A 136,708-nucleotide genomic window follows, 5' to 3' on the forward strand; every position below is an offset into this window, starting at 1 on the left:
GCAGGTGGGGTTGAGAAAGAGTTATGGGAAATAAGGCCAGAAAGCAAGATTTGAGAAATGCCCTAGCATCAAACCATCTCATTTTGAGGAAATTGAGGCCCAAAATAATTAAAGTACTTTATTCAAGAATGTGCAGATATAGTTGCAAAAGTGGATTTAGCAAACTGGTCAACAGTGTTGTTTCTACCACACCAAGTGCCTAGTTCGTATCCAGGTCATGGAATGCCTTGATTGTATGAAGGATGAAATTTTTGACAGGAGTCTGTCTTAATCTATAGTGGTTAAATAGCTAGCCACTTCTAAATCATATAACATTAAACTCTAAAATATTATTTTTGGGGGGCTTAACAGAAAAGACACTGGACATTTCCTCCTACACCGATTCGCTAACACACGGGTAACATAAAGCTAATACACTGCTTTGAGAAGTCCCTAAGAACCCTGTTGAACTAGCCTTCCCAACCCGCGGCGTTCTGTAAAATCCCCTGAGATGACATCATCCGAAGAGCGCGCGGTGGGAGGAGATGCGTCCCTGACCGCACCCCTGCACCAGAGCTCCGCCCCTCGGCGTTTTCTCCTTTTTCTTTTTCCGGTACGCCGTGGCGTAAGACGTAGACCACGTAGTATTAATAACTGCTCCCGGAAGCAAAAGCTAAGGGGCGGAGAGGAAGGCGGGGAGAAGGGCCCCGCGTCCGGGTCGGCAGGCGGGGGGCGGGGCGAGGCGGGGCCCGGCATGGTAACGGCTCGGAAGCCGAGGGGGCTGGGCCCGAAGGCGGCTGAGGAAACGGAGCCCGCTGCCGCCGCTGCTTCCTTTCCAGCTTTTTCCGTGTGGTTCCCGCAGGCCCCGTCTCGGCCATGATGATCCATGGCTTCCAGAGCAGCCACCAGGACTTCTCCTTCGGGCCTTGGAAACTGACGGCCGCCAAGACTCACATCATGAAGTCAGCGGATGTGGAGAAGTGAGGCTCCCGGGCTCGGGGTGGGGGCGCGGGCCCCGGAGTTGGGCCCGGGCGAGCTCCTCCATCTCCACCCCCTTCCCTTGGGGCAGAAGCTCTGTTCCCCAGAATGGGACCTTAGCGTGATAACTTCAGTAGATAACCTTATCGCCACCGCCGAACCTTTGGTTGGCCTTCGCTAGGCTCTGCCTTCGTGAAAACTGTCCTGGACTTGCCTCTCACCAAGCGTCTCTACCTGTCCTGTCCCGCGACATCTTTAGGCCATTTTTGGGTGGCTGTGACCTGCTTTCTTGGGCGTTGATAACGAGAATGATATATATGTTTAGTTTTTAGCATGCCAGTTACTGTGAGTACTTGGACTACGAAAATAAAAGACGACCTTTGCCTAAGAAATTCAGAGTCACATGAAATAGGCAAAGAGACAGTTATGGTACAGTGCGAATAACTGTTTGTGATACGGGGTTATTTGGGATTGTTTAGGGGGACAGGCCATCCGGCAAACTGGGATGCCTGGACTGAATCTTGGTAAAGTCTAGGGAGTAGGGTAGGGGCTTTTGTAAAAGCCGGGAACTCTGGTATGTGCGCTGCGGTGTGTTTGTGATGCCTGAGCTTAACCTTGACGAGTTTGGGAGCTAGGGAAACTGTTGTAAAGTCGGGTAAGGGAGAATGAGAGCTGTGCTTTGTTTGAGGTGCTGATTCTATTCTATGTGAATGGAGCATGAGGTATCAGAAGGAGAATAGTGAGAAATGAAAGGTAGGCCCTAGGGAGACCAGGTACTGAGGGAATTTTTATGCCAGGCAAAAGAGTTGTGAATTTTATCCAAATGTGAGACATCATCAGATGTGCACCCTGGAAAGATTTCTCTGGAGGTGATGTGGAGGATGGATTGGAGGGTTGCAGGATTGGGTAAGGAGACCAATTAGATAGGAGGGGAGGAGAGGAGAAGTTTTAGATTAAATCCTGGATTTGAGAACCAGTTGATAGAAGGAGAAAGGGAAAAGGAGGAACTTGTACTGATGCCAGATTTCTGGCTTGGGCTATTGCATGTATAAAACACCCCTGAAACAAGGTGGGAAACAGGAGAAGCAGGTAATGTGCATGTCATTGGATAGAGGGTGATCTAAGTTTGAATATGTTGAAATGGGAAATATGTGCAGGTCATAAAAGTGGATATGTTCCATAAGCATTTGCTTATATTTGTCTTGGAACCCAAAACAGATCACTTGTCTATGGGTTTAGTTTTGGGAAATAGTTTGTATTTGGTACCTGGAGCTGTGAGTGAACAAGATTATCTAGAAATCATCCAGAAGAGGTTATGAGGTGAAACCCCAGGGAGCACTGGTATTTTAAGATTCAGGCGGAGGGAGATGACCAGGGAAGAGAGGACAGTCACCAAAGGATGTTTCGCTTCTTAATAAAAAATAAAATAAAATAAATTGTAACATTCTTGCAGACTCATAAGAAAAATTAGGAAAATACAGAGAAGAAAGGAAAAACGATTTCTTTCATCCCACCACAGACTTACTTTTTGGGGTTTTCCCCCTTCATAAATCTTAAAAAAAAACTATTATAGTATATATAAATCAGCTTCAAATTGAGGTGCCCATATAAATTACTTGTCCATATAGTTTGCTCAAGGGGTGCTGGAAGCGTGGAGAGTTTTAGGGGTATCAAAATCCAGATCTTTATCTTCCTTACATATTATTTTTTAAATTGATCTGCATGTGTTTACTTAGTCCTTTTCCTATATGACAGAAAGACTTGCCCTCATCCATCCTAAATGTTTTTGTGGCACAAAACCTCTAGGGTACTAAAGAAATCAGTTAGGTGAGATACTGGTTTTGGGAAGCTTCCTTTAATGAATACTTAGGTTTTCTTAAACCCATAGGGGCTTTCTTTCTCTCCCTGCCTTAACTGGCTATACCTATTAGTTAAGATTGCAGCTTAATATTAGAAATGGGATGTTTTGGGCTGTGTTTAAGATACTCTGGATTTAGAACATTTGAAGCAGTGTTAAGTTAGTGACAGTGATGCTTTTAAATATATAACGAATATTTTGTATGTCTACTGCTCTTTTCCAGATGCATTCGGTAAAACCCACAGAATCACATTTTATATAATTTCATATTTTGTGTGTATTTGGTAAAATAGTTAAAACTTTTTCAAATCATCTTGTGGAATATTCATTCCAGTTACAATCCATCTTATTTAATTTTTAAAGTGTTTAATATTTTCTATCTCCTAATAAGGAATACGTCTTAAATTTATGAAAAATTAATATAATTAGATGTCAGCCTAAAGATGTGCAACTTGAAAACGTTAGATCATTGATAAATATATATACACAACAGATGTAATAAATATGCAATATATGTCCAATTTTTTTCTCACTATAAGCATTTTTTCACATTATTACATTCTCTCTTAAACATTTTTAATGGTTCCATAATACTTCATTATATGAATATACTCTAGTTTATATAACCATTTATTCTTTATACTTGGACATTCAGATGATTTCTTTTTCACTATTATAAATAAGATTATTAATGACTATTAATGTATATAGTCCCCCCCCTCCTAATTCCACCCCCCACCCCATTCTGGGTTATTTCTTTAGGACAGATTTCTCTGATAATTTGAGAATATCAATTTGATTAGATTCTTGGTACATATTGCCTGATTGCTGCCCCAGGGTAGATTGTAAATTAGCACAGTTCTTCTGGAAATCCATACAGACAAGCGCTGGTTTCCCTCATCAGTATTAGGTACATTTGCTTTCTTCAATACCATCTTTTGAAGCTTGTAACAAGTTGAGAATTTATTGGAAAAGTTAATTGTTTTCCAGCAAGTGATAGGGCCTTTAATTGCAATCTTCTCTTCATAGCTATTATTAATACAGTTGTCATGTTAGAAGTAAAAGTTCACCAGAAATATTAGGATTATGAAAACAGAGCTGTGGTATCATCTCCTAGGCAGTTTTAATAGAATTAGAACTCATCTTTATTGAAAGTGCTGTGCCTTTAATGACACTGTGATGAAATAGCTATTTCCAATAAGAATTAGTATTTTTTCCCTCTAAATCATTTAATTTGGTTAGTGTTTTAATTTGCTGAAAGCTTCTGGGAGCAATATGTCAGAAATGGGTTGGCTTTTACAATGGAAATTTATTAACTATAATCTTACAGTTCTGAGGCCATGACCCTGTCCAAATCAAGGCATCATCAGGAGAGTCTTTGTCCCTGAGCTCCAGCTGTGGGCAGTCTGGCACATGGCAGCTCTCATCTAAAGATAACATTCTCTCCCAGCTGCAGCTGTGGGCAATCAGGGACATGGTGGTATATCTCTCCCCTTTCCTCTGGGCCTGTTGCTTTCAGCTTTTGGCTAAAGTGACTTCCTCTCTGTTTCTGTGTTCTTCTCTGTCTCTGCAGCTTTTTTCTGTGTCTGTGGCTTTTTATTCCTCCATTTATAAATGACTCTAGTAAGAGGATTAAGACCCTCCTTGGGTCACACAATCTAATCAAAGACCCTTAACTGAAGTAATTTTATCAAAAGTTCCCACCTACAATAGGTTTACATACACAGGAATGGATTAGCTTTAAGAATAGGGTTTTTGGGGCTCCACATAAGCTTCAACTGCCACAGTCAGACAAGGATTTTTGTTTTTAATATATATGCTAAGACCTGTTTGGTGTGTGTAATTGAAATAGATTGAAATCAGTTCCAAAGAAGGTAATTGTGTACTTGAGATATACATTGATCCTTTGTTGGCTTTATGTAAGAATGTATTCTTTCATATAGTATTATTTTATCTTTCCCAACAGTTATAGATATATAGCTGTAAAAAAAATCCAGAAGTTGTAAAAAATAAAAAAAGAAAGCTAAAGTTGCTGTTATAGAGCACTTGCATTAAAATCCTGTGCTTTATTCAGAGTCACCTTAGAACTTTAGTCAGCATATTTAAACTTTTGACTATTGCATACTTTATAACCATATTGAAAATGTAAGGAAGAAAAAGTTGTTTCTTACAATCCCTTTGCCCTACGCCCTAATAAATAAATTAATATTTTTCATACTCTCTTTTTATTCATTATGTAATTTTAAGAAGTCTGATTATTTGTCTTTCCAGGCTGTAATAGATTAGAAACCAAATTAAAAGGGATGAGGGGTACTGTAGGGGCAGCTATCTACATTCTGGAGCAGCTAGAGGTGTACACACTCAATTAAACTTTTTTTTTTTTTTTAAAGATTTATTTATTTATTTAATTTCCCCCCCTCCCCTGGTTGTCTGTTCTTGGTGTCTATTTGCTGCGTCTTGTTTCTTTGTCCGCTTCTGTTGTCGTCAGCGGCACGGGAAGTGTGGGCGGCGCCATTCCTGGGCAGGCTGCACTTTCTTTTCACGCTGGGCGGCTCTCCTCACGGGCGTACTCCTTGCGCGTGGGGCTCCCCCACGCGGGGGACATCCTTGCGTGGCAGGGCACTCCTTGCGCGCATCAGCACTGCGCATGGCCAGCTCCACACCGGTCAAGGAGGCCCAGGGTTTGAACCGCGGACCTCCCATATGGTAGACGGACGCCCTAACCACTGGGCCAAAGTCCGTTTCCCTCAATTAAACTTGACATTATTTTACATTATTGTTAAATGTAATGCTCTCTGATTATCAAGAAAAGATAAAATTACATTTTTCTCTTTAAGAATAGGGGAAATCTTATAAAATATGTTGAAAAGTTTCTAAAATCAAAATTAAAAACTTTCTAGTTATGTTTTCATGTTGCAAGGAAGAGAGACCCAGTTTGCTTCAAGTAATGGAAGTTTAATATCACATGAGGAAATAATTATCTCACAAAATGAACAGCAGTTCTTCTGGTCCTAACAACTGCAAAATTCTCTGCTTTTCTTGTTAACTGTTATTTTTCTGTCTTTGCTTTGCTCTGTCTGCCACCATTGCTGTTACTTATCAGCTTTACAGCTCTCCCTTACTTTCTGCCTTATGGCATCTGTTTCATGCCTTCTTTATCTTTGTCTCTTGGTCTGGACTTCATTTGACTGTCAGAATTCTGAAAAGAGAGAATTAGAATGAGTTAATTGGTCATTCAGTCTTGCATATTGGGCACAGTTCTTAGACTAAAGATTCAGAGATTCAGGCCGGCCCATAGGTGATTGCCTTTGTTTGGAATGCTGAACTTTTATCCCCAAGTGGAATGTCCTGGTGATTGTGAATGAGGTTTTGGGTTCCCAGGGTATGGTAACGTATACATATTGCTACTCTTTCCAAAAGTGAGTAACTGGCAGTCACTTAAAAACTCTGTAATGGAGCTCTAAAGGGGAAACTGGTGAACTTGGAGAGCTCAAGCCCCACCTGAAGAGGGCAACCTCTACCCTGGTCTAGCCAGTTAGTGCCATGTGGTAGTGTAGGTCCAACGTTGCCAGGTCCTCCAGATTTTTTAAAAAGAGAACCAGAAGTCTAGATTATATAAAATCTCTCAGTTTTTATTGACAAATATCAATAGTAGTAGTTGGTCACTGTTCCATATATATTTTTAAAAAAATAGTGTGGAGGCTGATTAAATATATTTGTGGACTAACAATTTATGATCCTGGCTTTATGGTTTGTCTAGCATAACTTTTTTCTCCTAATAAGCCTGCCAAATGAAGTCCCAATATATATAAAGCAGTCTAGTATATTGGAAAAAGGCTTCGTATTACTTCTTACTGGTTCCATTATCTTGAGTGTGCTGCTTAAAACTCTCTGAGCCTTTCTTAGCCCACAGGGTAGTTTGGAGTCTCAAATTTCTCTAGCTCAGAAATGATCTCTGACCATCCTACCTGAAATAGCATTCCCCCCTTCCCGTTTTATCTTGCTTTATTTTTCCTTATATTATTTATCACTAGCTGACAGTATATTGTTTATTTACTTGCATTTTTGTTTATTGTCTGTCTCTTTGGTCTACTACATAGTACTGTGCCATAAAGATATACTTGGAAAAAGTGGATGATGAAACCATTTTATAGACTTTACAAATATATCTATATTATTCACTTATATAACTTATTCAGTAATGTGAGAAGAATTCTGTTGGAATCAAAAGAAAACAAAACTGCCAAGAGTGATAATAAAGTAATCTCTGACTTTTGGTTGTATATAGGTTAGCTGATGAATTGCATATGCCATCTCTCCCTGAAATGATGTTTGGAAACAATGTTTTAAGAATCCAGCATGGCTCTGGCTTTGGGATTGAGTTTAATGCTACAGATGCATTAAGATGTGTAAACAACTACCAGGGAATGCTTAAAGTGGCCTGTGCTGAAGAATGGCAGGAAAGCAGGTGAGACACCGGGCAATTAAGGGTAGAAACACAAAAGAACAAAGACATAGTCATGATATAGGTGTGTTGTTAGAATGAAGGAATAGTGTAAATATTAAACTTTATTTTCAAAGTTGGTTTAGTCTAGATTTCATTTTTCTCAATCATAAAATGGAGGTTAGTTACCCATTACTTGAATACTTACTGGGTTAAATTGAATTACACTTGAGCAGAGCCTTTGGTTTGTTGTTTTTTTTTTTTTACTCTTTTTTTTTTATCCCCCCCTTGTGGCTTTTTTTTGCATGCTGTCTGCTCTCTGTGTCCATTCGCTGTGTGTTCTTCTGTGTCTGTATTAATTTATTTTAGTTCCCCTCCCCCCTTGTGGCTTCCTTGCTGTCTGCTCTCTGTGTCCATTTGCTGCACACTCTTCTGTGTTTTTGCTTGTCTCCCTTTTTTTTCTTCCATCACCTTGCTAAGTCGGCTCTCTGTAGTGCTTGCGGGCTGGGTGGCGCTCTGTAGGGTATGGGCAAGCCTGTCTTCACGAGGCCCTGGAACGTGAACCCAGGGCCTCCCGTATGGTAGACAGGAACCCACCTGATTGAGAGCCACAGCTGCTTCCCCAGAGCCTTTGGCTTTTAAATGAAGAATCAGTATACTGTGTACTTTAATATTTGTTTTTGAAAAAATAATTATGATTTGCTTTGAAAATTTGAGGAGCATTGAAATTAAGATAAAAATATATTCTCTTTGATACTCAAGTAAGCAATTATTTACTTTGTGCCTGTTATTTACTAGGTAGCTTGGAGGATACAAGGAAGTATAAGGCTTTAAAACTTATCTTCAGGCAGTGTACAGTCCAATTGGAGAGACTACATTAGCACATGATAAGTTAAATAACAATCAATGTGCTGAAAAACTCTAATATGTTGTACTAGTAAATTATAACATTTTGTATTTAGTAGAATATATTTGTGGAATGTAATTTGGTATCATAAATGAATACAGATGATTTATATTTTGCATCAATCTGATCCTTCTCATTTTGGTATTTGAGGACTGAGGGTGAACACTCCAAAGATGTTGTTAAACCATACGATTGGACCTATACAACAGATTATAAGGGAACATTACTTGGAGAATCACTTAAGTTAAAGGTAAATCTTATATTTTGCTTTTCTGAATCATTGTCTTGTTAGAGTTTTCTAGGAATGGGTTTATTTTTTTGTCACTGCTTTCATCCTACTATTTTCTATTATGGTAGGCATCAGAATTTAATGTAAGGGAATTTTGCTTGTTGATTATCAGTAGAAAATAAAAGATCATAGTCATACAATCTTTGTTCTTAAAAGCATGAATTGTCGCATTGGGAAACTGCCCTAATGTTATCATGACCATTAAGAAGCATTAAAATGTGGATCTTTCCCTGTTTATATGCATGCTTGTTTTACAGATGAGCAGATATGTGGGCAAATAGGACTTTTGGTCAGACAATTTAGGTTTGTGTCTTCTTTACATATAAGGTATGACTGTAGGCAAGTTACTTAATCTGCGTCCCAGTTTTATCAGTATAATGGGTGTAACAGAAATGCCTACCTCTTGGAGAGGTGTTGTTTTTTTTGTTTTTTGTTTTTTAAACAATTGGAGTTATGAGTTCATGGTTTTGAGACTACAAGAAAGTCCAAGGCAGTGCTTTCTTCCTGGTGTTTTGGGGCTGTCCGACTGATCCCTAGTGTTTGGTTCCTATGTCACATGGCAAGGCATGTGAGCAGCTTTGGGCTGCTCCCTCTGAGGCTTTCTCTCTTTCTCTGTCTGAATTTCATTCTCTGGAGAGTTTTGATGATATGGCATAATGTATGGGAAAGCTCTTGATAAATTCTAAAGCTCTATATTAATGTTAAGATGTAAGCATGCAAACCCTGCTTAAGAAGAGATTCCCTTCCTGGTGAATGACTCTAGGAAGGTGGAGTTGGTAAGTCTTGCTTTGGGAGCTTACTTATATTTGAAATCAGTCTCTCAGTCTGACTGAAATGAAGCAAATATGAATTGCGTATCTCTAAGTTCCATGTCTCTAAAGGAAGTTATTTCAATGTACATCTCTTTACATTCAAGGTAAATCGTGGAGATCCTATATTACATGTTGCTGAGACAAATGTTAAAGAATAAGACTCCTTGTCTCTGCAGAGATTTTTAAAGTCTCGAGAAGATAGAAGTTCATAGCAGGAACTTAATAAATGTTCCGTTTCTGCCACTCCTCCATTCCAAACTTTTAACTATTTTTCTGTGCTGCTTTAAAGTCAAAACACAATTTTTGAGAGAATACATATTCTTTCATTTATTCAGCAGATATTTATTGTGCTCCTAATCCTAGGAGCTGTGGATACTGCAGAGAATAGACAGAAATTTCTCCTTTCTAATGGGAGAGCAAGGTAATTTCAGTCCCTTATTATAGTTCTTATATGTAAGTAGCATAGGCCGTTTGATATGTCATTTCTAGGAGTGAGGAAATGGGAACTCTGTGTAATAAAAGCAATGACTCTCTTTGTGGGTTGACTTAGGACAGGGGTTTTTACCTTTTTTGTTCCACAGATCCCTTTGCCAGTCAGGTGAAAACCACGGACCCCTTACTAAATCCACTCTATACTGGGTATTATTTAATAAATATATCTATCACACTCACACCAACACGTCCCCACGAGAGTAATGTGTTTTTTGCATTTAAGTTCAAGCTCATTGACCCTTTTTAAGAACCCCTGACTTACAAGAAGGACGCTTTGGAGGCTATGAAGTAGCATCCGCTATGACCAAGGAACAAGAATTATTGTAGTAGAAACAAAGAGAGTGAGAGTAGTAGGAGGCACATCAGCCTGTAATGGAATTTGTTCCAAGATATAACTAAAGGATATCAATGTGATCACCCACTCACTGGTGGTAAAGAGCTTGGGCTTTGGAGGAACACACATCTGGCTTCAGATTCTTCACCTACCAGCTTGTGATAGCAATTTAACCTTGCTAAACCTTACTTCTCTTTTTTGTAAATTGGGGATAATACTAGTTGTGAGGTAGTAAGTGAGATAAATGTAAAGTGTTTAGCACAGTATCCGTTACACAGTAAGATCTCAATACTGACAGCTATTATTATGATGATGATAACATCACATCTTAAATACCAGAGAAAACTCAGTCTATGTTGAAATACTAAGAATAAAGGATAAGTATATATGTCTTAATATTTATGCTTTGTTTTATGGCCTAAACAAAGTTGATGATCTTGGTTTGCTCGGCCACCTATGACAAATACCACACAATGGATTTACTTAAACTGTAAGAACTTATTGGCATCTGGTGTCAAAGCCATGCTTTATTCCAGAGTTGGTAGCATTCTAGTGATGGCTTGCCATAGTCCTTGTGGTTCTTTGGCCTGCATCTCTGTCTTGGGTCTCATGGCCGTTTCTTTCTTGTGTTTGCTCTTCTGGTTTCTGTTGAGTTCTGACTTCACCTGTTTTCTCTCTATAAGGCCTCCAGTAATACAGATTAAGGCCCATCCTGATTCAATTGGGCCATACCTATATAGGTTCTTAGAAGATGCAATTCACAAATGAATTTGTACTTTAACTGATAATACATTGTCAGAGGGTCCTATGAACAAATGGTTTCACACCCAAAGGAATGCAGATTAAGATTAGGAATTGTCTTTGTTCGGATATATAATTCAATCTAGCTCAGGGTTCAAGATCTTAAAGTATATATCTTTTTATGATATAATGCCAGTAATATATGTAACAACATAATGCTAATGCTATCATTTATTGTTAAACGTGTTTGTTATGTGTTGAAGATCACTTCATAGGAACATTTTTTGCATTAACTTGTTTAATGCATAAGGATTTTTTTTACCATAATATTAGTTGGGATTTTTAATCCTTTAAATCTTTAGCCCTTTCTCAAAACACTATTCAGAAGCTATGGTGTATATAGAAAGTATATACCTGTGCAGGAGAATATGTTTTATATGGATGCTAAGAGTATCAGAGAATGAGGCATTACAATGAGGTCTTTGCATTGCCCTTAAGTTTTTGCTTTTTAGCTTCTAGAAGGTGTTTTGTGTGTGTTAGGTTTGTTTTTTTGTTTTTTGTTTTTTTAATGTTTTCTCTTTTTTAATTGCTATTTTTTTAGATGTAGCATGGTACAAGCGAAGAGAACCAATCCTACAGTTTTGCTGACCTGGCTGGATTCATATCCAGCCTTGCCACTTATTAGCTATGTCACTTTAGGCTATTAACTTCTCTTAGTTTCACAATAAGATTATGAGATGAGAGTGTCATGAGAAAACTGATGAAATGGCCAACAGTGTACCTAGCCCATATAGCCTATCATATATGGTCATTTTCTTTTTTGTTGTTGTAATTAAAGAAAGAAATTAACTTTTTCAGATAATAGAAGTAGAAGACTGTGTCTCCCGTTTGCACCACCTTTTAGGAATAAAACAAATATATCATATCCATGCATTTAAAAAAGCATTTCTTTCAAAGCTCATTTGGAATATTTGCTCAACTCATTTAATGTGATTTTTTATCTTGAGCTTTAAAAGTTAATTTAGGGAGAGAAGGTGTTGACCTAAGTAACTTTGGAAATGAATGGAGACAATAAGAATGAAGGCAAAAGGAATGGTTGTAAGTAGTATATGATTGTTGATAAAGCTATTTCCCTTGGGTGGTTATGGGTTAACAATTCTGATACTGCTATATACATATACTGGAATTGAACAATTAAGTAAATGGATGGGCAGTGCTGGGAACCAGCTTTCTCATTGTTGGAGAGAAAATATATGGATGAGTAAGGGAAAGAGGCTAGAATGATCCATATGGTAATGGATTAGATTTCTAGACATCAGTAAGAACTCATTTAACTTTTTGTAGCTATAGATAATTACATATAAAAATATTTATAGATATATGTATTTACATGGGTTAGTATAAACATATTTCTTTGCTCTGTCAATTTCATTAAGCTGAGATTAAAAATTATTTAAGATTGTCACTGTGTCATGAAAATTTATTAAATATATCAATTCTCTCAATTGAGAACCACATAAAGTAAGCTAAGAAGTATATTTAGAAAGTATTGACTCCTAGTTGCATGTTTAAACACTAGGAATCCCTTCCAACATGGCCTCGGAAACTCCTCAAACAAGATCATAGGTATATCTCAAAGGTACAGTCAAACCAGATTCATAGCAAATCAGTTGAAAATCCTCATTGACACTTTCAACCAAAAATCTTACCCAGGTTAAACTTGTTTTAGTAATTAACACTGAAGAGTCTAGAACCAGAGTAGGTTTCAGAATTGCAGAGCTAGACATTCATTCCAGAGAAGAACAGAACTTGAGGAGACCTTGAAAGCAAGCAAAAACCACAGGCAAGATCTCATCCTACAGAGATTTGAGATAGAGAAGCCAGACAGTGCCATACCTTCTATACCTTTTCCCAATTATTCACTCTCATCAAGGTATTTTATTTTATTTCTTTTAAAAAAATGCCTATTGTTGTTCTTTTCTTTTTAAAAATATTTATTTTTATTTATCCCCCCCCCCCTTTTCCCCCCATTGTCTGCTCTCTGTGTCCATTTGGTGTGTGTTCTTCTGTGTCTGCTTGTATTCTCATTAGGTGACTCCAGGAACCGATCCTGGGACTTCCGGAGCGGGAGAGAGGCTATTACTTTCTTGCATTCCCTCAACTCCCTTTTCTGCTACATCTTCTTATTTTCTCTTGTCTGTGTCTCTTGTGTAATCTTGCTGCACCAGCTCTCTGTGTCGGTAGGCTTTTCTGCGTTGGGTGGCATTCCCATGCAGGGTGGCACTCCTGTGCCAGGTGGCATTCCTGTATGGGCTGGCCCTCCCCGTGGTCCAGCTTGCCACTTGGGCCAGGAGGCCCTGGGCATTGAACCCTGGACCTCCTATATGGTAGATGAGAGCCCAGTTGGTTCAGCCACATCTGTTTCCCAAATCAAGGTATTTAGAACAGTCCTTACCCTGGTATTGATTCCAGGGAATGACTTGCTAAAAAATTTGTGGTTACAGAGTCAAGAGCCCAAATTTGGTTTCAAAACTGAAGATCTAGATTCTGTGTCCAGAGAAGAAAAGAACCTGGTGAGGTCTTAGAACATTGATGACATCAGGGATAGAATCTCTGAGATGAGGAAGTTCAAGGTATAGAAACTACACAAAATATCACTAGCAGCTGTTTTATTTCTCTGGAACAAGAATGAAGGACACAGAAACAAGTTCGTTACATCTGATATTAGCACCCTGGACCCCAAATCTTTCTCACTTTTTCTGGGAATGTACCCTTCCTCTGAGACTGAGTTGAGCATCCTGGAAATGGTAAGCAAGACTTCAGGAGGCAGAGACAGGTCCAAGAGGCACTCCACAGAGCTACTGGCCTATCGTGGCTCTAGAGATCAGCAAAGCTTGAGAACAGTGAAAATAAAACTAATATGTACCATTTTGCAATCATCACAGTAATAATTGATTCAGCAAACAGAGGTGAATGTTTTATGAAGATCAAGTTATATATTGTCTCAAAGAATCTCACAGATTACTGTTAATTACAAAAGGAAAATTAGTGAATTTTCAGGAGAAACTTAGCAGCCTCCGCCTTAACCAAGTACTTGAAATTCACTTCACTAATAATAACAGAGTGACATGAGGTGACTCCTGATGTGAAGCAGCTAAGAAGGACACAATATTCTTTCTGTGGTATTACTGCCAGAAATGCATAATGTAAATTAATCATAAAGAAACCTCAGGCAAGAAAAACTGAGTGACAGTCTATGAAGTAACAGACCTGTACTCTTCAATATTGGATTGAGTAATTGCAGTGAACATGGAGAGAAAGTATGCTAGCTCAGGAAATATTTAGAGAGTAAGTCTCCTCAAGACTTATCTTCTCTATGTTGCGTGTGCTACTATTTGTTTTGGGGAAAGGTCTCAAATTCAGCGACCTGTTTATGCCTAAAATTTCTCTCCAGAAATGCTCAGGAAACTGTTAACAATAGTTAATCTCTTGGGAAGAGAGGTGGAAAACTGGGGTGAGATATAGAACTGTTTTTCATTTTAATCTTTTTTTTTCTTTTTACTTTTTATTGTAGCATCATGTATACAACTCAAAATTTCTCATTTTAACCATCTTCAAGTGTGCAATGGCATTAATCCTACTCACAATATTGTGCTACCATCATTAACATCCATTACCTCAACTTTCTCATCATCTCAAAACAGAAACTATGCACCCATTAAGCAATAACTCCCTCTTCACCTACCCCTCCACCATGGCTTCTGGTAATCATCTATTCTTTGTCTCTATGAAGTTTGCTTACAATAGGTATTTCGTGTAAGTGAGATCATACAGTCATACAGTGTTTGCCTTTTTGTGTCTTGCTTATTTCACTCATCATGATATCTTCTAGTTTCATCTGTGTTGTAGCATTCTTTTTTATGGTTGAATAATAATTATGAATGAATGGGGTTACCGTTTATGTGATGGGAAAGACTGGAAGTCAATTTCTTACATAATAGATTTAAAATAGCCATATACATATTTTAAGTAAATAATTGGTTAGTGAGTTGGTGCTGAGGGGAGAACTCTGGACTGCAGATACAAAACTGGTCCTTCAACTTTGCAAGGAAAGAACATACAATAAGAGACACTCATATTCTAAGGAATTTGTCATAGTGATAGATTACATATGTTCAAAATGACATTTGTAAAAATTATTCTTGAAAACAATTTTTTTATATCACAGATTGTAAATCACCTAAATAGGCATTGACAGGAAAGTGGTTAAATATATTGTGATATGCCAGTAAATGGGATATTATACAGTTGGTAAAAAGGATGGGACAACTTTATATATTTGATATAGAATGGTATACAAGGGACATTGTTCAGTGAAAAAATAAAAGGTGCAGAACAAAATATTAAAAAATATATATTATTTGTGAGTTTGCTTCCATTAAAGCCAGGGAAGTAAAATTATAATAAATTCTGGTTTTGGTATAAATAAAATATTTAACCTTTTTAGAAAAAGTAGATTTTGCCACTTTATGCCCACTAGGATTGCCATAATAAAAGGACAGCCAATAATAGTGTTGGTAAGGATCTGGAGAATTTGGAACCCTCATGCATTGCCAATAAGAATGTAAAACCATGTGGCTGTTTGTAAAATAATTTAACAATTTCTCAAAAAGTTAGATAGATAGTTATCATATAATCCAGAAATTCTACTTGTAGGTATGTGCACAGGAGAACTGAAAGCATATGTCCACACAAAAACTTGCATGTGAATGTTCATAGCAGCATTATTCATAAAGCCAAAAGATGGAAACTATCCAGTGTGCATTAACTGCTGAGTAAATAAACAAAATCTGGTCTATCTATACAAAAGAATATTCGGCCATAGCAAGAGAATGAAGTCCTGATACATGCTACAATATGGATGAACCTTGAAAATACCATGCTAAGTGAAAGAAGCTAGACACAAAAGGCCACATGTAGTATGACTTTATTTAAAAACAATACCCAGAATAGGCAAATCTATGGAGACAGAAACTAGAGTAGTGGTTGCCAAGGACTGAGGAAAGTGGGAAATGGGGAGTGACTCCAATGGCTATACTATAGGATTTCCTTTTGGGGTGAAAAAAATGTTCTGGAATAAGATAGCGGTGATGATTGCACAATTGTGAATATACTAAAAACTGCCAAAGTGTACGAGTTAGTGCATGTTATGTGAATTATATTTCCATTTTTGAAAAAAGAAATAAATGGTTTCAAACCACAGCAATTTGTCTGTTTGGATGTAGTGTAAGAAAAAAAAAAGCAAAATATGTGTGTGTATAGATATGTATACATATGTACATATTTTATATTTATTATTTGCTAATATATTAAATTTTTCGGTAATTTAAAAAAGTAAATTTAACATAGAGTTCCTAGGATTTGCCATTAATTAGCTCTATATGTTAAATTTAAAACATTAAGAGTCAGTTTATTTCTTCATAAATCTCCATCTGATGTGAGGAAGTTTGTTTTTTGAAAGCTGTGTGCAGGACTTACTTTTCTTATAAGGTATCAGGAATGTTTGTTGAGTTCTGCATGTTTTTTAAACCTTTATAAAATTGGAAAACAACCCAAACAAGGAAGTTCGTTAAACATAAATGTACAGCTTAATAACTTGTAATATGTAACCATCCAGGAAAATAAAACATGAGTACTTCAGCAACCTGCAGCGTGACCTTCCTGATATAACTTTTTAAGAAATAGTTCATAGGATGTTGGTGAAATATTCAACCTTAGCTTTTATTTCCTTGGAACTAGTATGCATTATTTTACAGTTTGGGTATCATAATTTTAATGTCTGGAGTCTCTAAGATGTTCTTTTATTATCTGTTTTTTCTACTGGTTCTGGTTCAAGGTGTTTAGACTCCTAATGTGCCTCCTTATTTTTGCTTGAAGCTTGGGATGATGTTAGTTTCCTCCAGAGAGGAACTTTGTTTATTTCTGATAGGCACTGGAGAACATTGGTAGTTTAGGACAGAGGCCAGAAAACATTTTCTGGAAAGAACAAATAAATATTTTAGGCATTGTGGTCTGGCCATGGGATCTCTGTTGCAGCTATTCAACTCTGCTGTTGTAGTCCAAAGCAGCCATAGATAAGATATAAACAAATTGGCATGCTATGCTTCAATAAAACTTTATGGACATCAAAATTTGAAATCCTTATAATTTTCGTATGTAACCAAGTAGTTTTCTTTCTATTTAAAAATGTGAAAAACATTCTTAGCTCATGGACCATACAAAATCTGGTCTGGAAGTAATAGTTTGCAGAATTCTGGTGTAGAACTAGAGTTTGAGGTTTATGGAGCCTGTAGATAAGAAGTAGAGAAACTGGTATAGCTCTTTAGGGTGTCAACTCAAAATTAAGAGATGGTAGGGAATTCTCCAAGGATGTTACTCTTAAGTGAGCACTGAGCAATGATGACACTAAAAGTCAGGGGAGCCTAGCCTTTCCTTTGAACCAGCCTATGCTTATCAGGATAAACTTTGCTCACATATTGGCTCACTTTTCTGGGCTGCAGTTCTCTTCCAGATCTCAACCTAGTAATTGCTCACTGCCTTTGTCATAATGCCTTTTTTTAAAAAAATATTTTTAATTTTTTTAAAAGATACTTTGATTACAGAAAATGTTACACACAAAAAATAAGGGATTCCCATATGTCCCACTGCCCACACCTCCTACCATTCCCCACATTAACATTCTTTCAGTAGTATGGTATATTCATTGCAATTGATATAAACACATTTGGAATATTGCCACTTAGCATGGATTATACTTTACATTGTAGTTTATAGTCCCTCCCACTCAATTCTGTAGGTTATGGCAGGATATATAATGGCCTGTACCCTATAATGACATTCAGGACAATTCCAAGTCCCAAAAATGCCCCCATATTACACCTCTTTTTTCCCTCTTCCTGCCTTCAGCATCTCCAGTGGCCACTATCTCCACACTAATGATATAATTTCTACCATTGCCAGAATCACAATAAGTCTCCAGTAGAATGCCAGTAAGTCTACTCTAGGCCATATTTTATTCCCCAATCCTGAGGATTCTGGGATGAGGACACCCACTGCACCTCTGATTGTTGGGGTCCTTGGTCTCATTTGGCTGACGGATGGGACCCTCTTGCTTGCAAGTTGTAGACTGTCGGCTCCTTGGTATGGTGGTTGTCCATCATCACTTCCTTGTTACTTGTCCTGGGTGAGTCCATTGAACTGGAGAGTAAGTGTTGCAACTTCACCAAGGCTCAGGGCCCAGCTGGCACACGGACAGATTCAAGTCTCTTGGTACCAACTCCGGCACCAACTATAGGTTCACGTAGAAGGGACAGGAGAGGCACATGTAGAGAAGTCACAACTGAGTCCAACTGTTAAACTCAGGAGCACAAACTCCAAAGTAGGGCCCACTGGCAAGGCACCAGATTCCAGAGCTATCTAACCTGACCGTATGACCTGTGTGTCTCCAGAGCTCTCAGGAGCCCCACCACTATATGGGGTACTATCTATTTTGGTAGTCTATGAGATCCTGCTGACATGTGCATAAGCGTACCTCTCGGACCACCTCCTGACTCACTTTGAAGCCTCTTAGACATATAAACTCTCTTGTCTACCTTTTCCACCTTTTATTTGAAATCTTTTTCCAGTTGGATTACTGGTTGGTGCTTGGTAGTAATACCTTGGTGCCAGGGAAGCTCATCCCTGGGAGTCATGTCCCATACTGGGGAGAATGTAATGCATTTATATGCTGAGTTTGGCTTAGAGAGAGGCCACATTTGAACAACAAGGAGGCTCTCAAGAGGTAACTCTTAGGCACCCTACAACACTAGGCTGAGTTGCAATTTCAAGAGCAAAGGCTCATAAGTATAGTTGTCAATATCAAGGGCCAATGAATGGACTATCTTTCACTAGTCATGGCCTTGCACTTCAGGGATTGTTGCTGTCCTCTCCTATTAGGAACTGCCCATGCTCTTGAGAGACACCCACTCCTCTGTTTGAGAACATATCGGTCCTCCCCAGGATGGGAGTCCAACTCCTTTCCTCTCATTATGTGGGTCTCCACCCACTGATACAACACACTATGACAAAGTGATCACTTCCATATTCTCTAGAAGACTGCCCCAGGTATGCCCTGTCCTGAATGCCCCCCTCCCCCCACCATCCAACAACCTAAACCAGTAACCCTTCCTTGTTATATTGCCAAAAGAGCTTTCCCAACATTGTAGTTTCATCCACGTACCCGCCAATCACCAGTGTTCAGCTGCTCTCTTTCCCAACCCTACCCCATTTCCATGGACCATCCAACCCACCCTCCCCACCCTAACCTCTGTTTTTTTAATGACCGCCAGTATAATGAGTGTGAGATGATATCTCGTTGTAGTTTTGATTTGCATTTCCCTAATAGCCAGTGATGTTGAGCATCTTTTCATGTGCTTTTTAGCCATTGTTATTTCTTCTTTGGAGAAGTGTCTTTTAAAAACACTTGCCCATTTTTTAAATGGGTTGTTTGTCTTTTTATTTTTGAGATACAGGATTTCTTTATATATGCTGGGTATTAGGCTGCTATCGGACATGGTTACCAAATATTTTCTCCCACTGGGTAGGCTGTCTTTTCACTTTCTTTTTTTTTTTTTTAAAGATTTTATTTTTATTTATTTAATTCCCCTCCCCTCTCCCAGTTGTCTGTTTTCTGTGTCTTTTTGCTGTGTCTTGTTTCTTTGTCCGCTTCTATTGTCATCAGTGGCACGGTAAGTGTGGGCGGCACCATTCCTCGGCAGGCTGCACTTTCCTTCGCGCTGGGCAGCTCTCCTTATGGGTGCACTCCTTGCGTGTGGGGCTCCCCTACACGGGGGACACCCCTGTGTGGCACGGCACTCCTTGCGCGCATCAGCACTGCGCATGGGCCAGCTGCACACGGGTCAAGGAGGCCTGGGGTTTGAACCGCGGACCTCCCATGTGGTAGACGGACGCCCTAACCACTGGGCCAAAGTCCGTTTCCCCGTCTTTTCACTTTCTTGACAAACTTCCTTTAGGCGGAAAAGATTTTAATTTTGAGGAGGTCTCATTTATCTAGTTTTTCTTTCACTGCTTGTGCTTTGGGTGTGAAGTTCATGAACCCATTTCCTATTACAAGGTCCTGAAGATGCTTCCCTACATTATCTTCCAAGGTCTTTATGGTCTTGGCTCTTATGTAGATCTTTGATCCATTTTGAGTTGATTTTTTGTTTAAGGTGTGAGATGGTGTTCCTTTTTCATGTTGAAGAAGTTTCCTTCTATTCCTATTTTTTGTGGTGGTTTTATTAGGAAAGGGTGCTGTATTTTGTCAAATGCCTTTTATGGGTCTATAGAGATGATCATATGATTTTTTTTCTTTTCATCAATTTATGTGGTATATTACATTGACTGATTTTCTTATGTTGAAGCATCCTTTAATGCCAGGGATGAAACCTACTTAGTCATGGTGTATAATCCATTTAATTTGTTGTTGAATACGGTTAGCAAATATTTTGTTAAGGATTTTAGCATCAAGGTTCATTAGAGAGATTGGTCTGTAATTTTCCATTCTTGTCGTGTCTTTGTTTGGCTTTGGTATTAGGGTAATGTTGGCATCATATAATGAGTTAGGCAGTGTTCCTTCTAATTCTGTTTTTTTGGAAGAGTTTAAGCAGTATTGTTGTTAGTTCTTTCTGGAATGTTTGGTAGACTTCATCTGTGAAGCCCTTCAGTCCTGGGCTCTTCTTAGGAGTTTATTGATGACTAATTCAAACTTGTTACTTTTAATTGGTCTGTTGAGTTCATCAATTTCTTCTTTATTTAATGTAGGCTGCTTGTGTGTTTCTAGGAATTTGTCCATTTCCTCTAAATTATCCTTCTTGTTGGCATATAGTTTTTCAAAGTTTCTTATGATACTCATTATTTCCATGGGGTCACTGGTGATACCCATTCCTCATTTCTTATTTTGTGTATTTGCATCTCTCTCTTTTTTTCTTTGTTAGTCTAGTTAAGGTTTTGTCAATTTCATTGATCTTCTTGAAGAACCTGCTTTTAGTTTCATTTTTTCTAAAGTGCTTTTTTGTTTTGTGTTTCATTTAATTATGCTCTAATCTTTGTTATTTCCTTCTTTCTACTTCCTTTGGGGTTAGTTTGTTGTTATTTTTCTAATTCCTTTAGGTGTGAAGTTAGGTCTATGATTTTAGCTCTTCTTTTTTGATATATGTATTTATGGCTATGACTTTCCCTCTCGGTATAGCTATTGCTGCATCCTATAGGTTTTGATGTGTTGTCATTTTCATTTGTTTCAAGGTAGTTGCTGATTTCTTTTGTAATTTCTTCCTTGACCCACTGTTTTTTTCTAAAAGTGTGCTGTTTAACTTCATATTTTTGTGCCTAATCTGGTTCTCTGGCCCTTACTGATTTCCATATTCATTCCATTGTTGTCAGATAAATTGCTTTGTATAATTTCAGTCTTTCTGAGTTCATTGAGAGTTGTTCTGTGGCCTAACATGTTGTCTAGCTTGGAGAATGATCAGTGTGCACTTGAGAAGAAAGTGCATTGTTGTCAGAGAAATTACTTTGTGTAACTTCAGTCTTTCTGAATTCATTGAGAGTTGTTCTGTGGCCTAGTGCATGGTTTGTCTTGGAGAATGATCCATGTGCACTTGAGAAGAAAGTATATCCCACTGTATTTAGGTGTGGTGTTCTGTATATGTCTATTAGGTCCAGATCCTCTAATGTATTATTCTAAGTCTCTGTTTCTTTATTGATTCTCTGTTGAGATGTTCTGTCTAATGGTGATCATGATGTATTAAAGTCTCCACTATAATTGTAGAGGTATGTATTTCTCCACTTGGTTTTTCCAGTGTTTGCCTCATGTATTTTGAGGTGCCTTGGTTAGGTAATAAATGTTTATGATTGTTCTTTCTTCTTGAAAGTTTACCCCTTTTCGTAATATGTAGTGTCTGTCTTTGTCTCTTTTTAAAAGAGTTTTGCATTTAAAGTCTATTTTGTCCAATATTAGTATAGCTGCTCCTGTCTGTTTTTGGTTGTTGTTTGCATATAAAATTGTTTTCCAGCCATTCACTTTCAGCCTCCTTGAATCCCTGGGTCTAAGATGGGTTTCTTGTAGACACTATATAGATGGGTTCATATTTCCTTATCCATTCTGCCAGTCTGTGTCTCTTGCTGGTAAGTTTAATTCATTAACATTCAGTGTTACTACTGTCAAGGAATTATTTACCTTTGCCATATTTTCTTTGGCTTTGTGTATGTCATATGTTGTTATTATTTCTCTTTGTTGTTTTAAAAAAATTTTTTTTTCTTACACCCTCCTCCAACTCTCTCCTGTTTTTTTCCTGTCAACCTGTAACAATTCCTTTTGTATTTCTTGAAGGGCAGGTTTTTTTTTGTTGGCATACTCTCTTAATCTCTACTTATCTTTGAATATTTTGAATTCTCCATCATTTTTGAATGCCAGCTTTACTGGATAGAGAATTCTTGGCTGGAAACTTTTTTTCTTTTAGCAGCTTAACTATGTCATACTACTGCCTTCTTTCCTCCATGGTTTCAGATGAGAAATCAGCACTTAATCTTATTGAGCTCCCCTTGTATGTGATGGTTCTCTTTTCCCTTGCTGCTTTCAGTATTCTTTCTTTGTCTTGAGCTTTGGACAATTTGACAAGTATATATCTTGGGATAGACCTGTTGAGATTTATAATGTTTGGGATATGCTACGGACGTGTACTTCCTGGACATGTACTTCCATCATCATCAGTAGGGTTGGGAAATTTTCAGCTATTATTTCCTTCAACATTCCTGTTGACTTTTCCTTCTCTTCTCCCTTCGGGATGCTTATAATGCATATTTTGAGCGTTTTGTGTTGTCGTTCAGATCCCTAAGTCATTGCTGGTTTTTTTCTACCTTTTTATCTATCTGTTCTATTATGCTTCATTTCAGATGTACTGTCTTCCACATCGCTAATTCTTTCCTCTGCCTGTTCAAATCTGCTGTTCTGTGCTTCCAGTGTATTTTTGATATCTTGGATTGTACCTTTCATCACCATCATATCTGTTATCTTTTTATGTATGTTTACAATTTCTTCAGTATGTTCTCCCAGTGTCTACTTAATATCCCTAATCTCTTCCTTCAGTTCATTAAGTTGGTTCATAATATTTGTTTGGACAGCTCTGATTAGTTGTTCCTTGTTCTGCATCTCCTCCTCGTTTTTAGTTTGTTCATTGGACTGGGCCATGTCTTCCTGTTTCTTAGTATGGTTTATAAATATTGTTGGTGTTTAGACATCTCTTTATCTTGATGTGTTTATTCCATTGATCAGTGTCTCAGTCTAGGGTTTTATTTAGTTGCGGTTTTTGTGTGTATGATAAGTTTTCTCTTTGACACTTTCTTCCTCTTATTCTGTTTCCTTGCTGTTGTCTATGTTCCCTTGAATGGAAAAGATTAGGGACAGAGAATGAGAAAGAGGTAAGAAGAGAAAAAGGATAATAGTAGTATAGTAGTAATAGTATAAACAATGAAATGAAAAACCGAATAGAGAAAAATATCTAGAATGAGTTAAAAGGCTGAAATGATAAGAAGAGAGGAAAAGAGAAAAGACCGTGAGAAAAAAAGTTTAAAAAAGAAAGAAAACAGAATAGAGGAGATAGAAATAAGAACAAGAAAAATTGAACACTCGACAAAGAGAGTTAGAATGTAAGAACAAAAAACAGAAAGCAGAAGATAGGAAAATGAAGGAAGGAAAAGAAATAGTATAGGTAGACAAAATTGGTACACAAAAAACGGGGGGGGGGGGACAAAGTAAATAAGAAATAAGACCGCAGCACCTAATTAAAAAAAAAACAATGGGGGAGCGGGAGAAGGAAGGGGGAAAAAAAGAACAAAAATCAGTCAAGCAATTAAACAAAAACTTAGGAAAAGCATCCTTCCCAGTTAGGCCCCTGAGGAGCTTCTCAGGCTGCCAGTGTTCATCAGTTACCCAGCAGCCTGCCCTCTCTAGGTTTTGAATTGGGTTTTAGTGGGCAAGTTAAATTTTAAAAAAGGAACCATTTTTAAGAAAAATGAGACTCAAGAGAAACTCATGCAAAAATACTGTCCGAAAGTATCAGCTAGGTGTTTGATAATGTGGCGGATCACTACTCTAAGGAGATCACTACTCTAAGGAGAGCCGGGAATTGAGCCAGAAACCTTATATATTCAAATTGGAGACTCCTCCACTGAGCTAAATTTTCACATTGGGTCTCTTAGCTAGGGAGCTATCCAATCACTTTCCCTAAGGCAGGTTTGACTTTGCAGTTGGGGAGATTCCTGCTGATTAGGAACTTGTCTGTCCCTGCCCCCTTTCTATTCCTATTGCTTTCTCTCTCAGGGCAGCAGGATTCAATAAACTGTGTAATCGGATCCCCTTCACTTCTGGTCAGGTTGAGTTCCCTTCTGAAATAAAAATGGAACACTGGTATCCAAACTAACCACAGAGAAATGCCTCTCAACCCTCTTCCAGACCTCCACCTTCTCCCAGGGACCTAAATAGGCCCTTGGAAGGTTATAAAGCACTTTCTACTGCCTGCCTCCTTTAGGAAGTTGAAATTTTGATCTTTTTCAGCATTGGACCTGTCAATTGCCTGAGCTGACTCCACTGTCTCCTGGCCCAAATTCTTCTCTCCCAGGTCAGCTAGGTAAATCAGGCTGCCTAAGCAGATTCACCTTTCCTCTCTTCCTGGGACCACCTCTTGCCAGCTGGTATGCTCTGTAAAGTTCAAAGGGGAGTCCAGGTAACCAAACTCGCATAAAGGAAACACCCCTCTCCACCCTTCACCAGAACCCTCTTAATCCTGGAAAATGCTCGTTCCTGTTTGGTGGCTGGTGTTAGTCAAGGGGATGGCAGAGGCTTTTTGCCTTGGTGGGGCTTAGCTGCCTGCCGTTTCCTGCTACCAGGTTGAAAAACTCATGATTTTCTCTTGGGCTTTTTATCTCTTTATCCTATTCCCTCTGTATTGATGCCCTGAAGCCTCCTGCTCTGTCTGTTCCCAAGACAGCTCACTCAGGCAGGATCTTGCCCCTTCCCAGTAGTTTTTTGCAAGAGAGGTGGTGAGTGCCACTTAAACAGATGCCATCTTGCCTCCCCTCTCGTTGGTAATGCTTTTAAGAAGCTTTTTGTTTGTTTGTTTTTTGCATTTATAGCGCCTTTAAAACTGTCTTCAGAGAGGTTTTGTCTGGATTATTTTGTCAATACTGTCAGCCAAAAGTGTTCAGTATGTTTTAAGTTTAGCTATTTGTTTTTTTTCCCTCCCCAGATCCCTGAGTTAAGAGAGGAGATGTGGTGTTTATGAAAAGAAAGGGCTGAGAAGTATAAAATTTTAAGTAATATTTGTCCTTGCAAATGGGAGAAGATAGTATAGATAAGCTTATATAATAAATATCCCCAGTCCATGTTTTATCTAATTGATTTTTGTCTTTTTGAAACATTTTATAAGAACAAGTAAATGCCAAACCAACAGTTTCATTTTGACTTACTGAAGGTGTATGTGAAGCATTAGCGAAATAGTAATGTACTAATGAAAAAAATTTGTATCCTGATTAATTATTTGAAAGTCAGTTGCAGCCAGAAGGGGAGTCTTCAAATATGTTCATTTGAACTAAATCTAAAAGTAAAGAATTCAGAAATTATGCCCTTTGGCAGTCCTAGAGACACTAATTTATCTTTTTTTTTTTTTTAAAGATTTATTTTATTTATTTATCATCCCCCGCCCCCACCCCTCTTTGTTTGTTCTTGCTGTCTGCTGTTTGTCTTCTTTTTTCGAATCAGGGCCTCCCATGTGGGGAGGGAGGCATACAATCCAGCCACCTCTACTCCCTGCTCACTGTGTCTCTTTGTTACATCATATTGTTGAATCAGCTTACCACGCCAGCGTGTCGCATCAGCTAGCTGTCTTGTGCATCTTCTTCAGGAGGCATTAGGAGCTGAACCAGGACCTCTGATGTGGGAGGGAGGTGCCTAATCACTTGAGCCACCTCTGCTCGCTGCTTTTGTTGTTTCTTATTATGTTTTTCCTCCCCATGTCTCTTGTGTCATCTTGTGGCTCAGCTTGCTGCCTTCTTAAGGAGGCACTGGGAACCTACTCCCTGCTTTGTTGTGTCTCTCATTATGTTTTTCCTTCTTGTGTCAGCTTGCTGCACCTGCCCATCACGCCAGCTCGCTCTCTTCTTTAGGAGGTGCTAGGATCTGAACCAGCAGCTTCCCATGTGGTAGGCAGGAGCCCAGTTGCCTGACACATCTGCTTCCCTGCTCTAGACACATTTTGAAAAAAATGTTGCAGAGAGCTAATGGTGCCATCTGTAGTTGAACGTGGAATAACTATGGACATTTTTTTTTACCTCCTGGGGATCATATACAAACTGTACAAGTTTTTATTCATTAGAGTCCCTCTTCCCCATATCAATTAATACTCCTTTAGACCATTTTCCTCAAAATCTTTGCAATCTCTTGAATATCCTTTTTCATTTTCTTTTAATTCTTATCCAGTTATGTCAAACTATTCTCCATTTTGTAATTCTATCCATGGCTGTTAAGGAAAGCAAAATAATAACTGAGTATCTATGGTTTGATAGTCGTTATTGAATTTGTTTATGATCCAACCCTATCAAAGAAGAGAAAAGCTGAATAATTTGTAGTGAAATTGGATATAATAATAAAGAATGGTGTCACAAATCATAATTTGGTGCTACTATTAGGAGGCACTTGGATTTAGTTAGCTACATATATGACCCACCTTGAGATTGTTAATGCTTTTGTTGGATTTTTTGTGTGTGCATGTGTATCTATGTGCTACAGAGTAATACATTGAAATATTTGCCAGGTTCCTCCAAAGCCCTTTGGAGTGCTAAGAGCCTCAGAGTTTCTCTAAAATTTCTTTTTACCTTATTAAGTAAAGCACTATTTTTTAGTTTTTTTTTAAAGATTTATTTTTATTTATTTCTCTCCCCTTCCCCCCCCCCCCACAGTTGTCTGTTCTCTGTGTCCATTTGCTGTGTGTTCTTCTTTTGTCCGCTTCTGTTGTTGTCAGCGGCATGGGAATCTGTGTCTCTCTTTGTTGCTGCATCAGGTCTCCGTATGTGCGGCACCATTCCTAGGCAGGCTGAACTTTATTTCGCGCTGGGCGGCTCTCCTTAATGGGGTGCACTCCTTGTGCGTGGGGCTCCCCTACTTGGGGGACACCCCTGCGTGGCACGGCACTCCTTGTGTGCATCAGCACTGTGCATGGGCCAGCTCCACACGGGTCAAGGAGGACCGCCCAGGGTTTGAACTGCGGACCTTCCATGTGGTAGGCGGACGCCCTATCCATTGGGCCAAGTCTGCTTCCCTGTTTTTCAATTTTTCAATTTTTTTAAGGAGGTACAAGGGATTGGACCTGAGACCTTGTATATGGGAAGCAGGCACTCTACCACTGAGCTGTGCCCACTACCAAGCACTGTATTTTGTTTGTATTTTTTGGAGAATTAGATTAGACATCTAAAATATCATTTGTAAAAATGGACTTTCACAGTGCAGAATTGCTTTGAACATTCTGTGATAGTTCATCACATTGACTAATTTTCGTTGATTAAATTTCTAGTCAGAACAAAGCACTTGATTTTAATCTGATATATATGAAAGATGATGGCATTTTACTCTATATTTTTGTATAGTTTTCAGCTGTCTGGTATTTCAGAAACAAGGCATGTATCCGATCTTTCTTGTCTACTGATGACACTCAAAGTTAGAACTGTGTGCTCTAGCTATGCAGAAAAGACTGGTAGGAAAAATGACTTCCTGTATCTCTCTTTCTTAAATTATTTTATGTGTTCCTTCTTGTATTTTTTATTTCAGGTTGTACCTACAACAGATCATATAGATACAGAGAAATTGAAAGCCAGAGAACAGATTAAGTTTTTTGAAGAAGTTCTTCTGTTTGAGGATGAACTTCATGATCATGGAGTTTCAAGCCTGAGTGTGAAAATTGTGAGTATTATGAGTTTCTGTTTAAGATTAATTATTATTTTTTTTATTCTTACTATTGGGCAGGAATAAAACCACTTAATTACATTGAGTATAAACATGATGTCATATAAAATTGTACTTGGGTGTAGAGTACACTTTACTGAATATTTATTATAAAATATGTTGTTAATTTGTTAGTTTAGCAGAGGATTTTTTCTTTAAATACACCTGGCCAGTTTGTAGTTTATTTGCTTATTTAACTAGAATGAAGACCATGGCTTAATTTTGACATTTTGAATTAATAAAACATGTTGGAAGGATGTAAAAAAACAGCAACGCAGATATCATTTTAGAATAGGTATACCATTAAACTACCATTTCAGTTTCCTGCTTAGAAGTGGAAAACAGAAAAAACAGCTATAAATTCCTTTCTTTTGTATTCTTTTCTGTCTGTGGAGGGCAAACTATTTTCATTAACAATTTTATTGGCAGCACATGCTTAAAAGGGGTAATAGGCTACTAGCAGTTAATTCATATTTGTTTACTGTTAGGTTGTGTTTGGGTTTCTAACTCTTTCCAGAAGACTCAGTTAAAATGTTACCTCCTCTGTGAAGACTTCTAAGACTCTCCAGAGTTGAATATCCCTTTGCTATACTTCTATCAATGTCTTTTTTTAAGTCCCTTAATTTAATTTATAACACTTATCATGAGGTTTTTCCAAGGCAGGGACTGAAGCATCAAGCATTGTTCTCGGAGCGTAATGATTGTGGGTGTTGTGATCTAAACTGTAGTAAAAAATGAAAACAATAATATAAAAACAGCAATAAATTTGTTTTTAAAGCCAAGTTTTTTTGTAGAGTCTTAGAATTTTGGAATTGTAATGGACTTTTAGAGAATCATTTAGTCCAACCTCCATATTTTCAAAACAAAAAAATTAGTTTATGCAAAGTCATAAAACTGACTTTTGTACCATATAATACATAAAGTCATGAAACTGACTTTTGTACCACATAATAAATAATATCATTTTGCTAGCGTTAAATGTTTTCCTAACAGCTTACTCCTTTGCTCACCTATGATTCACCTATGACTCTTCTCTAATTTATCTGTGGTTGGTTAGATTTGTTCATTCTCCTGCTAATCCAGTCATATACCTTTCTACTTTTCTCCCCACTTTTCTCTTAAATGACTATATTGAATGCTCATCACGAGTTTGAATATTGGATATCCATTTGTATCCATGTGGGTAGGTATATTTGTGATGTATGTTAAGTGGGTAGGTATGTGAGGAGGAGATGCATTTTTGTGGATGAAGGAGCTGGAGAGGGCATAAATGTATTGTGTGTATCAGAATATGATCGTTTTCTTACTACAGTAATGTCATCCTAAAATGTGCTTTCTTCCTCCCAAGTGTAACTTTTATAAGATAATTGACAGGGTTGCATTTTAAGAATGACTGTAAAAATTTCATTAGAATAGTGACCTTTCTGGGTTTGTTGATAGCAATGTAACAGATATTGCTCTAAATAAAATAAATGTCATAGTTTCTGGCCTAGAGGCAATGGAGTATAGGCAAATGCAGTTTACTTCTATAGAAGCAAGCATTAGCCTAGTAAATATGGATATAGGTGAGACAATAGGAATGTGCTGTCTGGGAAGCTAAGGAAGGAAAAGCTCAAGAAGGGCATGAAGGTCAATATCATGCTATAGTGAGATCTTATATGATTAGAACAGGATGGTATCCATTAGACTACAAATTTTGGTTTATTGGTTTTAGCATTTAGGATATTGTTAATGACCTTGGCAAGAGCAGTTTAAGTTGCCTGCTTAGGGAGTAAATGCAAGATGTGAAGGTGAAGACAGAGTAGATGTAGATGAAACTTCCAAAGAGCTCATTGACATAGAAGAAGAAACAGACATGGCTAACAGAGAACAGGAGGTTGACCGATGTGTGTGTTTATATATATTTTTTTAATCTGATTTAATCCTTCTGAAAGTGCTGTATAGTGGATACTTTTGTATTCTTGTTTTACAGATGAGGAAGCAGGCAAAGATATGAATTAACTACCCAAGTACATAAGCAAATCAGTTTGATTCTCTGCCCATGCTCATAATCCTCTAGGATATAGGTCATGGATATAGAGGGATTAATCTTAGGAGAAAGGGAGGTGCTTCTTCCATGGTAACAGGAAGAAAGTGGGGTGGGATGTAGTTAAATCTTTCTCTATTACAGTGATTCCCAAAACTGGGGTTTATCAGAATTACCTTGACAGATTAGAGATTTAGGTATCTTTTAACACTGTAGGGAAAGGAATTTTCTTATTTGACTACACATTGTACACTTGCTGTATGTTTGTTGGTTGGAAAGATGGACAGACCGGTATGGGGATGGAGGGAGTAGGTCTAAAGGGCTTCTTAGAAGAGGTGGTCCCCTTGATTTGAGTTTTGGGTGTGTAAGTTTCCCCAGCCAGACCAGGGAGGGGCCTGGTAGTAGAACAAAGTGACCACTGATACATTTTTTGAGCTGGTGGTATGTGAGAGTTGCTAATCAATTCAGGCTGTCATATTATTGGCTGTTGCCATAGAATGAAGTGTCATAATAATTTCCAAAGTCCTTGTCAGGTATTCTCCGCTTAAGCTCAGTTAAGGAGATCATTTAATTGGCCTTTTTCCTTAGAGATTTTTTCTGACTTAAAATCTACATTTCCCCTAATTGCTTTCAAGTAAAATCTGTACCATTACAGGATATTTTGATTAGCAAATCTTTACAAGGAACTTCTAAAAGCAACAAATATATATTTTTAAGCACTACTTTTTTTTTTTTTAAGGTTTTATTTCTTTATTTCTCTCCCCTCCCCCCCCCCGGTTGTCTGTTCTCTGTGTCTATTTGCTGCGTCTTGTTTCTTTGTCCACTTCTGTTGTTGTCAGTGGTGTGGGAATCTGTGTCTTTTTTTGTTGCGTCATCTTGTTGCATCAGCTCTCCCTGTGTGCGGCACCATTCCTGGGCAGGCAGGCTGAACTTTCTTTCGTGCTGGGTGGCTCTCCTTACGGGGTGCACTCCTTGCGCGTGGGGCTCCCCTATGCGGGGGAGCACCCCTGCATGGCACGGCACTCCTTGTGCGCATCAGCACTGCTCATGGGCCAGCTCCACACCGGTCAAGGAGGCCCGGGGTTTGAACCGCGGACCTCCCATGTGGTAGACAGACGCCCTAACTACTGGGCCAGGTCCGTTTCCCAGCACTACCTTATAATCTTTGCTTATTGCTAAGAGTTTTTAGGGTATGTATGTAAATGAATTTTTTCTTATTTATCACGTGAGTTTTCCCCTTTTTTATATCATTTCACTTTTTAAATGTTCTTGGAATCACTTGGGTAATGGTGGTAGTATTTATTGCTTTTACTTGGTGTTTCAACTTTGACTGGAAAACTTGTAAACGTTTTTCTAAAATTATAGGATTCCCATACATCTCCACATCACCAACACCTTGCATTGGTGTGAAACATTTGTACAAGTAACGATAGCACATTTTAATAATTGTACTGTTAAAGTCAGTGGTTTAACTTAGGGTTCACTGTGTAATGTAGTTCCCTGGGTTTCTGTTATCATATATACATACCTAAAATTCTCCTTTTAATCACATTCATAGAGATATTTCAGTGCTTTTAATTGATTTCACAGTCTTGTGCATCTGTCACCACCATCCATTATCATGCATTCCACCTTTTTACAGATGAAAAAGTTGAGAACTTGGTTGGTTTAGCAACCTGATGTAAGATAGTGCTTCTCAACCTTATCCTTATCACAAACATTGCACCCATTTTTTTTTTTTTTTTTTTTTTTTTTTTAGGAGGTACCAGGGATTGAACCCAGGACCTCGTACATGGGAAACTACTTGAGCAACACTTGTTCCTGCCTCTTTTTTGTTTGTTTTTTTGTTTTTATTTGTTTCTCTCCTCTTCCCCCTCCCACCCCAGTTGTCTGTTCTCTGTGTCTATTTGCTGCATCTTCTTTGTCCGCTTCTGTTGTTGTCAGCGGCACAGGAATCTGTGTTTCTTTTTGTTGTGTCATTTTGTTGTGTCAGTTCTCTGTGTGTGCAGCACCATTCCTGGGCAGGCTGCACTTTCTTTCGCGCTGGGCGGCTCTCCTTACAGGGCGCACTCCTTGCGCGTGGGGCTCTCCTACGCGGGGGACACCCCTGCGTGGTAGGGCACTCCTTGCATGCATCAGCACTGCGCATGGGCCAGCTCCACATGGGTCAAGGAGGCCCGGGGTTTGACACCCATGTGGTAGACGGACGCCCTAACCACTGGGCCAAGTCCTCCACCCCCACCTGCCCCTTTTTAAAATCAAATACTTTAAGCTCCCCCCACTTTTACAACCCTGAAATGAAATTCAAAAATCATATAACACAACTCAGTATAATGTACTAATTAAATGTCCTAATATCCTAATAGGAAATAAAAGGGAAATAAAAGGAACTTGATTTGTAATAAAATACATAATTCAGTATGTAAATTCTTGATACGACTACACTAAAATACATAATGAAGTAGTCAGGTACTTGTTTGCACAGTCAGTCACTGAGACTGTGACAGCTATAAATGTAGACTGATAGAGAGGTGAAGTAGAAATCAGTGACTTATATAACACAAGTGGCACTGCCATTGGTGTTATAATTTTCCAAAATGGTGAACATCACTTAGGAGAGTTCCAAACAAAACAAAGTATAATATTCCCTGGATTTACAAAGTAGCTGCATTTCTAGAAAATTGAGTGAATTTCGTTTTTATATGTAAAATTGAGGTAGGTTTTAAAGTGAGATAATTTTAAATAGGTGTTTCTTTAAAAAACAAAAAAGATTTTAAAAAAAAATTGTTTTATTCCCTCCCTCACCCTGCCCCAAGATGACTCCCTCGTCTGTCTGTTCATTGTCTGCTTGCTGTGTCTGCTCATCTTTGGAGGCACTGGAAACTGAACCCAGGACCTCCCATGTGGAGACGAGTACCCAACTGCCTGAGCCACATCTATTTCCTGTTAATAGGGTTTTCACCTACATGAATGCTAGGCCAGCTATTTGGAAGTTTTGTGAGATGTAGGACTAGACTTTGTGGTATAGGATCGTCATGTATATTACATGTATGTCCAGACATCTCATATCTCTGGTTGGTTCTTACCCACTAAATGTTAGTAAAATGTTAGTATTGGCCACTCATCATTGTGACAGCTACAAATCTCTAGTTGTCCCCTATGAGGCAGTACTGTCACAAAAGAGAACTACTGCCTTAAAATATACAGTTGAATTATGATGGAATTGGTCCTAGAATTCAGATGTCCAAATTCCTCGTCTCCCCACTATGCCATGCAGAAATGACACTTCAACTTTAAAATACTTGCTGCCTATGTTGTGCCCAAGGTGATTGTTAATGAATTTTGAAATTTAAAAAAATGTTGGGAATTAGTCTTTCTCATAAATAGTACTCTGGCAGATAATGATCTGCTTCCCAATCAGTTAAAAAAAATTTTTTTTAAGAGTTATTTATTTCTCCCCTCTCCCCCATTCTCCCCTATTCCTCCCCATTGTCTGCTCTCTGTGTCTGTTCGCTGTATGTTCTTTAGTGTCTGCTTTTATTCTCATTAGGCAACTCCAGCAACTGATCCTGGGACCTTCCAGAGGGGGAGAAAGGTGATGATTACTCTCTTGCACCACCTCAGCTCCCTGTTCTGCTACGTCTTCTTATTTTCTCTCCTCTGTGTCTCTTATTGTGTCATCTTGCTGCGCCAGCTCTCCACTTTGGCTGGCACTCCTGTGCGGGGTGGCCTTCCCGCACTGTGCTGCATTCCCATGCAGAGTGACTTTCCCGCGCGGGGCCGCATTCCTGCATGAGCCAGCACTCGGAGTGGGCCAGCTTACCCTCACCAGGAGACCTGGGCATTAAACCTTTTACCTACTATATGGTAGACGGGAGCTCAGTTGGTTGAGCCACATCTGTTTCCCCTCAATCAATTTATTATGACATACGGTATTATAAATCACGTTTTTCCTCTAGATTTTCTTTTTTCAAAAGTTTTGCTTTTAAGCCTGTTGTTAATAATCCCATTAGAATGCAGTTTGGCATTTCTGAAAATAGTTAATTCAGCACCTCTTGTTTGCTAGAAACTTTTCAAGGCACCAGGGATACAGTGATGAAACAAGCAGATATACCCATCATCATGGTGCCTATAGTTAAGTAGACGGAGATTGACATTAAGCAAGTAAACATGTAAGTGAATATAGTTAGAAATATGTTAATTTTTAGAGGATAAAACAAAAGGAATCTACTATGATATGGAATGATGGGAAAGGCCTCTCTGTGGAAGTGGCATTTATACTGATATCTGTAAGACAAGTAAGAGTTAGCCAGCAGATTATGGAGAAAGAACTCTCCTTACACGGGAATAGATGTACAGGACCTGAGAGAGGAAAGAGTTTGGCTTTTCCAGGCATTTAAGCCACTGTCATTACTGAGTTATCCTGTCATTTCTTTTCTTTTCATTTTTTTAGCTCTGTACTTATATGGAACTACAGGCAATTTCTTGAACATATCTTACTATTTTATACCTACCTTAGTACTTAAAAAAACAAACAACAGCTTTGATATAAATTTACCCATTTAAAGTGCACAATTCAATGGTTTTTAATATATTCACAGATATAGTTAGTATTCACTGTTTACAAATTCCATAGTTATGAATTTTCCTACTTGCTGAAATTTGTTTGAACCCCCATGTAGCAGTTTGATATTATTTATGAATTCCAAAAAAAGGTATTTGATTATGTTTGTAAACTGGTCTGTTCCTCTGAGTGTTATACCTTTTGATTATATTAGATTCAGCTGAGGTGCATTTGATTAAATTATGTTAAGATTAGGGCTTTGATTTATCCAAGTCATTAGGGCAACTCAGTTTGAGTCCCTGCCCCCTTTGTGGGCTATATAAACAGATGTTCAGTCAAGAAGACACAGAGGTAGAGGCGGAAGAAGAAATACACAGAGGAATAGAGAGAGCTCCACAGACACAGAAGAGAAATGAACTTTGATCCTGCAGCCCAGGGAAGAGAGAGCCCAGGAAAAAATGAGCCCTCCAGCCTACAACTGCAATCTGAAGAAGCTGGGACCACAGAACCTTACGAGGAAGAGAAAGGCTGAACCCACAGACATTGCCTTCATCTTGCCTCAACACATGGCAACAGATATTTGGTGAGGAATTACCTTTTATGGTACCTTGAATTGGACTCTTTAGGACCTTGTGACTCTAAGCTTTTACCCCAAAAACCCTTTATAAAAGCCAACAGATTTCTGGTACTTTGCATCAGCACCCCTTTTGGCTAACACACCCCAAAATCCTTTTGCACTCATTTGTGGGCATGTGCAGAACTGTGAAAAATTTGAGTCACTCAATATGCACATTCACAGCTGATGTTGGGCAGTGAAATATTCTACCTTCTTGTTTCAACCCTCAAACCATAAACATGTACTTTTTGCATAATATTTTCACTCAGTAACTTTTTCTGTTTGTTTGTTTTTGTTTTTAGGAGGCACTGGGTATGAGACCCGGGACCTCCCATGTGGGAAACAGGTGCTAACCTCTTGAGCCACATCTCTTCTCAATTTTTTCAAACTTATTATTTTCAAATTCTTTCAAATTTACAGGACAGTTACAAAACTAGTACAAATCCCACACAGAGAACTCTAGTATACTACTACCCCATATACCCAGATCCATCAATTTTAAATTTTGCCAAATTTGCCGTATCATTCTTTCTCCTTCCCTTCCCCCTTTCTCCCCCCTTTCTCCCTTCCTTCCTCTCTCTCTCTCTCATCTCTTATCCATTTTCTGAACACTTGCATGTAGGTTGTGAACATTATGCTCCTTGAACACTTAATACTGATAGGTACACTTCCTATGAACAAGGATATTCACTTAGGTAACCACCTTAAGTGCAGTTATCAAGTTCAAGAAATTTAGCATAGATATAAGCTTGCAGTCTATATTTGAAATTTTCCATATGTTCCAGTGATATCCTTTGCTAGAGCCCATGCAGAATCATGTATTGCCTTTAATTGTCATTGTCTCTCTAGTTGCTTTTCCTTTCTTTCTTTAATTGAACTGTTTCATTTCCCCAAACAGAAACCCTATACCCATTATGCATTTACTCCCATTTTCTCCTGCACGCTACCCATCCCCATGCAATATATACTTTAATTTCTGTCACTGTGAACTTGCATGTTCTCTAATATTTTCTTTGTAGCTACCATGGGACTCTTAAATCTAACATCCTAAATCTATGACAATATCATTTGCTTTAATACCAACTTAACTTCAAAACTATACCTAATGTCTCTAGACTCCTCTGTCCCCCCATATTTATGTAGTTCTTGTCACAAATTATGTGTTTCTACATTATGAGTCAAAAACCACTGATTTCTCATTATATTTTAGGTATTTGCCTTTTAGATCCTGTTGGAAGTAAAAAGTGAGTTACAAATCAAAAATACAATAGTATTGTCATTTATATTTACTCATGTTGTTACCCTCAACAGAGATTTTTATTTCTTTAGGCAACGTCAGTCTATTGTCTATCATCCTTTCTTTTCAACCTGCAGCATTCTCTTTAGCATCTTTTGTGGGGCCAGTCTAGCAGTGATGAATTCCCTCAGCTTTTGCTTGTCTGGGAATGTCTTAATCTCAATGATTAAAGAGCATCCTCCAAATATTACTACTAACCAAGTGTCTTACATTTGGTATACTTTTCCCCCAACTCAGTCTATTATTATTGCTATATCATTTTCACATGAACATATGTAAACAATAAGTGTATAGTAAAAGTTGTGAACTTAAAAAGCAAACACGCATAATGTCATACAGTGGTCCCATACATTAGCCCACCCCACCACCAACACTTTGCATTGTTGTGAGACATTTGTTAAAAATTATGAGAGAATATTGTCAAAATCTTGCTTCTAACTGGAGTCATTATTTTATATTTGGTGTATTTTCCCCCCAACCCACCCTATTATTATTTTCTTTTTTTCTTCTTCTTTATTTTCTTTTAAATGTTACATTAAAAAAATATGAGGTCCTTATATACCCCCAACCCACCCCCCCCAACCATCCCACATCAACAACCTCTTCCATCACTGCGGCACATCCACTGCACCTGGCGAATACATTCTGGAGCACCTCTGCACTGTGTGTACAGTGGTCCACATTGTAGTCCACAATATATTTTTATGACAGAGGTGTAGACTTATAAAACAATCACACCCATGTGCAGAATTCCCATGCAGCACCCTTCTATCAACACACCACACCATGGTAGAACATTTGTTACAGATTTTGAGATAATATCATCAGACTATTACCTGGTCCATAGCATATGTATGGCACATGTTTTCCATACTCCCCCATTATCAACACAGTCCATCTTTGGAACAGATGCATGAATATTACATTATTACTGTTAACCACAGTCCATAGTTCACTCCAGCTCTATTTTTCCCATGCTTCTCCACATTCACAACACCCTGCAATAGTGATGTACATCTGCTCTAGCTCACAAAGGACACTCTTACATCTGTATCATCAACCACAATTCTCATCCACCTCTTGGTTTACTGTGTTAGTCAGTCCCTAGATTGTTCTCCAGGTTTCTTTCAATTGGAATTTACATATCTAGACTACCCTTTCAGCCACATTCCCATTTATATACCAGCTGTTACTCACTATAATGTGTTACCATCAACTCTATACATTTCCACACTTTTACAGTAAAGTTAATAAAACCTCTACATATATTAAACATCTGTAGTCCATTGTAGTCCTTCTTTTATCTCCTTTAAGAATCTACCACCTATCACCAGGTCTTAAAGATGTTTTCCTACCTTTTCTTCCAGAAACTTGGTTCTTGCTTTTATATTTAGGTTTTTGATCCACTTTGAGTTAACTTTTATATAAGGTGTGTGATAGGGGTCCTTTTTCCTTCTTTTGGTTATGGAAATTTAGTTCTCAGCACAGTTGTGGAATGGACTGTTCTGCCCAAGCTAAGTGGATTTAACCAGCTTGTCAAAAATCACTTTATCATAGATGTGAGGATCTGTTTCTGAAACATCAGTTCATTCTTAATGCTGGTACCATGCTGTATTTACCACTGTAGCTAGGTAATATGATTTAAAGTCTAGAAGTGAGAGTCCTCTATTTTGCTTTTTCCTTTTTAAGATGTTTTTGGCTATTCAGGACCTCTTACCCTTCTAAATAAATTTGATAATTCTATTTTCCATTTATTTAGAAAATGCTGGTGGAATTTTAATCGAAATTGCACTGAATCTATATATCAATATGAGTAGAATTGATATCCTAATGATATTTAGTCTTCCAATCAGTAAGCATGGAATGTTCTTCTGATTATTTAGGTCTTTTTAAAATTTCATTTAACAATGAGCTGTAGTTTTCTGAATACAAGTGCTTTCTGCCTTGACCGGTTCAAACTTTAGCTGTTCTTAGAATTATACTTTAGCCCACAAAATTTACTAATCAGTAGCTGAAATTGGTACCTAACCGTCTCTTCTTCCCCCATTTTTGGGAAGTGGAGCTTCCAATTCCAGCTGTGGAATAGCTCCTGAGGCGGCTTGTGCCGCCAGCAGAGGATGTGCACTGGCCTCCATGGTGTGGAGCGCTGTCCTTATGAATCTTCTCTGCAGGATGCTCTTCTAGTCTCCTGAGCTCTCTAACAGGTGCTTTAGATAGCTCTGGGTGGTTACTAATGCACTGTAGCATGAGCGGACTCTAGGAGCTCCTTACTCTGCTGCCATCTTGCTGGTTGTCTCTCCTTCATTTTTGAAAGATAGTTGTGCCAGATAGAGAATTCTTGGTTAGCAATTTTTTGCTTTCAGCACTTAAATGTTATCCCACTGCATTCTTGCCTCCAGGTTTCCAATGAGAAATCATCATTTGATCTTAACTTATTTATTATTTTTTAAATTATTTTTATTTTTAAAGAAGCTCTATATTACATAAATGCCACATAAAAAAAAATAAGGGATTCCCATATGCCCCACTCCCCCCCCTCCCTTTTTTTTTTTTTTTTTTTTGAGGTACTAGGGACAGTACCTCAAAAGGTTCAGGGGATTGAACCTGGGACCTTGTATGTGGGAAGGGAAGCTGGCACTGAACCACTGAGCTACATTGGCCTTCCTGAATTGTTTTTTTCTTTTGCTTTGTTTTTTGTTTTTTTCAGGAGGCATGAGAACTGAACCTGAGACCTCCCACATGGGAGGCAGACGCTCAGCTGCTTGAGCCACATTTGCCCCCCATTTGATCTTATTGACGCTCCCTTGTAGGTGACATGTTACTTCTCTCTTGTAGCTTTCAGAATTCCCTTTATCTTTGGCATTGAAAAGTTTGATTTAAATATGCCTGCCCCCCATGGGTCTATTTAAGTTTCCCGAATGTCTTGGATGCGTATATTCATATCATTCTTTAAATTTGGGAAGATTCAGCCATTATTTCTTTCAGTATTCTCTCTGCCCCTTTCTCTTTTTCTTTTCCTACTAGAACTTTGACAATATGTATATTGGAATGGTTGATGGTGTCCCAAGATTCCTCAGGCTCCCTCTGTCCACTTTTCTTCACTCTTCTTTCTCCTTCTCAGACTGAATTGATTTCAGTTACCCTGTCTTCAAGTTCTCTAATTCTTTCTTCTCAGCTCCTATTGCTGTTCAAGCCTCTAGGGAATTTTTTAAAAAAGAAGTTTTATTAAGATATATTCACATACCATACATTCTATCCAAAGTATTTAATCAGTGGCTTTTGGTGTAATCACAGTATTGTATATTTGTCACCAGAAAAAGTCCTAGATCAATTTCATTACTCCAAAAAGAAATACTCCACACCCATTAGCAGTCACCCCTCAATCCCTCTATCTTTCCCCAGCCCTACATAACCATCTAATTAAATTTCATCTTTATAAATTGATATATTTACATATTTATATATAAATGGAATCATACAATATAATACTTTGTCTCTGGTTTCTTTCACTTAGCATAATTTTTAGTCTGATATTAACATGTTATAACATTAACATACATTTGTTCGGTGTCAAAGAAAAACAGTCATATATGCAATGTTACCCATATTCATATTTCACTATGCTATATAGTCCCATGTTATATTTTTTAGCTTTAGGTCTAGTAATATACATTACCTTAAAGTTTCCCTTTCAACTACTGTCATATCCATATAATAGCACTGCTAGTTACAAACAGTCTGTTGTGCTTTCACCTTTTCTGTTCGTTTCCAAAGATTAATGCACATCCTTTTTACCAGTTCTGTACAAGTTAACCTGAGCTTTCCATTCTCTAACCTCATTCTATTTTCTGGTGACCCATATTCAAGTTTTTAATTCCATGAGATTACACAATATATTTAGTTCATAACCACGCAGTCTACTGTATTTGTTCTTTTGTGTCTGGCTTGCTTCACTCAGCATAATGTCCTCCAGTTCATCCATGTTGTCATATGCTTCATGACTTTAGTTGTTTTTTTTTAAGATTTATTTTTTATTTATTTCTCTCCCCACTCCGCCCCCCCCCCCCCCCCCGCCGTTGTCTGCTCTCTGTGTCCGTTTGCTGTGTGTTCTTCTGTGTCTGCTTGCATTCTTGTCAGCGGCACCAGGAATCTGTGTCTCTTTTTTGTTGGGTCATCTTGCTGTGTCAGCTCTCTGTGTATGCAGCGCCACAACTGGGCAGGCTGTACTTTTATTGCATGGAAGAGCTCTCCTTGAGAGGTGCACTCCTTGCATGTGGGGCTGCCCTAAGTGGGGGACACCCCTGCTTGGCACGACACTCCTTGTGCACATCAGCATCATGTGTGGGCCAGCTCACCACATGGGTCAGGAGACCCTAGGTTTGAACCTTGGGCCTCCCATGTGGTAGGCAGACACTCTATCAATTGAGCTAAATCTGCTTCCCTTCAGTTCTTCTTAAGCTGCACAATATTCCATCATGTCTATACACCACAGTTTATCCATTCATCTGTTGATGGACACCTGGATTATTTCCATCTCTTGGCGTTCGTGAATAACATTGCTATGAACATCAGTGTGCCGATATCTGTTCATGCCACTGCTCTTAGTTCTTCTTGGTATATACCCAGTAGTGGTATTGCTAGGTCATGTGGTAAATCTATATTCAACTTCTTTAGGAACTGCCAAATAGTCCTCCACAGTGGCTATACCATTTTTCATTCCCACCAGCAGAGAAAAAGTGTTCTTAGCTCTCCACATCCTCTCCAATACTTGTAGATCCCTGTCTTTTTAATAATGGCCATTCTAATAGGTGTGAAGTGATATCTTACTGTGTCATTGATTTGCATTTCGCTAATCACTAGTGATGTTCAACATTTTTTCATGTGTTTTTTTGTATTTCTTCTTTGGACAAATTGCCCATGTGGAGTGCCAGCCCACGCAGAAATCCCGCCCTGTGCGGGAGTGCCACTCTTTCTGGGAATGCCACCCAGTATGGGAAAGCCACCTCATGCAGGAGTGCCAGCTGACGTGGAGAGCTGGCACAGCCAGGTGACACAACAAGAGACACAGAGGAGAGAAAATAAGATGACGTAGCAGAACAGGGAGTTGTGGTGGTGCAAGAGAGTAATTGCCTCTCTCCCACTCTGGAAGGCCCCAGGATCAGTTCCCGGAGACGCGTAATCAGAATACAAGCAGCAAATGGACACAGAAGATCACACAGCAAATGGACACAGAAAGCAGCCAATGGGGGGAATGGGGTGGGGGAGGGGGAAATAAATAAAATAAATCTTTTTTTTTCTTTTTTTAAGATATTTAGAATGCATCCCTACACTTTCTCCTAGTAGTTCTATGGTCCTGGCTTCTATATTTAGGTCTTTTATCCATTTTTAGTTGATTTTTGTGTAGGTAGTGAGATAGGGACCCTCTTTGATTCTTCTCGTTATGAATATCCAGTTCTCCCAGCATCATTTGCTGAAGAGACATTTTTGTCCCATTAACATGGCTTTGGTAGGTTTGTTGAAGACCAGTTGGTTGTGAAGTTGAGGGTTTACTTCTGGACTCTTAATTCTTTTTCATGGATTGATGTGCTAGTACTGTGATGTTCTGACCACTGTATCTTTGTAATGTTTCAAGTTAGGGCAGTGAAAGTCCTACATTTTTCTTTTTTAGAATGCTTTTGAGTATTTGAGTATACTTTCCCTTCAAATAAATTTGGTAATTTCATTTTCTATTTTTGTAAAGTAGGCTGTTGGAATTTTGATTGCTATTGCATTTTGAATCTGTAAATCAGTTTGGTTAGAATTGGCATCTTAATGATATTTAGTTTTCTGATCAGTTCATGAATCCAAAATGTCTTTCCATTTGTTTAAGTCTTCTTTGATTTCTTTTAGCATTGTTTTGTAGTTATCTGAATATAGGTCCTATATTTCTTTTGTTAAATTGATTCCTAGTTATTTAAGTCTTTTTGTTGCTATTTTAAATACAGAATTTTCCCTGATTTACTCCTCAGATTGTTCAATACTAGTGTACCAAAACATTACTGAGTTTTGGTGTTGATCTTGTATCCTGTCACTTTGCTCTACTTTTACAAGTAGCTTTGTCATAAACATTTCACAGAATTTTCTAAATTAGGGTCATGTCATCCAAGAAGAGGGAGCGTTTTACTTCCTCTTTCCCTATTTAGATGCGTTTTTGCTTTTTTTTTTTTTTTTTGTCTAATTGCTCTAGCTGGAACTTCTAATACAATATTGAATAACAGTGGTGACAGTGGGCATCCTTGTCTTGTTCCTGACTTTAGAGGGAAAACTTTCAACCTTTCCCTATTGAGTACAATGCTGGCCATGGATATTTCATATATGCCCTTTATCATATTGAGAAATTTTCCTTCTATTCCTATCTTGTGAAGTATGTTCATGAAGAAAGTTTGCTGGATTTTGTTGAACGCTTTTTCTGCATCAATTTGAGATGATCACAAGGGGTTTTTTTTCCTTCAGTTTGTAAATGTGGCGTATTACCTTAGTTGATTTTCTTATGTTGAACCACCTTTGCTTACTAGAAATAAATCCCACTTCGTCATGGTGTATAATTCATTTGATATGCTGTTGGATTCCATTTGCAAATATTTTGTTGAGAATTTTTTTATCTATGATCATTAGAGAGACCAATCTATACTTTTCTAGTATTTTTATCTGATGTGGTATTAGGGTGATGTTGGCTTCATAAAACGTGTTGGGTAGTTTTCCCTTCTCTTCAATTTTTTGGAAGTGTTTAAACAGGATTGGTGTTCATTCTTGAAGTCCTTGTTGGAAATCACCTGTGAAGCCATCTGGTCCTGGACTTTTCTTTGTTGGGAGATTTTTGATGACTGATTCAATCTCATCAAATGTGATTGATTTGTTAAGTTCTTGTAGCGTCAGTGTAGGTTATTTGTGCATTTCTAGGAGTTTGTCCATTTCATCTAGGTTGTCTAGTTGCTGGCATACAGTTTCTCATAATATCCTCTTGTGATCCTTTTTATTTCTGTGGGGTCATTTGTAACTTCCCTCTTTCGTATCTGATTTTATTTGCATCTTCTCTCTCTTTGTTGTCAATTTTATTGATTGTCTCCAAGAACTAGCTTTTGGTTTTATTGATTTTCTCTATTGTTTTTGTTGTTGTTGTTCTTAATTATATTTATTTCTGCTGTGATCATCATTATTTCTTTCTTTTTGCTTGCTTTGGTATTCTTTTTCTAGTTTTTCCCATTGTGCAGTTTGATCTTTGATTTTAGCTTTCTTTTTTAATATAGGAGATTAGGGCTATAAATTTCTCTCTCAGCACCGCATTTACTGTATCCCATAAGTTTTGGTAGGTTGTGTTCTTGTTTTTATTTGCCTCAATATATTTACTAATTTCTCAGTTTTTTCTTTGACCACTGATTGTTTAGGAGTTTGTTTGTAAGCCTCTACACATTCATGAATTTTCCCCTTTCCCTTCTATTGTTGATTTCCAGTTTCATTCCATTATGATCTGAGAAGGTGCTTTGTATAATTTCAGTCTTCTTATACTTATTGAGACCTGCCTTGTGACCTAACATGTGGTCTATCCTGGAGAAAGATCTATGAGAAATTGAGAAGAATGTATAACCCACTGATTTGGGATGCAGTGTTCTATAGATATCTGTTGTGTTTAGCTTATATTGTTCAAGTTCTTGTTTCCTTGTTGGTCTTCTGTCTAGATTTTCTATCTAATGGTCTGAATGGTGTGTTGAAGTCTCCAACTATTATTGTAGAGATGTCTATTTCTTCCTTCAATTTTGCCAGAGTTTACCTCATGTATTTTCGGGCATCCTGGTTATGTGCATAGATATTTATGACTGTTATTTCTTCTTGGTGGATTGTCCCTTTTATTAATATATAATGGCCTTCTGTATCTCTTTTAACTTTTTTGCGTTTAAAGTCTGTTTTGTCGGAGATTGGTATAACTAATCCTGCTTTTTTGGTTACTTTTTGCATGGAGTATCTTTTTCCAGCCTTCAACTTTCAGCTGGTTTATATGCCTGGGACTAAGATGAGTCTCTTTTAGGCAGCATATAGATGGCTCATGCTTTTTTATCCATTCCATCAGCCTATATCTTTTGATTGGGGAATTTAATCCATTCACATTCAATGATATTCATGTAAATTCTTTACTTCTACCATTTTGTTCTTTTGTTTCCAATGTCATATCTTATTTTCATCTGTCTTTTTGCTTTTTGCTCTTTTGTTATCCTTTCTGCTATTATTTCCTTCTACACTCTCCTCCAAGCCTCTCTCCTGTCTTTTTCTTTCAGGCTTTAATTGTCCCTTTAATATTTCCTGCAAAGGTGGATTCTGTTTTGCTGGATAAAGAATTTTCAGCTGGCAGTTTTTTTCTTTCATTATACTATGTGTCATACCACTGTCTTCTTGCCTCCATGGTTTTTTTTTTCTTCTTCTTCTTCTTTTTTTTGCTTTAAGATTTATTTACTTATTCATTTCTCCACCCCCCTGTGGTTTTGTGCTCACTGTCTGCTTTCTGTGTCCATTCACTGTATGTTCTTCTGTGTCTGCTTGTCTTCTCTTTAGGCAGCACCAGCAATCGATCCTCGGACCTTCCGGAGTGAGAGAGAGGCACTCCATCTCTTGCACACCTCAGTTCCCTGATCTGCTGTGTCTCTTATTGTCTGTTGTCTATGTCTTTTTTTGTTGTGTCATCTTACTGCACCAGCTTTCCATGTGAGCCAGCACTTCTGTGCCGGCCAGCACACTGCAAGGGTCAGCAACTGCATGGGTCAGCATTCCGTGTGGGCCAGTTCTCCACTTGGGCTAGCTAGCCACGCAGGCCAATTTGCCTTCACCAGGAGGCCCTGGAAATTGAACCCTGGACCTTCCATATGGTAGATGGGAGCCTAATTGCTTGAGCCACATCCACCTCCTGCCTCCTTGGTTTTGATGAGAAATCTGCACTAAGTTTTATTGGGCATCCCTTGTATATCATGGTTTTCTTATCCTTGCTGCTCTCAGATTTTTAAAATCTTTGATGTTTGACATTCTGAGTAGTACATGTCTTGGGGTAGGTCTATTAGGATTTTTTCTGATTGGGGTACACTTTGCTTCTTGAACATGCATGTCTGTTACTTTCATGAGAGTTGAGAAATTTTCAGCCATTATTTTCTCAAATACTCTTTCTGCCTCTTTTCCCTTCTCTTCTCTTTAAACTCTCATGACAAATATGTTGTGTTTCATGTTGTCATTCAATTCCCTGAGCCCCTGTCCATTTTTTTCCCATTCTTTTCTCTCTGTTTTGTCTTCATGTTCAACTATTCTGTCTTCTGTATCACTTGTTCTTGCTTCCATCATTTTGAGTCTGTTGTGTACCTTTGATGTGTTTTTTATATCCCTACCCCCCGCCCCGTAGCTTTTTGCAAGCTATCTGCTCTTTGTGTCCACTCGCTGTGCATTTCTCTGTGTCTGTATTAATTTCCCGTCCCTCCCCCTTGCAGCTTGCTTGCTGTCTGCTCTCTGTGTCTGTTTGCTATGTGCTCTTCTTTGTTTTTGCTTGTCTCCCTTTTTTTGTTGCGTCACCTTACTGAGTTGGCTCTCCACAGCACTTGCAGGCTGGGCAGTGCTCTGCAGTGTGTGGGCGACCTGCCTTCACGAGGAGGCCCTGGGACGCAAACCCAGTGCCTCCCATATGGTAGATGGGAGCCAAGCTGATTGAGCCACAGCCGCTTCCTTCTAATGTGTTTTTTATCTCACCTATCATGTCATTTATTCCCATGAGCTCTGTTACTTTTCTCTTCAGGCTTTCAAATAATTCTTTTTGCCTGCTCAGTGTCTTCTTGATGTCCTTTATCTCTTTAGCTATATTGTCTTTCTACTCATTAATTTGATTTCAGAGACTCATATAAATCTCCTTGATGAGTTGTCTCATATTGTGTGTCTCATTTGGGTCTTCTATATATTTCTTTGCTTGAGCGATTTCTTCCATTTTCTTAATATGGCTTGTAATTTTTTGCTGTTATTTGGGCATCTGATTATCATGATGAGTGTACTCTGACGCTCAATTTCCCTCTCTTTTGTTGGGATTTAGTGGTGGGAGGCTGTGTGTTACCACTGTTCTTTGATTCTTGGTTCAACCTGTTCTGGGTCTTTAGGATTGTCCCTGTTAGTTGCTGTAATCTGGGCCCTGGACCCAGTAGTGGGTTGCAGACCCATTTCCAGCAGTTGGTGTTCTTTGGCAACCCTCTCAGTTCAAAGCCTTGTGGGAGTGTGTTTACTGCAACATGGACTGAAACATTGTGATAGAGGTTCCTGCCTGGAGGCTAAGAACCTTGCAATTCAAACTTTCTCAGAGGCTGTTTTCCAACCTTTGCCAGTAGCCCCCTCCCTTTTCCCTGGGTAAAAAATAATTCCATTCCCCTCTGCATCCTCAACAACCAGTTCTGTTCAGTAGGTAGGCAGATTGAGAGGGTCAGATCTGTTTGGTCCTGTGTGGCTCCCAAGGTGGACAGCGGCATGGCCCCTCCTTGCTTTCGAAGGGCTTATGAAACTCATCAGACCCAATCTTTGGGTCAGAAGCCAGTCAGCCTTAGGCTGTGTCCTTCTCTTTCCCATTTCTTAGGAAAGTAGATCCCTGTGGCTCCCTTTGTCTTTAGCCGCTGGCTCAAGGCCTGAGAATTCAAAATTGTCTATGGGGTGGGGGAAGGCACCTGCAGCTGTGGTTATAACCCACAATTTTGTCATTGAGATTCTTTCTTTTGCCCTATTCTCTCTTTGGCAGTGTCCAGCTTTCCCCTGGTGTCATAAAGTTTAGAACATTTTTTTCCAGGCTGTTGCTGCCTGTCCTCTAGCTAATTTTCTGGGAGAGGAGAGAGTCCCATAACTCTAGGGAATTTTAATTTCTGTTGCTATGGTCTTCAGCTCTTCTGTTCCTTTATATGATTTCTAAAGTCTTTGTGTGTTATGTCTCAGGTCTTCCTTGATGGTTTCCTAAAGTTTTAATTTTCTTCTTTGCCTGGGCCATCACTTCCTGTTTCTATGTTCTGTGATCTTTTGTTGGAACCTGGACATTTTGATATTTTAATGTATTACTGCTGGCATTTAGACTCTGGGGCTTGTATCCAGCAGGTATTATGACAAAATTTATAAAGAAGGTAAAAAGAAAACACCTTTCCCACTCTTTGCAGATTGACTTGTATGAATGATCTCCTTCAGGGCTTAGGCTTTTGGTATTGTATCTAAGAAACCATTGCCAAATCTGAGGTCATGAAGATTTGCCTCTTAGTTTTTCTTTCAAGAGTTTTAAAATTTTAGTTCTTAAATTTAGGTCACTGATCCATTTTGAGTTGATCTCTATGTATGGTATTAGGTAAGGGTTCAACTTAATTCTTTTTCATGGGCCTCTAGTTATCTCAGCACCATTTGTTGAAAAGATCATTCTTTCACCCATTGAACGGTATTGGCACCCTGTCAGAATCACTTGACCATGGACTGTGGGCTTATTTCTGGATTCTCAATTCTATTCTATTGATCTATATGTTATTTTCATGCCAATACTACACTGCTTTATAATAAATTTTGAGATCAGTAAGTGTGACTCCTATTTTGTTCTATTTCAAGACTGTTTTAACTATTTTGGGTCTCTTGCAATTCCGTATGAACTTTGGAATCAACTTGCAAGTTTCTACAAAGAAGTCAGCTGGGATTTTGTAAGGGATTGTGTTGAATCTGTAAGTCAGTTAGGAGAATATGACCTTCTTATCAATATTGGTTTTTTGTTGTTGTTGTTAAAGGTATGTTTTATTTTTTTTCCTTCCCCTCCCCCCTCCTCACCTGCTGTTTTTGCTGTCTGTGTCCATTTGCCATGTGAGCTTCTGTATCTCTTTTCTCTTTTTTGTCTTCTCTTCTCATCTTTTTCCTCTAGGATTCACTCTGATTCGTCCTGCGGACCTCTGATGTGGAGAGAAGTTCCCTGTCAGTTGTGCCACCTCAGTTCCTGGTCTCTGCTGTGCTTCACCTTGACTCTCTCCTTTGTCTCTTTTTTGTTGCATCATCATCTTGCTGCGTGACTCACATGCATGGGCATTGGCTCACCATGCAGGCACTCAGCTTGCCACGTGGGCACTCACATGGACATTTGCCTCACCATGTGGGCACTTGTGCAGGCACTCGGCTCGCCACACAGGCACTCACGTGGGTACTTGACTCACCATGTGGGCACTCAGTTTGCTGCACGGGCACCTACGTGGGCACTCGGCTCGCCACGCAGGCATGCTTTCTCTTCTTTTTCACCAGGAGGGCCCAGGGATCAAACCCCGTCTTCCCATATGGTAGGCGGTGGCCTTATCACTTGAGCCACATCCACTTCCCAATATTGTCTTTTAATCTGTAAACATGAGATGTTTTTCCATTCATTTGGATCTTTAATTCCTTTCAACATGTTTTATAGTTTTCAGAGTATAAGTTTTATCCTTCTTTTATTAAATTTATTTGGTGGTATTGTACATGGAGTTGTTTTCTTAATTTCATGTTCAGAGCTTTAGTACTTTTTGTCTATGCTATATTTTCTTTCTGGAATTCCCTTCCCATCCTCTGAAAAATTCATGTCCAACTCATCTTTCCAAGGTCATTTCAAACACTGCTTTCTCTTTCTTCTGCAGACTTGGGTACTTCTTTCTCTGTGCTCTTATTGAATCTTGTGCATACAGTTTATAAAAATTGGAACAACTTCTGACACCAGCTGCAAATACTGCAATAGTTCAATTCTGTTCAATTCTGAGGCCAACCAGAATCAGGCCAGATTCCACAGATTAAGGGCAATCCTTTACAAAATTGCCTTTCAGGCACCAGACGGAAGTAGGGAGGCCCAGGCCTCTCATACTTCTCACCAAAGGGCTACAAATTAAGGGGTTTCCATCACACTTTTGGGTTCTACACTTCACTAGAACAACTTACAAAGCTCACTGAAAGTGCTTTACTTATGATTATGGTAGTTTTATTATAGTAAAAGATACAAAAAAGAAGCCAAAAGAAAGACACTTAGGACAAGGTCTGGGAGGGTCTCAAAAGCAAGCTTCCTTATCCTCTTCAAGTGGAGTCAGAAAGCATCACTCTCCTGCCTGATATAGCTTATCAGTCATGGAAGCTCACTGGAATTTCAATTGTCTTGAGTTTTGTAGGATTTCATTGTATGGGCATACCTGGTGTCATCAGTGCCTATGGGGTTGAGCTCATTCTCCAGCTCCCCTTCCCTTACAGGGCGTTGCTCAAAACCTTGTCATCCATGTCTATCATCTATGTGATTGTGCTAGATGCTACTCATAGTAGAGTCTATGGCATACTACCTATGAGTAGCCTAGTAATTATGAGGTGTGCTCCAGGCCCAGTGTGAATAACAAAAGATACACCTATTTCTGGAAATTTCAAAAATTAGAGGCTATCTCCCCATTAACTGGGAACAAAGACCAGCCATGTTTTTCATCATACTACACCTTTCTTATAGGAGCTACTACATCATCTTGTATTTATGTCTCTTTTTGGTTGATAAACTTCTTGAGCATTGGGATTTTATCTTTTTTTATATATAAATTTAAGACCTATTATAATAACTTGGCTCTTAGTAGAGAATATTTATTTAGTCAAGCATATTCTTTTTAAAGATCTAAATACTCCATACCCCATCTAACCCTTTCCTGCTACCTAGATCCACCTTCTTACTTTCTCTGCTAACTTTGGCTTTCTTCAAGTGGTTAGACTCGAAAAGCACAGGAATTTGTAGATGTTCCTTAGATGAACGTTGTTAATGTTATATGTAATGTTCTAGTAAACTAGTCTCTGGCAATAAGAAATAATGCCTAACCAGTTGCATTGGAGCATTGCATTTAAGATCTTGTCTTTATTTTATGTAAAGTGAATAAAAGATGAGTAGCGATTAGAACCAGGTTTTTCATTTTGATATTTCCGATAGAGAAGTTTATTAGGGCTACCATTTTTAAAATGAACATTATACTTTAAATTACTTGGGTATGTTTTAAGACTTTTCTTTTGCCTCCAAAAAAAAAATTTATTCAAAGAAAAAACTGACTGTCCATCCCCTAGCTCTCTCCCTTCCCTCCCCAATCCTGCTCCTCCTCAACCCCACTGATTGAGCTCTGGCTTAGGCTAGGTAGCAGGGTAGCCCCTCCCAGATGAGGTCATCAGCAATGAAGAACATCTATCTCCTTAAGGGTGGTTTTATAGAAGGTCTTGATGTCTCAAAGAGTCCTCTTGTTTTCTACTGTCACTGTGTTAGTAGCCACACTTTATGGCCAAAACATCCATCATAACCAATTCTGTGGATATAATTTTCCTGTTGTGGGAAGGTCATAATTGATGACTAAAAAAACCTACTGAGGAAGCGGATTTGGCCCAATGGATAGGGCGTCCACCTACTACATGAGAGGTCCAAGATTCAAACCCAGGGCCTCCTGACCCATGTGATGAGCTAGCCCACATGGAGTGCTGATGTGCACAAGGAGTGCCATGCCACGCAGGGGTGTCCCCAACGTAGGGGAGCCCCACTCGCAAGGAGTGTGCCCCATAAGGAGAGCTGCCCAGCGCGAAAAAAAGTGCAGCCTGCCCAGGAATGACACCGCACACATGGAGAGCTCGTGCAGCAAAATGACGCAACAAAAAGAGACACAGATTCCGGGTGCCGCTGACAAGAATACAAGTAGACATAGAAGAACACACAGTGAATGGACACAGAGAGCAAACAACGGCGGGGGGGGGGGGGCGGCGGGGAAGGGGAGAGAAATAAAACCTAGTGCACATCAGTGCCTCTTCAGCATGTGGATGAGGAGAAAAGAGGACACAATCTATCCAGAAGGGACTTAAGTATATATGTAGACAGCCAAAGGAAGGCAAAAGGAAAAACATTCCCTCTCTCACAAAGATCTTGGGCTTGCCAGATTTATTCCACGTTGCTACTTTCCAGAGAGGGATACTAGTTGACACCTTGAAGAGAGAATTACCCTGGATTGTTTTAAGTCTTTATCAGCTCTGTATCTTTTGACCTAGAATAAAACAGTTTTCTCTTGTAGGACACTGAAGGCAGAATGTTAAATAATTTGCATAGAATTTTGAGGCTTAGTTGGAGTTAGAACAAAGAACGTCTAGCACAGAGATTTTTTATATCTAATTCAGTTCTCTTCCAGTGTTTTATTTTAGCAAAGTATTATGATATTTAATTTCATTAAAATGTTAATAATGTCCTTTTTCTTTTTCAGAGAGTAATGCCTTCTAGTTTTTTTCTGCTGTTACGTTTTTTCTTGAGAATTGATGGGGTGCTTATCAGGATGAATGATACGAGGCTTTACCATGAGGTACCTATTCTCATTTGATAATTACATTAATTGATATTGGGCCTGTTTAATTGGTACTATGAGAATTTGAAATTAAATAATGCTTTAAATTATATGGTGAGCCTTTTAATCCTTAAAATTGATGTTTCGTATTCACTGCTGACTGCACACTTACTGAAATGTTACATCTTCTTTTCTAAAGGTTCTGGAAGATGGAAATGTTTTCTAAAAGATACTCTAGTGTGGGGTTTGATGCTTTAAAAAAAAATCTCATATGTACATATTCTGTATTGAAAAAAATTGTCCCTTTAATCTTACCTCTGTTTTCATGTATTGTTAAATATTTTGTTTTGTTTTTTTAACAAATCAATTTTATTGATACATGTTAATAAAGGATGCAGTTCATTCAAAGTGTATAATCAATGGTATTTGGTATAATAACATAGTTGTACATTCATCCCTTCAATCATTATTAGATCATTTTCATTATTTCAATAATAAAAAAAAAAAACAGACAAGAAAATTCTTCACCTCTCCGCCTGTGTTTCCCTTGGTATACATAGCTGCTATTTCTGTCTATTCTTGCACTGTTACTTATTGTAAAATAATGTTTTAATGTTAGAAATACCAATCATATGCTCTCCTGCATTTATTTATTTTTTAAGATTTATTTTATTTATTTTTCTCCTCTTCCCCCCCCCATTGTCTGTTCTCTGTGTCCACTCATTATGTGTTCTGTGTCTGCTTGCACCTTCAGTGGCACTGGGAAACTGCATCTCTCTTTTGTTGTGTCATCTTGCTGCGCCAGCTCTCCATGTGTGCGGCACCACTCTTGGGCAGGCTGTGCTTTTTTCACATAGGGCTCTTCTTGCAGGGGGTACTCCCATGCTGGGGCGCCCCTGCGTGAGATGGCACTCCTTGTATGCAGCAGCGCTGTGTGTGGGCCACCTCACCACACAGGTCAGGAGGCCCTGGGGATTGAACCCTAGACCCTCCCATATGGCACGCGAACGCTTTATCAGTTGGGCCATGTCCACGTCCCTCTCCAGCATTTATATTACATAGTTCTTTTTTACTCCATGGTTTTCTTTATCACATTAAACGATATACAATATAAATTTTCCATTTTAACCATTTTTAAGTGAACAGTTCATGGTGTTAATTATATCAACAATGTTGGGAAACAGACTTTGGCCCAGTGGTTAGGGCGTCCGTCTACCATATGGGAGGTCCGTGGTTCAATCCCCGGGCCTCCTTGACCCGTGTGGAGCTGGCCATGCGCAGTGCTCATGCGCGCAAGGAGTGCCGTGCCACGCAAGGGTGTCCCCCGCGTGGGGGAGCCCCACGCGCAAGGAGTGCGCCCGTGAGGAAAAGCCGCCCAGCGTGAAAAAGAAAGAGCAGCCTGCCCAGGAATGGCGCCGCCCACATTTCCCGTGCCGCTGACGACAACAGAAGCGGAAAAAGAAACAAGACGCAGCAAATAGACACCAAGAACAGACAACCAGGGGAGGGGGGGGGGAATTAAATAAATAAATAAATCTTTAAAAACAAACAAACAAACAAACAAAAAAAAACCAATGTTGTACATCTATCTTCACTGTTTCCAAAATTTTCATAACCCCAAATAGAAACTTTGTACCCATTAAGCAATAACTCTTCATTTTCCCTCTCCCCAGCCTCTGGTATAGTAACTTCTATTTTCTGTCTCTGTGAAGTTGCCAATTCCAGATATATATCATACAATTGGAATCATGTAGTCATTTGTCCTTTGCGTGTGTCTTATTACTTAGCAGAATGTTTTCAAGGATGTTGTACTTCATCATTCCTTTCTGTGACCGAATAACATTCCATTTTAAGTATATATCACTGCATTGGTCAGGGTTCTCTAGGGAAACAGAACCAATAGGTGATATATATTAATATATATATGTGTGTGTGTATATATTTATTAATATATACATAGTATATAAGCTATGTAAATGTTAGGAGATTTTTTTTTTAATAGGAATTGGCTCACATGACTGTGGGGATAGAGAATTCCAAATTCTGTAGGGCAGGCTACAAGCTGGGAACCTCAGTGAAGGTTTTCAATGAATTCCCCAGGAGAAGCTGGCTGACTAAAATAGCGTCATCACTTCTTTTAAGGCCTTCAAATGATTGCATGAGAGTTCTCTCATTGTTGAATGCAATCAATTTACTGATGTATCGTCATATATGTAAAATATCCTCTGAGTAACAATCAGGCCAGTGTTTGCTTGACCAAACAAATGGATGCTGTAACATGAATTAACCATCACAAACACGTTTTGTTTATCCATTCATCTGTTGATGGGCACTTGGGTAGTTCCACCTTTTGGCTGTAATAAATAATACTGCTATGACATTGGCATACAAGTATCTGTTTAAGTTCCTGTTTTCAGTTCTTTTAAGTATATACATAGAACTCAAATTCCTGGGTCATATAATAAAATTGTTTTATGTTAAATTTTTTGAGGAACTTTTCCTATATAGTTATTTTGATATGAGTCTAAAGTTTGAAAGCTCTCCGCACTATAGAGAATTGTACTTCATCTGAAGAAACTGACAATATTAAGAGTTGAAAAAAATGTTGGTTTTAATTGAGCTATGAAAATTCTTCTAGTGGCTTCATAGCAGCCTATCCTTTATGAATGCATTTCTTTTATTTTTTTTTTTAAGATTTTTAATTTTTAAAAATTTCTCTCCCCTTCCTCCCCCTCCCCCATTGTCTGCTCTCTGTGTCCATTCGCTGTGTGTTTTTCTGTGTCCATTTGCATTCTTGTCATTGGCACTGGGAATCTGTGTCTCTTTGTTGCTGCATCAGCTCTCCATGTATGCGGTGCTGCTCCTGGGCAAAGCTGTGCTTTTTTGAGTGGGGTGACTCCTTACAGGGCACACTTCTTGCAAGTGGGACTCTCCTATGTGGGGGACACCCCTGTGTGGCATTGCACTCCTTGCATGCATCAGCACTGCACGTGGGCCAGTTCACCACACAGGTCAGGAGGCCCTGGGTTTGAACTGTGGACCTCCCATGTGGTAGGTGGATGCTCTAACAGTTGAGCCAAATCCATTTCCCTGAGTGCATTTCTAACTTCAGAAACTATCAGCTTGAATAACGAATTGCGGAAGAGGCTGTCAGTCACAGTGGTTGTAGTAATGACTGACACTCCTAACAACCTCATGAAGTAAATACTTTTATTATCGCCTTTTTTTTCTCTCTCCCCCCTTCCCCGCCCCCCCGTTGTCTGCTCTCTGTGTCCATTCTCTGTGTGTTCTGTGTCCTTTCACATTCTTGTCAGTGGCACCAGGAATCTGTATCTTTTTGTTGTGTCATCTTGCTGCATCAGCTCTCCATGTGTGTGGCGCCACTCCTGGGCAGGCTGCACTTTTCTTCACGCTGGGCAGCTCTCCTTATGGGGCGCACTCCTTGTGCGTGGGGCTCCCCTACGCAGGGGACACCCCTGTGTGGCATGGCACTCCTTGCATGTGGCAGCACTGCGGGTGGGCCAGCTCACCACCCGGGTTGGGAGGGCCTGGGTTTGAACTCTGGACCTCCCATGTGGTAGGCGGGCGCTCTATCCATTGAGCCATATCTTCCCGCCTTTTTTTCTTTTTAACTGAGGCAATGTAGGCAGAGATTAACTTCCCCTGGTTATACAGTTAATAGGTGGCAGAACTGGGATTTGAACCCACTAATGGATGGGATTGTTGTTTTCCCAAAACCTGCACTTGATGATGGTTTCTTTTTCTTAAAATAATGCAGGGACTATGATGGACCTTCTTTTTAAAATTGGTAGCAAAGTACTAAAATTAGGCAACATTTTTCTCCTTCAGAAAAAGTGAAATCTAAATTTTAAAATGCTTACATTTTATTTCAACAATATTGACCTTTGGGAATTTATACGAAAAAGATTATTTTATACAATAATTCACAGATATAATAAGGTGCATGCCTGTGCCTAAAGTTGCATGTACATGGATGTCACTGTAGTGTTATTTATTGTAGCATAAAGGATTCAGAGAACCTTCAAGTAAATATCAGAGTTGAAGCTAAATCAGTCTTTGTCAGCTAATTATGTATTTTCCAAGCACTTTTCTCTTTACCTACCAAAATTTATGCTAAAACAATTTTATATGAATGTGTTATATTTAAGCAGTTCAGTCTCTGGTTTACTAAGCCATATTGTGAAGAGAAAGAGTATACCATCTCTTGAAGGTTACTGTAGTCATAGATTATTTTTAAATAAGAATAAGAAAAAAAAAGGGAGTAGGGGACCTAATAACCATCAGTTGGGCATTGATTAAATTGTTTATTATACACCCATATAGTAGAAAAATACAAAACCATTAAAATTGGTTAAAGAGAGCTGTATTTAGCTGATTTGGAAAGATGTCCATCCCAAAGTTGAATTTTGCAAAGTGGGTATGAACCTGTTTATATAAGATTTTGTGTATAGATCTCTAAATATTAAAGCTAGTGCTATCTCTAGTACCTGTGGTTGCTAATGGCTTATGCTCTCTTCATTTTACTTGTGTATTATTTGTTTTTACAATGAGCATTAATCTGTTTTTATTGATATGAAAGATTGTGTAATTGTGAAAGAGTATACTTTTTTGTTTTTTCTTTAATTGAAAAGAATTTTACCAACAATTGAAATGTGTAATAAATTGTTATTTTAAGGCCTAACTTTTTAAAAATCTTAAATGGAAAAAATTACAGTACAAAAAAGTTATTTTAAATAAGTAATTTGGCAAGAGTGTTGTGGAAATGGAAAGAATAAAACTTTTAAACATGTGTCTTAGAACTTAAAAGTAGTCACAATTATGGAGGTAGATGATAATATAGCTTAAGAAGAAGATATTCTCCCAAACTTGAAGTAATGTTAAATTTCTTGTTTACATCATCTACATATATCTAGTTAGTATTGATTTAATTTCAAAATAAGACGTTTGCTTGTGTTTCTTTTATATTATATCTGTTTCCGTACACATACTCAGTTATTGTGATTTATAGGGATTTGTATTAATAATTCAGAATTCTTGGTTAGAGTTAAATAAGAGTTATCTCAGATGATCACTATTTCTTCAACAGACCTGATGCTACTTTCACATCCTGTTCTAAAATGTAGGCAGTTCTATTTAGTAGAAAAGATTTTGCAAATCAATATAAATACATTTATTGTGACTTTTTTTTTTTTTTAACATAGGCTGGCAAGACCTACATGTTACGAGAATATACATCACGAGAGAGCAAAATTGCTAATTTAATGGTACAGTATTTAAATTCCCCTCAATCCATTTACCTAATAGGTCTCATAGTATAAATCCTACTGGAGCTTACTTCAAATACAAAAATAGTTAGGCTAATTAGGTACCTTAGCTGCCATCCAAGCCAATTCCCATAGTTTCTTTGGAGAAACCTGAGACCCAGAGATGTGACTTATCCTCAGTCACAGACCTGGTTGGTGGTAGAGCTATAATTGGTACCAATTGGGGAATGTCCTTTCCACTTACCACTTTGCCATCTTATAATTTTTTTATCCACTCTCCTTTTTTCTTTGTAAAATGTGATAATTCTGTACCATAATTTGTGTATTTTTGCATTTTTGCTCCCCTGGAACTCCTTGTTACTTAAGATTCTGTAATGGGTTGCTTAAAGGTGCTACCTTCCTGAAAACTTGTTCTTTTTTTCATCCTTAGTGCTTAAATCTTTTAAAATCCAAATTTCTTTCTGGTTATAGAGTATACGTGGGTTAGAAAATGTAGGTTAGATTCTACTGTAGACTACATACTGGTCTTTACCTGAAGACTAATGCTTTCAAAGTACGAAAGCAACAGGGACAGGGAATTGGATTATGATGTATTAAATTCTTAGGACATATAAATCATATAAACCTAGGTTCTTTGAAGTGAATTATTTAGTAACAGAAGACACTTGTTACTATTAGGAGCAACTAGTCTTCCTTATTTAAATATAAGTGTCTCATTTTAAATTGGAATGCTTTATGACAGTTTGAATCAAAACATTCCCTAAAAGTGCCAATTCAATAACTGAATATAAAATACTAATGTGATTTATGTATTTCTTAGCATGTTTCACCTTCCCTCTTCACGGAACCTAATGAAATATCACAGTATTTACCAATAAAGGAGGCCATTTGTGAGAAGCTGATATTTCCAGAAAGACTCGATCCTAATCCTGCAGACTCACAAGAAGGTTCACAAAGTGGAGTAGAATGTGATACAACATATAGTCAGCATGGAATCTGACCAGAGACCTTGGCTGTTAGGAGTGGGGTATTTTCATTATGAGAATTAATTGCCTTGTTATGTGCAGATTTTCTGTAGCCTTAAAGGAAAAATAATAAAAGATTACAGGAAGGTATCATTCAACCACTGTGTATACTGTCTATTTTCAAATTTATATCCCAAATTTATATTTTCTGGACTTAAATTCAGATTTCTAAATTGTCATAAAGTGGTACCTAAGTAATGGTGATACGTGTATATCTCAGTGAGCAGTGAGCATACTCTGTTTCCATCATGAAACACTATCTTCTACCATGAGGAAGTTAATTTAAAGCCCTGAATGGTAGTACTTTTTGACTTCCATGGGATTCCTGATTGATTGTGCATGTCTACTTTTGGGCTTTTCACTTTCTGATCTTTTTTCATACTTGGAGAGTTGTGACTTGCCACCTAGGAAGTTGATCTCATGCTTTAATGATCGTCACCCACAAATTGTTTTAATGTTCCTCCCCAAATTTAAATTTAATTGGCTTTCAAAGATTAAAGAAAAGTGCCAGACATAGAACAAAAAATAACTAGTTCTTTTGGAGAACTGAAGCTTATATGTCCAATGGAAACACATGAACATAGTTTACCACTGAAAGGTAGGATGCAGAGCTGTTTTTTTCTTCATCTACGTGTTTTTTCTTATATTTGGTTCCTCTTGTGTTTACATTTCTGTATTCCCACCTTCCATGAAACCTCAGAGTGAATAAATCCCTTGAGTTTGGTACTGGTTTGAAGGGCTTATAGGGATTTTCTTTTTTTAGCAAATATTACATCAGTGCCTAAAACAACCAGATTGATTTTCTGCTTCAAATATTTGGGAATTATATAGAAGCCAGTTTTTTCATTTTAATATTCATGTTTCTAACATTATAGGGACTCATTAAAATGTAATTAATTAGCACAAGACCTAGATACTACACAAGGTATAAAAAGTAAATGTAAAATCCATTTGATGATGACTCTTTAAAGCATTTTATATTTTCTGTTTTTTTTATGTGGTCTTCACAAAATGGACACCAGGTAAAGCATAGGGGGAAAAAATAACTCCCTTTTTTTTTTCTGGTTGGAAATAATTGTTGCATAAAGTATTAGCAAAGCTCTTCAGATATTACCTTGAAGATAAATTTTAGTGAAAGATATACACTCGGATATTCATCACTCCTCAAACCTAGTATATTGTTGTGAGCCAAACACAGGGTGGATGTGATCAGCTAAATTAGCTAAATTTGATCATAAATGGTTTGGGTATTTATCTGCCTTCTGCTGTATCACCTTCAAGGTATAGAAAATCAAAATTTCATTGGTTTTAAGAAAATACATGGCATGTTCACTGTATATTAGATATACCTATATTTTCCCTTAAGATAGGAAAATGTATATATTGTACTCAGCTTTCTGTATTATTTTGATGTGAAGATTTGAATAGAAAGGGAATACTTTATTCATGCAAATTATTAAAAATGGGAATTTATTCATTAGTTGGAGTTTCTGGCCTACATCATATCATTTGTGTGTGTATATGTGTATATATATCCTTTTTAAAAACTTGTTGAGTCATCAGATGTCTTATTTCCTGAGTCAGTTACTTAGAGAATTCATTGTTAAAAATTGTTGAGAATTAAAAGAATTGACCTTTTTTTTTTAGAGGGTGGGATATAGGATAAGTGTGCTACTGAAAACTTTATTAGTGTATTACTGTGGAGAATACAAGAAAACTTGTATTGCTAAATAAGACATATACCATTTTATATTTATTTGTTCCAAGTGTCTTTTTGTAAGAGAATAAAAAAAATAAGGAATTACTGATCTATGTTTGCTTGTTCATTTATTTTAGTTTTTCTTTTTTTTTTTTTTTTTAATTTATTTTTATTTATTTATTTAATTCCCCTCCCCCGGTTGTCTGTTTTCTGTGTCTTTTTGCTGCGTCTTGTTTCTTTGTCCGCTTCTGTTGTCGTCAGCGGCACGGGAAGTGTGGGCGGCGCCATTCCTCGGCAGGCTGCTCCCTCCTGCGCGCTGGGTGGCTCTCCTTACAGGTGCACTCCTTGCGCGTGGGGCTCCCCTACGCGGGGGACACCCTTGCGTGGCACAGCACTCCTTGCGCGCATCAGCACTGCGCATGGGCCAGCTCCACACGGGTCAAGGAGGCCCGGGGCTTGAACCGTGGGCCTCCCATGTGGTAGACGGACGCCCTAACCACTGGGCCAAAGTCCGTTTCCCTAGTTTTTCTTAGAACTTAATTAAAGAGTGATTTGATATACTTTCGTCATTCATGCTTTGTGCTTTGAACTTAGTCAGCATTGTAGCCAGATTCTTCAAGCAAATTAAAAATGAAAATCCAACAAATGAGTGAGAATATAATATCCCAGTTTAGCTTTTAAGCTCTGGGTCCCTCCTTACCCCTTGTTCCCTAGTACTTTTATAAATACTTTAAATAGCAATATTTTCTTTATGATGGGTTAATGTTTTCTCTTTTAGAGAATATGGATATTTTATATATATATATATATATATGTCTGTATATCACTCCATTTAGGTTTGGGTTTTTTTTGTTTGTTTGTTTTGTACACAGAATACTTTATTGGTGCTGTAAGCTGAGAGTCCAGTGGCTGTGGCCAGGGATGGAATAGTCCTAGACCTCAGTGAGGCAGAGACCTGGAGGCAGCTGGTTCAGCCGTTCTCCCAGAGGACAGTGAAGGCATTGTGGTTGCAGCAAAGTCTAGGCTGGCTGCTTGGGTTTGGGCTCCATGGATGGGCTCAGGGGGATGCAGTCAAGAGATGTAGACTTGGCCCTTTCCCGGGAGTGGGCATCCAGTATGCCCACCAGCTCCCCTGAGCAGTTTTTCAGTTCAGGATGGCTGCTGTGCCAGCAGACCATCAAGTTGTCCTGGAACCAGGTATTCAGCACTGCCAGTTTGTCTTACCCACTGGTCATGCCTGTCACCACAGTGAAAGATTTGGCCCACATCACCTAGTATTGGCTGCCAGGTTCCAGCTTGTACAAATGCCAGTTTGTGAGTAGGGATACCTGGTTCTGGCTCTTGTTGAAGGGATTTACTTTGCAGACATTGCTAGGAAAGAAAAGAGCACCAAAGCAGCTCCCCTGAAGGGTCTTCAGTTGCTGCTTGAATGTATGTGAGGCTATAGAATTGTTGGAGGCCCAGGACAAGTAGTCACAGGCTCAGCCCCATTTCTGACACATCTCCTGCAAGACCCCCACGGTGGCAATCTTGGCCTTGATCTGGGCTGTGTCTGAAGGGGAGTATGTTCTTCACCAGCCACCAGGCCTGCTACCTGCAGAAGAATGCCTAGCAAGTGTCCTGGAAGGGCTTCAGCACAGCAAGGGCCAGTAGCCAGGCCAGATCAAGACCGTAGAGCAAGGGCTACTGCATAGCCCAGAAACATCGCTGCAGTTCTGCCAGGTGAGTGTGCACCTTGTCCCTCCAGCATGATGGTGTAGATGGTCCATAGAGGCTGGTACTACAGCAACACCACGGTTCCCACCAGAGTGCCCCATCAGGCCTTCTGCAGCAAGATTATGACGATGGGGATGAGATGGCACAGCTAGCTCAGCTCCAACATAATTAGGGTCCTGGAGGAGCATATGAACAGCTTACTGTAGCCAAAGGCCATGATCTGTAACCTGTGCTGCTCATGAACGGTGCTTGTGGCTGCCCTGTCCACACTCAGAAGGTGATTGGGCCAGGTGTATTCATGAGTCATCTTGTAACTAAGAAGGAATTGAGAGTAGAGTTGGCAGGAAGCAAGCTGGTCTTGAGGACGTTCATGTTCTCCAGCAGCCCAAGGTAAGCTACATGGTGGTGGCAGTGGCCCTTGCCCAGCTTCCCAGCCACTTTCTCCTTGTTGGGCTTGATGCAATGGAAAACCTTGGACACCAGGATTTCCACCAGGGCCATCATGGAGTTCTTGAAGAGTGTGCAGCATTGGGGCACTTGGTCATCTTTGTGATGTCCTATAGGCCATGTAGTCACATGGCCCCCAGGGTGGGCCCCATGCAATTAAACAGCTGCTGCTTAAAATCCTGGAAGAGTAAGTCTCCATTCTTATCAAAGCGATCCTCCATAGAGTACTCGATGTTCCCCATTTAGAACCTGATCTGGATGTTACCCTCATGGTCTGGGCCACTGCCTGATGACTCATCACTATTGGAGGTAGTGGACCCTGCTCCCTGGCAGGTGAAATTATACAGAGCAGGGTTCCTCTCCAAGTGTATTTCCTATAGCACCTTATCACTCCCTCATAGCACCTCCAAGACTTCCTCCAAAGCAACCTCAAGATTGACTCCCAAGCACCCCCTGCACCCCTACACTGTGACTCTCAACTCACTTTTTACCTTAGCACTCACTGTGCCTTTCTACGGGTCTTTACTATTACATCTACTGCTATTTTCTCCTTCCCTACTAGAATGGGGTGCCACAGGGTGGGAGTTGTCTGTGGTTTGTTCATTGCTGTATCCCCAGAGCCTAGAAAGGGGTAATGGGTAGGATGGAGCAGAAGAGGGTGGGAGAGAGTGGAGGGAGCTGGTGTGGGGCATAAGAAATGAGCACAGGGTAGAGATGGAGGGCCAGGGTGGGGTGGGGTGTGGGGTGATGGGAACATGAGGCAAGCAGGGAAAGGTGGAGTGTGGGGTAGTTGTGGGGTGGGGTAGAGGGGGGTTGGTGGGAGCATGGGAGCTCTATGTTTGAGTAGATGAGTCCAAAACTGGGTTAGGTACAGGGGAATACAATAGTGAATAAGAGATAAAGCATGTCTTTTCATGGTGTTAGAGTCTATTGGAGAAGACAAAGAAGTAAAAATAATTTTAAAATTTAAATGCAATGACAAAGCTGATTTAAGAAAATACAGAAAACATTAGAAGAGGTAGTCTGAATTCTGCTGAGTATGCTATAAAAAACTTCAAGAGAACATTGCACCCAACTTAAGGAGAAAAGGTGGGGTAATTTGCAAAATTATAACTTTTCTTGATTGAATCAGAGAGCTGAGTTTGCAAGGCAAACTAAATCCTAAAGAATGATAAGCTCTTCCAAGAAGGGATAGGACATACAACTCTCTCATCTCGGGAAGAGTGTAAGAGAGGTGGCTACTGTACAAGCAGGTAAGAAAAAATGAACAAAAATTAATTTCTTCAAGGCTAAGTGTGGGTTGGTGTATCAGTCTAGAATATCTGAGAGTCTCAGAAAAAAAGGAGGACTTCGTACACACACATTCTTTCTCAAGGGCCTATACCAGGTGCTCACAAGAAAACAGGCTGGGCAGACCAGAAAGCATTCAGAAGGTAACTGCTGCTGGAATATTATGAAAGCCTGCCGCTCAACCTTCAGGATACAGAACCATTATTGCTAGAGAAGGAATAGAAGCAAACATCCTCTGACTTTGGAGAAGGGTCAGAAAAACGTGGGCTTGAGATCCTACAAAGATAATAAGAAGCCTGCTACCGCTGGGGTATGAGCATGAAATTTTCTCTCACACAAGACTAATACTAGATTTAAGACAGTGTTGCTACCACTGGGAAATGCAGCAGAAATATTGAGAAAATCCCATCTGTGATGCCTAAGGACACAAAACCTGTGTATGATTGGGGCTAGCCAAGGTCAGAGAAAATCTCCTATCCCCACTATAAGCCTAGCACTGAGTAATAAAATCAGTCTACTATTGGAGAAGGGGCAAGAGTGTAGAGAGTGATACATGGATGCAGGGAACCTTGAAAGTTGATGAAACAGGAAAAATCCTGCACTCCAGGTGCACTTTTATGTACAAGGTAACAGCAGTCAAACACTGGAAGCCTGTAGGGCACTGAAGATAGCAATCACAATATAATCCAGACCCAGATGAATTCCTGCCTCTACTGACACAACCTCCAAACTAATGACCTGACAGAAAATGTGCACATTTCCAGGAGTAAACAGTCTATATCAGTTCCTTTGTTCAACATGATATCTAGCATTCAATCAAAAAACACAATACACACAGACAAGAAAAATAGTTTATTTTCAGAAGGTAAAAGAATCAACCAGATTCAGACATGACACAGGTGTTGGAATGATCAGATAGGGACTTAAAAATAACATTAATATGGTGACATATCTATTGGAACAAGTGGACAATCATGAACGGATAGGAAATTTCAGCAGAGAGATGGATTTAAAAAATAGTCAAATGAAAATATTAGAAATAAAACTCCATGGGAATAGGGTGTAGCTCAGTGGTTGAGCATATGCTTCACATGTACAAGGTCCCAGGTTCAATCCCCAGTACCTCCTAAAACAAACAAAGAAAAAACCCCTATGATACCAGAGATAAAGAATTCCTCCAGAAAACTGGACATAACTGAAAAAACAATAGGAATTTGAGAGGTCAATTACAACCTTCTAAACTGGGAAACAGAAAAAGTGGGTGGAAAACAACAGTTGTGACAGTTAATTTCAGGTCAACTTGGTTAGGTTATGGTGTCCAGTTATTTGGTTAAACAGTGGTCTGCTTGTTACTGTGAAAGTATCTCATAGATGATGTTTGCATCTATAATCAGGTAGTTGCATTTACAATTAAAGGATATTGTACTCAGCAATGTGGGGAATCTCTTCTGTCAGTTGGTGGTCTTAAAAGCCAGAACTGAAAACTTCAAAGGTCAAAGAAGAATTTCTTCCTCAACTTCAGCATTGGCTTGCTGCAATTTCCAGCCAGCTAGCTCCCCTTAGGGAATTTGGACTAAGGATTTCAGCATCACCTTCATCAGTGTTTTCAGCTTGTGACCTGCCCTACGGAGTTTGGATTTGCCAGCCCCCAAGGTCGCATGAGCCAATTCTTTACAATTCTACCTATCTATCTGTCTGTCTGTCTGTCTGTCTTCTTTTGGTTCTATTTCTCTGGAGAACCCTTGCTAATACACTGGTACAGAGCATCCAAGAACTGTGAGACAAGATCAAATAGTCTGATGTATCTAATTGGAGTCCCAGAAGGAGAGAGAGACTGGGGCATAAGAAATATTGAAGGAGACAATGGCCAAAAACTTTCTGAAGTTAATGAAAGACAATAAACCATAGATCCAAGAACCTAAGAAAACCTGCATCACAGTCAAACTGCTGAAACCAAAGACAAAAGAAAACCTTAAAAACAGGCAGGGGAATAAGAAACATTACATACAGAAAAGGAAACATAAGAATTGCTGAGACCAGCTCAGCAATAGGTCTGCATGAAGGGAAGGCGACGCAGAACTGAAGAAATAAGAGGAGAGAAAAAAAAGACACAAGAGAGGAAACAAAGATGGGACCAGGGGACTTCACAGCTTCTGAAACTGAGAACCTCAACCCTAGTTTCCACGTGTATTTATTTGGAAGCTAACAAGCAGCTGTTTGCTACAGGAAGCAACTTGCAACATCCTCTACAATAACAGGAAGCAACTTGCAACATCTATAATAAGGTAACATTTATAAAAACAGGAAGCAACTTACAACATCTTCTACAATAATAGGAAGTAACTGCAACATTTACAATAACAGGAAGCAACAAATTAGGTAAGCCAGTTTTCCACAATATATCCCCCTTTTTGTTTTTATAAAACAACAAAGGCAGATGAGGTGGTTTCTTACTACCTCATACCCTGAAGGGCTCATTGTGTGCTAATTTTTAAGTAACAATGTCAAATCAGAGAACAGCATTTTATACATAATCCATAACTACAGCAAATTATACAACCTTTCAACTAGCAGATGATTTATTTCTCATGGGCTTAAGATTTCATACCAGCAAGGCTATATAGGCCAGTACTCGATCAAAAATGACCTCATTTTCCCCAATTTATAGTTTGAGGCATAGGCAATGACAAATTATTGTTACTTTCCCATTTTGGGCTGTGGGGCAGCTGGAAGTTTATCACATAATTTCAGTGCCTTCATTGGTTCCTGCTCTTAGCTTCTTCACTGGACCTGGGGCCACAACTCAGTGTTGAATTAGCTTAGTCCATCATTGTGAGGACTCATTTTCCAGGCAGAAAACACTAGCTGGCTTGTTATGAGTCCCAGTGTAGTGTCTGTAACAGTGAAAGCATATCTTACCCTTCCCAAGAACAGGAGGGGACTGATGTCACAGTCATTGAAGTGAGCATGAAGGTCACTCATGGGTGATGTGCACAAACTGCTGGTGAACAATAGGCAGCTGGAACTGCTGGGCTAGGCACCACAAGGTCTGGTACTCAAAGCATTCACCTTTCTGGTGGAGCCACTCTGCTTCTTCTCAGGTCTCAATTGTATGGCTCTGGATCTTCATGAGGCATGTGCCTCAACAGTCCTGAGAAGGATGTTAGAGGAGTGGGCAGGGACATGACAGTCACCTGTCACTGCTGGCAGGTGTCCCAGATGTTCTTACACAGATCTCTCCCCCATAGAGGGTGATTCACAACAATTCCTCATTTTTGTCTTGCTTTTAGTATTTGCAATCCACCCCTGGATAGGGATGGCAGTCTTCAGAGTAACCAGACACTATTGGGTTAAGCCTTTCACTTTTAGCAGGGCTTCCTATGCTGCACACAATTGCTTTTTTATATTTTATGTTGTACTTAATGTCTCTTCCCACAATTGTGACCCATGGGGTACTCAATTAGAATGTTGCCTTTGCCACAAATCCCACCTAAAGCCAATATTGGTGCTGGTCATATCCAATTCACAGGCTAAGTCAATATCCACCTTCTCTCTCTATTATTGTTATTATGATTATTATTTTAATTTTTTTTTAAGCAGCCCATTGGAGGTCCTCCTACTCCCATGAAGGACCTTTCCTAATGAACACATCTCAGTGAGGGATAAAAGATTTTTAGTATTCCAACCATATTACAAATTCTATTAACATGAGAAAACATTGTATTTCATTAATTACAGCAGCAAGTATAGTTTTGTCTTACCCAACCAAACAATATTTAAGAATTTGTTAGAGTAGCAGGACCTTACAGCTTGTCCCACTTGTTTGCCTATTCCAGGCCCTTAAGATACCATTGTCTCTGATGTTTCTTAGTAGGGTTATTGTCACAGGTTTCTTCTATGCAGCCAGATTCATTGCCATCAGGGCAGGGCAGAAAGCCTTGAAGAACTGCAAAAGTCCATTGTTGCTCTTTTCACACAGTTTTTGCATGTTCTGTATTCATTCAGGATTATTTTACTTTTAGGAAACACATTATCTCACTGAAGGCTACCACAATACTTTTAATACTTGCTATATGCATTTTATTAATCAAGACTTACAACTATAGAGATCTCATTAACATTTTAAACTCAGGTAATAGTATAAGTGCTTATTATTATTATTCATTTTTTTAAATAGAGCTCTTTTAGAAAATTTTATTTATCAAATTATATCACCATCCAGAGGTATCAAAATATACACTGACAATGAACAATCACAAAAACCATTACAACACACACTGAAACAATTACCACACACACACTGACACTGAACAGATAGATAAACACAAAAGCAGTCCTTTCTTACTTTTTTTTTTTGTTGTTGTTGTTTACTACTTAAGGTAAAGCCATTCCAGCCTATAAACTTTTTGTGCACTTAAACACTTTTTGTAAGAATACTAGCAAAGCATACATATCAGGCAAGGACTCAATCCTGACATATGATGCAACTGAGCTCTTGGTCAGCTGTTGCTCAGCTTCTTGACTTTAGATTTCTAACTTACTCCCAGGTGGGAGGTGAAGCTACTCTAACCTTCAGAATGGGACGCAGCCATGCAGTTTTCAGCATCAGTCTCTCCAGACCCTAGGGTGATGTGTGCTAATGCAGACCAGTCAGCTAGGATCAGCCTAGAGACTTCAGCCAGCCCCTGCACCATACCATAGGTAAAAGGAGAATTTGGACCATATTGTTGCACAGCTGCTTTTAACTCTTTCAAAAATTTAAAAGGGAAGGGTTCATGAGTGAACTCATAAACCCCATTTTGATTTTGAGGATCCACTCCAGGAGCTATTCTTTCTTGTACAGTGACTGGAAAGGTCATTTGAAGTGCCTCCAAGTCACCCTTCCTTCTAGCCTGTAAAATGCCTTGTTGTAAAGCTGACAAATTTGGCTGAGCATTTCCAGGCATAGGAGGAGGAGGAGGTGTTGGGGGTGGGGGAAGTGACTTTCTAGTCAGTTAATGGCAGACAGAGCTGAAGGCAAAATAACTTTAGATTTAGTATCAAAAAATTCAGAGGGAGGAACTTCCTCACCTTCTCTATTTTCCTTTTTCTCTTCCTCATCTTCTGTTTGCAAAGGTTCCAAAACATATTTAATAATTGTCCAAGTGGACCAAATAGTAACAGGGAGTGGGACACCTTGTACATGTAATTTTTCTAGCTTTTTTCCTACTCTTTCCCAATCTTCTAATTCTAAACTTCCTACTGCTGGGAATCATGAGAAATACTTTTCTATAATCCATAAAAGTTCTAAAATACAAGACATGCTGGCCTCAGCTCTTCCTGCCTTGAGGAATTGTTTGAAGAGACAGACATACAGGCGATATTTTGTTGAACTGCCTCTATTTCCCATTGTAACCCTTCTAGAATACCCAAAAGTGTCCTTACTCACTGAGGACTTGGAAGGCATTCTAAACTACTTGGGGCTCTGTGCCATGACAATACCTTTAATTTAGCTTGAAGCTCTTTTTCCCTTCAAGTCCCTGTTTGGGCACCTGTTGCTGAGCCTCCCTTCATGCCCCACGTTGGGCACCAGTTGCTGAGACCAGCTCAGCAATAGGTCTGCATGAAGGGAAGGTGATGCAACACTGAAGAAATAAAAGGTCAGAAAGAAAGACACAAGAGAGGAGACAAAGATGGGACCAGGGGACTTCACAGCTTCTGAAACTGAGAACCTCAACCCTAGTTTCCACGCGTATTTATTTGGAAGCTAACAAGCAGCTGTTTGCTACAGGAAGCAACTTGCAACATCCTCTACAATAACAGGAAGCAACTTGCAACATCTACAATAAGGTAACATTTATAAAAACAGGAAGCAACTTACAACATCTTCTACAATAACAGGAAGTAACTGCAACATTTACAATAACAGGAAGCAACAAATTAGGTAAGCCAGTTTCCCACAACAAAGAATTACACCAAATTTCTTGTCAGAAACTAAATAAACAAGGGGACAATGGAGTCAATTCTGTTCCCAGTGAAAATCCTTCAAAATGAATGTGAAATTAAGAATTTAACAGGCAACAAAAGCTGAGAGAAGGTACTGACAGCAGAACCTTTTGAAGTTCTTCAGGCAGAAAGAAAACATCGGATGGAAACTTGGTTCTACACAAAGAAATGAAGAGCTCTAGAAATAGTTAAAATGGAGGTAAATATAATAAAATACATGTTCTCTTAGCTTTAAAAGTTGACTAAGGCAAAAATAGTGATAATGTATTGTGAAGTTTATATCATATGCAGAATTAAGATATATGGCAAAAAGTAGCATAAGGAATTTGGCAAGAAGAAATGGAATTATACCAGTAAAGTTCTTACATGATAGCTGAAGTGGTATAATATTATTGGACAGTAAATGATGATAAATTTAAGATATATGCTATAAACCCTAGAGCATTACCTAAAAAAAAGAAGCTTTAGATAGTAAGCCAGTGATGGAAATAAAATGGAATCATAAAATTTACTTAATTCAAGAAAGATAGAAAATAAAACAAAGACTAGATGAGGCATATAGAAAACAACTATCAAAATGGTAGATGTCAACATAACCACATAAATAATTAGTAAAGGTAAATGGCCTAAAACCCTCAAGTAAAAGACAGGTTATTATCTTGAAAAAAAAAGCAAGACCCAACTACATACTGCCTATAAGAAACCAACATTAATTAGAGATACATAAATACATTTGAATTAAAAAGATAGAAAAAGATATACCATGAAGAACTCTAATGAAAGCTGGTGTGGCTATATTAATATCAAGCAAAGTAGATTTCAGAACAAGGAGTATTACTAAGGCTATAGAGGGAAATTTCATAATGGTAAAGGGATCAATTCATTTAGAAAACATAATTCCAGATATGTATATACACCTAGCAACAGAGCTACAAAATATTTCAACCAACAACTGATAAAACTGAAAATAAATAAATAAATCTACAATTTATAGTGGAGACTTCAATACTCTTCTCTTAGAAGAAACAGAAAATCAGTAAGGGCATAGAGGACTTGAAAAACACATAAAGGAGGAAGTGGATTTGGCTCAATGGATAGAGTGTCTGCCTACCACATGGGAGGTCCAGGGTTCAAACCCAGGGCCTCCTGTCCCATGTGATGAGCTGGCCCACACGCAGTGTTGATACATGCAAGGAGTGCCATGCCACTCAGGGGTGTCCCCTATGTAGGGGAGCCCCATGTGCAAGGAGTGCACCCTGTAAGGAGAGCCACCCAGTGTGGAAAAAAAAAAAGGGCAGCCTGCCCAGGAGAGGTGCTGCACATACAGAGAGCTGATACAGCAAGATGACACAACAAAAAAGAGACACAGATTCCCCATGCTGCTGACAAGAATACAAGTGGACACAGAAGAACACACAGCGAATGAACACAGAAAGCAGACAACTGGTGCAGGGGCGGGGGGAGGGGAAGGGGGAGAGAAATAAATAAAAAATAAATCTTTAAAACAAAACAAAACAAAAAAACACATCAAGGAACTTGGCCTAGTGATATTTATAGAATACCCAACAGCAGTAGAATGCTTATTTTTTTCAAGTACAAATAGAACATTTACCAAGAGAGAGTATATTCTGGGCCATAAAACAAATCCTGACAAATTTAAGAGACCTGAAATTATATAAAGTATATTCTCTGACCATAAGAGAATTAAACTGAAAATCAGTAACAGAAAGATATCTGGAAAAATACCCAAGTATTTGGAAATTGAACAACAAACTTCCAAATAACACCTGGGTCAAAGAGAAAGTCACAAGGAAATTAGATAATGTTTTGAGTTGAACATAAATGAAAGCAACATCTAAATTTGTGGAACAAGTTTCCACCTTATGACAATGGAAAAAGAAGAGCAAATTAATCCCCAATGCAACTGTGATTAGATTTTTAAAAACTTTTCCAGAGTGGCTGTCCTATTTTGTCATCACTAACAATAAATGAGTGATCTAGTTTCTTTACATTCTCACCAGCATTTGGTTCTGTGGCTATTTTTAATTTTAGCTATTCTTACAGGTGTGTGGTGATATCTTATTGTGCACTGTTCTGAATTGGTTAACTTGGATTTTAAATTTGGGCCCAGGTGGAGGTCAGGTGCAATACAATGGGAAACTGAGGCCATAATGAATGAGGAAGGATAGTTTTATTACAGGTCCCAGAGAGAGAGGGTTGACAGAAAGCACAGTCACCGTGGGTGGCTCAACCAGCAGGCTGGGGAGCACACAAACAGAGCAAGAGGGACCCATGGGCTTGTGCCTTTATTGTAGTTGGGGGGGAGGTTAGTAGATTTCCCATGGGAGTCAAGGATTGGTTAATATAAAGCAAGCACGTGCAAAAAGGGAAAAGGACTGGGGGTGTCTAAGGGTGATAGGGAGGGTCAGTTTATCATTTGGGACCATCTGTGGGTTTTGGATGTGGTGTGTGGGTACTGTGGGTGGTGGCTATGGATGTGATTTTGAGCTTTGGAGGAATTTACGTGGCAGGGCTGGAAAGCTGTTCATTAACTAGGCCAAAGGTCACTGTTGAGGCAAGTGACTTAGTCAAAGTAAGATGGATGCCAAGGCAGCACACACATAAAAAACCTGAGAGTTATGACATGGTCTTACTTTGTGTTTCCCTAATGGCTAATGATATTGCATATCTATTCATATGCTTATTTGCTATCTGTATATCCTCTTCAGTGAAATATCCTTTCAGATATTTTGCCCATATCCTATTTGGATTGTATTTTTTTTTTTTTTTACTGTTGAGTTTTGAGAATTGTCTCTATATTCTAGATCAGGATTTCTTAACCAGGGATTCATGAGCTTGAATTGAAATTCAAAAATACATTATTCTTGTGGGGATGTGTTGGTGTGGGTGTGTGATTTATTTATTAAATAACATACAGTATAGTGTGGACTTAGGAAGGGATCCGTGGTTTTCACCTGACTGGCAAAGGGGACTGTAGAACAAAAAAAAGGTAAGAACCCATGTTCTAGATAATAGTCCTTTACCAGATAAGCATTTAAAAATATTTAAAATATTTTCTACCTATTTGTAGTTTGTCATTTCACAGAACAAAAGTTTTAAATTTTCGATAAGGTCCAGTATATCCATTTTTTTTGTATTATGGCCATGCTTTTGGTTTCAAGTCTAAGAACTCTTAGCCTAGTCCAAAGCAAACAGAAGGAAGGGAATAAGAAAAATAAGGACAGGCATCATTGGAATTGAATAGGAGAAAACAGAAATATATTCAGTAAAATCAAAAGTTTTTTCTTAGAAAAGATTAGTAAAATGGATAAACCTCTAGCTAACAACTTTATGCAAATAAATGTAATAATTTAGATGAAATGAACAAATTATTTTAAAGATACAATCTACCCTAAATCATGAAAGAAGATGTAGATATCCTTAATTGTTTTAAAAATAAATTAATAGTTAAAAACCTTCCCATAAAGAAAACTCCAAGCCTAAATGGTTTCACTGTTGAATTCTATGAAACATTTAGGAACATTTAGGAAAAATATAAACCTAATTCTTCATGATATCTTCCAAAAAATAAGAGAGGAGTGTAGTAATTTGAGGATTTGCAGACTCCAGAAAACTATGTTCTTAAATCAATCCATTCATGTAGATGTAAAACTATTGTAGGTGGAAGCTTTGATTAGATTCAGGTAAGGCCATTTGATTAGATACTTCAGTAAGGTGTCGCCCAAGGTGGGTCTCAATCCTCTTAGTGAAGTCTTTTATAAATGGGAGAAACTCACAAAGAGAGTAAGACACGTAAGAACTCAGAGAGGAACCCCCAGAAGCTGAGAGAAAGCCACGAGAGCAAGAAGTTGAAATCAACAGAACCTGGGAGAGCAAAGCCATAGGCACAGAGAGAAAACCAGAGGAAGCCAGAAGCTGAAAGCAATGAGACCCTTAGGAGAAGGGAGAGGCAGCAAATGCCACCATTGAGCTTTCCATGTTACAGGCGTCCAGGATCGCTGGCAGTCACTTTCAGGGAGAAAATATTGCCTGGTGAAGCTTTGATTTGGACATTTTTCCAGCCTCAGAACTATAAGCTTATAAGTCAATAAATTCCCATTGTAAAAGCCAACCCATTTCTAGTATATTGTCTTGGCAGCCTTTAACAAACTTAAACAAGGAGGAAATAATTCCCAACTCACTCTATGAAGCCACTAACTTTATACCAAAATTACACTAAGATAATACAAGAAAAGAAAGTTGCAGATCAATATCACTCATGAACAGTTATCATAATTTCCCACAAAATACTTGTAAATTGAATGCAACAATATATAGAAAAGATAATACATCAGGTTCAAGTTGTATTTATCTCAGAATACAAGATTGGTTTAGCTTAAAAATAAATGTAATTCACCACATCAGCATACTAAAAACAAACAATCATATGATTATCTCAATGGCTGCAGAAAAAGGATTTGGCAAAATTCTATATCCTTTTGTGACAAAAATTCTCAGCTATTGAAAATAGAATGGAACTTTCTGAAATTCATAAAGAGCATGTTCAAAAACACTACAGCTAACATTATACTTAATGGTGAAAGACTGAAAACTTTCCACCTAAGGTCAGGAACAAGGCAAAGATTTTTATTCTCACCACATTTATTCAACATTGTACTGGAGGTTTTAGCAGTGAAATAAGTTAAGAAAAACAAGTGGTTGAGTGCCTGCTTCCCATGTGGGAGGTCCCAGGTTCAGTCCACCGTGCCTCCTAAAAGAACAAAAACCAAAAACAACAACAAGCAAATAAAAAAAAAACTCAGGGGAGCTGATGTGACTCAATGGTTGAGTGCTGGCTTCCTATATACAAGGTCCCAGTCCATCCCTAGCTCCAGTACCTTACGAAAAAAAAAAGGGCATACAGATTTATAAGAAAGATGTATGACCTGATCATCACGCAGAATATCTCAAATATCTACAACCAAGTTACTAGAACAAATAAGTGAGTTTAACAAGTTTGCAGGATACAAGGTCATCAACCATATTTCTATATTTCTATATTCTAGCAATAAACAATTGGAAATTTGACATTGACTAAAACAGTACCTCACACTATTGCTTCAAAAACATGAACTACTTATGGATAAATCTAACAAAATAGGTTCAAATGTTGTAAGTTGAAAACTACAAAGCACTGATAAATTTAAAAAAGACTTAAGGGAAGGGAATTTTGCGCACCTGATGGGGTGTCAGCCTACCACGTAGGAGGTCCAGGGTTCAACCCAGGGCCTCCTGACCCATGTGGAGCTGGCCCGTGCGTGGTGCTGGTGTGCGCAGGGAGTGCCCCTGCCACGCAGGGGTTTCCCAGCATAGGGGAGCCCCAAGTGCAGGGAGTGTGCCCTGTAGCAAGAGGCGCCCTGCGCCGGGGGCGGGGTATGTGCCGCCTGCCCAGGGATGGCACCATGCACGCTGAGAGCTGACAGGAGTCCCCATTTCCCAGTGCTGCTGACAAGAATGAGGGCAGACATGGAGGAGCACAGCAAGTGGACACAGAGAGCAGACAACTGGCTGGGGTGGTGGGAAGGGGAGAGTATAAATAAAATAAATCTTTAAAAAATAAAAAAAATAAAAAAAGACTTAATGGAGACAAATACATTGTTTGCAGAATGAAAGACTCAATATTATTAGTATGTCAATTATCTCCAGATTGCTTTACAGACAATGCAATCTCAATCAAAATCTTAACGGTCTTTTTCATTAGAAATTTATAAGCTGATTCTAAAATTTATATGGATCTAGAATAGCCAAAATGATTTTGACCAAGTTGCAGGATTCATATTATCTGATTTCAAGACTTACTCTACAGTTACAGAAATTGAGATTGTGGCACTCATGTAAGGCTAGACATAGATCAATGGAAAAGATTAGACTAAGAAATACACCCACACAATTGGTCAGTTGATTTTTAACAAAGGTGCCAAGGCAATTCAGTGGAGAAATGATAATCTTTTTAACAAATGATACTGGAACAATTAGACATCTGCATACAAAAAAATTTATCTCAATCTTACCTTGCATTGTGTACAAAAAATAACTCAAAATGGATCATAGACTCCAAGAGAAAACTTAAAATTATAAAATCTGTGCACATAAACAGGAGAAAATCTTAGTGACCTTGGTTAGGCAAACTTTCTTTAATAGGACAAAAAACACACACACCATATGAGAAAAATGTGATAAAATAACTTTCATCAAAATTAAAACTTCTGTCCTGAAAGACAGTTAAAAACGTGAAGTTATAAGTTTACAGAAAAACCATGTAGAAAATAATGAGTTCTCTCCTATTATTAATGCTTTGCATTAATATAGTAACTTTGTAACAATGGATGAAATAACATTATTAAAATTATACTATTAACTATCTTCCATAGTTTACATTAGGATTCACTGTTTGTGTTGTATAAACCTTTGGTTTATTTAAAATTTTTATTCTACCAATATATATAAAATGTAAAATTTCCTGTTTTAACAGCATTTAAACATATAATTTAATGGTGTTAATTACATTCACAATGTTGTGCTACCATGAGGCCCATCCATTACCAAAATTTTTCTGTCATCCACCAAATAAAACTTTGTGCCAAGTAAACATTACCTCTCTATTCCCTACCCCAACCCAGCCTCTACTAACTCTATTCTAGATTCTATAAATTTGCTTATTCTAATTATCGCATATCAGTGAGATCACACAATAATTGTTCTTTTGTGTCTGGCTTATTTCACTCAACACGACATGTTCAAGTTTCATCCATGTTGAACTGTAGTCACTCTTTTATATATATATGTATATACAATAATATATTTATATATATAAAGATTAATAGTGTTACATGTATATATGACATTTTGTCCATTCATCTGTTGATGGACATTTAGGTTGCTTCCATCCTTTGGCAGTTGTGATAATGCCACTATGAACATTGGTGTGAAATTTTATGTTCAAGTCTATGATATCAGTCCTTTTCAGTAGATATCTAGAAATGGGATTGCTGGGTCATATGGTAATTCTAGACTCAACTTTCTGAGGAATGGCCAAGCTGTCTTTCACAGTGACTACGCCATTTTACATTCCCACAAACAATGAGTGACTGTCATTATTTCTCCACATCTTTTCCAACACTTGTAATTTTCCTTTATTAAAAATAGTAATCATTCTACTGGGTGTGAAATGGTATGTCATTGTGGTTTTTAGTTACATTTCCCTAATGGCTAATGATCTTGAACATCTTTTCCTATGCTTTTTTGGCCATTTGTATATCTTCTCTGGAGAAATGTCTATTCAAGTCATCTCCCCATTTTCTAATTGGGTTGTTTGGGTTTTGTTTTGTCTTGTAGGGTTTCTTTATATATTTTGAATATGAAGCCCATATCAGGTATGTGGCTTCCAATTTTTTTTTTTTTTTCATTCTGGGGATTGTCTTTTTGCTTTCATGATAAAATCCTTTGATGCACAAACATTAAAAAATTTGATGAGGTTCCATTTATTTTTATTTTGTTTTTTTTTGCTTTGGGTGTAAAGTCTAAGAAACATTGCCTACTACAAGGTCCTGAAAATGCTTTCCCTATGTTTTGCCCTAGGAGTCTTATAGGTTTAGTTCTTATATTTAGGTTTTTTATCTTTTTTGAGTTGATTTCTGTATATGGTGTGAGGTAGGAGTATACCATCATTCTTTTGCATATGGATATACAGTATTTGCAGCACCATTTGTAGAAGAGATTATTCTTTTCCAATTGAGTGAATGTGGTTCCCTTGTAAAAAATCATTTGGCCATAGATGTGAGAGTTTATTTCTGAATTATCAATTCAATTCCACTTGCCTATATGTCTCTCCTTGTGCCTGTACCATGATGTTTTGATTACTGTGGCTTTGTAATGCTTTAAAATCAGGAATTATGAGTCCTCCAGCTTCATTCTTCTTTTTCTACATGTTTTGGCTATTTGGGGTCCCTAACCCTTCCATATACATTTGATGATTGGTTTTTCCATTTCTAAAAAAAAAGCTGTTCTAATTTTGATTGGAATTGTGATGAATCTGTAATTTTCTTTGGATAGAATTGACATATTAACAATATTTTACTCTTCTAATCTGTGAACACTATACTATTAACTATCTTCCATTTATATATTTTTTGACTTTTTTAGCAATGTTTTGCAGTTTTCTGCATATAAGTCCTTTACGTCCTTGATTAAATTTATTCCTAGATATATTATTATTTTAGTTGCTATTGTAAGTGGATTCTTTTCTTGATTTCCTCTTCAGATTGTTCATTACTAATCTATAGAAACATTGCTGATTTTCTTGTGATCATCTTGTACTACTCCACTTAGCTGAAATTTTTATCAGCTCTAATAGTTTTATTTTTCTCGGGGGGGATTTTCTCAAGATAGAATCATGTAATCTACAAATAGGGAAAGTTTTATTTCCTCCTTTCCAATTTGGATCTTGCTTAATTGTTCTGGCTAGAAGTTCCAGTATAACGTTGCATAATAGCAGTGGCAGTGGGCATCCTTGTCTTGTTGCTGATCTTAGAAGGAAAGTTTTCAGTCTTTCACCATTGAGTACGATGTTGGTTTGGGTTTTTAATATATGCCCTTTATCATACTGAAGAATTTCCCTTCTATTCCTAGCTTTATAAGTGTTTTTGTGAAGAGGCCATGTTGCATTTTGTTAACTGTCTTTTCCAGGTCAATCAGATGATCACGTGGTATCCCCCCCTCCCTTCCTTCATTCTATTAATGTGATGTGTTACATTTTCTTATGCTGGACCACACTTGCATAACTGAGGTGAATCCTACTTGATCATGATGTGTAATTCTTTTAATGTGCTGTTGGATTTAGTTTGCTAGTATTTTGTTGAGAATTTTGCACCTATATTCATAAGAGATTGGTCTGGAACTTTCTTTTCTTGTGATATCTTTATTTGGCTTTAGTACGAGTATGATCTTGACCTCATTGAATGAGTTAGGGAAGTATTCCCTTGTCTTCAATTTTTAGGAAAAGTTTGAAAAGGATTGGTTTTAATTATTCTTGGAATGCTTGGTAAAACTCATTAGTGAAGCCATCTGGACATGGGCTTTCCTTTGTTGGAAGGTTTCTGATTACTGATTCAATCCTTCATTTGTTATTGGTCTGCTGAGATCTTCCATTTCTTCTCAAGTCAGCATGGGTAATTTGTCTGTTTTCAGGAACTTGTCCATTTCATTTAAGTCCGGGGTTTTTAACAAGGGGTCCATGCATTTAAATAAAAAACCGAACAAAATTATTCTTGTGGGGATGTGTTGGTGCAGGTGTGAAATATTTATTAAATAATACACAGTAAAACTCTTTTGGCAATATAATAAGGGATAGTTACTGGTTTAGAGTATTGGATGGGGGGACATTCGGCACAGGGCTCACCTGGGGTAGGCTTCTAGGGAGTGTATGAGTGTTCATCTAGTCATAGTGTGTTATATCGGTGGATGGAGACCCATACAATGAGTGGGAAGGTGTTGTACTCCCATCCTGGGGAGGACTGATGTTCTCAAACAGAGAGGAGGGTGTCTCTTGAGAGAATGGGTGGCTTCTAATAGGGGAGGATAGACTAGTGTGCCAAGCCCTCAGCCTTGTTGCAAGTATCTATGAATCTTGTCCTTCAAGCAGTGAAGCCTGGTTGTCACTGTGGGCCCTGAGGGGAGGGGGAGGGAGGAATAGAATAGATGAAGAGGGGGTAATTAGGGGACAATGGAAGTGCTCTGCATGATCATGCAATGACAGACCATGTTAAATTTCACCCAAAATTTATAAAATGGTATGGTCTAAAATGTAAACCATAATGTAAACTACTGACCATGGTTAGTAGCTATGTTTTGCACATCAGTTGTAACAAATGTAACATCCACATGTAAAAAGGGGAAAGGGAGGAAAAGAGGGAGGATGTTGGTATATGGGAGTTCCCTGTATTCTGTATATGCCTTTATTGTGACCTAAAACTTTTTTGAAGAAATAATGGGGGAAAAAAAAAAGGTAAGACACTGAGGAAGAAATGGAAGAAATTGCCACTGTATATACTGGACAATACCTATTACAGTGATGAAAGGCAAAACATCAAAAAATTTTTAAATAATATTTTTCATTTTTTTAATACCCCCAATTTTTTTCACTTTATTTTAGTTTTTCTAAATTATTATGTATGTTATTTCTTATGTTTAAACCTACCATTACTATCTCATTTTCCCATTTGTTGAATTTGGCAATATATTAGGCTTCATTTTGAAAAAGTTTTAGATCACAGAGGGGTTCAACTATGGCAGAGGAGAAGCATTTGTGAGAGGTGTCATTGATGGGGGGTTCATGGGAGGGAGTGTGCCTGAGCATGCATATAGGGTATATAGATATGTTCTGATGTTCATTGGGTATTGACACAGTGGGTAGAGATTCACATGACAACTGAGGGAGTACTGGGTTCCCATCCTGGGGAGCTCTGCCACATTCCCAATGGAACAGTAAACATCCCCCAAGTGCAGGGGCAATGACCAGTGAAGAAGGATGGTCCAATGATGGGCCTTTGACACTGAAGTCTATGTTTATGAGCCTTTTGCTCTTGAAATTTCAACTTGGCCTAGTGTTGCAGGGTGCTTAAGAGTTACCTCCTGAGAGACTCCATATTGCTCAAATGTGGCCATTCTCTAAGCCAAACTCAGCATATAAATACATTAACTTCCTCCTAGTGTGGGACATGACTCCTGGGGATGAGCCCCCTGGTGCCAAGGGATTACTACCAAGCATTGGCTGGTGATGCAACTGGAAAAAGACCTTGAATAAAAGGGGGAAATGGTAAAGAAAAATGAGTTTACATGGCTCAGAGACTTCAAAATGAGTTGGGGGTCATCACAGGGGCCACACTTATGCATGTCTCAGAAGGATGTCATGGACAGCCAAAGTAGATACTACCCAGGTAGTGGTGCTCCTGAGGGCTATGAAGACACCCAGAGCCTATGGTCATGGCAGATGGCTCTGGAGTTCAGTGTTTTGCCAGTGGGCCCTACTTTGGAATTTGTGCTCCTGAGTGTGATAGAGTTGGATTCAGATGTGACTTCTTTACACATGCCTCTTCTGTCCCTTTAATTGAAGCTGTGGTTGGGACTGGGTTGGTGTATGTCCAGGACACTTGAATCTCTGGGCTGTCCATGTGCCAGCTGGGCCCTGAGCCTCAGCAGAATTGCAATACCTACTCTCCGGTTCATTGGACTTACGCATGTCAGCTAACAAGGAGGTGAGGATGGCACATCAAGGAACTGAGAGAATCTTCAACTGCAAGCAGGAGAATCCCATCCATCAGCCATGTGGGACTAAGACCCCTCTCATTTAAGAGGTAGAGTGGACATCATCATCCCAGAGTCCTGAGGAATGGGGACTAAAATATGGACTAGAGTGGACCTACTGTTATTCTACTATAGAATTATTGTGACTATAACAATGGAATAAATTATATCATTGATGTGGAGACAGTGGCTACTGGAGTTGCTAAAGGCAACTGAAGAGAAGGACAAAGAGGTGTAGTATGGGGGTATTTTTGGGACTCGAAGTTGTCCTGAATGATATTGCAGGGACAGATGCAGGACATTATATATTCTGCCATAACCCACTGAATGAACTGGGAGAGAGCATAAACTACAATGTAAACAATAATCCATGCTGTGTAGCAGTGCTCCAAAATGTATTCATCAAATGCAATGAATGTACCACACTAACGAAAGAATTTGTTAATGTGGGAAAAGTGGGGGGTGTGGGGAGTGGGGCATATGAGAATCTTCTATATTTTTTTAAGGTAACATTTTGTGTGATCTACTTATACTTTAAAAATAAATAAAAATATATTAAAAAAGAGCTAAAAACCGTAACATGGAATTGTATAGTATAGGAAAATCATATGTGAAATACGAATGAGTATAATTGCACATTTAAGACAATTTTTCTTTGAAACTGAACAGATATATGTCAACACCACAAAATGTTAATATCAGGCAAAAAACCATTATGCTAAGTGAAAGAACTAGACACAAAGTACTATGTATTGTATGATTCCACTTATATAAAATGTAAATATAATCAATATATAGAGATGAAATTATATCAGTGGTTAGGTAGGGTTGGGAAGGACTGCTAAGAGGTGTAATTTTCTTTCTGGAGTAATGAAATTGTTCTAATGTTTAATGACTGCAAACATTGTTCTAATGTTTTATGAATGCAAACATTGCGATTATACTTTTAAAAAAGCCATTATTATACACTTCGGATCGATCATTTTGTATGTGAATATATCTCAATCAAACTGTTAATAAATAAATAAATGTGCAAGAATAGCCAGAAATAGCAGCTATGTACAGCAGGGAAACAAAAAGAGATTGAGATGTGAAGAATTTTCTTGTTTGTCTGTTTTTTTATTATTATTATTGAAATAATGAAAATGCTCTAATAATGATTGGTGTGATGAATGAACTACTATGTGATTATAGCAAATATTGATTGTATAGTTTTGGATGAATTGTATGCTTTATTAATGTGCATCAATAAAATTTATTTAAGAAAAAAAAAATACACAGTATAGTGTGGACTTGGTAAGGTGTCTGTGGTTTTCACCTGACAAAGAGGTCCATGGAACAAAAAAGTTAAGAACCGCTGACCTAGGTTATCCAGTTTGTTGGCATAAGTTGTTCATAGTATTCTCTTACAGTCCTTTTTATTTCTGTGGGGTAGGTAGTTATGTCATTTCTGAAGTTAGTTGAGTCCTTTCTCTTTTTTTCTTTGTCAATATAGCTAATTTTTTTTTCTATTTTATTGTTTTTTTTCCAAGAATGAACTTTTGTTTTTGTTCATTCTCTTGATTTTTAAAATTCTCTATTTATGTCCACCCAATCTGTTATTTCCTTCCTTTTCCTTGTTTTGGGTTTTGTTCAGTTTTCTTTTTCTACTTCCTCAACGTTTGAGGTCTTCTTTTTTTAATGTAAGCATTTAGAACTATAAAATTTCCTCTCAACATTGTCTTTGCTGCATCCCGTAAGTTTTGGCTGTTGTACTTTTGTTTTTATTAACCTCAAGATATTTCCTGATTTCCCTTGTGAGTTCTTCTTTGATGCATTGGTTGTTTAAAAGCCTATTACTTGGGAAGCAGGTTTGGCCTAATGGATAGGGCATCCACCTGCCACATTGGAGGTCCAAGGTTCAAACCCCGGCCCCTCTCACTTGTGTGGAGAGCTGGCAGTGCTGATGTGCAGTGCTGATGCACGCAAGGAGTGCCCTGCCCCACAGGGGTATCCCCAAGGAGTGCACCCCTTAAGGAGAGCCGCCGGCGCAAAAAAAAAAAGAAGTGCAGCTTGCCCAGGAATGGAGCTGCACACACGGAGAGCTGACACAGCAAGATGATGCAACAAAAACGAGACACAGATTGCGGGTGCTGCGCACACAGAAGAACACACAGCAAATGGACAAAGAGAGCAGACAACTGAGGGGGGGAAGGGGAGAGAAATCAGTAAAAAATAAATCTTTTTAAAAAGAAAGTGTAGGGAAACGGACTTTGGCCCAGTGGTTAGGGCGTCCGTCTACCATATGGGAGGTCCGCGGTTCAAACCCCGGGCCTCCTTGACCCGTGTGGAGCTGGCCATGCGCAGTGCTGATGCGCGCAAGGAGTGCCGTGCCACGCAAGGATGTCCCCCGCGTGGGGGAGCCCCACGCGCAAGGAGTGCGCCCGTGAGGAAAGCCGCCCAGCGTGAAAAAGAAAAAGCAGCCTGCCCAGGAATGGCGCCGCCCACACTTCCCGTGCTGCTGACGACAACAGAAGCGGACAAAGAAACAAGACGCAGCAAATAGACACCAGGAACAGACAACCAGGGGAGGGGGGGAATTAAATAAATAAATAAATCTTTAAAAAAAATAAAAAATAAAAAGAAAGTGTATTGCTTAATTTCCACTTTTGTGAATTTTCCAGTTCTCTTTTAGTGATTTTTTAAAGCATCATTCCATTGTGGTTCACAGAAGATACACTGTATGATTTCAGTATTTTAAAATATATTGAGACTTGTTTTGTAAACTAAGGTATAGTTTATCCTGGAGAATGACCCATGTGTACTAAAGAATGTGTATTCTGCTGCTGTTGGAGGAAATTTTTCTGTTTATTAGGTCTATTTGGTTTATTGTCTCATTTAAGTCTTCTTTTTCCTTACTGATCTTCTGTTTAGACATTCTAATCACTAATGAAATGGTGTACTGAAGTCTCCTACTACTAATGTAGACCATATGACCAACTTGAATAGGGTCCTATGTAAATCCCTTTGACTGGTTGATGTATAGTAATTTCTGAGACTCAGCTTCTTGGAAGCATTCAAATTCTATCCTTTCAGACATAGTATTCCTAGGCTAGTAAGATAGGGAATCAGTGGACAGATTGATTCTCTGGAACCTGGCAGAGAGTCCACGTGGACATCAGTAACCCCCAAGATGGCTGCTGGAAGACCCCCACCCCCAAGAATCTAATACAAAACAAAGACTTCAGGAAGCAAGGAAAAGCCCTGGATATTCCCCAAAGACTTTATCATTGGGTCCACACTGGGGGATTGACGGGTGGGATAACCAAACAAAACGGCAAACAGCTGGAACCCCTCCCCCCTTTGCCGGTAGCAAAGGGGTGGAACAATCAATAGTTTATAAAGCAGACCGCCAGGCCTGAGAGTGCGCATGCTCGGCTCTCTTGCCTCTCCACCCGTTCTCGCCTTTGTGTCCGCTCACCCATTTTTCCTCAGCCCCGTGGCCGCACAAGTAAAACCAGGGCATTTATAATCTATAATGAGGAATTATAGTCTGTAAATCAGCCCACTTTATCCCTTTTACCCTCTTCCTCTCTACCTGGCACTCCTGCTCTGTTATTTTCTCCCATTTCTCTTCCTCCCTACCTGAATAAATTACTGGCCTAATTCACCTGGCGAGCTCTTAAAATTCATTTCTGCAGCATAGTCAAGAACCTAAATAAAATCCGGAAACACTTTTTCGTAAGTGTTCACAAGTGTGTGTGTCTGGAGGTGTGGGAGAGATGGACGGAAAGGGGAAGGAAAAGGCTATTAATGTCCTCTAACTGGCGTTCCGGTCAGTGTCTCTACAGATTTGTTTTTCTGAGCCGATTTATTATTGAACTTATTTTTCCAAGCATTCCTGAGCAACAGGTTTGAGATTTGAGCTTAAATCCTGTGTTTGGTTCTGCCTTGAGATTCCTGACGCAGTCATCAGTGCGAATTCAAGTTAGGGAAGAAAAATAAACCACCCAACAAACACAAAACAGAACAATCCTTTTCCCATCCCCTCACCCAAGTTTTTCCATTTTGCCCAGATCATATTTCTCAATGTATTTCCACATCTTCCAGTTGGAAATTACAGTACGGTTTTTTTTTTTTTAATGCTTCTACGGAGTTTTTTCCTACAGATTGAATTTATTGCATTTGGCATTAGTGAATTTTATAAAACCGTGTCCAGTGTAACACAATCGCAGTGGAGATTAAACAGCATTTGTTCACAAGTCTGCACCCACAGCATAGCCCCGGAGATAGGGCTTCACTTCTCTTTGTTTCTCTGGCCGCGCGCACCTAGTAGGTACGCAGCGTTTGTTGATCGAACCAGTGAGGGTCCCTGATGGCGGCCATTAAGGGTTTGGAACGCGACTCTGGACGCATAATTTGTGTTGGGCAAAGTTTGTTAGTCGTGGACCTTACTACCAGCTCCTCCTGCCGGTTCGGCCTCTCTTGACCAAAACAAGCACGTCAAATCCCGCAGCGCGAAAGCGGGAGGGCGCCGGGCCGGTCGGGCGCAGGCGCAGGCGCAGGCCGTGGCCCAGGTGGGCAGGTACCTGGGTGGGGCGCGCCGCGATTGGCTGCCGGGCCGTCGCGGGGCGGGACGAACACCCGGAAAAACAGTCTACTTAGCGAGAGCAACAGGCGGCCGACCCGGGCTGGGAGCTGGTGTGCACCAGGCTGGGCATGGACAAGCTGAAGAAGGTGCTGAGCGGGCAGGACGCCGAGGACAGGGGCGGCCTGTCCGAGGTGAGTGCGCCCGGGGCGCTCGCTCCGCCTCGTCGCGTCCCCCAAGCCCCACCTCCGACTTCTGCGCCACCCGTGGCCGGGACCTCGGAAGACGCCGAACGTCCCCGGGGTTCCGCCGGGTCCAGTCGCCTCCGGGTGCCCGCCCTTTACTCCGCCTGTTGATGGCGGGTGGGAAAGCCCGGCAGGACTTGCAGGATTTCTTGGAAAGCAGCTCTTTGTCCTCCAACCCCTCTTTTCACCGCCACAGGTGCGGGGCTCAGACCCTGCGCTCGGGCAGTCGGCACCTGTTTATTTATCTGTATTGTGCCCCTTTAGCCCTCCCCGCCCACCTCCCGACCAGGAGGGGGCGGAGCTGGAGGAGAGTCCCCTGCCTGGGGGAGAGCGGGCTTTTCAGGCGGTGGGCACCGTCACCACACACCAGGGAAAGGGCTTTACGGCCGGGCTGGGCAGGGGGACCGAGAGCCAGGCAGGGAGGCCTGGTGGGTAGATCGCCACTTAGTACCTCATGAGACTGTCTTTACGCCTGTCTTTTTTTCTTTGCTTCTTTCTTTCTTTCTTTCTTTCTTTTTTTTTTTTTAAATCAGAAAGGTTTTGAGCGACCTGAATCTCTCATCAGCGCCCGAATTCCATGTTCTAGAACCACACAGAGTAATTTATTTACTATTTTGGGTCCATTTAACCTTTGCTTTTGTTTTCCTTTCTGGATGACAAAATAACATTACTCTTTACTTTCTGGTGTATTTCATGGGCCTTATCTGTATAATGAGGGTGTTGAACAAGATGATGTGGCTTCTTTCAACTCGAAATCTAAATTTTTCTTCTTTGCCTTTAATCAGTCTTTCCTGGTTTTCTCAGCATACTTCTTTCACTCACTTTTGTGGTTGTTGATTTTACTAGGAGTGTTGTTTTCTATGATACTGGTATTTCCATCCTCTCCATGATCTCAAAACTGTGAAACTTGCTTTCTGAATCTTCACATTGAAGAAGATAACATTATAGCCCTGGAGTGATGGAGAAACTGGTTTAAATTTCAATACCGCTCTGTGGGGGGGGTTCTTGTTTTGTTGCCTTATTAAATGGTCCAGGTTCAGGAGTAATTTCCTGGTTTTTTTGTTCTTGATCTCTGGCTTCTATTATATCCTCTCAGTTAAACTTCAGACAGGTCCTAAGACAACTTAGGTAGCTGATATTCAGGCTAATGTACAGCTTTTTGCTGTATAGACTGTCAATTAGCTTTTATGAGCAGTTGTGGCTTAAGAGGGAGTCAATTTCTCTTCCTGAGTACTCTTGGTGGGAGGACGGTGTTGAATGGGATGATGCAGCTATTACGCATTTAGAAAATAATCATGGAGCAGTGGGCAGACCCTCAAGCGTGAATGATGTAGTACAAAGTGAAAACATAAATGCCTATTTGCTTTTATCTACAATGGTGAATGCCTGTGTTGACACAAAGAAGGGCTTTAAAGTGTGTAAGGTCAGACATGCATTAAACCTATTTTAAAAGTGGTTCTTTCTATCTTGGGCTAAAATACTGCAGTCAGTTTCCTCTTTCCGAGTGTGAGATTCCTGTTTATATTCATCACCACATGGCATTTTCGGAGTCTTGAACTCCTGGGGAACATTTTGTAGCTGGCTGAATTCATTTTCAGGGTTGTTATTGTCTTAGTTTTCACTTATAAGGTAGAGTCACCTTTAAAATGTTGGTACCGACTTGCTTGTCTCACATTGTCCATGGTTTTGAGGTTGGCAAACTGGAAGATTCCTGGAGAAATTTCTGTTTTGTGTGGTAAGTTGGGCTAGGTTATTTTAAAGTCTCTTCAAATTCTATTACATCAAGCTGCTGTCAGAGTTCACCAGAAGTGTTTTTTAAAATTTTTGCTCTTTTAATGCAAACAAAGTATGACTAGTCTATCTATTACATATGAAATTAGGTAGTTATAAAAATTGTATGGCATTGTCTAATCATAAATAACCTCGTGATGATTTTTTCTAATTGATACTTCATAAAACATTTTAAATCTTTAGGCTTTATATTTTCTAGAAGGCATTCCGGAGGCTAAGAAGGTATGAATGGTACTTGATTTTAAAGCACAGGAATAAAGCAATATTCCTTTTTCACCTTTTTTTCAGATTACCAACCCTATTTCTTTGAACAATTCTTGCTTTTCTTCTTTTTCGTAAGAACCTCTCTTCTTTACACATCCCTGAATCAAAAGGACCTTTGTCCATTAACTTACCAGTCAGCTTGTGATAAGATTGCCTGCAAATTCTATCCAGATATTTTAGCTTCTCTCATTTCCAAAAAGTGCATTAGCACAGTTTCCAGCAATCATGAATTTACAGAGACATTTGACATCAACTGAGCTTGTTTTCATAAATTGGCAAAAAGAAGTTTTTTGCTTTCACTGAATCCAGTTAGACAAAGTAACACCAGCTTCTTCTGCCCATGACCACGTCACAAGTAAAAGAACTCGTGACCACATATAATGGAAAAACACAGTAGTGAAAAGCAACCCTTTCCCCTTTGCTCAATTTTCACAAAAAAAGGTAACATTTGGGTGGGATTCAGGCTTAAGACTCATGGGGTCAAAGTGTCACTTTCCTTTTTGAAGGATAATATTTTTTGCTGGAATTCCTTCCTGTTGCCAGTGATTTTGACTTTGGTTAGGGCTGGAATCTCACTGCCTTGTTGAGGTTATTTAGCACTCTCAATGCTAAGGGTAATTCAAAGTTTGATACTTACCCTTATGGTTTATCCTCTTTTTAAAAAGTTTGGATATTTTTTAATATCTTGGTTGATTACAAGATATAATGAGGGAAACGGACTTTGGCCCAGTGGTTAGGGCGTCCGTCTACCATATGGGAGGTCCGCGGTTCAAACCCCGGGCCTCCTTGACCCGTGTGGAGCTGGCCATGCGCAGTGCTGATGCGCGCAAGGAGTGCCGTGCCACGCAAGGGTGTCCCCCGCGTGGGGGAGCCCCACGCGCAAGGAGTGCGCCCGTGAGGAAAGCCGCCCAGCATGAAAAGAAAGTGCAGCCTGCCCAGGAATGGCGCCGCCCACACTTCCCGTGCCGCTGACGACAACAGAAGCGGACAAAGAAACAAGACGCAGCAAATAGACACCAAGAACAGACAACCAGGGGAGGGGGGGGAATTAAATAAATAAATCTTTAAAAAAAAAAAAAAGATGTAATGAGGCCCATCCCATCCTTCCACCACACTTCTATCCCTACATGCAGCTCAAATCTTTTTTTTTTTCTGGCAAAGTAAGCTCTTTGGTTCTTGCATGAGTAGGAAGAGTGGCGGCATCTGATTTTGTACTCTCCTTGGTGGAGGTTAAACAGGTTAGTCAGAAGTGGTCTAACCCAATTGGCAACGCCCAAGTAAGCCTGATAACTAGCATCACATCAAGCCTGGCATCAGGCATCACATGGCTCATTGTGGAGGGCCTGCCTGAGGGAGGTTTAAGAAACCTGGAGGCCTATTACAGAGGAGGAGAGATTTTCTCAGTGTGAAACCAGGTGCCCCATCTGCCATGTCCTCCCTCTTTGCTCCCACTGCATGTTACCATCCCCCAGTGTGCCTTTCTGGGTAGTCATGTGTCGCCACATATTTCTGCCAGTGCTGCGTATGCTTGTGTGTGTGTATGTGTTTGGGTGTGTGGCATTACAGTGCTGTCACCTCACTTTCAATAGTCTGAATGTAGGGGGCATAGGAAAAGAATCCCTATTGATACCTTGACCTCACTGCCTTGCACATGAGTGTAGCAATGCCTGCCACATCTGGGGGAGCCTCTGGTCCTGCTCTTCAAGCTTCTGGTTTGACAGGAAGTTTGGAAATAGGTCCCTAAGCTAAGGGCAGTGAAGGCTGAGGGAGTTGCGGGCTGATGACTTTTGCAGCCTCTTCCACCACCTTCTTTACTCTGTCAATTGGGTGGAAATATGGTAGGCAGCCTTTACTGCATTGCCAAATGGGGACTGGGGTGGCCACACAAGGTGAGCCCTGTGTGCATGGGTCCTGGTGCCTGGATGCTGTGCCCTGGCTGTGCAGAGGCAGGCCTTTGTCCTTCAGCACAGCTGCCTGTGTCCAGCTTGGAGCAGCTCTGCCCACTTGTACCTGGAGGACAGAAGGTCTCTGGTGCAGGCTGTCATCGTTGATATAGGGGAAAAACCACTGGGAGATACTCACAGGCTCGAGACAGGTTTTAGTAGGTTTTTCTGGAAATTATAACCTCTCTTGCATTTTGTTTTGGGGAGGGATTAATCAGGAAGGCAGAGAGGCTGGATGAGCAAGACAGTAATTAAAGAACTAGGATCAATTTCATGCTTAGATGACTTGGCTAATGCCAGCACCCTGTAAGCACAACTTCTGCACCAAGAGTGAGCAACAGAGATCCTGATGAGGATGAATGCCTTAACCCTTGAGGTCCCAGGGATGTGATGGAAACAGTGGCTGCCAAGGCGTGGCAGGTCGATGGAGGAGGAGAGGATGATCAGTGGACCCCACTGCCTGCGTGCAGTCCCTCATCTTTTCCCTGTTTCCTGGGATGCTACCTGCTGGAGCGCATGCCTTTGCATTCATGTTCCTCGCCCTGCCTGGGCTGTGGTATGGTTTGGTCTGCTCTGTTGCCTTCCTGTTAGTGAAATAGGTTGTGCTCGAGGCAGGGAGTTTCCACCTCTGGGGATGTTCAGCCAGAGGTCCAGTGCCTCCGGCCACTTGCCGGAGTGGAGATTCACATATGGAGAAGGAGGGAGCTTCCGTGACTTGAGAGGTCTAGAGTAGCTATGACTGGGTAGGATTCTCTGTTCTCTGGCTTCTAAATTTAATTCTTTCTTTGTTTTGGTAATTAAATATGCATATGTGTATATATATATATATGTAATCAGTTTTTTTTTTTTTTTAAATTTCAGGTTGTTGAGGCATCTACATTAAGTTGGGGTACCAGAATAAAAGGCTTCATTGCATGTTTTGCTATAGGAATCCTCTGCTCACTGCTGGTAAGATTTCCCTCCTTACTCTGTCTTTTCCTCCTATCCTCCTCTACATCCTCCCCCTTCCACCTACCTCCTTTTCTCTTTTGCTCTTCACTAAAATGCATGGATAAGGGAAGAGGGAGATGGGGGAAACAGGGGGAAGGCAGCTTCTGGTAGTGTGGCAGTGGTATGAGGGGTTGCTCATGTGCGGACTTTGTGTGCTTTAACTTCCAGGGTACTCTTCTGCTGTGGGTGCCACGTAAAGGACTCACCCTCTTCGCAGTGTTTTATACCATTGGTAACATCGCATCACTTGGGAGGTAATGGTTTTTTATCCAACCATAGCCAGTCATTAGGTGGGACAATGGTTCTGAATTATGCTTGAGGGAGGTGAAGGAGGAAGACCCAGCAGCTTATTTTAAGGATTTGGAGAAAGGAGAGGTAGTTAAAAGACATCATATTCATATCCCATCCCTTCAGAATATTCTTACATCTTAGTTTCTCTTTGAAACACCTTCGGGAGAAAGCAGGAAACATGTGAGTGTTGTAATTTTACATATGAGGAAATGGAAGCACAGAGAGATTGGATGACTTTTTCATGGTTCACAGCATGATCCGCCTGGCTGTAATCTTACTGCTGCCAGAGACTGAGCTGCTGATGGCCAGTGGCCAATGGTGAAACTTGCTGTTAATTAGTCAAAGAACATCCGGACTCGAGTATCAGCTCCTGAGGGTGTGTGACAGAGTGTTTCCTGATGTGGGCAGCCTGTTCACAAGCTGCTCTCCTGAACACCCCTGGTCAAGCCCATTGACTGTAATGGCTTCAGCCACACTTGTGTGACCACAGCTCCAGACCTGCCTCTCCAGCCAGGGGCACTGGCCTGGCCTTTACCATAATGCCCCACAGGAAACTGAACTCAGTCATCTCTTCCTCCATGTTCCTTTTTCCCTTGTATTTCAGTGAATGGCCTCAGATCTTGGAGTTCCAAGTGGCCCCCACCCCACCCTGTGGTCTCTCTCTTGACCTCCCTGACCTGGCTCCTTCCTCTTTGTCCCTATGGCTGCTGTTACTCATTGACTCAGTCCCAAGCTCAATGTATTTATCACACTCTGTGCTAGGCTCCAAGGACATAAAGACTAGTAAGAGCCTCCTGTTCAGCAAGGCAAATGGCCATATAAACTATAGTGTGGAAAGATGCCCAGGGAGGGGCCTAACTCCAGCAGTCAGGGGGGCTTCCTAGAGAAGGTGATATCTGAGCTGTTAGCTTTTAAAATTTAATTTAATTTAATTTTTAAAGAAGCTTTAGATGAGGCAGCAGTGGCCACTGGAGGTTCTGAGGGGAAGGAGAGGGAAAAACAGGCGTAACACGGGGCCATTTTCAGGACTTGGGAATTGTCCTGAATGACATTGCAGTGACAGATACAGGCTATTATTTATCTTGTCATAACTTAACAAAATTGTGTGTGAGAGTGTGTAACTACAATGTGAACTATAATCCATACTCAGTGGCAGTGCTCTAAAATGTGCTCATCAATTGTAACAAATGTACCATGCTTATGAAGGATGTTGTTAATGTGGGAATATGTGGAAGGGGAAGGGAAGAGGGCGGGGCATATGGGAATCCCTATATTTTTGATGTAACATTTATGTAATTTAAATATCTTTAAAAAAAAGATTTTCAGAAAACAAACGAAGCTTTAGTTTACATAAATGTTACATAAAAATATAGGGAATTCCCATATACCTTACCCCCTCCCCCTCCCATACTTTTCCCCATTAACAACATCTTTGATTAGTATGGTACATTTGTTATAATTCATGAGCACATATTTAAATATTGCTAGTAACTGTGGTCTATAGTTTATATTATGGTTTATACTTTGCACAGTTTTATAGGTTTTGACAAAATGTATAAAGGCCTGAATCCACCATTGCAATGCCATGCAGAACAATTCCAGTATCCCAAAAATGCCCCATGTTACACCTCTTTTTCTCTCTCCCTCTCCACAGAATCTCTGGTGACCACTGCCTTAATATCAGTGTTACAAGTTCTTCCATTACTAGAATACTAATAATTCTACTTTAGTCTCTAGTTGTATTACCCCCTCATGTTTGTTCATTCCTTGATCTTGAGGATTTGGGGATGGTGATGCCCACTCTGCTTCCCATTGAGAGGGGCTTAGATCCCACAGGGCAGATGGGTGGAACTGTTTTGCTTGCAGTTGTAGATACTCATTTTTTTGGGATTGTCCATCATTATCTTTCTGTTAGTTGTCCTGGGTGAGTCTGATGTACTGGAGAGTAGGTGTTGGCTGCAACTCTGCTGAGATTCAGGGCTCAACTTGCATAAGAACAGCTAGAAGATTTCAGTCTCTGGGACATGTATTTAATGGGTTTGGTGATAATTATAGGTTCAGATAATTGGGGCATAAGAACTATGTAAAGGAGAATGATAAATGAGTCCAACTCTGATACATTGGGGGGATAGGTTATCATATATTCCAAGGTTAAGGTCCACTGACAGGGTGCCAAATTCCTGGGGTTGTCTGCCCTGCCTATAGTGTGCAGATGTCTCTAGAGCCCTCAGAAGTCCCCCTGCTAGAGGCATTGTTTACGTGGCAGTCAGTGAGATCCTCATAAGACATAAATAAGTGGAACCTCTGGAATGACCTCCCTATTCACTTTGAAATCTCTTAGCCATAAAAACTCATTTGTATTTAATAGTTCCCCTTTTGGTCAAGGTCTCTTTCCAAATGCATCACTAGTCAGCACTTCGTAATAATTCCTTGGTGCCAGGAAGGCTCATCCCCAGGAATCAAGTCCCATGGTGGGGAGAATGTATTGAGCTTATATGCTGAGTTTGGCTTGGAGAGAGGCTATATTTGAATACAAGAAGGGTTTCGGGAGGTAACTCCTAGGCAATATATAATACTATGCTGAGTTTCAATTTCACAAGAATGAGGTTCATAAGTATAAGCATCAATATCAAGGGCCTGGCATACTGTTCTGTCCTCCTTCACTAAGCACTGCCCATGAACTCTAGGGATTCTTGCCACTCTATTACAGAATGTAGCAGGACTTCCCAAAATGGGAATTCAATATTCTTGTGGTTATTATGTGGGTCTGCACCTACCTAGACAACACCCCATGACCACTTGAACACATTCATATTCATGTTCAATACAGGCATGCCTCAGGTGCACCCGTCCCCAAACATCTCCCCACCACTGACACCCTGCTCCAGTGATTTGGATTGCAACTCTTCTGTAACTCAAAACCGCCCACAAAACAAACAAATAAAAATAAATAAATAAATAAATTTATTTCCATTATGTCTTTCATCCCAGTAAGATCTGTTATGTCTTATGTACAATGACAATTTCTTCTGTATGTTCCCCCAGTGTCTTATTTTTTCACTTTATTTTCAAAGAAGCTTTAGGTTACAGAAAAGTCACATAGAAAATGCAGGAGATTCCCATATATGCCAACCGCCTTGATTCATATCCTCTCTCACTTGAACTACTACCACATTTCCTTGCTGGGTTTCCCTGCTTCCTTTCCTGTCCCTTTCTCATTCTCATTGCAATAGTGGAGCAATAGTAGAGTGGAACAATTCATTTATAGCCTGCTCAACCCCATTTAGTGGCTCCCCATTCCCTCTGAAGTTTAATTTCTTGCCATGCATATGAGACTTTTCCCTCTCCCCTCCCAGAGTACTCACCAGCAAGGCTGAATGCCTCACATTTCCCCAAATGTTTTTGTCCCTTACTCAGGCTGTTTTCTCTGCCTGGGCTGCTGCCTCAACTGTACCCACTCCGTGTCGTGGATACTTGCTTAATTATCAAGATCTGGCTGAAAAGTCACCTATTTTATGAAGCCTTTCCTGATTACGTGCCCCCTGCCAAAATTGACAACTCCTCGGGTTCTCTAAATTCCATGTATACATATGTGACGGCATGCGTTGCATTTTATTTACGTGCTACATGTCAGCAAGCTACCTGAGGCTTACTTGTCCCCAAATCTGGCTCTGTTTCTGGCTGTAAATGTTAACCAGATGGTAGAATGCATGACATTTAAAGCTTCATTTGTTAATGCTTATGAAGAAAATTCTGGCCCTCAGAGTTGTCTGATCTTGCCTCCACGGCTCTCTCAAACACTGCCTTCTGGAGGGTTTGCTTTGGACAGACAGTGTAGGTTGTTATGTACACTCTAGACTGAGCATAAATTTATGCCTGTGTTGGTCAGTCCAAAAGAACTATTTGGAAAATCTCAGTGAGACTGACTCTTCCTAGCACTGCCTAGAGAAATACTCCAGGGAACAAATGGTCATTTCCAGGGTATGCCTAGGAGTTTGAGCCTTACCTGTTAAACACACAAGGCTGTGTTTTTAAGACAAACTTTGGCTGTTCTTTGTTCAGTGTAAGGTATAGAGTGCACGCTTAACTCAGATACTTCAGCTAATAGTGTAGCCTTAAATTCAGGTTGAAACTTAAAGGCACTTCAAAGAGGGAGTAGACTTATTATTTTATTGTAGCGTTTCCTTTTTTAATTTTCTTTTCCCGAATACATGGTCCCATTTTCTTCCGGATTTTTTTTTTTTTAATTTAATTATCACTTTTACCTTGGATTTGTAATCAGATTTTTAAATAAAATCTTTGGTTTTAATTGAACATTCAGTAATGCTGATGCCACTTGCTGGTTGGCTTATATTAAACCCTGGCTGTAACTGGCTACCACTGGAGTTACACAACATGAAGCATTTTCTTCAAGACTCAGAAAGAATGGTATAAGGCTCTCCCCAGTCTCTTTTATATTAGGCTTAAGGATCTGCTCCATTTGTGTTAAATTTCTCTCTAGCTACCTTTCAAGCCCCACTCATAATAGAAGACTCTTGAGTGATGTATTTCAGACCTTTGAAATCAAATAGATGTGGGCTTGAACACCAGCTCTTTAGCTTCCTAGCTGTGTGGTCTTGGAAAAGTAAATTAATCATTCTGAGCTTTATTTTCTCATTTCTAAAATAGGTACCTCAGGGTGGTTGAGGAGAGGAAATCATGTGTATGATAGCTGGCATTTAGGACACATTCAATAAATAGATGATAATACTGCTATGATTAGAATTATTCTCTGGATCTATGAAGAAAATGAAATGCTGTACTGTATTAGTCAGCCAAAGGGGTGCTGATGCAAAATATCAGAAATTGGTTGGTTTTTATAAAGGATATTTATTTGGGGTAGGAGCTTACAGATACCAGACCATAAAACATAAGTTATTTCCCTCACCAAAGTCTTATTTTCATGTGTTGGAGCAAGATGACTGTTGACAGCTGTGAGTGTTCAGGCTTCTTGGGTTTCTCCCTTCCAAGGTCTTGCTTCTCTCTGGGTTCAGGATTTTTCTCTTCCCAGGGCTTCCTTCTTCCTGGGCTCAGGGTTCCTCTCTTTCTGGGGCTTGCTTCTGTTTCCTCTGTGCGCTTACTTCCCAGGGCTCCAGCTTAAGGCTTCAGCATCAGACTCTAACATCAAAACTCCAACATCAAAAGCCCCCTACTCTGTCCTTTGCCATGTCTTTTATCTGTGATAAAACACCCTAATGACATGGCCCAATCAAAGTCCCAGTCATAACTCAGTCACACCCAAGTACAGACCAGATTACAAACAATACAATATCTATTTTTGGAATGAATAACCATGTCAAACTGCTCCATGTACTTTTTAACAAAAACAACTTAAGTCTGTAAAGTGTGGCTTTTCTTTTTTAAATTAACTGAATCATTTTGGTTTGCTTGTTTATCTCTTTCCATGGGTAGATTGTCAAGGAGGTAAAACTGTCATCTCCCAGTTAGGTCATCTCACCTAGTGATTCTGGATATGTTTGTAGGGTCAGACTGACATGTATTCGGTCTAGCTCTACTATTTATTTATTTACTGCTTGGGTGGCCTTGGGTAAGTAACTAACTCCTCTGGGTTTCAATTTCCTATTCTGAATAAGTCTGATAATTGTTCCCAGCCCATAGGTGGTTGATAGATTAAATGTGAGTAATGCACCAAAAAGCCTTAAATGCGGTACCTGGCACAGAATAGGAGCTTGTCAAATGTTAGCTGCTATTACTGCCTTTCTTGTCAGAGGTAGTGTTGGGGAGGACACTCAGTGTGCCCGCTGAGGTTCCGTTCTGGTCTAAATTCTGGTGTTTCTTCCTTAGTACCATCTTCCTCATGGGACCATTGAAACAGCTGAAGCGAATGTTTGAGACTACGCGCTTGATAGCAACCATTGTGATGCTGGTAAGGACCGCCTTTTAGCTGGACTTCTTAAATGGGAGTTTTTAATTCTGCTCTATGGACATTTTTTCCTCTTAAAATTGAGGACCTTTTTCCTTTTTCCTTTCATCTTGACTTCTTATCTGATTACTGTGACCACTGTGGAGGAAGGGACCATTTTGCTTCATGTAATAATTATCTTTGTATTTTGGTTGATGTTATGGTACTGGCAGTTCTATATAACACCTCCAGAGGGTGTTGCTTGTCAATTTAGCCAAACTGATACAGTAGTAAGAGAACTGGTGACAGTTGGAGAGGGAATAACTCGGAAGCACAGGGATTAGTCTCTAGACGGGGTATCCAGTCTTCTGATATACATTCTTAAATTCCTCATTATTATCTGACTTTGGGATCATATTTATTAGATTTTAATCAGTTTTCCTGAAGCAGGTCTGGCCTCCTGTTTCCATGGGTAGACTGTTAAGGAGGTAAAACTGTCATCTCTCAGACCTAGTCTCACCTAGTGGCCCATCATCCCTGTGTGCTTTGGTCTTGTACCTCCCTCCCGCCCCACTCCCTTTTTTTGGACCATTCTCGTCCATGTGTTGCAGATCACATTCTGGGGAGTACTGTTACAGTTATCAGAATTGTAACATTTGGAACTTAATTAATGATCTTATTTTTAGTTTCATTTTTGTATATCCCATTTGTTCAAATACATTCTCTGAGGTTATACCACATTTACTGTTTATTTTGTGTCCTTTCAGAGAATTGGGCACAGTGGTGGAGACAGGGAAAATGTTTTGGACACCTTTGTTGAGTAGTTGCTGTTACAGGAGGCTGGGATGGGAAACACGGATGACAGCTTGAGGAAGTCGATTGCCTGGACAAGGCCTTTGTAGAAAGGACTGTCTAAGAAAGGACTTAGGGAAAGTATGATGGCATGTACACAGATAACTCTGACTCACTAACCCTGATTGACATCTCATGTTAACCTGTGACCTCTCATGCCTTTTCTGCTCCAGAGATTTCCTAGTGTTTTGCATAGGTTTGTGCTCAGTGCCTTTTGCAGTGACCTGCCTGTTGGTCATCAGTATGTGTTTGAATGGATGGATTAGAAGTGTGATTATGTGTGCTGAGCAGAGATTCTGGGTGAACCTGAAAGTAAAAGGGAATTTTTCATTCTCTAATTGACATAATTCCTTATTAGTTTGATTTCATTGGGATTTTAACTCTTCTGTTATAAATGGGTGCTCAAATGAGTTTAAAGCTTTGAAAGGAAGGATGTAGTTGGTTGCTGTGGCAATGACAGAATCTGATCACTGAAAAGTTTTTGGTTTGTTTTTTACCATGTTGTCCATTGTATTAATTGTTGTTTCCTTTCTCCCTCTAGTTGTGTTTTGCACTTACCCTGTGTTCTGCCTTTTGGGTAAGTATGCATTTTAATTTTTCTTTTTTTCTTCTTTAAATCAAAGTTGAACATTTTAATGACTCTCTTTAATTAACAATAACTAGTGGACGAAAGAGCAAGACTGTATTTTCCTTAACCTTTTTGGTTTATGTCTCTTGTCATACATGTTCATATAAGTATATAATTTTTCTTTCAGTGGCATAACAAGGGACTCGCCCTCATCTTCTGCATTTTACAGTCTTTGGCTTTGACGTGGTAAGTAACCTTTTAAACCATCCCCTCCCACATTAGATCTCTGAACAGGGCAGTTGAAAGAGATAGAATGCCACATGTTGTGGGTTGGAGGATTAGGAAATCACAGAAACTCTTTACCTTACGAATTCTCAGTGATACCAGTGAAGCCACAAGTCCTGAGCAAAGGCCTGTCAATATGGCCACCTGCTAATTAGATGATACTGATGGTCTTGAGTGGTCATGGAGGTTGGTTGGTTGCCTGCGACACGTTTGCTGGGCTCCTGGTTGAGTTTGAGCTGTCAGAAATGTTATTAAACCAATCATTTCCAGTGTATGCAAGGACAATAAAAGTATTATAAGAGCTGATTAAATAGTGGCTTGTGATTTAAATAGACATTAAAGAAAAAGGAAAGTGGTAAGAAAAATAATGAGCTTTACACTTGTGATGGGATGACTCATTTAACAGAAGGATAAAGAGTGAACTGTCAGCAGGAGATGAGGAATGGTGATTGATGAAATGGAAAACTGTGTAGCTGTGGGGCTTATGATGAACGTATGCACTGGAGACCTATTAGCTTATTGGTACTTCAGGTGAAGACTAAGAAATTGTAACTCAAAGACCAAGCCTAGTGAAAGGGCTGTGGGTATGGCCCTTTCAAACCTGTACAACCTCAGGGCGAGAGGGGTTGTGGCAGGGATGGCATTTGCAGCTGCTGACATTCCTATAATACTTTGAAAATTCATTTGCCAGAACAGTTTCAGGATAGAGGTGATTGATCCATTTTGGGGGAAACTGTTTGCTAGAAAGTGTATCAGCAAGGAAGAGAGGATCATGAACGTTTTTAAAGTTTCAAAGAACCAACTTGGATTGTGAGTTTAACACCCATCCCTGCCTTTTAGAGCCTTTGGATTTTGAATAAATACACTTTCAAACTGCCTTATGGAATTTACTGTGTTCACATGATGAGTGTAGGATATAGAGAAGAATATGGCCTGATTTTAATGTAACACACATATTCTTTTTATTTTTTTTTTAAGGAGGTACTGGGTGTTGAACCCAGAACCTCATACATGGGAAGCAGGTGCTCAACCACTGAGCTATATCTGCTCCCCAGTGAGAGTCAGGTTTTTCATTTGTTTGTTTTTAGGAGGTACAGGGGATCAAACCTAGTACCTCGTACATGGGAAGCAGGTGCTCAACCACTTGAGCTACATCTATTCCCTATAACACTCATTTATTTATTTTAAACATTTTTACTGAAGCATGCCATTCATACATGAACAGGCATAAACAATAAGTGTATAGTAAAGATTGTGAACTTACAAAATAAACATACATAACATCACATAGGGGTCTCATATGTTACCCCTCCACCATTTGGTATTGTTGTGAAACATTTTATTTATTTTTTTAATATTACATTCAAAAAATACGAGGTCCCCATATAATCCCCACCCCCCTCACCCCACTCCTCCCCCTATAACAACAACCTCCTCCATCATCATGAGACATTCATTGCATTTGTTGAATACATCTCTGAGCACTGCTGCACCTCATGGTCAGTGGTCCACATCATAGCTCACACTCTCCCACATTCCACCCAGTGGGTCATGGGTGGACATGCAATGTCCAGTAACTGTCCCTGCAGCACCACCCAGGACAACTCCAAGTCCCAAAAATGCCCCCACATCTCATCTCTTCCTCCCACTTCCTACCCCCAGCAGCCACCATGGCCACTTTCTCCACACCAATGCCATATTTTCTTCGATTACTAATCACAATAGTTCATGAATAGAATATCAGTAAGTCCACTCTAATCCATACTCTATTCCTCCATCCTGTGGACCTTGGAATGGTTGTGTCCCCTCCACATCTATATCAAGAGGGGGCTTAGATTCCACATGGATGCTGGATGCAAGTGAAATATTTTATAACACACGTTTTGATAGTAAGTTCTGAAAGGGCCTGGTTTGAAGGCTTATGTTTATGTTTTTTTTTTTTTTTTCCTTCTGTGGGAGAAATTGGCACACATACACCATCTCCTTTCTTTGCTTATAGACTAATTTTGGAGCCACTTTTCAAAGGTCCTGCATTCATAAGGGTTTGGGCAAATGGCAGTGTTCCCTTGACAGTCTGACATAGTCAGTGTTTTTCTTTTGACTGACTGATTTACAACATGCCTGACACACTGGGGCATGGTTCTTTAGAGTTATGTGGTGGTTTCTTTCTGGGCCTTAGGGGTGAGCTAACATGGGTTCACCAAGATATCTTTGGGTTTGGGTGCTTGAAAAAGAATAGCTTTATTACGTTTTCATTCATAGAGTAGTTGGTAGTAATTTTTTTTGTCTTACCCCCATCTTTTCTGTTATCTTTCCTTTTCAAATTAGTAGAAAGGAGCAGAGCAGAAAGTGTATCCCAGTTGGGTATAGGTTATATTCTGTTTGGGATAGGTAAACTATTAGAGGACAAACTGGTCTATTTTTTATTTAGTATTCTTTCAGAACAGGGTTCCTTTGCCATGTGGATGTCTGGAATCTGCCTTTTAGGTGATCGCTGGCTTATCTGGTTAAAGCAGTATCTGATGAGGCTGAGGGCACAGGAGTTATTGCCACGTGGACCTCTTGCCTGCCTTCCATGGCCACAGATGATACTGCTCTTCCTAGCCATTCACCTGGCACAGTGTGTGCATGTGCATATGCTTGTGCATACGTGTGAGTGTGCACACATTTGTGCATGAACACACACGCCACCCATGCTGAGGCGGGGAGAGGATCTGGAGAAATCACCGCAGATGTTCTCACAGCTCAGAAACCCGTTTCACTGAGTAATTTCCCACTCCCTTCATTCGATTTGATCTTTTCTGTTTGTTTTTTATTGTAGGTATAGCCTTTCCTACATACCATTTGCAAGGTAAGACTAACTATTTAGAAATATAATTTTTGTTATTTATGGTTTATCTGCATAGGAATTCAGAGAGTGCTTTCACATGTTATTTTATCCTTACTAAAACCTTTTGAAACAAATAGGCACATTTTATGGATTAGTAACTAGGCCTCCAAATCTCTCCCCTTTGCCATGAAGTAACACTGGGGCTGGGGTTTGACCCAGGTCTTCCAATTCCTGGTACAGTAAGTGTTGTACTGTAATATATAGTACATATGTACATTATCACTCTTTAATTTGTAGCTTTGAGTAGTTTTTTAAAAAGGTGAGTATCTCTTTAATTTCACTGCTTATCTTGAGTTTATGTTTGTTTTCTTTCAGTGCCCCACTGATGGGAAGGTTTCAGAAAATAGCTTCTGTAGGGAAAGTAACCAGGACTAGGACTCTTGAAATACCAGAGTTTCCTAATTAGACAATGACCTTGGGCAACTCACTTGACCCTCTGGACTCACGACTCATTAATAACTAAGCAGGCTGGACTAGATCATTCCCAAAGACCCCTTCCAGCTTTGAGGTTCTGGCGAGTCAAAGCTCCTTCAATAAGTACTTTCAGTGATGGGCCTCTTAGAATTAGCCACGTGATCTTCCCCTCTGACTCTGTTCTAATATAACCATTAATTTCTTCTTTTTAAAAAAAGTCATCTGTTAACTAAAAAGAAGGTTTTCCTTAACTGTGTTGAGGAAATGAAAAATTGCATGAGCTGGGAAGGAGAAGAAACATCGTACATGCCAAGGCCATTGCTGACAGTGATATGAAAATGCTGGGGAGTGATGAGATGAGACGTTAACAAGCCCGTCAAGTTAAAGGCAGCTGGGTGGCTGGATTCTACGAGGGTGACATTTAGGAAATGCAGTCCTGCCATTGTGGGGCATGGTACCTTGTAAGTTTGAGAAGAACGTGGGCAGGGTTGTTCTGGGAAACTAGGTTTTTGTGTGAAATACGATGGAGCGCATCATCCCTGAACATCCAATGAGGTATTCACCAAGGTGCCAACATTTTAAACATATCTTGGTGCCAGGACTGGCTGCATAATTTGTGGGGCCCAGTGCAAAATGAAAACACAGGGCCTTTTGTTCAAAAATTATTAAGACTTTCAAGATGGTGACAGCAAGCATTAAATGAGATGCAGGACTTTGTAAGCACTGCTCCCAGTGCACCTGCCCAGGTTGCATGCCAAGGAAGCGGTCTTGCTTGGTGCCATTCTGCAGGGCTGCAGGCTTGATCTGGAATGGCGTTTGAGAGCTGATGTGCAGGTGATGGCTGCAGTGATGAAATTCTAGCTGAAGTAGTGTGTTTCATGCTGAGCAGATGAACATTTCCTATAGTAGGGACGAAATCACATGGCTAGGCCCCAACTTTCTATATCTAGTTTCCCTTAGAATAGCCTTGCCCATAGTGTTCCCTGAGGTGTTGGTAGATGATCATGTGGAATAAAAAGGATCCATAATCAAATGTGTTTGAGAAACAGTAGTTTAAGCAAAATTAGGTAGGTTGCTTGTTGCCAGACTTTTCTGCATCCTTCACTGTGCTACGTGCATTATGAATTGTCATGTGGTGGTCTTATTTGGCCATAAAAGTCCTTCCTGTGTAACACATCTCCTGGGACTGCAAGGCAAAGTATATCTCAGGAAATGCTGTTCTAGAATTATGTTGATATCAAAATGCAGTGTCCACTTATGAGCAGTACCTTCTCACTCACCTCTCCCTTCCTCAGTGGGCCCTGTTGTCCTTAGTAGAAGTGCAGCCAAAAACCCAGAAGGAAAAGAGCAAGATATGGGAGAAATGGAGAGGCTAGCTTGAACAGAAAAGTAATTTGTCAAGCATTCACTCTTTTCTTGCACACACTCTCGACTGTGAAAATCAAGGTTACAGCTAATACAGCATATTAATAAGTACTTGGTACCTATAGAGAGCTACCACGGCTAAGGAGCTTTTGAAAGATGCCCCTTAAAAAATTCCTGCTGCTTGCTTGGAATGAAGACAGGCCCTGGTGACTCTTCGATTTAATGCTTTTGATGTTTTCTACGATTATGGTAGATATTAAAAGTACAACAGTCTTGACTAATTTCTTAGTTCTGACATTCTGTAATTTTTTCCTGTTTTTTCCCCTCTGATTATACTGATAGCTACCATTTATTAAATGCCTGTTCTGTGCCATGCACTGTCTCGGGATTTCCACCACCAGCCTGTAGTGTAAGTGGTTTATTGCCTTTTACAGATGAAGACTTTGAAACAGGCTAAGTAACTTGCCCAAGATAATAATAAATATCAAAGCTGAGATTTGATGCCAAGTGGGTCTGATTCCACAGACTAGTCTCTTGATGCTTTGAAGTGTGCTGCCCTGGTGCCAGGGATGCTCTGAGGAGGTCTCTGTCTCTTACAGAGATAGTCTCTTATTCATCTTGTGTATTTCCTTCCCAGGGATGCTGTGAAGAAGTGTTTTGCTGCGTGTCTTACATAATCTACGACCAGTTTTGCAAAGCTCTGGACAGCACAGTGAATGGATGTTGGTGGACAGTTTTGTAAATATTTTCTAAACCTGTCTTACAGACATGTGCCTTTTCGGTTGCAGCATTTGAGGGTTGCTTTTGGGAAGGAATGATATGTTCCCAAACCTAAATGTCTGTGGCCCAGTGTGAGAGGTGGGTTCTGTCTTACAAAGCGGAATCTTCCTCAAGTACCTTTCTGTTTCCTTTTTGGAGGCATTCCACTGAATTTTCATCAACAGAAGCCTTGTTAACGGCAGCGGATAAACTTTGGGAACTGGTGATTTGCAGATGGTGACAGGCAGCCTCATTGGAGAGACTTGTCCCTTGGCCTGGAGACCACCACCACTGCCTCACACAGCGTGGACATGCTTCTACTGTGGTGTCTGGGGCCAAGCGATTCTGTCCTTCTAATAGGTGCATGCAAGCCTGTGGAGAGCCTGGCAATGGAATGCAGTGGGAACAAGCACTTTTGGTGGAATGCGCTGTTTATTACTCTGAACTGAGGCACTCTTGCTGTTTTGATTCCACACCTGAGTATGGAATGTGTTTTCTAACATTCAGTGCAGACTCTTTCCTCTTGGCTACCCGGCACCCCGCCCCCCCCCCCCCCCCCATCTGTATTCAGGACCTCCCAGAACTAGATTAAGAGAGAACAAAGCAGCAGAAGAAAACTGCTTTTTCCTTTTGGACAAGAGCCAATAGGAGATAAAAAATCTTGCCGTTATCAGCTGCATTATTTTCTTCCTTATTTATAAATGTTTGCTTTTCAACTGATTTTATTCTCCTTTTCTCCTGGAGCAGGGCGGGGGAGAGTGGGTGGGAAGACCGAGCCCGGCTGTGCAGGCAGCAGGAAGTAGGCATGCCTGCCCAGTGACTTGAACAGCACCAGCTTTTGCACTTCACCTGGGAGAGGACACCATAGGCTGGAAATACCCCAGCCTGATGCCTAACCACACAAAGCGCTTTTGTGTCCATGAGCTTACCTGATCCTCACGAGAGTTTGCGACAAAGCAGTGATTATTGTTCCACTAAGAAGGCAAGGAAGTTCTGGAGACTAAAAGGTTCCCAGATCTACCTAAAGCCTCACTTGGCAAAGCTAGGCCCTGAGCCCAGATACCCAGCTTCAGGTTCCCTCATGGCCCAGTGTTTCCCAATGTGTCTCCAGTGATACCTCCTCTTAACTATTTTCCTGGTTTCATCAGCTAAACCTGTGCCTTTTCTGGTTCCATCTCTTTAAGACACTTAAGCTGTCGCCCCCCACCCCCACTCTCCATCTTCCTTTTTGGAAGCTTCCCTAGGGTCTCTGAAGTCAACCTACAAACAGAGTCCATCTGGGTTTATCTTTCTGCCCTTTACCCAGGTCTAGCCGGACCACTTGGCTGTTCACTTGGGTTCCTGATCGTCACCTTCAAACCAAGGCATGGCCCACTGGTTGTCTCTCTGCTGTTGCTAACTGCTGAACTTCGTCTTCCTGATCTTTTCTTTCTCCTGTGGCTGAGACCTCATACTAACCAGCCTTTGCTTCTGAGGTGGGGAGATGTGAAGATCCCTGATGCTTCCCGAGGGAGAAACCAGTTTTCCCTGTCCTTCCTAGGCCATTGAAGACATCCTGTCTTTTTATGCTGATGTCCCAAACCTACCTTCAGGCGGGAAGGGAAGTTATATGCTACCCTCTGGCCTTTGTAGTGTCTTCATGCCCCAGGTACCTTTAGGAGACAGCTCAGATCTCAGAAGGGCTGAAGGAAGGGGTACGAAGGTGGTCAGAGTGCCCATGGTCCCTTCTCTTGAGAGATTGTTGTGAGTCTAGGCTGGCCACGGAGGCTCAGCCGGCCTGGAGTAATGCACCTAAGAGGCTAACCCTGGGCGCCCTTTTTAATGGCTGGATGGTGGGGAATGTGAGGTTGAGGTACCTTTTCAGATATCACTCAGTTATATAGCACAATGGCAGTGAATACAACCTTTTAAGTCAAACAGATCTGAGTGTGCATTGTGACTTGGTTACTTCCTATTGTGCCATGTCAAATAAGCTACTTAGCCTCTGGTTCCTCAGTGTGCACATCTGTTTTAAAAATGGGAATTACTGTTCCAGTGGGTCATTGCAGGGTGTTGAGGAGATATGTGTCAAGGGTTTAGCATGGGACCAGACATAGGATTAGTAGTAAATGATATTTCAGTAAAAGGTAGGTATTATTTAATCCCAGAAATAACTGATGACTTTTGAAGGTGACAGGATGAGCACCTGTGACCATGAATTTATTCAACAAATATTTATCTAGTGCCAGCTATGTGTCTGGCATTTTAGACACTGCCGTGCATTTATCTCCTTTAATATTCACAATGACTTTGTGAGGCAAGCAGTCATGTCTCAGTTAGTAAAGAAAAGGAATAGGTGCAGAGATTAAGAGGCTGGTACCAGAGTTCACTGGTAGAGGCATCGGGGAGGGGGTACTGGTAGAGCAGTCTTGCAGAAAGACCTCTGCTTTGCCTTGACTTTCGTGACCTGTGGCCAGCTCCAATCAGGACACCATGACCTGCCTGTGAACTTTCAGGCTCCTAGACTTTTCCTTCTGCTGCTTTGTCCTTTGGTTGCTTCCCTGCTTGTTTATGTGTGATGGACTGTGGGAGGAAGAAATTCGTTTCAAATCTGTTGAACACTAATACAAAGCAACATTGCTGGTTTAAAAATAACCCTGTAGATGTGGGTGAGAATTGGGGCTTTAGATCCTGTGGCGGGTATGGGCCCCTGTATCTCCATCCTCCCCTGTTCACTGCTGGCTGTGAGGAAGAGCCGATTGCATTTCAGGAGTGATGAGTGGACAGTGGAGGTGACTCTTAGAGTGGGAAGATGTGCTTCTCCGGGGTTATCCTCCCGACACCTACAGGTGCCGGCCTGCACGCGCTCCTCCTGGGCGCGGGGCTCTGGAGGGCCGTGTGCACAGGAGCCTGCCCTCCCAACAGGAGAATGGCCTCTCCCCGTTCTTCCAGGCCCTCAGGGACGACTTGTTTGATATTGGGCAACACAGGGACTTCGATCTCGTCGAGGAATGCTCCCAGAAGGCAGCTTTGGTGCCCCTGTTCCTCGGTGTGGCTGGGCCTTGGCCGCTGCTGCTCGGACCCTGACTCAGGGTCGGACCCTCCCACAGACAGGTTGTTTTGTCTCCAGGAAAGACCAAACACTATCCCCAATTTAGCCTCCTCACTGGCTGGGTTCTCTCAGAGCTTGTTGCTGCTATCTATCCATCACCCTTGAATGGGGGTTTTATGGATTATCTGCCTGAGTGCCACCTCCCACCCTAATCAGTGCACGCTTTAGGGGTCAAGAAATAAAATCATGAAATGCATCCTAAACAGTCTGACTTTTGGGTACTTTTATTAGAATAGATAATTAAGAAGTGGGCCAAACATTAAAGATGGGATATGGGGATGCTGGTTTGGCTTCTGCCTTTGATAGCCCTATGAGAGTGACAGGTGGCAACATTAATGATGAGATTCAGTGGAATGAATTAGGAAATTTAAGGGCAGCCCTTTGACTGTGGAATTCCTTTTCTACGGGACAATCTATGACAGACCATCCTTATTCTTATCTTCTCTTTCCTCAGATAACTTTTGACTAGAGTTGAGCTGCAGGGTTACTATACTTTTAAATTCACAACCTACCGTAAGCCTCATTTTCTAAAAGTAAAGTATCAGTGTTTAAAGTATATAAGGCCATTTTTCTAGATTTTTGGCATAGGTGTTTTTAAAAAATTTGTAATACAAGGTTTGTTTTTTTAAAATTAGCTTTAATATGTGTAGTTGTTTCTTTATAGGTAGCATTCTAAAAATTGCTAACAGACTATCACCTGAAGTGAAACACAGATTTATGTGTGTGTAACTTAAAAATAATTAATTAATTAATTTACTCCCCCCCCCCCCCCCCCCCCCCCGCCTTGCTGTTTTTGCTGTCTGTGTTGTCTTCTCTTCTCATTTTCTCCCCTCTAGGATTCACCAGGATTTGATCCTGGAGAGAGGTTCCCTGTCAGCTGTGCCAGTGCAGTACCTGGTTTCTGCAGCACTTCACCTTGATTCTCCCCTTGTCTCTCTTTTGATATGTCATCGTCTTGCTGCATGACTCACTTGCGCAGGGTACTGGCTCACCACACTGGCACTCGCATGGGCACTGGCTTGTCCCATGGGCATGCTTTCTCTTTTTCTTTTTCACCAGGAGGCCCCAGGAATTGAACCCAGGTCTTCCCATATGGTAGGCAGAAGATCTATCAGTTGAGCCACATCCACTTCCCTGTTTAACTCTTGATAAGATTTTTTATCTTAAACTGGAAGTCTAAATGTTTTTGAAATTTCTGTTTAAAATTTTTGTTGGAAATTCAAATTATGTGACTTTAAAGTATGTTCTAATCTTGATAATTCAAAATTTTATGAAATTTTGAGATCCTGAGAGTTTTTGAGTAAAGAGGAGAGTACTACATAATTTATTTGATCCCAGTGCACTTAAAAGAAGGTATTTACTTCTACTTTTTGGCCATTTCTGGTTCTACTCTAAATACATAGGTGACAGACACTTCTGAGTCCCTGAGATACCTAAACTTGGCCATTGGTTTATTAGGTTTCTGTTACATGGGGCTCATAGATCATCTGCAGAAATCCCACTCCAGTTCTTGTTCACGGACCCCAGTGAAGCTAATGGGAGCAGCAGAGCCTTTATTAAAGTAAATTGACAAAATAAACTAATTTCCTTTCTAGCAGAAGATGATACAATGATAATGGACTTGAAATGTACAAAATGATTTTTTTTTTTTAATAAGATGATGTGAAACTAGGTGAGGGTGAGTCTAGTGGGCAGGAGAAGCTTGACTATTTAAAATGAAAGCAATGCACAGCATTGTAGTAAATAATTAACAATGTATATATTCCCAACAAAGTAATGTGACTACATATAATAGAAAAAATTGTGGACAAAAGGTTATTGATATAAATGAGCTGCCTGGACTTAGCATCCTTGTGAGGCATCTTTAAAGACGAAATTGGGGCTGGTATCTGGGCAGAATGTTGCTCTCTACCTGTTTAACTTCTGTACTGCAAGAAGAGATAATGAGTCTTATTCTAATTACAAATGAACCTTGTATTTGTGTAATCTCCTTTAGGAGAACCATAGTTTACATTCAATTTTGTGGTCTTTTTGCTGTGAAAAGTGTTTCTTTTACCTTTTTACTCTATTTTCTTGACTTAGCAACCTTGAAAAAGCAAAGGAAAAAAAAAAAAAAAAAAAAGCAAACAACCCCTGAACTCTGTTCTTTTGCTGCTTTTATAGATTGTGATTGTGAAGTTGAGTATGAAATCATTCAAAAGCCCGTGGGGAATGTATTTGCCTTCAGAACATTGTGCCTGTTGTATATGATGAGCTTTGAAAACACTTTGTTAAAACATGAATTGATTTTTGTAATTGTATAGACATTCATAATTAATTTTGAATGCTGATGATTGCATAACTGAATTTTTTATATCCAAAAATATATTCTAGTATGCTACTTCTTCATCTTGAGATTCTATGTTGTACAATTTTCTTTTTACTTAGTATTTCAAAGAGAAAGAACCTTGCTGATAACTGAACTGTTTTCCTCCCCAAACAATTCTTATTTTATTTTTGGCTTTTATGTTTTCCTTCTTCAATAAATGATAGCATTATGATCTTTAATAAATCTTGTATTTGATTCATTTCTGTTTTTCCACAAGTCAGTAAGCCAAATAAAGATTGTATCACTATAAGAACAGATCATGTCTTTATTTTGAATTCTTAGTGTGTAGGACATTTTGTAGGCCCTTAAAAATGTTTTTTTTTTTTTTTTTAAATAAATTGATATGTAGTCCTGTCTTTCAAATGACTTAAGGGTTAATGTGGGTCTGAATACAGTTTTGAAGGAAGTTCTCTATACTCTAAAAGAGCTGCATGAGTTTTCCAATTTATATAGACAAATCAGAGGAATATGTGTGGGAATGAATATTAAGGGTATGGGATAATGGTGAAAGGAATATAAAGTTGGATCAGGCTGAATTTATTGACATGGGCCCACTAAGTAGAGAGTCTGGATTCAGTATTGTAGATCCAGGCTTTAGAAAGGGCTGTAAGAGTTTGGGTGGCTGAGAGAAACATGGGGCAAAAGATGGCCTACAATGCCCAATGTCGTGATGTCTGATTTACCCTGGTATACTGTAGACGAGGGGATCCAAAGCCTTAGCGAGATTCGAATGCTAGAATGGATTTACCATTTAAGACCTCCCCACCCACCCCAGGGATGTCCAGAGGACACACCTCTCACCAGGACTATGAAGAATAAATTTGTGAGACTAACTCTGTCTTCACTGAAGAGCTCTGTGATTGCTCTTCTCTGTAAGTCAGATATTACTGTCAAAACTGCTGTCCTGCCACTAGAATCCTTGAACACTGTGGGGATGATTGGATCCTGAGCTGGCAGAAGCCAGGTAGTGGCACTTAACTAGGAGCCCCTTGTTTGTAGCCTGCTTGTGGAATCTGGACTTGTGTATCCCCACGGTCATGTGAGAGAATTTTATAAAATCTCATACTATTATAGTTATCTCCTATTGATGCTGTTTCCCTAGAGAACCCTGACTAATACAGGTTGGTACCAGGAGTGGTTCTTGAGATACAGAGTCTTAAACATAGGATTTCTCAAGTGGTTCTGGGAGTTTTGCAATTGGCTTTCTACTCTAATTGGACTCAAGGGTACTAATGACTGCCTTTCCAATAATGAAGAGGCTGCTAACAGTCCATGACTTGAGTTGGCAATGGAGATACATAAAATATCATTACTGGACTCCTCTACTTCCATGCTTATAAGAGGCAAGCATCTGGGTGAGAGTGTTTTCAACACCCTAACAGAGTTTCGTGGAGTCAAAAGGTATAGTGATGTTGGCTGGCCCCTCCTAGATACTCCGGATACAGTTACAAAAGAAAGGGATGAGCTAAAGGCTTGAAATTTGCAACTTAAATTCCGCATGAATGATGTAAAAGTATCTGTGTGTGCTGTGAAAGAAAAGCTTGTTTCATGCAGTCACAGGCTTGAGATCTCTGAAAACCAGACTCAAGACTCTCATTGTAAGAGTAGCAGAGTTACAAAGGAAACTAAAATCTCAACCTTGCAGGATGTCTGCTGTTTAAAGTGAAGGCATTGATTGGAAAGGAATGGAACCCTGAGATTGGGATGGAGATATATGGGATGATGATGATATTGGTAGGGACATTGGAACCCGAATTCTTTTGAGACTTTGCCAGATAAACCTGTGATGGCCTGTCCTGTGGCAACCACCCAATATCAAGCCTGCCTCACCCAGCTTCCAACCTGCCCCAGGGAGTCCCGACCTCCTTCCAGCCCTGAGGCAGGTACCAGCCAAACTGAAGCCTGCACTACCCAGTTGCTGGCCTGCCCCAGGGCGTCTGGACCTCCTCTCAGTCCTGAGGCAGGTACCAGTCGAACTCCAGCATACCCTGCCCTACCTGCACCCTGCCCTGAGGAATCTGCCTTCCAACCCCTGCCTGAAGAATTTAATCTTGTTTCACTAGATGAAAATGCAAAGGAATGCCCTGAGGTCAGTAGCTTGCGAGACATTTCTAAATCTTCTCCTTACCCACCCCCACCACCCCTCTTCTCTTCTAGACCTATTACTAGACTAAATCACAACAAGCCTCCAAAGGTGAAATACAGAGTGTGACCCATGAGGAAGTACAATATATTCTAAAAGAACTGCATCAGTTTTCAAATTTATATAGATAGAAATCAGGGGAATATGTGTGGGAATGAATACTAAAGTTATGGGATAATGGTGGAAGTAATATAAATTTAAATAAATTGATAGGGGCCCACTAAGCAGAAATTCTGGATTCAATGCTGTAGCTTGAAGGGTTAGAAAGGGCTCTAGCTGTTTGGGTCGCTGGCTGAAACATAGATCAAAAGATGGCCTAGTATGTTTGAGGTTGAGATGCCCAATTTGCCCTGGTATACAGTAGAAGAGGGAATTTGCAGGCTTAGAAGGACTGGAATGCTAGAACAGATTTATCATTTAAGATTTGCCCACCCACCCCAGGAATGTCCAGAGGGCACACCTTTAACCAAGACTGTAAGGAATAAATTTGTTAGACTAACTCCATCTTCCCTTAAGAGCTCTGTGGTTGTTCTTTGTAGTCCAGATATTACTGTAGGAACTGCTATAAAGGAACTAGAATCCTTAAAAATTATGGGGATGATTGGATCTAGGGTCGGTAAAAGTCAAGTATCAGCAATTAATCTCCAAAGGCAAGGTGGTCGTGGATACTGCTATGAAAGGCAGACTCAAAGCAGCAATCAAAATAGTCTGAGTTGTGTAGAGTTATGGCATTGGCTAATAGATCATGCAGCACATAGAGGTAAAATAGATGGACAGTCTACTAAATTCCTTCTGGATTTGTATAAGCAGAAGAGTTCTAGGTTGAGCGAACAAAACCCTAACTCGAATTACAGATACAGAGAATCACAGCCCCTGAATCAATTCCTAGACTTGAGACAGTTTACAGACCCAGAGCCCCTTGAATGAGGTGAAGGCCAGGTCCCCTTGGGAAAAGATCCTGTTACCCTACCAAAAATTTATCCTATTAATCTTCCTCCCAGCTTTCCCCAAAGAGATCTACAGCCTTTTACCAGAGTAACTGTGCATTGCAGAAAAGGAAATGATCAGACATTTTGGGAATTATTAGACACTGACTCAGAAGTGACATTAATTCCAGGAGACCTAAAATGTCACTGTAGTCCACCAGTCAGAGTAGGGGCTTATGGAGGTCAGGTGATGGAATTTTAGCTCAGGTCCATCTTAACATTCTGTGGTGATTTTCCCAGTTCCAGAATGCATAATTGGAATAGACATACTCAGTAATTGACAGAATCTCCACATTAGATACCTGACTTGTGGAGTGAGGGCTATTATGGTAGGAAAGGCCACCTGGAAGGCACTAGAACTGCCCCTACTTAGCAAAATGGTATATCAAAAGCAATACCAGATTCCTGGAGGGATTGCAGAGATTAGTGCCGCTATCAAGGATTTGAAGAATGCAGGGATGGTGATTCCCACCAAGCCCCCATTCAACTCTCCTATTTGGCCTGTGCACAAAATGGATGGATCTTGGAGGATGACAGTAGATATTATAAACTTAGCCAGGCAGTGACTCCAATTGCAGCTGCTGTCCCAGATGAGGTATCATTGCTTGAGCAAATCAACACATCCCCTGGTACCTGGTATGCAGCTATTGACCTGGAAAATGCTTTTTCTATTAATTGCCATTAGCAAGGACAACCAGAAACAATTTGCTTTCAGCTGGCAAGGCCAGAAATATACCTTCACTGTCCTGCCTCAGAGGTATATCGACTCTGCAGCCCCATGTCATAATATTGTCCGTAGGGAACTTGATTGTTTCTACCCCCCTAGAAGACATCACACTGGTCCATTATATTGATGGTATCATGTTGATAGGACCTAGTGAACAAGAAGTAGCAAAGACTCTAGACTTACTGGTAAGGCATTTGCATGAGAGAAAATGGGAGATAAATCCAACAAAAATACAGGGGCCTTACACCTGGGTGAAATTTCTAGGTGTCCAGTTGTGTGGAGCAAATTGAGATATCCTTTCTAAAATCAAGAGGCATAATGCTTAGTTGGTCTTTTTGGATTTTGGAGACAACACATTCCTCACTTGGGTGTGCTACTCTGGTCCATTTACCGAGTGACCAGAAAAGCTGCTAGTTTTGATTGGAGATCAGAACAAGAAGAGGCTCTGCAACAGGTCCTGCCTACTGTGCTGCTGAGATCAGCTCAGTGATAGGTTAGCTTGAAGGGAAGAACATTTCTTTTCATGGGTGAACTCATAAACTCCATTCAGGTTTTGAGAATCTACTCCAGGAGCTATTCTTGTGTGTTAACCGGAAAAGCCATTTGAAATGCTCCAAATCACCCTCCCTTCTAGCCTGTAAGATGCCCTGTTGTAAGGCAGACAACTTTGGCTGAGTGTCTCTGGATATGGGAGGGGTAGTGGTAGAGGGAGTTGGCTGAGGAGAAACTGATTTTCTAAAGTCAGTTAATGAAGGGGCTGAAGGCAAGACAACTTTAGATTTGTTGTCATCAAAAGATTCAATGGGAGGAATTTCCTCACATTCTCTATCTTCATCCTCTTCTGTTTGCAAGGGTTCTAAAACAGATTTAATTATAATCAAAGTGGGCCAAATCGTAACAGGGAGCAAAACACCTCGTACAAGTAATTTTTCTATCACTTTTCCCACTTTTTCCCAGTCACCTAATTCTAAACTTCCTATTGCTAGGAATCATGTGTAATATTGTTCTATAACATGTAAAAGTTCCAAAATACAAGGTTCAGTGACCTTAGCTCCTCTTGCTTTGAGAAGTTGTTTCAAGAGACATATATATGGGTGATATTTTGTTGAACTGTCCTGTTTCCCTGATATTTTGTTGAACTGTCCTGCAAAAACACCTGAGAGTGTCCTTACTTACTGAGGACTTGGAAGGCTTTCTGTACCACTCGGGGCTCTATGCCATTACACAACCTTTTAGTTTTGCTCCAAGCTAGCCTTCTTTCCTTCAGGTCCCACATTGGGCACCAGTTGCTTCGAGCCTTCTTCCCTTTGAGCCCCATGTTGGGTGTCAGTTGCTGAGATCAGCTCAGCAATAGGTTGACTCAAAGGGAAGGCAATGCAGAACTTTACGAAATAAAGGACAGAGAGAAACACGAGAGAAGAACCAAGGATGGTTCCAAGCTTGGAAGTTCACAGCTTTGGGAACAGAGAGCCTTGACCCTAGTTTCTGCATCATACTTATTAGGAACTCCAAAGCAGCAGTTCCTCATCAGCACAGCAACATTTATAATAACTAGGGACAAGTGCAACAAATAGGGAACAGGTAAGCCAGTTTCCACAACACTGTGCAAGCTTCACTACCACTTGGGCCATATGATCCAGCAAATTCAATGGTGCTGGAATTTTCAGTGGCAAAGAGATGCAGTCTAGAGCCTTTGGCAGGCCCCTATAGAAGAATCACAACCTTTAGGAGTTGTAGCAAAGCCCTGCCATCCTCTGCAGATAACTGCTCTCCTTTTGAGAAACAGCTTTTGACCTGCTTCTGGGACTTAGTAGAGACTGAACTCTTATCCATGGGCCATCAATTTACCATGAGACTTGAGTTGCCTATCATGACCTGGGTATTGTCTGACCCACCAAACCATAAAGTTGTATGCGCATAGCAGCACTCCATAATAAAGTAGAAGTGATAGAGCTTGAGCAGGTCCTGAAGGCACAAGTAAGTTACATGAGGAAGTAGCCTAAATGCCCTGGTCACCACTTCTCCCATGTTACCTTCTCTTTCTCAGCCACAGTGTTGGCCTCTTGGGAAGTCCCAACAATCAGTTGACTGGGGAAGAGAAAACTCGGGCCTTGTTTACAGATGGTTCTGTACAATATGCAGTACCACCCAAAAGTAGACAGCTAAAGCACTGCAGCCCCTTTCTGGGACATCCTTGAAGGACAGTGGTGAGGGCAAATCTTCCCAGTGGGCAGAACTTTGAGCAGTGCACTTGGTTGTTGATTTTGCTTGGAAGAAGAAATGGCCAGAGGTGCATTTGTACTTTGATTAATGGGCTATTGCCAGTGGTTTGGCTGGATGATTAGGGACTTGGAAGGAACATGATTAGAAAATTGGTGACAAAGAGGTCTGGGGAAGAGGTATATGGATAGACCATTCTGAGTGGGCAAAATCCATGAAGATATTTGTGTCCCATATGAATGCTCAGCAAAGGAAGATTTTAATAATCAAATGAATAAGATGGCCTGCTCTGTGGCTAATGCTCAGCCTCTTTCACCAGCTACTCCTGTCATGCCCAATGGGCTCATGAACAAAGTGGCCATGGAGGTAAGGATGGAGGTTATGCATGGGATCAGCAACATGGACTTCCCCTCACCAAAGCTGTCTTGGCTATAGCCACTGCTGAGTGCCCAATCTGCCAGTAGCAGAGACCCACACTCAGCCCTCAATATGGCACCATTCCCTGAGGTGATCAGCCTGCTACCTGGTGGCAGGTTGGTTACGTCAGACCACTTCTATCATGGAAGGGGCAGTGATTTGTTTTAACTGGATAGACACATAGTCTGGATATAGGTTTGCATTCCCTGTATGCACTGCTTCTTCAAAAACTACCACCTGTGGACTTACCAAATGTCTTATCCACTGCCACGGCATTCCACATAAAATTGCTTCTGATCACAGAACCTATTTCACAGCAAATGATGTGTGGGAATGGGCACATGCCCATGAAACCCACTGGTCTTACCATGTTCTCCATCATCCTGAAGCAGCTGGATTGAAAGAATGGTGGAATGACCTTTTGAAGACTCAATTACAGTGTCAACTAAGTGGCAATACCTTGGAGGGTTGGGGCAATGTTCTCCAGGAGGCTGTGTATGTTCTAAATCAGCATCTACTCAATGGTGGTGTTTCTCCCATAGCCAGGATTCATGGGTCCGGGTCAAGGTGTGGAAATGGCAGTGGCACCACTCACTATTGCCCCTGGTGATTCACTAGGAAAATTTTTGCTTCCTGTCCCTGCAACATTAAGCTCTGCTGGTTTACAGGTCTTAGTTCCAAAAGAAGGAGCGCTTCCGCCAGGGAACACAACAATGATTTCATTGAACTGGTAGTTAAGACTGCCACCTGACCACTTTAGGATCCTCATGCCTCTGAGTCAACAGGCAAAGAATGAAATTACTATACTGTCTGGGGTGATTGATACCGACTGTCAATGGAGGTAAAGAAGAGTGCCTGGAATACAGGAGATCCCTAGGATCTTAGTATTACCATGCCTTGTGATTAAAGTCAATGGAAAATTGCAACAACCTGAGGCAGGTTAGTATAGGGCAGGGGCTCTTAATCTTTTTGTTCCATGGACATCTTTGCCAGTCAGGTGAAATGAATACTCCTGTAATTTATTTATTGGGTAAATTCGTAAGTGAAGGAAATGCTAGATTTCAGTATGATGTTAGAGAAAATAAAGATAATAAGTTGATTTTTTAAAATTCGACCTCACAGACCCCCTGAATTCAAATCACAGGCCCCTTTAAGAACCCCTGGTATAGGGAAAGGGAAGACTAGTGTCACAGCTGAAGACGCAACAGACAACATGGCCAGCAGACCACCTGGCTGTGAGACCCTGCCCAGAAACCTCCTGAGGGATTCCGTGAGACTCTGGCCATGAAGCTCCCATTTAGAACAAGAATCCCATTCAGGGTCAAGGGAAAACCCTGGATACCCTCAAAAGGCCTCATCACTGGCTCCCTGAACACTGACAGGTGGGCCATCCAATCAGAACATCAAACAACTGGGGACCCTCCCCCAGCATTATGAAGAGAGAGGAGGAAGGACTTTAAAAAGGCCTGACTTGGGGCCACATGCATGCATCTCACTCTGCAGCACGCCCACAGCCCGTTTCTCGCGCCATGTACTTTTCTCGTTTTCTTGTTTCTTAATAAACTCTACTCCCTTGTCTATCCTATGGCATGTCCTTAAATTCTTTTATGTGACATAAGCAATGAACCTAGAAGCCCAGAACCCAGAGCCTTCTGCCAGCATATTTGGTGAGCCAGCCAGTTGATAAAGAGGCAGGTAAAGCTCCAAGATCCTCAATGGAGGCCTGTCTGGGCCCTCTTTTGTTTTATTATTGAGCTTCAAGATTTTTTTCCTGGGCTGGGAGGTTCATTCCTTACTCAGCCCCCAGAAGGCCCTGATTTTCCTCTTAATCCATTACCTCTGGGGCCCCTGAGGCTGTTTGCCTGTAAGCCACAGTTCTGTCTCTGCTTCTTAATTGCCTCTTAATATCTGATTTAACTGTGAAACTTGGTCTCTGGCAGTGGCCATAAAATGAGCTCTCTCTCACTGCTACTTTCTAAGACCTCTGTAAGACTAGACCCAAAGAAAGGTCCCTAGCCAGTCCCTTTCTTAGCAGGAAAGTCCAGCTTGGAAGCCAAGGTCTGGGAACTAGACCCAGACATCTCCCAAGAACTCTAAGCCTCTGATGACACCCAGAGACAAAAGGGTCCCAATCCCTGGACCTTGGGGATAGTGAACAGGGCTCTGACCTCCAGGAAGCTGGCTCAGCGAGCAATCATTCAACCAGGTCTAGCAGTGGATGCCACCAAGACTGACGAACACTTTTATCCTTCCCTAAGAAAATGGGTGACTTCTAATTGGGACAACCTGCTTACTGATGGTCTAAAAAGGAAGAGGCTAACCGTCTCCTACCACACCATGTGGCCACAGTACAGCTAAGAATGGGCTCTGCATGGAACCCTGAATTCCAGCTAAACCTATGTAAATAAGAAGGAGAGAACAGACAGAACTGAGAATTAGAAGCCACGTGGTTATGTCTCCTTAAAAGGATAAGGAAATGTACTACCAAACTGGTCAGTTAAAAGCTCAGCGAAACTACACAGAGGCAGAACCTAGAAACCCAGCCTTATATCAAAGAAAGCTAGTAGAGGCAATAAAAATGCCATCTTGGCAGCTCCTAACTCTAGAGAAGCACAGATCCTCTTAGGACTCCAGTCTGCCTCAAAAATCTGTAGAAAGCTGCAGAAACTTTCCTCTGGCCCCCAAACTTCTATTAACTCCCTTTTAGAAAGAGCCTCTGCAGTTTTTAACAATCAAGGCTGAGCAGCTGAGGAGAAGCAGGTGAGAAGGGCACAGGCAGAGGGCCTAGAAAAAGGCTCATCTTTTAACTGCCACTTAATTAACATGGGAGCCAATTACGCAGTCCTAGCCTGCACTCTGGACCTCTCTAAACTCAGCTGTGCCTAATAAGGGGAATGAATGGGGAATCAAGATCTTGGCTGTTTACTAAACCTCTCTCCTGTAGAATAAAGAACCTCTTCATATGCCATCAATTAAGATTAAAAAGTTCCTGGAAAATGACTTCCATCAGGTCTTTCTCTATATAAGTGTATAAAATTTTCTCTTCTGTTCTAATCTGTGCTTGACTTTGTGTTTAACTTTTTAAATCTGTGTTTACCTTTTTAATCTGTTCACCTTTGTCAGTCTGCTCCTGCTTTGGCTATCAGATTTGGGGTTCATCTGTTACAAATTAGATAAAGTTAACTCTGGCAGTTTGATATTATTGATGAATTAAAAAAATAAATACTGATTATGTTTGTAAACAGATCTGTTCCTCTGGGCATGATATCCTTTGATCAAATTAAAATCAGAGGTTTCACTTTTACTTTATTAAATTAAGATTAGGACTTTGATTCAGCCATGCCAGTAGAATGTTGAGTCCCCGCCCCCTTGGTGGAGGCAGAGGAGAGGGCTTAGTTTTTGATGTTGGAGCCCTGGGGAGAGCTGAGCTGTTTGCCTGATAATTTACAGCTGGCCTTGTGGAGAGAGCAGAGCAGCTGAGCCTGGAAAGAGATGAGCCCTGGGAAGACAGATGAAGCTTATGTCATTCTACGACTGAGAATGGAAGAAGCTAGGACCGTGGAGTCTTACGAGGAGGAAGCCTGAACCCTCGCAGAGAATGGCAGCCATCTTGCTCCAACATGTGGCAACAAGCTTTGGTGAGGGAAACTTACTCTTTATGGCCTTGTGACTGTAAGCTTCTACCCCAAATAAAAACCTTTATAAAAGCCAACAGATTTCTGATACTTTGCATCAGTACCCCTTTTGGCTGACTAATATAGTAACCTAAAAATGAGTCTTTAAATTTCAATACCATCTTACAATTGAATATGTTGTATAAAAGAAATCACAAGTAGAATTAATTCAACTGCTGGAAAAGCAGAAAAACTTAGCAACATTAATGTTATTAATAAAATTGTTTCAGTTGCTGTATTAGCCAAAGGGGTGCTGATACAAAATAGTAGAAATCTGTTGACTTTTATAAAGGGTATTTATTTGGGGTAGGAGCTTATAGTTACCAGGCCATAAAGCATAATTTACTTCCCTCACCGAAGTGTTTTGCCACGTGTTGGAGCAAGATGGCTACCATCTGCCAGGGTTTAGGTTTCCTGGGTTCCTCTCTTCCCAGGGCTTGCTTCTCTTTCCTCACAACCAAACTCCACTGTGTGCTTACTTCCTAGGGTTCCAGCATCAAAACAGGGGAGGGGAGAGAAATAAATAGAAAATAAATCTTAAAAAAATGTTTAATTATACCTAGGTACAGTTCAGTTTACAAACACAATCCAATATGTAGTTTTGGAACTCATAACTATATCATACTGCTGCAGTTGCTTAGTTAAGAGACAAAAGTGCTCAATTTCTTCTAAAGTATAAACTTACTAGAAACTATAACTAAGAGTCAAGATCATTATATAGATGCCTTTATGTTAAAAAATAGCAGATGGATAATATCTGAAATTGCTATAACTGGGTAGATTTAGCTTAGACCTACTACTGTAATGATAATTATAAATTGAATTTGTATTTTTTTATGGTTACTTCAGATCTAGCCTCATCCTTGCTTATGCCTATGGTTATTTCAGGCCTGGCCTCATCTTTGTGATGGTAACTAATCTATTCTTTCCTGTTTGTAACATGGCAACTTCTGCCCCCGATGGTTCAGGGAAGGGCGAATTTGAAGAGACACTCCTGTCTCTCATCTTTTCACTGGTGTTACTAACCTTGATCTGTCTCATGATTATCCATGTGCCTGGTGGAATTCTCGATCCTGGGGGTTGGACGTTCACCCTTCCAGTTCAGTGGCTGCCGAAGTCCTGCTACCTCTGAGGACTGGGGAGTGGGGGGCCTCCTACCTCGAGTGTTGATGTTCCTAAAAGAAGCAAGTCATGAGAGAAATCAGTTTCTCTGAGACTTCAGTGAGTATATACTGGAATTAGTGTTGCTCATCCAAAGTCTGTCAAAGTAAAAAATGGGAAATAAGCAATGCTTTGAAGTAAAGGAAAATGTAAATTGTATTTTAAGGCATTGGGAACAATTTGTTTATAAGCCAATAACTAAAAGGAAGAAAATTCTTGTACAAAATGGCATGGTCACAACACAGATTAGTTAGAAATAGTCTTCAAGGAGATCTTTTAAATGTAATTTTACAGTTTAACTTATTTTGTAAGAGAATGAAAATTATAAGTAACTTTAGTGAGTTGTATTTTTGTGTCTAAGTCTCTCTTTGTGTCTGCCTATTTGCTATATTTTCATACATCAGGATGGTAATGTCAAATTAACAAATGAAAATGCTTAAAAGAACTCTATTTAAATGTTAATAATTAAATATGCAGTTATATATGTGAATGAATACTCCTGAAGCCCAAATTAGGCTAAGCAGTATGGAAAGGTCATAAAGAAATCTGAATATAGAAACTATTGGGAAAGGGAAAAAGATTTTCCTAAGCTCTTTGACCTACCCAGCCCCCAAGGCCTTCTCTTCGCAAGGGCTATTAGGGAAGGGCTAGGCGTGGCAGATTAAAACTCTATCTTCTAGGCTAGGGAATTAAGAACCATGTTTATCCTGTAATTCTCCAATTTAAACCTTTTAACAGCCTTAAAATAAAGGTGGTTAATAATCTTATTACCAAATTTCAATAAGCAAAAGGAAAATCCTTGAAGGCTATGGAAGGATGTTTTCTAAATTGTAATTAAAATGAATGTGAAAATTTTTAATATTGTCTAGAACCTAGCAGTCAGTATGCCTTCAAGATTATTCACAATTTTAGAATTTTATTGAAGAAAAGAGGTTTTAGCCATCTGTGAAGGAAGAAGAAAAGAACATTCCTTACATAAACTGTAATGGTTTCAATTTTATTTAGCTTAGATGTTATCTCCCTAGGTTTATAGAATAATAGTTAAATAATTTAACATTATATATATTAAATCTTTAAGATGATGAAAGTTGTAAGTTCATGTTTATAAAATTAAGATAAAGGTAAATTTCATTAGTTGCTAACTGTAATTTAATTAGCTTATTTAAAGGTAAAGTATCTAGTCTCTGTGGTTATGGTTAACTATAAGTTTTGTAAAAGCATCTTCTAAACTGAAGCATTTAAATGGCTCATTCCAGGAAGCCATTATTAATTAGAAACCTAAATTGATATTAAAAACAAAAAGTAACTTCATAACAGGGAAAACTGTCAGAGGCCACCTCAATCTGCATATCAAAGTGGTGGCAAAGGAAAGCAGATGTGACTTAAGCAGTTGGGTGCCCACCTACCACATGGGAGGTCCCAGATTTAGTTCCCAATGCCTTCTAAAGAAGACAAGCAAGAGAGTGAGCTGATGTGATGGGCTGGCATGGTGAGCTGATGCAACAAGGTGATATGACTAGAGATGTAATGAGAAATCACAATAAGACACACACAAGTGGGGAGTGGAGGTGGCTCAAGTCATTGGTCAGCTCCCTCCCACATGGGGGGCGGTCCCAGGTTTGGTTCCTGGTGCTTTGTGAAAAAAGAAGATGAGCACACAGTGAATGGACCCAGAGAGCAGACAGCAAGCACAAATGGGAAGGGGGAGAAATAAATAAAATAAATCTTTAAAAAAAAATAAAGTGGTGGTGAGTGTATTAGTCAGCCATAGGGGTGCTGATGCAAAATGCCAGAAATTGGTTGGTTTTTATAAAGGGTATTTATTTGGGGTAGGAGCTTACAGATACCAGGCCATAAAGCATAAGTTACTTCCCTTACCAAAGTCTGTTTTCACATGTTGGAGCAAGATGGCTGCCAATGTCTACAAGTGTTCAGGCTTCTGGGGTTCCTCTCTTCCAGGGTTTTGCTTCTCTCTGCGTTCAGGGTTCCTTTCTTCCCAGGGCTTGCTTCTTCCTGGGCTCAGTGTTACTCTGTTCCTGGGTCTTGCTTCAGTTTCTTCTGTGAGCTTGCTTCTTGGGACTCCAGCTTCAACATCAAACTCCAACATCAAAACTCCAACATCAAAAACACTCCAACTCTGTCCTTTGCCATGTCTTTTATCTGTGAGTCCTCACCTACCAAGGGGTGGGGACTGAATGCCCTACTGGCACAGGAGGTTTACCTGATTACTTAATCAAGTAAACTTCTGAATCCAATATAATCTAATATGTCCAGAGGAAAAGATCAGTTTGCACACAACCCAATATTTCTTTTTGGAATTCATCAATAATATCAAACTGCTACAGTAAGGAAAGTTAACTTTGATTCCATTGGAAATCTTAGGTTTTAATAAAATAATGAAGATAGTAGTTTTTCCTATACCTATATATTATAGGTATATTATAAATACCTATAAATTAATATAATTGTGGTAAAGGCATAAAAGTAAACAGCAAAGTACTAAAATAGTTGATCTGATATGTTATACATTGCATTGGAAGTATTTAGAAAGTGTGTGAAAATTAAAAGAGATAGACTTCAGTATTGTCAAACTCTATCATACGTTCAAACCAGGCCTTCAATATCCTGCATGGTGCCTCTCCATTTGAGTTATTGGCTAGGTTGGTCACCGAACCTTAAAATGATAAAGGTATTTACCACATCTCTGGTTATAGTCCTGAAGTGGAGGATGAGTATGTTGCCGTTTCAGAATCCTGCAACAGCTGGCAATGGCTTGGTATGGCCAGGTGTACAATGGACGTTGCCTCCAGACTGGCTCTGTTTCATACTGCTGAAGGATGCTATGCACCAGGCCAGTGAAATACTGGTGCCTACCTTCCTAGCTTCTATCTGGAGTCAACAGTGCTACCGCGTGCTGGTTGTGTAAAGGGATATCAAGTAGAGCAATGATTACCAGAGTTATGTGAGTAGAACAAATACAATTGGCATTATGGTCTGCTCCCATGGAGAGACAACATGTATGGTATTGCAAACCTGGAGCTTAAATATATTAATTGCAGCTCAATGCATTAATTAGTGCATTGATTAGTATTAAGTACTGTACCTATATACCTGATGAATATGATAATATTTCTTCTATTCTAGATCATAGGCAGAGGGATGTTGAACATGCTAAAAGTCTTGGTAAACTTAATTCATTTTCTAAATAGTCAATGAGTGTGCTTATTAGATAAAGGAATGGCTCTCTTAAGTGCTATCTTAATATTACTTGCCATATGTTTGTCCTGTTGCTGCCTATACTGTCTTTGTGAATTTAACTCTAGGGCAGTGCCTATCATCTTCATAGCTCTCCTAGCTTTCCTAAGCATAACCACTACCATGGGAAAACTGGGGTTGGCAATTTATATCAAACCCAGATTGTCTACCACAATCTTTCCCTAGATTTAATGACAGCATAAAAGAATGAAGGAAGAATGCTGTTTCCCATCAACTTTGGGAGAATGCAGCTTCTGTAGGCACATGACCTTTCTCATTCTTGTGGCCCAGTATGTCATGTCTGATCCACTTTTTGGGTCTGCTTATCTTTGTCCTTTTAAGTTGGACCATGTATCTTAAATTCTAACTAAGTTTATTTCTTACAGAATCAACACCGTATTAGTTATGTAGGGATTTCATCCAGTCCAACCAGGGTGCCAGACATGTCTTCCCTCAACTGCAATAGAATAGTCAGAGGGTTTTACACCTTGTTAGGTAGGGCTTAGTTTCCTTAACCAGCAGGAAGTAGCTACAGAAGAAGGCCATTGCCCTATAGCACCCCCTTAAGAATAAAGGTGTAATCTCTCTGAGAGGGGTGTTGAGGCAGGTTAGTATAGGGAAAGGGAAGACTTGGGTCACAGCTGAAGATCTGGCAGACAACCTTGCCAACAGAAAACATGGCCAACAGGCAACATGGTCAGCAGACCACATGGCTCTGAGACCCTGCCTGAAAACCTCCTGAAGGATCCCATAAGACCCTGGCCATAAGGATCCCATTTAAAATGAGAAGCCCATTCAAGGTCAAAGGAAAGCCCTTGATACCTTCAAAAGGTCTCATCATTGGGCCCCTGAAAACTCACAGGTGGGGCAACCAATCAGAACAGCCAACAGCTGGGGCCCCTCCCCCAGCATTCTGAAGAGGGAGGAGGAAGGACTTTAAAAAGGTCTGACCCAGGACCACATGTGTGCATCTCACTCTGCAGCACACCTGCGGTAATAGTGTAGTAGTGTAGTGTAGAAAATTGTGTAGTTTTCTTGTTTCTTAATAAATTCTTAACTCCCTTGCCTATCTTATGGCATGTCCTTAAATTCTTTTACGTGACATAAGCCAAGAACCTAGAAGCCTAGAACCCAGAGTCCCCTACCAACAAACCCAATCCAAGCAGGACTAACAATGGCCCACAATCTCCAGGAATGGAAATTTACAGTACACCAGTATACAGGATAAATTAGGCACCTCAACCTCACACATTCTAGGCCATCTTTTGCCCCATGTTTCAGCCAGCCTCTGAACAAACTGTTAGAGCCCTTTCTAACTCCTTGAGCTACAGCATTGATTCCAGAATTTCTGCTTAGTGGGCCCATATCAATACATTCAACCTGATCCAACTTTATATTCCTTCCACCATTATCCCATACCCTTAGTATGGGATATCCCACACATACCCCCTGATTTCTGTCTATATAAGTTTGAAAACTCATGCAGTTCTTTTAGAGTACAGTATACTTCCTAATAGATCACACTTTGTATTTCACCTTTGGGGGCTTGTGATTTCAGTCTAGTTATAGGTCTAGAAGAGAAGAGGGGTGGTGGGGTGGGTAAGGAGAATTAGAAATCTCTTGCAAGCTACTGACCTCAGGGCATTCCTTTGCCCTTTCATCTGGTGAGACGGGATTAATCTTTTTAGCTGGGGGTTGGATGGCAGAATTCTCAGGGCAGGGCGGAGGTTGGCTGATGGTTTTTAGGGCAGGAAAGAAGTGGAGACCACTTGCGATGGGCTGGAAATTGGTCAGTACAGGCTTGAATTTGGGTCATACCCACATGAAGGAGGTCTGGACTCCTTGGGGCAGGCTGGAAGCTGGGTGATGCAGGCTTGACATTGGGTAGTCTCCTCAGGACAGAATATTACAAGTTTATCTGACAAAGTCTCAGCAGAATTTAGGGTTTTGATGTCCCCACTGCCATCATTATCAACCCACATGTCTCCATCCCAAGCCTCAGGATTCCACTCCTTTCCAATCAATGCCCACACTTTAAAGAGCAGACACCCTGTAAGGTTGAAATTTTATATTCCATTGTCACTCTGCTACTTGTACGATGAGAGTTTGAGTCTGGTTTTCAGAGATCTCAAGTCTATAGTTGCACTAAACAAGATTTTCTTTCAGAGCACACATAGAAACTTTCATATCATTCATGCAGTGCTTAACTTGTAAATTTGAAGCCTTAAGCTCATCCCTTTCTTTTGTAACTGTACCCACCATATTTACAAAAAGCTAGCCAACATCACTGCAACTTTTAACTTCATAAACTTCTGTTAGGGTGTTAAAAACACTCTCACCCAGATCCTTGCCTCTTAGCATGGAAGTAGTTGTATCCAGTGGTGATGTTTTGCATATCTCTATTGCCAACTTATGGCATGGACTGTCAGTGCCTCTTGATTATTGGAATGGGAATTGTAAGTGCCCCTGAATCTAATCAGAGTAGAAAGCCAATTGCAAAAATTGCAGAACCAATTCAGAAATTCTATTTTTAAGAGTCCTTTTCTTAAGAACCACTGCCAATACCAAGCTGTATTAGTCAGGGTTCTCTAGGGAAATGGAACTAACAGGAGATACCTGTAAATAGTATGAGATGTCATAAAATTGTCTCATGCAACCATAGGAATGCACATGTCCAAATTCTGCAAGGCAGGCTGCAAACCAGGAGCTCTGATGAAGGTTCTTGATGAATTTCCAGTAGATGTGCTGGCTGTCTTAATAAGAGATTGGGGTGGGGGGCAAGCAGATTTGGCTCAATGGATAGAGCATCCACCTACCACATGGGAGGTCCAAGGTTCAAACCCAGGGCCTTCTGATCCATGTGGTGAAGCTGACCCATGCGCAGTGCTCATGTGCACAAGGAGTGCCGTGACATACATGTGTGTCCCCATGTAGGGGAGCCCCACACGGAAGGAGTGCGCCCCATAAGGAGAGCTGCCCTACGTGAAAAACGTGCAGCCTGCCCAGGAGTGGGGCCACACACATGGAGAGCTGACGCAACAAGATGACGCAACAAAAATAGACCCAGATTCCGGTGCTGCTGACAAGAATACAAGTGGACACAGAAGAACATACAGCAAATGGACACAGAGAGCAGACAACTTGGGAGGGGGAGAGGGGAAGGGAGAGAAATAAATAAAAAATAAATCTTAAAAAAAAAAAGACGAGATGGGGATTCTCTCTCTGAATGCTGAAAGCATTTCCCTTTTTAAGGCCTATCTTAGTTGCATCTCATGCAACTGATTGCATGAGATGTCATTCATTACTGATGGCAATCTCCTCAGTTCATTGACGATTTAACCAGCCCTCTATGCAAACAACTTACTAACAATTAAAGTCCATGAAATGCCCTTGTATTACAATTAGCCCACTGCTTGCTTGACCAAACAATTGCCTACCATTACCTGGCCAAGCGGACACATTAGCCTAGCCATCACAATCATAATCTTTTAAAAAGATTAAAGAACAAATTTAAGTATCTTATATTTTCCATATTCACCAATTTCTTTGGTTTTCATTCCTTTGTGTAGACCTAAAAGTGTTACTTTCTTCTGCCTGAAGACTACTACTGTAGAAGTTTGATATAGTTATGAATTCCAAAAATAGATATTGGATTATGTTTGTAAATTGGTCTGAATTTGGGCATGAGTAAATTATGATTAGGGCTTTGATTGGGCCACATCAGTAGGGTGTTGAGACCCCTCCCCTTGGTGGGTGGGGACTCAAAGATAAAAGGCATGGCAAAGGACAGAGTTGGAATTTTTTAATGTTGGAGTTTTGATGTTGGAGTTTGATGCTGAAGTCTAAACCTGGAGCCCTGGGAAGTAAGCACACAGGAAAGAGAAGTAAGCCCTGGAAAGAGAGGAACCCTGAGACTGGAAAGAAGCAAGCCCTGGGAAAAAAGGAACCCTGAGCCCAGAGAGAAATGAAACCTGGGAAGAGAGGAATCCAGGAGCCTGAACCCTGGCAGATGTTGGCAGCCATCTTGCTCCGACACGTGGAAATAGACTTTGGTGAGGGAAGTAACTTATGCTTTGTGGCCTGATATCTCTAAGCTCCTATCTCAAATAAATGTCCTTTGTAAAGGCCAGCAGATTTCTGGTATTTTGCATCAGCACTCTTTTGGCTGACTAATACAACTACCTTTCAAATTTTGAGTTCAATTCTGCTGCTGTTGAATTTTCTTGGTTTTTGTTTGTTTGAAAAAGTGTTTGCTTTTATTTTATTTTTAAAATTTTATTTTAAAAATTTTGTTGTGGTAGCTTATATATGTATGTGTGTGTGTGCTTGTGTGTATATTATATATATAATGGTTATTTGCCTTTTTCTTTTTTGAAGTACTGGTGCTCAACCACTGAGCCACATTGGCTCCTCTGAGTTGATTTTTTCATTTGTTTTGCTTGTTTATTTTTATTTTATTTTATTTTATTTTTAGTTTTTAGGAGGCACTGGAAACCAAACCTGGGACTTCCTATGTGGAAACCAGGCACTCAACTGCTTGAGCCACATCTGCTTCCATATTTTTGTTTTCCAAAGAAGTTTTTTCCACACACCCTACAATCCAAAGTATAAACCATCAGTGGCTCTCAGTATAATCACAGAATTGTGCTTTCATAATGCATTTATTTTTGAAAGATATTTTTATTGGGTATAAAATTCTACATTGGTTATTATTATTTTTTTTAACCCCTAGCACTTTAAAAGTGTCATTCCATTGTCTTATTATTTACTTATTTTTTTCAGGTGTTACTGGGAATTGAACCTGGTACCTCACACATGGGAAGCAGGCATTCAACCACTAAGCTACGTCCCCTCTCCAATGAGATTTGTTTGTTGTTTGTTTTTTGGAGGTACTGGGGATCAAACTCAAGACTTTGTACATGGGAACTAGGTGCTCAACCACTTGATCTGCATGCACTCCCACATTCCAATGTCTTTTGGCTTACAGAGGTTCTGATTTTAAGTCAACAGTTATCCTTAACTTTGTTCTTCTGTTATGTAGTGAATATTTTTACCTTGGCTCTTCTTAAGAAACAGCAATTTTATAATGTACTTTGGTATGACTTTCTCTGTGTTTATTCTTGAGTTCCTTGGAGTTGTGCACTCATATATTTCCTTACATTTGGAAATATTTCAGTCATTATTCTTCAAATATTTTCCCTGTACCTCCTACCCCTTTCCCCTTTCCTGGGTCTATTTTTACAAATGTTAGATTGCTTGCTGTTGTTCCACGGATCACTGAAGCTTTGTTCATGTTTTCAGTTCTTGTTTCTATTCTGTTCTTCATTTTGGATAGTTTCTTTTTGTGGGCCTTCAAGATCACTGATCTATCTTGAAGTGTCTAATTTCTTAATCTCATCCAATGAGTTTTTAATTTCAAATATTATATTTTTCATAATAAGAAATTTAGTTTTTCATACATTTTATTGCTCATTTATTTAAATAAAATATTCATTAGGTAAAATTTTCCAATATTCATTTTATAATCTTTAATAACCTTTCAAATTTTTTGTCTGCTTATTCTATGTTTCTGAGAGAGATGTGTTAAAATCTCCATTTCAACTCTGAAGGTATCTGTTTCTCATTGTAATTCTGTTGGTTTTTGCTTTGTATATTTTGAAAATGTTATTAAGATCATAAAAATTTGTAATAGTTATCTCTCCTTGGTGAATTGTACCTTTTATCATTATGGGAAGATCTCCTTTAGTAATCCTCCTTGTCTTAAAGTCTTCTTTGTCTTTGTTTCACATATTGTTATGCAAGAACTTTCATTTGATTAATGTTTTCATGGTATTATTTCTTCAATCCTTCTGTATTCTTATGTTTTTCATGTGTCTTATAAAGAATGAATAGGATTTTTTTTTTTAGGGTTTATTTTAATTTATTTATTTCTCCCCACTCAATGTTTGCACTTGCCATCTACTCTCTGTGTCTGTTTGTTGTATGCTCATCTTTTTAGGAGGCACTGGGAACCAAACCCAAGACCTCCCATGTGGTGACCAATGGCTTGAGCCACCTCTGCTCCCACTTGTTACTCTCATTGTAATTCCTTGTTGTGTCTCTTTATTGTGATATCTTGTAGAGTTGGCATACTGCACCAGCCCATCATGTCAGCTTGCTGCCTTTAGGAAGCACCAGGAATCAAACCCAGGACCTCCCATGTGGTAGGTGGGCACCCAAATGCTTGAGCCAGATCTGGTTATTACTTTTTAATTCAATCTGAACTTTTTTTTGTCTTTTAATTGGTGCATTTAGATGGGTTATGTTTTATATAATTAGTGCTATGTTTAAATTTAAATCTACCATTGTTTTAGTTTGCTAGACTGCTTAAAACAGAGACCATGAAATGATTGGCTTTTTTTCCTCCTCTTACTTTTTTTTCAAATGTTACATTAAAAAAATATGAGGTCCCTATATACCCCCCACCCTCCTCACCCCACTCCTCCCACATCAACAACCTCTTTCACCATTATAGCATATTCATTGCATTTGGTGAAAACATTTTGGAGCACTGCTGCACCACATAGATAGTGGTTTTCATTGTAGTTTACACTCTCCCCCAGTCCACCCAGTGGGTCATGGCAGGACATACAATATCCAGCATCTGTCCCTGCAGGACCACCCAGGACAACTCCAAGTCCTGAAAATGCCCCCACATCATATCTGTTCTTCCCTCTCCCTACCCTCAGCAGCTACCATGGCCACTTTCTCCACATCAATGCTACAATTTCTTCCATTACTAATCACAAGAGTTCCATAGTAGAATATCAGTAAGTCCATTCTAATCCATACTCTATTCCTCCATCCTGTGAACCATGGGATGGTTATGTTCACTCCCCCTCTATATCAAGAGGGGGCTTAGATTCCACATGGATGATGGATGCAATTCTCCTGCTTGCAGTTGTAGGCACTCTTGGTTCCTTGGTGTGGTGATTGACCTTCTTCCCCTCTGTTAGCTGGCCAGGGTAAGTCCAATAAACCAGAGGGTAGGAGTTGCAAGTCTGCTGAGGCTCAGGGCCTGCCTGTCACATGGACAGTCCAAAGATTCTGGTCTCCTGAGTATACACCAACCCCAGCACCAACCACAGGTCCAATAAAAGTAACAGAAGAGGCATGTGTAGAAAGGTCATATTTGAGTCCAACTCCATCACACTCAGGAACACAAACTCCAAAGTAGGGCCAACTGACATGGCACTGAACTCCAGAGCCATCTGCCATGACCATAGAGCCTGTGGGTCTCTGTCACCCTCTGGAGAACCAGTACCTGGGCTTCTATCTACTTTGGCTGTCTCTGGGACCCTGCTGAGTCATGTATAAGCATTACCCCTCTGATGACCTCCCAACTCTTTTTTGGAGACTCATAGCCATATAAATTCATTTGTCCTTTCCATTTCCCCCTTTTATCCAAAGTCATAAAGTAGTTTTTAACACCTGATATTACATGTAGGTTGAGATATTCTGCTGGTCTGTGTTAACCCTTTTATTCAAGATCTTTTTCTAGTTACATCATCCCCTGGTGCTTGGTAGTAATCCCTTAGCACCTGGGAGACTCATCGCCGGAAGTCATGTCCCATGCTGGGGGGAAGGTAATACATTTACATGCTGAGTTTGGCTTACAGAGTGGCCACATTTGAGCGACATGGAGGCTCTCAGGAGGTAACGCTTAGGCAACCTGCAGCTCTAGGCCTAGTTCATATTTCAGGTGCACAGGTTCATAATCATAGCCATCAGTATCAAGGGCTCATTGTTGGACCATCCTTCTTTATTGGTCTCTGCCATTGCACTTGGGGGATTGTTGCTATTCCATTGGGGAATGTGATAGAGCTCCCCTGGCTAGGAACTCAGCACTCCCTCAGTTGTTGTTTTTAACTGAAACCACTATGAAAATAACCAAATATTTTTATGTACCCTGTATACATGCCCTGGAGAACTCCCTCCCAACCATGTGCCCCCCATCAATAACACCCCATACCAGTGTTCCTCCCCTGCTGTAGTTGAACCTCTCTGTGGTTTGAAATTTGTTTAAAAATGAAGCCTAATATATTGCCGGGTTCCACTAATAGTAAAATGGAAAATAGTGATGCGTTTAAAGGTTAGATATGGAATACATACTAACTTAGAAAAATTAAATAAAGGAAAAATAAATTGGGGTATCAAAAAATGAAAAAATGAAAAAGTTTTGTTTTTGATGTTTTGCCTTTCATTGCTACTACAGGTGTTGCCTTGTATGTACAGTGGCAAGGCAATTTCTTTCATTTCTTCCTCAGTGTCTTCTTTCTTTCTTTCTTTCTTTCTTTCTTTCTTTCTTTCTTTCTTTCTTTCTTTCTTTCTTTCTTTCTTTCTTTCTTCCTTTCTTTCTTTATTTCTTTCTTTCTTTCTTTCTTCCTTTCTTTCTTTATTTCTTTTTTTCTAATTAAGTTTGTCTTCACAAAAGCTTTAGGTCACAGTAATTCACATATACAATATATGGTACTCCCACATATCCAACATCAAACCCTCTGTCCCTACGCCAGCAATGATCTTTTTACATGTTCATATTATATTTGCTGCAGCTGATGTAGAGATATTGAAACAATAGCTTTCAAACATGGTTCTATTTGGGTTTACATTATGGTTTATATTTTAGACTACACAATTTTCTAAACTTTTTAGTTATCTTATGTTTTACATTATGGTTTACATTTTAGCCTATAGATTTTATACATTCTTGATGTAATTTAACATGTCCTATATCCATCATTGCATGATCTTGTGGAACACTTCCAATGCCCCACAGTTACACTGATTCCATCTATTCAATACCTCTTTCCCCCTCCCCTCAGGGCCCATAGTGACAATCAATTTTCATTACTTGAAGGACCATATTCAGAGATACTTGCAACAATATTGAGGGCTTGACATACTCAACTGCCCTAACCCATTGGGAGTCACCAATTCTCTTGAGAGACACAATTTCCTATGTTTGAGAACATCAGTCCTCCTCAGGATGTGGGTCTACCTTCACTCTCACTGTATGGGTCTCCACCCAATGATATAACCCACTATGACAAAATGAGCACTAACACACTCCCTGGAAGCCTGCCCTGTGTCAGATGCCCCTCCTTAAGCATCTTAAACAGGTAACTTTTCCTATATTTTCTAAAGAGTTTTCTCAACATTTTGGTTTCAACTGGATTGGCTTTTAACAATGGGGATTTATTAGTTTATAAGCTTACAATTTTGAGGCCATGAAAATGTCTAAATTAAGGCATCATCTAGGCAATGCTTTCTTTCTGAAAACTGGCTGCTGGCAATTCTTGACTCCTTTGTCACATGGAAAGTTACATGGTGGTGTCTGCTGACCTCTCCCTTCTTCCAGGTTTCATTGATTTCAGCTTCTTGCTTCCATGACTTTATCTCTCTCTCTTTCTCTGTATTTATTACTTTTATAAAGGACTCCAGTAAGAGAATTAAGACCTATCCTGAATGAAGGATTAAGATCTATCCTTAACTGAAATAGGCTAATCAAAAGATTCAACTTACAATGGGTCCACACTGACAAGAATGGATTAACTTTAAGAACATGCTTTTCTGTGGTACATACAGTTTCTTTTTTTTTTTTTTTTCAAAGATTTATTTATTTATTTATTCCTCCCCCCACCCCCGTCTGCTCTCTGTGTCCATTTGCTGTGTGTTCTTCTGTGACTGCTTCTGTCCTTATCAGTGGCACCGGGAATCTGTGTTTCTTTTTGTTGCGTCATCTTTTATTTTTTATTTTGTCTTTATTTATTTTTTTAATATTACATTAAAAAAATATGAGGTCCCCATATACCCCCCACCCCCCTCACCCCACTCCTCCCCCTATAACAACGATCTCCTCCATCATCATGAGACATTCATTGAACTTGGTGAATACATCTCTGAGCACTGCTGCACCTCATGGTCAGTGGTCCACATCATAGCCCACACTCTCCCACATTCCACCCAGTGGGTCATGGGTGGACATACAATGTCTGGTAACTGTCCCTGCAGCACCACCCAGGACAACTCCAAGTCCTGAAAACGCCCCCACATCTCATCTCTTCCTCCCACTTCCTACCCCCAGCAGCCACCATGGCCACTTTCTCCACACCAATGCCATATTTTCTTCGATTACTAATCACAATAGTTCATGAATAGAATATCAGTAAGTCCACTCTAATCCATATTCTAATCCTCCATCCTGTGGACCTTGGAATGGTTGTGTCCCCTCCACATCTATATCAAGAGGGGGCTTAGATTCCACATGGATGCTGGATGCAATCCTCCTGCTTTCAGTTGTAGGCACTCTTGGCTCCCTGGTGTGGTGGTTGACCTTCTTCAACTCCATGTTAGCTGAGTGGGGTAAGTCCAATAAACCCGAGTGTAGGAGCTGAAGTCTGTTGAGGCTCAGGGCCTGGCTATCACATGGTCAGTCCAGAGATTCAGGTCCCCTGGGTATATATTAAACCCCAGTACCAACTACAGTTCTGGTAAAAGTAACAGGAGAGGCTTGTGAGAAAAGATCACATCTGAGTCCAGCTCCATCACACAGAAACACAAACTCCAAAGTAGGGCCAATTGACATGGGACTGAACTCCATCTGCCATGACCATAGAACCTGTGGGTCTCTGTAACCCTCAGAAGAACCAATACCCGGGATTGTATCTACTTTACCTGTCTCTGGGACTCTGCTGAGGTGTGCATAAGGGCAACCTCTCTGATAACCTCCTGGCTCTTTTTGGAGACTCATAGTCATATAAACTCATTTGTCCTTTCCATTTCCCCCTTTTATTCAGGTCAAAAAGCATTTTTAACTCCTGGTATTATATGTAGATTGAGATATTCTGCTGGTCCGAGTTGACCCTTTTATTCAAGGTCATTTTCTAGTTACATCATCAGCTGATACTTGGTAGTAATCCCTCATCACAAGGGAGGCTCTTCTCCAGGAGTCATGTCCCATGCTGAGGGGAAGGCAATGCATTTACATGCTGAGTTTGGCTTCGAGACTGGCCACATTTGAGCAACGTGGAGGCTCTCAGGAAGTAGCTCTTAGGCACCCTGCAGCTCTAGGCCTTATTCTTATTTCAGGTGCACAGGCTCACAAGCATAGTCATTAGTATCAAGGGCTCATTGTTGGACCTTCATTCTTTTTTCGGTCTTTGCCGTTGCACTTGGGGGATTGTTGCTGTTTCTTTAGGGACTGTGATAGAGCTCCCCTAGCTAGGAACTCAGCACTCCTTCAGTTGTTGTTTTTAATTGTATCCACTATGAAAATATCCAAACATTTTTATGTACCCTGAATATATGCCCTCATAGTACTCCCTGCCAACCATGTGTCCCCTGTCAATAACATCCCTCACCAGTATTCCTCCCCTGCCATTGTTGAACCTCTCTGTGATCCAAAACTTTTTAAAAAATGAAGGCCAATATACTTCCAGGTTCCATTAGTAGTAAAATGGAATATAGTGATGAGTTTAAAGGTTAGATATAGAATACATATTAATTTAGAGAAATTAAGGTAAAGATAAATAGGAGTATCAAAAAATTAAAAAATGCAAAAGTTTTGTTTTTGATGTTTTGCCTTCCATCACTATGTTGCGTCATCTTGTTGTGTCAACTCTCCATGTGTGTGGTGCCATTCTTGGGCAGGCTGCACTTTCTTTTGCTCTGGGTGGCTCTCCTTATGGGGTGCACTCCTTGTACATGGGGCTCCTCTATGTGGGGGACACCCCTGCATGGCATGGCACTTCCTTGCACTCATCAGCACTGCGCATGGGCCAGCTCCACAAGGGTCAAGGAGGCCCAGGGTTTGAACTTTGGACCTCTCATGTGGTAGGCGGATGCCCTATCCATTGGGCCAAGTCCGCTTCCCTACATACAGTTTCAAACAACTACAACCACCTTTTTTTTTTTTTTTTAAAGATTTATTTATTTATTTAATTTCCCCCCCCTCCCCTGGTTGTCTGTTCTTGGTGTCTATTTGCTGCGTCTTGTTTCTTTGTCCGCTTCTGTTGTCGTCAGCGGCACGGGAAGTGTGGGCGGCGCCTTTCTTGGGCAGGCTGCACTTTCTTTTCATGCTGGGCGGCTTTCCTCACGGGCGCAAGGCTTTCCTCTTTCGTGCTGGGTGGCTCTCCTTACGGGTGCACTCCTTGCGCGTGGGGCTCCCCTATGCGGGGGAGCACCCCTGCATGGCAGGGCACTCCTTGCGCGCATCAGCACTGCGCATGGCCAGCTCCACACGAGTCAAGGAGGCCCGGGGTTTGAACCGCGGACCTCCCATATGGTAGACGGACGCCCTAACCACTGGGCCAAAGTCCGTTTCCCACTACAACCACCTTAATATTTGTTATCTGTCTCTCTTTTATACATTCTTTTAAAATTTTCATTGTTGCTCTATTTTGGATTGATTGGTTATATTTTTAAAATGACACCATAACTCCTTCATTAGCTGGGAAGTTAACTACTCTTTTATTCTTCTCTAGTAGTTATTCTAGATATTATGATATGCATCCTTAACTTATCAATATATAATATTAATTGAAGCTTTTCTTATTCTTTTCAGAGAATGCATGGACTTCATTGTTCTTTGAGTTCATTTACCTCCTCTTCACTTACGTGCCATTATTTTAATGTGTTCTAATTCAATGATATATATTAAACCTAGTCAGAAATTTTTATTGCTGTAGCCAATACTCACTTGGGTTTATGCACATATTTATTGTTTTGTACCTTTTCATTCCCTCCTACACCTATGATCTTCCATCTGAGAAGATTTTTCTTCTGAAGACATCTTTTTAATTTTTTTAGTGCATGTCTGCTCATAGGAAATTGTCTCATTTTATAGTTATCTGAAAATTTCTTTACTTTATTCTGGAAGGATATTGTCCCTGAATATAGAATTCCAGGTTATTTTCTTTCAACAC

The 136,708-nt window shown here is 40.0% G+C and overlaps 2 protein-coding genes, 1 non-coding gene and 1 pseudogene across 3 annotated transcripts; 2 read left to right on the forward strand and 2 right to left on the reverse strand.

Moving 5' to 3' along the window:
- The first annotated feature begins 673 nt into the window (after positions 1 to 673).
- Positions 674 to 59,888, forward strand: TIPRL (TOR signaling pathway regulator). Its single transcript, XM_004464189.4, has 7 exons — positions 674 to 959; positions 7,104 to 7,283; positions 8,317 to 8,416; positions 27,750 to 27,881; positions 51,693 to 51,788; positions 56,993 to 57,055; positions 57,876 to 59,888. Exons 1-7 carry the CDS (start codon positions 856 to 858, stop codon positions 58,053 to 58,055), a joined length of 855 nt encoding a protein of 284 aa, XP_004464246.1. The 5' UTR covers positions 674 to 855; the 3' UTR covers positions 58,056 to 59,888.
- On the reverse strand, positions 51,305 to 51,444 carry LOC111765526 (small nucleolar RNA SNORA67). Its single transcript, XR_002797840.1, has one exon. It is a non-coding gene; the product is annotated as a small nucleolar RNA SNORA67 (small nucleolar RNA).
- Positions 59,889 to 60,798: 910 nt separating the features above from the next.
- Positions 60,799 to 62,184, reverse strand: LOC101423755 (unconventional myosin-Ig-like; annotated as a pseudogene).
- A 22,924-nt stretch (positions 62,185 to 85,108) lies between these two features.
- SFT2D2 (SFT2 domain containing 2) lies at positions 85,109 to 109,346 on the forward strand. Its single transcript, XM_004464188.4, has 8 exons — positions 85,109 to 85,339; positions 90,250 to 90,336; positions 90,547 to 90,632; positions 96,514 to 96,595; positions 97,965 to 98,000; positions 98,179 to 98,237; positions 101,098 to 101,127; positions 103,583 to 109,346. The coding sequence occupies exons 1-8, from the start codon at positions 85,277 to 85,279 to the stop codon at positions 103,620 to 103,622; spliced, it is 483 nt and encodes a 160-aa protein (XP_004464245.2). The 5' UTR covers positions 85,109 to 85,276; the 3' UTR covers positions 103,623 to 109,346.
- Positions 109,347 to 136,708: the final 27,362 nt, after the last annotated feature.

The sequence above is a fragment of the Dasypus novemcinctus genome, chromosome 13 (assembly GCF_030445035.2).
Source record: "Dasypus novemcinctus isolate mDasNov1 chromosome 13, mDasNov1.1.hap2, whole genome shotgun sequence".
Classification (NCBI taxonomy): Eukaryota; Metazoa; Chordata; class Mammalia; order Cingulata; family Dasypodidae; genus Dasypus; species Dasypus novemcinctus.

Excerpts from the sequence above, each read along its gene's own strand:
- TIPRL (XM_004464189.4), top strand. The coding sequence starts at position 856 with ATGATGATCCATGGCTTCCAGAGCAGCCACCAGGACTTCTCCTTCGGG. Across the intron at positions 27,882-51,692 it reads CAAGCCTGAGTGTGAAAATT|AGAGTAATGCCTTCTAGTTT; the intron begins GTGAGTATTATG and ends TTTCTTTTTCAG. Across the intron at positions 51,789-56,992 it reads ATACGAGGCTTTACCATGAG|GCTGGCAAGACCTACATGTT; the intron begins GTACCTATTCTC and ends TTTTTAACATAG.
- SFT2D2 (XM_004464188.4), top strand. The coding sequence starts at position 85,277 with ATGGACAAGCTGAAGAAGGTGCTGAGCGGGCAGGACGCCGAGGACAGG. Across the intron at positions 90,337-90,546 it reads GAATCCTCTGCTCACTGCTG|GGTACTCTTCTGCTGTGGGT; the intron begins GTAAGATTTCCC and ends TTTAACTTCCAG. Across the intron at positions 101,128-103,582 it reads TCCTACATACCATTTGCAAG|GGATGCTGTGAAGAAGTGTT; the intron begins GTAAGACTAACT and ends TTTCCTTCCCAG.